This window comes from Corythoichthys intestinalis, chromosome 10, assembly GCF_030265065.1.
Source record: "Corythoichthys intestinalis isolate RoL2023-P3 chromosome 10, ASM3026506v1, whole genome shotgun sequence".
In the NCBI taxonomy this organism is placed as follows: Eukaryota; Metazoa; Chordata; class Actinopteri; order Syngnathiformes; family Syngnathidae; genus Corythoichthys; species Corythoichthys intestinalis.
Genome location: NC_080404.1, coordinates 48,524,056 through 48,668,234, shown reverse-complemented (window position 1 = coordinate 48,668,234; position 144,179 = coordinate 48,524,056). Strand labels below are relative to the sequence as shown.

The following is a 144,179-nucleotide window of genomic DNA, read 5'->3' as shown; positions in this document are numbered from 1 at the left end:
ATTTTGCCATGTGGCAAAATGGATTTTGCCATGTGGCATTTTTCTTTGCTATATGGCAAAATTTATTTTTCCATGTGGCATTTTTATTGCCATGTGGCAAAAATGATTTTACCATGTGGCAAAATGGATTTTTCCATGTGGCATTTTTATTGCCATGTGGCAAAATTGATTTTGCCATGTGGCATTTTTCTTTGCCATGTGGCATTTCTTTTACGGTGTGGCAAAATTAATTTTGCCATGTGGCATTATTTTTGCTGGTGGCAAAATGGATTTTGCCATGTGGCATTTTTTCTTTGCCATGTTGCAAAATGGATTTTGCCATGTAGCATTTTTATTGCCATGTGGCAAAATTTATTTTGACGTGGCATTTTTTGGGGAATAAGGCATTTTTGCAGGCCATGCACATCAATGCCATTGACTGCTATGCACGTCCATATTTTCCATTCATATTAAATGGCAGAAAAACATTAGTGGCTGTGATTTTTGACCATACACTTTACATTACAGCACATTGACATTCAACTGGCACTCAAATAAGGCTATGCTATTGAGGGCTATGCATGTCCAAATTTTATATTCATATTAAATGGCAGAAGTGTTAGGTTTTGTGTTTGGTTTCTCCTTGTGTGACTTGTCCCTGTGATTACACATTGCTCTCACCTGTGTGTGTTTTCCCAGTGTATCCTGCAATCTGCATCCACCTGTGTTACCCAGCTGTTCCTCGTCTCGTTACCCCTTGTCTGCGTATTTAATGACCCAGTTTCTTGTCACTCCTTGTTGCGTCATTGTCTATGTCCGTCTTTGCCAAAGTCGAGTCCGTTCCACGCCCTCGTGTACCAGTCCCTCTGTTTAAGTAAGTTTTGGTTTGAACCTTGCCTTTTGATCCCTAGTCTTTTTGTTTGTACTTTGTGCTTTTGTTAGTTATAATTAAAACCATTTTTTGAGTTCTCTGCCACCTGCTTTGCTGCTTTTGTTTTCCTGCGTTTGGGTCCTCACACACCTGCCCACCCAGCAATCCCTGACAAGAAGAACGTGTTTGGCTGTGATTTTTGACCGTACACTTACCATTTCAGCGCATTGACATGCAACTGCCACCCAAGTCAGGCTATGCTTTTGACGGCTATGAATGTCGGAATTTTCCATTTATTTTAAATGGCAGAAAAATGTGTGGTTTTGATTAAAATCACTGCATAATGGTCAAAACTGCCGACTTCCTAAACTTCCCGAATGGTATTTTATGCCATCGGAGTTAGTCCAGCTTTTGTCATTTCCCTGCGCCGGTTTCGGAGACGGAGGAAAGAGCGCGAACAAAGCAGGAGGCGTGAAAGCTCGGCGACATGCTAACCCGAACCGACCGGCTTTTCCAAGCTTTGCCTCGCCTTTCGAAAACGAAAAATCACACAAAACTACCCCAACTCACCGTTCAGCCAGCCCCTGGCGGTGAGCAAGTTTCGGCACATCGTTTCCCTGCTGCGACCCTGGCAGGATAATGAACTGGATAATGAACGCCGTACTTTTAAACTTTTTTACATATCCGTCCATGATCAAACTTAAGTAAATATTCCTTTCTTCAAAGAAAGTTTGTAGAGTTTACTTTGTAACCGCCGCATTTGCGGCCATTTTTAACATTATACGCATGCGCAGAACCGCAAAATTTGCAATTTCTGATGGGGTGCAAAATTTGACAGAGCACCGGCAACCATGGTGTGCGATAAGCCGCCGGTCGTCGGCCGACTGGCCTTCTCGGTGGACAAGGAGCATTGTCATCCACAAAATGCAAGCCAACTCCTTATTAAAACGTGTGCCATGATCCCAGTATTTGAAATAATATAAAACACGAAGCTTACTCACTTCCTCGTCGATCTAATGGTCTCACAGTTGTCGGACTTCTTTTGCCCATTCTCCACGGTGAACAAGATCTTTTTGAAACCCAAAAAGACTCACACGCCTCTCCCTGGTGCAGCAACAAAAGCCTGCAGCACATTGGGCTGGCGTGATGCAAAAAAATAAACAAATTAATCTGCAAAATCAGCTGAATCCGCAGTCGTTCTGTATACTTTAGTATTGGCTGTATACTGAAGATGATTAGTCCGCTGATGTCACATTCACATTCTTCCTCAATCCAGGAAGTCACTCATTTTGATGGTGTGGAATTTAAAAAATTGAATAAATATATCAATCACTTCCACACACATCCAAGAGGTCCATTTCATTATGGAGCATAAAATAATGCATGAAATATTAAATAAACATGCTTTTTGCTGTCATAGGCACTTTAAACTAACAAAAAGACTCAGGAATAAAAAGTTCAAATATTACTTTACAATTTTAAGTATTATGATGGCTGGTGGAACAAATGGGTTTATACAGTATTTCTAGTATTTTGTATAGAAATAAATCTTTCTTAGTCATTCATCTTAACTTTCAATGAGAACTTCACATCAGGTCAGCTTGTTTTTTGTTGGTTTTTTTTCTAATTGTGAGTCCCCTCTTAGAGGAGGAGAGAAGGCTATTAATCCAGTACATTCGGGCTCGGTTCACTTTATAGTGACAGTGACCGCCTCCTTGCTGATGTAAAGCAAACTTTGGCTTTTGGGAGATGAAGAAGCCTGTCAAGCCACCTCAGTCCCGTCATCCGCCCACTGTGAATCTCTCCCGCTAATAGCAGAATCGATTAAAAAATGAGGGACGAGGGAAACAAGGGAGGAAATAAAGCGTGTGTCCATCTCCGGCGAAAGGATGCTGGAGCGGCAGACTCGTTTGTAAGAAGAAGAAAAAAAAAAACATTGCTTCAGTAGTGCTTGTTTTAATTATTAGCTTGCTCACAACATCAAGTATACCATATGCACAATAAAATTACATTGTCACATATGTAATGTTATGTTCCTAGGTTAGATTTCAGATAATAAGCAAATTTACAGGGATTACTTGTTGCATATTATCTTTTTTCTTATCCTTTCAAATTATTGTTGATAAAGATTGTGAATAATAATTACCACAAAATGTTTCTTCACACACTGTAGATCCAGAGGTGGGTAGAGTAGCCAAAGATTTTACTCAAGTAAGAGTAGCATTACTTCTAAATAGAATTAATCAAGTAAAAGTAGTCATCTAGAAATTTACTCAAGTACAAGTAAAAAATATATTAATTAAAAAGAATACTCTGGTAAAAAGTAACGCTGTGAGTAACTGCTGATACTGTCTGATTTTATTTTATTTTTAAATAATGTATTTTTTTCCCAGCACAACTTCATTTTTATGAACTGTTATTATTATACAGTACTATAACCTTTTACATGACCATATTAGGCCAAAAATATGACACAAAAATAATCAAATTCAGACCAGAAAAACACTATGAAACATCCCAGATAGCAAAATATAACTGGAGCGGACGTGGGCCAGATGTAATACTGAATTCTGGGCCAACTTCGTAAAACTGATCCGCCCCAGTGTCTTTTTGAACAGTGGCCCAAACTCAGTTAGGAGTCACTTGCTGGATCAGAAACTAGTTTTGGGCCAGAACTGGTCCAAAGTAGCAGACATGACATTATTGTTTGGCCCGGATATGGCACACGTTACCCAATGTGGGCTACATTTGTATCAAAACTGTTTTCAGTATTAAATTTGGGATCCATTTTGTTCAATGTATCAGACTTTAATGTGTTTATGTTGCAAATTGAAAATGTCTATTAAAAGCGGACAACACTTGTTTTTCATACCATTTATTAATGCAACATAACAATACAACATTGTTTTTTCACAAAATATTTTAACTGGAACAAGCAACTCCACATTAAAGATGATTTCTAGAATGCAAACACCATATTGTATTTGCTAAGGTTCTGGGGTAAAAGGGAACCTAATTCATTGACTATGAGAGGGAGTGGTAGATAGCGTCCCAAGAATCCGGTAGGCAGTTTGGTAACAGAACAGGTGAACAGGCAGGCAGGCATTTTGCCAGGCAAGCGGTACAGGATCTAGGAGGGGAAAAAACAAAAATGAGCTAAGTATCAGGATTACAAAGTTCTTTGTTAGCTGAAAGTCACATACCTATAGGTGAGTTGTTCATTTGGCGATGATGTGAGGCCAAGGACCGGTTTAAGTAAGCTGCTGACGATGATCAGCGGCACCTGGTCCCAGGCTCACCCATCTGTGCAATCAAGGCAGTGACACAAATACACAAACAAGCAAGGAGGATAAGCTCAGTTTGAAGAGTAGTAGTATTCAAACACTGAAGTATTTACACCAACACAGAATAAATGCTTACTCCCTCCATATGTTGTAATGCAACAAATTTTGAGTTACTTAGCTGCTGACATGGCAGATCACTTGAATACACCGTCCATTATATTAACGCCCAGTTTAACAACTTTGTTTAGCAGTCCAGAAGTGACTTCAAAACGCAATTATGACTTTGAATAAAGCACTTTCCATAAAGTTTTCGGACGTTGAGATGATGTGCACGTTCCAAAAAATCCTGACTTCGCATCACATCAACGCGTGTGAGGTAAACGTCGAAGAACTGTGATTGGTCTGCTCAGAACGTTTCCGGTTCAGCACAACAACACCGCCGTTTTCAAATATTTCCAAACGTCTTCTGTGTCGCCTACGCTTCAACATTTGTATTAACAACATTTGTTTGTTCAATATTGATTAGCTTCAGCTGCAAATACATATGTTCTATCTTCGTTGCCATTGTTGTCAGTGACTGGAGTCGCAGCGGATGCCCGCCTTCAAGGTATGCGCTGTTGTGACGTCACATGCCGAATGTCAAATTTCATGTTCTTAGCTCGTTCGGCCTGCACGGTCAGCCCCGGACCAGTGCCTAACCTATCATTTGGACTGTCAGATTGATAATACGTACCGCATCTGGCTCACTGACGTTCAGCGGGTGTGATTGCTTTGCGGATCTTGCGAGCTGAGGCCGGATCCGGCACGGAGTCAGCTGGTATTGGGGATCACTCGTCCAAAGAGCATGCGTTACCTCCGATTGGTATAATGGAGTCATGTGGTTATTGTTACGACGTCTCATCGGTGAAACTGAGACGGCCACAATCGGCATGACTGGCATAAACGAAGTCAATATGTAGAATAAAGATGAACAATTTAACGACTCGAGTGTAGACCAAATCAGTGGAGTGAGAGTTGTGTTTCTTAACAAATCTACTCAAGTAAATGTAAAAAGTATTGCATGGTAAAACTACTCTAAGACCGCAAACAGTTTGCTGAAGACATGTCAACAAAGCACATGGATTACTGGAACCATGTCCTATGGTCTGATGAAACGGGCAGGCTTTCTTGTGTACCGTCTTCAGAAGAGGCTTCCTCCTGGGGTGACAGCCCTGCACAACAATTTGATGTAGAGTGCGGCGTATGGTCTGAGCACTAACAGGCTGAACCCCCACCTCTTCCATCTCTGCAGCAATGCTGACAGCACTCCTGTAATTAGTCACATGACAAGCATTACTCAATTTGGACATTTAGCGATGTACGTATTTACAAAGGGGTGTACTCACTTTTGTTCAGTGTTGTTAATAACGGCGTTAGAATATAACGGCGTTATTTTCTTCAGTAGTGAGTAATCTAATTAATTACTTTTCTCATCTTGGCAACACCGTTACCGTTACTGAGGCGGGAAAGGCGTGCGTTACTAGTATGTTGGATGACTGACGCGAGAAAAGTCTGAGAAAGACGGACTCACGGAGACGAGAGAGCAGAGCAGGAGTGGGAAGGAGGCAAGGGAGGGTGACGCCGTTGCAAACGCGATGCTACTATGCTAGGTGGCTCCAATAATTCCTGACTGTAGCCGATAGCCTACAAACTACGCCCACATGATGCTTCGGTAGATATCACATGTATACAGAAATAGATGCAAATGACAGACACGGCTGCATTAGCAACATGTATAATAAAGAACTAGATGCATTTGTAAACAGCCGCCATTTAAAAAACAGAAGACCTATCAGGAAGGCTATGTTGTAGAGAACTTTCCTAGCCTAACCTAAGTAACTTTTTATCTAAAATGCTCCTAAATCAGCAAAATCTTGACTTAAATCTATCTTTAAATGATGAAATAGTTTTAAAATTTACACATGTCAAAGGTAGACAGAAGGGAACTAATTTTAACAACTTTAACAGTTGATTCACAACATTAAATGACTTCCACACATAACAAAGGTTACTAACTAGTTATCACAATATCCGCATTACACTTCACATTGTGTGACCTGTTTTTTTTTTTTTTTTTTTTTTTTTTTTGGGGGGGGGGGGGTTGGGGGGAATAATAAAAAAACATGAAAATTATCACCAGTTACTTTGCCAAGTAACTAATTACTCTTACATTCAGGTAAGTGAGTTACTAACGCAATTACTTTTTGGGTGAAGTAATTTGTAACTGTAATTAATTACTTTTTAAAAGTAAGATTAACAACTCTGCTTTTGTTGCCAGGGGTTTGGATATTAATGGTTATATTTTGAGTTAATTTAAGGGGAAAATAAATGAACTCTATTATATAAGCTGCACACAGACTACTTTTCATTTTGTCAAAGTGTCATTTTGTCAGTGTTGTCCCATGAAAAGATATATTTAAATATCTGCAGAAATGCGAGGGGTGTACTCACTTTTGTGATACACTGTATTTAAAGGGCTGCACCAAAATTAAAGTTTTGAAAGGCTAAACCTTTCTGTAGTTACTAAATGCCAGCAAGCTTTTTATTGAGTATATCCCCTCGTCTCTACATGCATGCTGTTGAAGGGAGTAATGAATAGCCCACTGTTTCATATTGAGCTGAGACTGCATTATTTGCTAAGTGAGTCAGAGTCAATGGGTGTTACATTACATGTACGCTGTTACCTGTGAAGTTTCAATATCTTGGATAATTATCCCAAATTTTTTCCATTGACCGTGTAAGACTTGGGGGGAGTTAAATGTGAAAAGTAGCTTGTTCAAAATGTCATCTCACAGTCGGCTAGTCAACCTCTAAGTGCTGCAGGCTCCATTTTGCCTTGAGTATTCCTGTTGTTCTGTCCTCAGGTAAACAGCCGCTCTCCCGGCAAGGTAATTTCTGTTCATGCGCGCATGTAGCCAACGCGGCGGAAATTCATTTTTTGCTTTAATTTCAGGCCCATTGATCGAGGAGAGCTGTACGGGCGCATGACATCCATAACCACAAGAATGGTATGACAGAGCGTATAAATAATGTGGAAGGATGTAAGAGTAAAAAAGAAAAAAAAAACAATAATAATAATAGGTAGGGGGTTGGAGAGTTAGGAAGAACTAGACTCAATCTCTGACTACTCTCGATATTAATTACTGAACTACCAACCCCTCCCCTCTGAGCCCATATTTCATTTTTCCTCTCCGACTCATCTAAAATCTGTTTGATGAAATCCATTAAGAACATCTCTACACTAATTGTCGAGGTTATAGTATATATCTAATGATGATTAGGGTTGTTCCAGTCACATTTTTTTTTTGCACTCGATCCGATTTACTTTTATCTTAGAGTATCTGCCAATACCAAGTCCCTATCCGATTACTCAGAAAATACATATCCTGAATATGTTATATACAGTGGAGCAAATAAGTATTTAGTCAACCACTAATTGTGCAAGTTCTCCCACTTGGAAATATTACAGAGGCCTGTAATTGTCAACATGGGTAAACCACAACCATGAGAGACAGAATGTGGAAAAAAAACAGAAAATCACATTTTTAGATTTTTAAAGAATTTATTTCCAAATTAGAGTGGAAAATAAGTATTTGGTCACCTACAAACAAGCAAGATTTCTGGCTGTCAAAGAGGTCTAACTTCTTCTAACGAGGTCTAACCAGACTCCACTCGTTACCTGTATTAATGGCACCAATTTTAACTCAGGTGTAAAAGACACCTGTCCACAACTTCGGTCAGTCACACTCCAAACTCCTCTATGGCCAAGACCAAACAGCTGTCGAAGGACACCAGAGGCCTGCACCAGACTGGGAAGACTGAATCTGCAATAGGTAAAACGCTTGGTGTAAAGAAATCAACTGTGGGAGCAATTATTAGAAAATGGAAGACATACAAGACCAATGATAATCTCCCTCGATTCATTCATTCATTCATCTTCTAGCAGTTATCCAATGGCAGTTAACTATGGGCAGGGGGCGGAGTACACCCTGAACTGGGGGTGTGAGTGAAATGTGTGTTTTAATTTAATGGACAATAACAACAATATATTTTCCTTAATTGTGTGTTTAATTTTGCAATTCACCTCAACTGTAATACATACTATATATATACAGGAAATCATTGTCGAATACAATATCAGAAATTCGTGCAACACAAATTTTCAAAATTCTCAACTAAAAATAAAAATAATAATGATCAAAATTAATGGTGCTTCTATAAACATTGAACAAAATTTAATTGAAGCGCTGTTTATAATAAGACTTTTTTTTTAAAAACACAATACTGCCTTTATTTTGCCGAAATTAACAGGAATACATACACGGACATTTGTGATCAGAATCCTTTGATGATTGTTGTGCTTGGATTTCACATGAAGTGAAGACTTATACAGTTAGTCCCCGGGTTACGAACGAGTTCTGTTCCAACACTGGCAACTTAACCCAAATCTCTGAGTAAGTCGGAATTAACCCTTTAAGTAACCCTAATTATCCCCTTTCAAAATAACTATCCAAAAACCTGTACAGTGGTATGAAAAAGTATCTGAACCTTTTGGAATTTGTCACATTTCTGCATAACATCACGATCAAATGTGATCTGGTCTTTGTCAAAATCACACAGATGTAAAAACAGTGTCTTCTTTAACTAAAACCACCCAAACATTTATAGGTTTCCATATTTCATGAGGATAGCATGCAAACTATGACAGAAGGGGAAAAAATAAGTAACTGAAACCTCTGCCTAAGGAGACTGAAGGAGCAATTGAAACCAATTATTACCAAATAATTTAAGTCGGGTGTGTGCCCCATCACTGATGAGTGGTTTAAAGCTGCCCTGTCCACTATAAAACACACACCTGGTAAGAATTGTCTTGATGAGAAGAATTGTCTGATACGCATCGTGGCTCGGTCAAAAGAGCTGTCTGAAGACCTGCTATCAAGGATTGTTGATTAGTATAAAACTGGGAACGGATACAAAACCATCTCTAAAAGTCTGGATGTTCATCAATCCACAGTCAGAGAAGTTGTCTACAAATGGAGAAAGTTTGGCACTGTTGCTTCTCTCACAAGGAGTGGCCGTACACCAAACATGACATCAAGAGTTCAGCACATAATACTCAGAAAGGTAAAAAAGAACTCTACAGTGTCTGCTAAAGACTTACAGAAATCACCGACACAGTCCAATATCTCTGTGCACACATCAACTATATGTAAAACTATGGCCAAGAATAGTGTTCATGGGAGGACTCCTTGGAGGAAGCCACTGCTGTCTAAAAAAAACATTGTTGTTTGTTTAATGTTCGCAAAAAAAGCACTTTGACACTCCACAGAAGTTTTGGCAAAATATTATGTGGACTGATGAAACCAAAGTTGAATTGCTTGTGAGTAACACACAACATGATGTTTGGAAGAAAAATGGAACAGCTCACCAACATCAACACCTCATCCCCACCGTGAAGCATGGTGGCGAGAGCATCATGATTTGGGGCTGTTTTGCTCACTCATAGCCTGGACAACTTGCAATCATTAAAGGAAGAATGAATTCAAAAGATAATCAGGATGTTTTGCAGGAAAACCTGAGGCCGTAGTTAAATGATGATTGACGCATGTGGTGCTTTTGAAGCCTGTGACTCTGGCAAGCTCAAACACAAATGTCTGTCAACGTTGTTAACGTGGATAAGCAACTCCAGTGCATGTGCACTGCCTGGCTGGGGAACAAAGAGCAGGGAAAGGGAGGGAGGGAGCGAGAGTGAGACTAAGCGATCGGCTCGGGACAGCTCATCTGAATTTTTCTTTTAAATTGAAAAAAAATCCGTGATGAACTGCTGGCACAAAGTTTGAAGCGCGAAGTAGCAAGGAATCACTGTATTTCAAAGAGCGGCCCCAAAGGTTTATGGCTTGAAGTGCCCAAACGTGAAAAACTATTTATTTAGGGTTGGGGTTAGGACTATTACTATAGGAGTATTTATTTATGTGTTTAGCTATTAATAAATACATAAATAATGAGACCAATATAAATTATTTAAAACCTTTTACAGCATCAATATTTTCATCCAATGGATAAAGCTGGTTTAAAGATCCCGGCTGAACTCAGTTTATTACTGACGAGTGCTCTAAAAAGCAGGCCTTTGCAGTCTGCTGCAGAGACACGCAACTGTTTGAGTGACGCTCACCTTTTGAGAAGAATCCCACACATCTCTGGCATTTCTCTTCGGTAAGCATGACAGCGCACTTTTATGATTCAGACATTCTGTGCATATGGGCCAAACATAATTGCGTGCTTTATTTCATTTCAATCTTGTGCTTCAACAACAGTTAGAGAACTGGAACCTTGCTACAAAGTACCTTAGATTTGACAAAGTTCGTGACTTTTTGCTGTGTGTTAAATCATAAGGGAAGTACACGAGTGCATGAAGCACGGGAGCTTGCTTGGAGCGTGTGAGAGGGTCTCTGGTTATACAATCACTGTCGAATAGTACAGGGACTACAAAGATGCCTTCTTCATATGCATGTGCGGATACATGAATATTTTTGGATATTGCACACTGAAGAAGAAAAAAGTTGATTTTTCTTTTTACAAGTTCTTTTATTCTCTTAATGAACAGGAGATGACGACACACAATTCAGGAACAAAAAGAAAGCGGTAATCACCTAGGATAAAGGCATGCATTAAGGAAAGAATAATTAAAAGCTGGCCGGATAACTGGATAACTGTAAATACTACAGCGGACAGGGGTCTCTACAAGAATCTTTAACACATTAAGGATTATCTACCAAAGATAACAATGGCTCTGACTTTAATTTGCACGGATATAACATGACACAAATGAATCGGGCATCTAAGGGGGGAGGGGGTGTTGCAATTATGATTGACAATCTCCTGGAATGTATTACAATTGAGCTCCTTATCCCCAATTGGAAAAAACATAATTATCTGCTGTGTCTACCGAACTCCTGATTCAAATGTCTAGTTTACCGAGTATATGGAAAAGATACTGTATAAAACGAATAATAAGCATGTTTTTCGTTGTGGAGACATTAATCTTAAAATATGTACAACATGTCCTCATACATTCATTTCTGATGAAACTGTTACAGTGATCTTTGTGTGCGCCAATTGTTGCCACCATGTACACCTTAGCAATGTATCCTTTCACACACATAGCCACAACAAAATGTTCCCACAGCAAACAGATGCAAAAATGTCAGGGACATGACAAAGCCATAACCTTGTACGCCCTGAAATTAATCGAGCTGCTTGACTGGACGCTGAGTTACTAAACCCAGATGGTTGATTGTGTTATTGTACAGTTTTGTGGCCATCTGATGTATGTGCCATGTCTGAATGTGCGTCTTTTGTTGTATGGGGGACGGGAAACTGATAAGCATATGCTTCCTCCCGTCCGCCTTTGTCTTCTTCTTCGGTTCCTTCGGGCAAATCATATCACATTTTGTAATTGTCAATGATTGTCAATGATACCGATGATGATGACAATAAAATGTCAGTCATTCATTCATGAGCCATTTCTGAAACCAATTGAATAATTAAAAGTCAGGTTATTAGCAATTGTTTCTTCAAAATGGATAAGCGACAAGACTTTGTCAGGGACTGTATTAATTCCCACAACAAATATGGAAAATATTTTTTGTGTTATACTGGCTGATTACATTACGACATGTTTACTTCACGACACCAGAGTCTCGTCCGTCATTTTATCTCCAGTCTGTTTTTGTTTTTTTAGCCGCGTAAACAGTACCTTATTGTACTTCACAGTATCTTATTTTCTACTTTACTTTATTAATATGACCCGTTCTGTCCTCACTAAACGTGAAGTTGTTCAGCTTGACAGACAGCAAAAAAAGCAATTGTGGTTTTTGAAGCGTTTGATTTCCTTCACTTTTGACAATTTGTAAATGTGTAACACACATATGTACACTTATGTTCAAAACGACACGCATTTTAACAATAAAAGACTTGACTGACACATAACAATTGGTGTTCAAACATCCATCTAGTCTGATCAATATGTAAATTGAGTAGATTAAATTGTAAATTGCAATTTGTAGCTCTAAAATTAATTACAAATGCATACACAAACATATATTAGCTGAAACAACTTACAGCCTGATGTGGTCCAAACCAGAGCACAGCTGTCCTTTATCAATGTCAGACGAGAGTCTGCTCCTCAGTCATAAGCCGACAGTCGGGGGCAGTGTATCCTCCGTCATTAAACAAAATACAGTGGTACCTCTACATACAAAAATAATTCATTCCAGAACCTTGTTTGTAAGTCAAAATGGTCGTATGTCTAGCAGGATTTTCCCATAGGAATATATTATAATTCCATTAATTCGCTCCACAGCCCAAAAACCTACACTAAATCCTTGATAAATACTGCTTGTACTATTACAAATGGCAATTACACATAGCAAAACAAATAAATTCTAAATAAAAACAGGAATAATAATTCTTGTAATAATGTAACAAATTGGGGTCTAATGTGGTGGACTTTTTTGCTGTACCTGAACGCACCGCACCTGAGAGCGGTTAGCTTGAGAGTTTCACTTTCACTGTTTTCTTGAGAACACCGTCAACTTTGGCTGTCACGAGGCGTTTTGTGTTGAATAAGTTGTGAAATAAATGATAAAAACGTGAAAAACCTGGTGATTTCTTTGGTGATGTTACCACAATAATAATTGTCAGCTTAACTTATTAAAGACTGACGAACGGTGGTCGGAGCAGGACCGTGATGTATTGTTGAGCCAGTTCATGGATGCGCACCCCACGCTCATATTTTTCTATAATTTGCATCTTCATTTAGAAGATAAGCGTCACCTTTTTCCTTGTTTCACCACCTGTACCAACCTTTTTGAAACCTGTGCTGATTTCTCACATTAGAAATGTCAGGGAATGCGCGTGCAGGCAGGTGGTGTGGACCCAAATGCAGGGAAACGAAAAAGGCAGCGAGGCAGGTGGAGGAGAACTCAAAACACGTTTTAATAACAACTAACCAAAAGCACAAAGTACAAACAAAAGGTCTCGGGATCAAAAAGGCAATGTTCAAACCAAAACTTACTTTAGCAGAGGGACTGGTACACGAGGGCGTGGAACGGACTTGAATTTGGCAAGGACAGACATAGACAATGACGCAACAAGGAGTGACAAGAAACTGGGTCATTATATACGCAGACAAGGGGTAACGAGACGAGGAACAGTTGGGTAACACAGGTGGATGCAGATTGCAGGATACACTGGGAAAACACACACAGGTGAGAGCAATGGGTAATCACAGGGACAAGTCACACTAGGAGAAACCAACACAAAACCTAACAAGAAATTTCGCCGTGCGTTCGTCTGCAGTGCTGTCATTTCGTTGTATTTTGAGCATGTCGTCGGATGTAGAAAGAAATTGAGTCAAATTTGACGTCGGATGTCGAAAAGATTCCGTGTCGAAGCGATCGTACGTCAAGGTACCACTGTACAATACTTTTGGACATTTTGCAGAGTTATTTTGAGATTTAGGGGTATTCAAAGGCTTAATTCCAATTTTCGCGGAAATTCAGGTTACGTCGTATGCGTAGGAACTTTTTCGTAACCTGGGGACGACTTGCGTTACGGATTTTTCCACTTGTTAAAAACCCACTTAAGTGACATAATGAAAAATGTAAAATATTTCATCCTCGTCATTTTTTAATGGGCAAGAATATTGTTTGAATTTTCGCATAATTTTAATTAACATATATAGACACCTTGAAATATTTTAAGCTAGTGTTTTAGATTATTCACAGTGTCCTTGTTAACCACAGTACTGTTTATATTGTGTGCCCCTTTACGATAATGTGCTACACATCTGCTAAATCTTTGCTGTCTTGTTCATCCAAGTAAGTGCAAGAGGATCCCCAAAATGCATCTTGGCCATAATAAAACAAGTGAAGCATCCTCTAAAGCTCTGAGCACACAATACAGTAGTGATCAGCTTTAGTTGCTATTTGTATGTGGGTCGACAACCATTCTACTGTGTCGTTACTGAGATGCACTGACCCCATTGTGGACATGTAGAGCCAAGCAGCCTCTTCTTATCTGCATGCCCTTGGAGTACAAGCCCATTGATATGCTAACTTCTTGCCAAGATCCTTCCAATTATGCGAACCGCTGGAGTGAGGTGGAGCATATTGCCCCTCCATACAATAGAAAGTACTCTACTGGTTAATATTGTCTTTTTTTTTTTAGCCCTCCTGGCAGGAATGTTGGGTGATCCAGAATGGACTTCCCACTTTTCCCACAGTGTTATGACAGATCAATTTAGTACAAGAACAAGGCTCATCACTGGGTCCCGAGTTAAAGTCAGCACCTCAATACATCACATGAGGGGAATTCTGCTGTGACATGACTTCCTGTGCAATAAATCCTTCCATGGAAGTGTGGTGCCTGTCCTTGGGGAGATGAGCACTCAGTTTGGACTCTGACTGACAGCAAAGGAAAGTGCCAAGATTAAGGAAGTAGGTGTCTGATCTGAAGATACTGTTCATTAACAGGTTAGTGTCCACCCAAACCCAATAAATGCTAAACTACCCTAATCCCAATTTCTAACTTTCGATTCAAGTGCTGAAAATACATTTTAGTGGCATTGGGGAGCCGAACATCGGCTACACTTGGAGGGATAATGGCCTTACATGTGTGATAAGTTAGACCAGTGGTCCTTAACCTTTTTTGCACCACGGACCGGTGTCATGTGGGCTTTTTTTATGGATCGGCAATGTACGGCATAAAATTACAGTAAATACGAATAAACATATAACTGCAGGGAAACTGTAACTCACCATACGCCTAATCAACCTTTTTTAACAGCGGCCTCTCCTAAAACTTGACGGCAGATATAAACTTGACGCAAGCGCTTTTTGCGTCCTGCCCTGGGCCGTCCCATCGCCGGTCTTGGCCCTCGGGATTTTCGGCCGGGGCTTGTTTGGTTGCATCTGGCTGTGCGGGGGTCCCGTCGGGCGCGCGCTGGTGTCGTGGGCGGGTGGGGGTGCCACGTGGGTGCCGGTCCGGGGCCGCGGCCCTTGCCCGGCCGGCCTGGGTGGGGTGGAGTGGAGTTGGGGTGGGGGCTGGGGGGTGTATGCGGCGGCCATGGTTCCCTCCCGGGTCCGCCCGGCCGGAGCCGCGTCTCCCTGTACCGGGTGCCGGGGAGGTGCCCTCTGGTGTCATACCGAGCGGCCCTCCTGGCCCGGGGGTGGGTCGTGGGGGGTGCGCTTCCGTCCCCTTGGTCTGTCCCCGGCCCCGTCCGCCTCTCTGGGCCGTCGCGGCTGCTGCTGCCCCCCTGCCGGCAAGGCCGTCGACGGGGCCTTTTGGGGCCCGCGGGGCCTTGGGTGGGGCTTGTTGTCCCTTGCCGGTGGGGTGGACGTCCCCTGGTTGCCGGCGCTCGGTGTGGCGCCTGCTCGGAGTGCGGGGTGAGTGCTCGGTGGATGGGGGGGGGGGGGGGGCGGTCACGGAGGCGCCGTGGGTGGTCTGGGGCAGGGATTGATCGGGGCCCTGACGCTTCTCCCGCCCTGCGGCCGGTGGTTCTGGTGGACGGGGCCCCGCCCGCGGGAGCCTGCCTCTTAACTCACGCACTTCTCACTTCGGCACTGTAAATATCTTTCACTCTGGCACTTACATGCTCATACATTTCTCCGGGGAGAGTTGGGACGGGACTTTACAGTCCTGGCCCGGCTCCCCCCTGTTTTTAATGGACCACACACCAAGGTTGTGGGATGGTTGGGACCTGTTGGGGGGGAGGGTACCTCACGGTTGCCCCCTCACGACAGGCCCTGTCATCCCTTTACCTTTTTTTAAATGCACCACACACATCATACTCCACAGGAGAGCTCCGGCAAAGGGTGGTGGGACGGGCGGCTGGGCAGAAATTCCATGCGGCAGTCCCACTGCCCCAAGCCAAGCTCTCCTATTTTAATGCATACATTGCACTACCCTCCCCTCACAATCTCATCACGGTGCTGGGTGATTGCTGTCAGCCGGGAACCTGGCAGCCACAGTAATAGGGTGGTAGGTGGGTCCCACACTTTTTCCTCATGGCGTTGCTCCTGGGGTGTGGCCTCCCCTCTGCCTGGGCTGCCGGCCGTGGAAGTGAGGTGGGGGGTCGGGGCTCCGATCTTGCATCGCCCCATTACAGTTCCTCGGCGTTCTCCTGCCTTCGCCTTCCCCTCTTCTCTGACTGGACATCCGCCCTGCACTCCGTCGCGGGTCGCTGGCTGGGCGCCGGTGTATCAGCGGGGTGTTGCCTGCACCGGTGGGGGGCCCTGCCCTGCCTTGGGCTTAGTGGGCCGCTGGGGTTCCCGTAGCATGCCGTGCCGGTTGGGGGGCTGCGGCTGTGGCTCGTGGCCCGGGTGGGCGGGTGGTGGTGGGGGTAGACGTGGGGTTGGTGGTGCGTCCCCTCCTGTCATCCCTGAAGGCCAGTTGATGGGTGCGCGGGTGGCCCGGGGGACCACCCTGGAACCCTGGATCCCGGGGGGGATGGCTCCTTTGCTGGGCTGCGGGAGGAGGGATGGGCTGCGCTTGACCCCCCGGGTTGGCTGGGTGGGGGCCGTGGCCCTGGGTCGACTCCTGCGCGGCTTCTCCGCCTATCTGCGTGGCTGTTGCGCGTCTGGTGGGGCTCGCGTGCTGCTGGATGCGGTAGGGCATGCACGGGTTGGGGGTCCTGGTGCTGGGATTGGCGATGGGGCGGCGTAGGGTTGGTCGCCAACGGGCTTACATTCATAAGAGATTCACATGATTACTGGGTTCTAGATCACAGAACTGATTTGTGTACACTCTACCTCTTTCAATCACTTAACTTATAGACACCCCAACCCCCGTCCCCCTCTTTCACTGTCCAATAGGCCCCCACATGGTGTAAACCGGAAATACATCTCGCTGACAATGGCACCAGCATATTAATAATTAGTCTAGATGTTCTATGTATTTCTTGTTGTTGTTTGTGTATGTGTTTCTTTTCTTTCTTCTCTTGTGTTGCTTTTCTTCTGTCCCCCCATAATCCCTTTCTGTTCGCTGCTTTGTCATAATAAAAAGGTATTTTGAATGATCACAATGGGAGTATATCAGACTCTCAATGTGAAACATTAAAACTGTTCAGACAACCCGGGCACTTAGACTTCCATTCTCTGTGTCAAACAGCTGAACAGGACAGGTTAAAAAAAAAAAAAAAAAAAAAACTTAGGGCGGAAGGGTGAGCCCTGAATATTTGGGACCAGACGTTGCGCTAGACATTTTCGTTGTCTGTCATTTTGACTGACAGTGTCATAAAAATCCGGTCATAATCTATTTTTAACCGTCACTTACATTTTTAAAATGATAATAATGACATATTCAATAGTATTTAGTTTTCATTCATTTTTAATTAATATTCTGTCCGAACAAGCTTAACAAGAGGCAAACAGACAGCGGAGTGCACCAATCAGCGACGGGCAGACGTGCCGTTAGCAAAGCGACGAGGGCAGGACGAGGGACTTGCGCGCGGAAGTAAACATACGAGGAGAACGGAGTTTATTCAACATGGCTAACGCGAGACAGACTGTTGTCAATGTCTCGTGTCGATGTGTTTTTGGTAATTTAAAACGGATTTTACCGTGGATTGGAACATATTCTCGGCTCTCCCGTTCACCATCTGTGTTGGAGACGACTTTCGACGCGCAAGAGTGACGTTGCTCGTTAAAAACACGTCACGCAAATCAACAAATCTGATTTGTCGATTGATTTTGTACCTACTCGAGATGCTGTGTCCCAGACTTTTCTGTCAGTGTTTGAAAAATACAGGGAGAACAGTCTGGCCGTGCCAGGCAAACACTCAGTTGCTTTGACATTTTTCCGAGTAAGGCCAACGACGTCATGCATCAAGAGAGACAATAGCTAATTAATATGCTCACTCGCCACCGTGTGGTCTGGGATGTGAATTGCAACCTGTCAAAATGACCGATGGACTTCAGTTTTTTCCGTCACCGTTTTAAAAAAACGGTCAATGACGGAAAATATTCAGTTAACGCGACCCCTGTTTGGGACATAAAAATAGATAATACCGAAGGGACGGTACGAGAAATTTTAGCGGTTTTGAAACCTCAACGTTTTCATGCCACGGGATACCTTTAAACTGGTAACCAGCATATGGCTAGTCCCCACCATTATTTTTTTTTTTTTGTAAATTGTTATGGTAAATGGTGTTATACTTGTATAGCGCTTTTCCACCTTTAAGGCGATCAGCGCGCTTTACACTACATTGCCATCTACCTACTGGTGACACAGCACCAGGAGCAATGTGGGGTTCAGTATCTTGCTCAAGGATACTTAAGCAAGTTCATCAGTTCATCCCTACAACCATTGGGTTGGGGGACAACTACTCTACCACTGAGCCACACCGTCCCCAGGTGTTATACGATGTTATATTGCTTATTTGGAAATTAAAAAAGAGCGCTGAAATTTGGCATATGGTCTACTACCTTTAAATAAATTTATGAAAATTTAAGTTTTATGTACACAGTAGAGTCGTTTTCTTTATTTTCATGACTATCACATTGTAGATCCTCACTCAAAGTATCAAAACTATGCATGAGCACATGGAATTTTGTACTTAGCAAAGAAGGTGAAATACGTAACTGAAAACATGCTTTATATCGTAGTTTCTTCTTTGCCCAGATTACAGTTGTGCAAACTTTTGGCTTTCTCTTGAGCTTCAAGAAGTAGTCACCCGAAGTGGTTATCACGCCACGGGTATGCCTTATCAGAGTTAATTAGTGGAATTTCTTGCTTTATTCATGGAGATCGGACCATCATTTGTTTTGCACGAAGTGAGGTGTGTCCAAACTTTTGGTGGTCTCAGTCATATTAACACCACTCTATTTAACCAGTTCTCCTCAGTACCAGAAGAGGGCAGCACATCTTAATGCAACCCATCCAAACCCAGATCTATCATAAACTGCTGTCTGAATCCTTGAAAAGCACACAGAAGACCCTGGTCGTTATCGTCAAAGGCCTTCTAAAAAAAGTCACCCATGCGTGCCCTCAGCCCTCTCATTGATTCACGTCCCTCTTTAATTTTTTTTCCAAAAAGAAGCTATTTGGTCTCAAAGAACACCCCTGCAAACACACAGTGATTTATGAAACCTGATACAATTTACTGCACAATTCAGTCATTCTCTCCCTTCTTGTGGTGCTCATCGGCTCTCCCTTATTCTTCTCGCCTCCATCCCGCTCCGTTTCTCTCTCGCTTACTTTTTTCAGTTCCCCCTTTTCTCTACCATTTTTCTGCTGCTCCACCCTGTAATCACGCCGGTTCGTGGCTCTCATTTGGACTGGTATATATAGCAGTAATTGTCAGGGTGTAGTACGGAGTCTGGGCAGCACGTGCAGGCTCTCACAAGGCTGTTTGCAGCAAAAATTGTTGATGGGGGCCAGGGAGGAAGTGACTATCACCCCTGCGCACGCACACTTAAAACAAGCTCCCCTGCTGTATGCACTAAGACTAGTTCTCGAAGTGTGGAGCGCGTAGAACTAGTGGTACGTGGGATCTCTGTAGTGGTTCGCGAAAGATTGAATGAATTAAAGTTCGAATGTTGTTTTTAAATACTTTACACTCGAATACAGGGGTACTGGAAGTCTTTCACAGTAGGGGGTGCTGAGGATCTTATTTTGTTTGTCTCATCCAAAAGCAAATTTCGGGCCAAATTTGTCACGTTCGCGCTTTTTCATCATACAAGGTGTGCACAATGGTTGTACCCACACATGCTAGATAGTTTACATACTAATGCTAGGCTACTACAAAGACAGCGTTCTATTTTACCTACAGTGTGTGTTGGAGTTTTTGTATTGGAAATAAAAGCGCCCGTGTATTATAATGCAAATCCCCACAGCTAGACGGCGCAGTAACACACAAACACATTTGGAAACTAAAAGGTCTTAATAAGCCTCGGTTTAACACCCACTTTTTACAACACTCAAATAAATTGCACACAAATATCCAACAGAGCTCTGCACGGCGGCAGCTAAACAGCAACAACAAACAATAATATGGCAACAATGCAAGCTATTTGAAGTGCGCCATGGTCTAAATCTGCAGTTCACTTTTCCTCACTGGGCACTATTATTAACGATCATAATCATCATTTTCGACCTTGGATTGAATTTTTAAAAATCTGGCTGTTTTTGGAAAGAGGAAAATCGCTAATTTGTTTTTGCGTCATGTTAACGTCTCCTCTGTCAACAATTAACTTTTCCGTTTCAATAGAGCCTTATCCAACATGATATGGTAGCAAGCAAGGTGTCTGGTAGTGCCCATGTTATTAACACCCCAAAAATTGATTAAATTCTAATTTATTCATTTATTTAAAAAATGAACATATATATATATATATATATATATATATATATATATATATATATATATATATATATATATATATATATATACTAGGGCTGTCAAACTATTAAAATTTTTAATCGAGTTAATCACAGCTTAAAAATTAATCGTAATTAATCGCAATTCAAACCATCTATAAAATATGCCTTATTTTTCTGTAAATTATTGTTGGAATGGAAAGATAAGACACAAGACAGATATATACATTCAACATACTGTAGATAAGTACTGTATTTGTTTATTATAACAATAAATCAACAAGTTGGCATTAACATTAACATTCTGTTAAAGCGATCCATGGATAGAAAGACTTGTAGTTCTTAAAAGATAAATTTACATACAATTTATAGAAATTTTATATTAAAACCTTTCAATACTTTCGTTTTAATAAAATTTGTAAAATTTTCAATCAAAAAATAAACTAGTAGCTCGCCATTGTAGATGTCAATAATTACACAATGCTCATGGTGCATAAAATCAGTCGCACCCAAGCACCAGCAGAGGGAGACAAAAAACACAAGTAACAAGTGGACACGACACTCTGCTATCATTTTAATCTGTCTGAGCGGGGCATGTGCGTCAATTGTGTCAAATATTTTAACATGATTAATGAAAAAAAAATTACCGCCCGTTGACGCGATAATTTTGACAGCCCTACTATATACATATATATATATATACATATATATATATATATATATATATATATATATATGTTAGGGCTGTCAAAATTATCGCGTTAACGCGCGGTAATTAATTTTTTAAATCAATCACGTTAAAATATTTGACGCAATTAACGCACATGTCCCGCTCAGACAGTATTCTGCCTTTTGGTAAGTTTTACAGCAAGGCTTTTTGTGCTGCCTAACAGCGAACTCTTGTGGTCGCTTTGCGACATGACTTATTGTTTTCTTTCCAGTTCAATATGGCTGCACGACGTCTCGGGCTGACGCCTACGTTGTAATGTTGTGCTTATATGATCCTTGGACAAGATTTGTCCGTAAGTATAGTTGTTGTAAAAAATGTACATATTATGTTAGTTAGCGAAATGTTATATTTTTTGCATGAGACGCTTTTTGTTTATGTTTAGTGAACCTGTATAGCGTGCTAAGCTAACGTTGTTGCTAATGCAATGCTTGTGTACTTTTTTTTGTAGTTTTACGACAGTCTAAAGAGGACAATGGTTTGAGGCCATTTTATTAATAAATCAGATGAAAAAGGAAGAAGTCTGATTATTAAGACGTCGTTCACTAGCTGTCTAGCTTTGGAAAAAGTAGACGCTTCGGAGTGAGGACAGCATAGACAGATTTAAATGACAGTAGAGTGAAATGCCCACTACAGTACTTTTGTACCGTATGTTGAATGTATATAGCCATCTTGTGTCTTATCTTTCCATTCCAGCAATTTATTTTACAGAATATATATATATAATTTACAGAAAAATATGGCATATTTTATAGATGGTTTGAATCGCGATTATTTGCGATTAATTACGATTAATTAATTTTTAAGTTGTAATTAACTCGATTAAAAATTTTAATCGTTTGACACCCCTAGTATATATATGTATATATATATGTAGAGAGAATAAGCATTATTTGAAAAATAAAATATTTGTGTGATACAGCTGCAAATTAGTATTTGAACACCTGTCTATCAGCTAGAATTCTGACCCTGAAAGACCTGTTAGTCCGTCCATTAAAAGTCCACCTCCACTCCATGTATTATCCTGAGTCATGCACTTGTTTGAGGTCGATGGCATCATAAAGACACCTGTCCACCCCGTATAATAAGTAAGACTCAAACTTGTAACATTGCCGAGACCAAAGAGCTGTCCAAAGACACCAGAGACAAGATTGTACAACTTCACAAGGCTGGAAAGGGCTACGGAGCAATTGCTAAGCAGCTTGGTGAAAAAACGGTCCACTGTTGGAGCAATCCTTAGAAAATGGAAGAAGCTAAACAACACGATCAATCTCAGTCGGAGTGGAGCCCCATGTCCGATATCACCTCGTGGGGTCTCTGTGATCCTAAGAAAGGTGAGGAATCAGCCCAGAACTACACAAAAGGAGTTGGTCAATGACCTGAAAAGAGCTGGGACCACCGTTTCCAAGGTTACTGTTGACTAAGAAGTCATGGTTTGAAATCATGCATGGCACGGAAGGTTCCCCTGCTTAAATCAGCACATGTCAAGGCCCATCTTAAGTTTGCCTATGACCATTTGGATGATGCAGAGGAGTCATGGGAGCAAGTTTTGTGGTCAGATGAGAGAAAAATAGAATTCTTTGGTCATAATTCCACTAACTGTGTTTGGAGGAAGAAAAAGAAATATGAGTACTATCCCAAGAACACCATCCCTACTGTGAAGTATTGGGGTGGTAGCATCATGCTGTGGGTTTTTATTCTGTGCATGGGACAGGACCAATGCACTGTATTAAAGAGAGGATGACTGGGGCCCTGTATTGTGAGATTTTGGGGAAAAACCTCCTTAAAGCAGTAATGTGAAGTAATTTCTTCACATGCCAAATAGGGTCACAAGTAAAGTAATTAAACATTGTCCAACAAATAAAGCATGAAAAAATAATTTATATGTTGTATATTTGACAAAATAATCGCGTTTCCGAAGTCCGAGCCTGAAAGGGGACAAACCCGGAAGTGATACGTCACACCGGGAACGCGATGGCACCTCCATACATACGGCCGCCACACAAAGCCCTTCAAACAATGATTCAAACAGCGATGTAAGCGATCGATCCAGCGCAAGGGAGGAGATCCAAGTTTTTGAAGAGTTGGAGGAAGAAGAGGAGATTGGAATTTCATGTCATTAGCCAGACGCTAATCATGATGCAAACAATGTGCCTAGACTTCCTGACATGGAATGGATACAAGACCCATCGAGATTACAACACTGGTAAGATATAGGCTGTTATTATTTTCATGATTTGAAGATGCAGATATTTGCACACAATTTTATGTTTTTGTCTATCTGATGACATTGTTAAAAAAATAATAATCAGACTTCATGTTAATTTTGGCAGATCCGGCAGCTCTCGTGCATATAAAATAATAATATAAAAACGTTGGGGGGAAAGAAGGAGATGAGTCATTGTTATATCTTGACCGAGTGACCCACACGACACCTTTATTGGCTTTTACAACTTTAATCAACGTCTTGCCAAGTGACTCTGAACAACTTTTCTCTATTTTAGTGAAGGAGTAAGGCAAAAACAATAACACATCTAAATGACATGCGTACACTCTACTGGTGAACTCCCGTATTACAACTAAATAAAATCCACTATATCACAGTCGCCGATTGCTTTCTCCACTTTATTGTGGCAACAATAAGAAAACAAAGTGGCGTCTAATGGCGTGAGGAAATGTAGTTTTTTCACACAAGCAAACAGATTACAAAGCACCACTTCAGTGTTGTCCCGAGACTACATTTCCCATGATTCACTGCGTGGCCTGGGCGCTCGCGGATTCGCTGCCAGACATTAAAAGCAACATTTGTCACCTGTCAGCGGCTCTCGCGAAGCGGCGAAGCACAAACTAGAAGGCTTCAAAGCGATCACCGTGAAAGAAACGGCCAACCGTACAAATGCAATGCAATGCTTGAAGCATGAAGGTGGAAATACATAATACAAATACAGATAAATAAAAAATAAATAAACAAACTCACCGGCGGTGTGTGTCTCTTACTGCAACGTGACCGTGAACTACACGACGCCGACCCGCTTATGTGCACATCCACCCCCCTTTCCCGATTGACAGTGGATTAACCCTTTCGGGCAAGATCGTAGATGACGCACAATTTAAACACGCTTAACATAGCGAACGCAACAACAACTATGATCGGGGATAGCCTCGGCTAACGTCGCTAGCTTATACTGTTCATTCCACAACAGTTGGCAGCTCTGCTTTGACAAAGTCATCAGTCATCTATCCAAAAATCACACACAAATTACTTTTTGGCAAATCCTTGATCATAAGCAGACCGGTTAAGGAAGCAGGCATCTTCGAAGTGTTTGCAGCAGAGAACGCTACTCGATGATGGCATGAAATTCATTCGCTTCGTGCGAACGAAAGATGTCCATTTACGTGCCCTGCTATCCTTTGGCCACTCATACAACTTTTTGTTTGAGTGAGAACAAAACATCGCCACACACCGCCATGGCATCTTACTTAGAAGCAATGCAACAAACAATACTGTTCTATGGCGGACTTCCCTCGCACTTCCCGGTGTGACGTAATTTCCGAAGATTGCCAAAGAAAAGCATTTTCGTTGTCAAGGGTGTTGCTATGGGTTAGACAAAGAATCTGGAAGGGTTGCGTTAAAAAAAAAAATGAAAATATGCTTATAATTGTTTAGCCATTGATATTATTCAAAAACATGGTTGGCCAACCTTAGTTCACATTTGGCCTTTAAGTGTGAACATAGCCTTGTACTCCCAAGGATAAATCAGCACGTTTGTGCTTACTGCTCTTACAGTCCAGAAATGTCCACCGTGCCATAGTCCTGCCAACCGTAGTTTAGGTTTAGTGCTAACACGCTTAACTATGTGGTCTCCACTCAGCGTTACGTGACACACATCATAAACGTGCTTCCTAACAGCCTTTTTAGGATGAGGTTTATGCAAATACATGCATCTCTACATATTAACAGTTACAAGTGAGTGAGCCTCATATCTTTTCAGCTGGCCGGCTTGCAAGCATGCCCACGTAGCGTGCACATAGAAAACACGCAAAATGCTTGAATGGGATTGAAGGGATCATGGACGCTCCAAAGATGAAAGTTGCCAGTTGGCTGTCAAGTGGAGGCAGCAATCTGTTTGATCACAAAATCTGCCCTCCAAACACACACACATTTCCAAAGGCATGCATGGCGTACTGAGCATGGAACATTGCCTCCGAATGAGATGACGGCAAAAACGTGCTATGCAACCTAGTTGTTTGTATGGCAGCCTGGAGGTTCCATGTTGCTTGTATGGACAGGTCTGTCATTCACAGCTCGTGCACAGTCCCTACATTGTTGTGCTGTCTGTGGTCCCAGGTCAGGGTGGGGTGGGCAAGTAGGAATAAAAACATTCACTGCATGCAGGAAGTGAGATAAAAAGGTTTCTGGGGGTATTTTGCTCATTATTCTTCTGTCTTTGATCAATTTTCATCATGTTTTACAGAATTATAGTTAATACAAATACAGTGCCTTGCAAAAGTATTCGGCCCCCTTGAACTTTGCAACCTTTCGCCACATTTCAGGCTTCAAACATAAAGATATAAAATTTTAATTTTTTGTCAAGAATCAACAACAAGTGGGACACAATCGTGAAGTGGAACAAAATTTATTGGATAATTTAAACTTTTTTAACAAATAAAAAACTGAAAAGTGGGGCGTGCAATATTATTCGGCCCCCTTGCGTTAATACTTTGTAGCGCCACCTTTTTCTCCAATTACAGCTGCAAGTCGCTTGGGGTATGTTTCTATCAGTTTTGCACATCGAGAGACTGACATTCTTGCCCATTCTTCCTTGCAAAACAGCTCGAGTTCAGTGAGGTTGGATGGAGAGTGTTTGTGAACAGCAGTCTTCAGCTCTTTCCACAGATTCTCGATTGGATTCAGGTTTGGACTTTGACTTGGCCATTCTAACACCTGGATACGTTTATTTTTGAACCATTCCATTGTAGATTTGCCTTTATGTTCTGGATCATTGTCCTGTTGGAAGATAAATCTCCGTCCCAGTCTCAGGTCTTGTGCAGATGCCAACAGGTTTTCTTCCAGAATGTTCCTGTATTTGGCTGCATCCATCTTCCCGTCAATTTTAACCATCTTCCCTGTCCCTGCTGAAGAAAAGCAGGCCCAAACCATGATGCTGCCACCACAATGTTTGACAGTGGGGATGGTGTGTTCAGGGTGATGAGCTGTGTTGCTTTTACGCCAAACATATCGTTTTGCATTGTGGCCAAAAAGTTCAATTTTGGTTTCATCTGACCAGAGCACCTTCTTCCACATGTTTGGTGTGTCTCCCAGGTGGCTTGTGGCAAACTTTAAACGAGACTTTTTATGGATATCTTTGAGAAATGGCTTTCTTCTTGCCACTCTTCCATAAAGGCCAGATTTGTGCAGTGTACGACTGATTGTTGTCCTATGGACAGACTCTCCCACCTCAGCTGTAGAGCTCTGCAGTTCATCCAGAGTGATCATGGGCCTCTTGGCTGCATCTCTGATCAGTTTTCTCCTTGTTTGAGAAGAAAGTTTGGAAGGACGGCCGGGTCTTGGTAGATTTGCAGTGGTCTGATGCTCCTTCCATTTCAATATGATGGCTTGCACAGTGCTCCTTGAGATGTTTAAAGCTTGGGAAATCTTTTTGTATCCAAATCCGGCTTTAAACTTCTCCACAACAGTATCTCGGACCTGCCTGGTGTGTTCCTTGGTTTTCATAATGCTCTCTGCACTTTAAACAGAACCCTGAGACTATCACAGAGCAGGTGCATTTATACGGAGACTTGATTACACACAGGTGGATTCTATTTATCATCATCGCTCATTTAGGACAACATTGGATCATTCAGAGATCCTCACTGAACTTCTGGAGTGAGTTTGCTGCACTGAAAGTAAAGGGGCCGAATAATATTGCACGCCCCACTTTTCAGTTTTTTATTTGTTAAAAAAGTTTAAATTATCCAATACATTTTGTTCCACTTCACGATTGTGTCCCACTTGTTGTTGATTCTTGACAAAAAAATTTAATTTCATATCTTTATGTTTGAAGCCTGAAATGTGGCGAAAGGTTGCAAGATTCAAGGGGGCCGAATACTTTTGCAAGGCACTGTAGTAGCATGCTAATTTGTATTACTCCAATTATAAATATGCTAAGAAGATATATGTCCCTATTTACTGCAGGGGCTGGCGGGGAATGATCACTAGCTGCCACTACTGTTTTTCACTATCAGTGGCAGTAATTAAGCAAATGGCATGATATTTGTGTACAGTGTTGTCACAGATTACTTGAAAAATTTTAAATACTGATTACACCCAAAAAAAGTAATCTAGTTACTTTACTGATTACTTGATCATCAAAGTAACTTAGTTACTTTAAAAGTAATTTATCGTTTACTTTTTATTTTTTCAAATATATTTCCTAGGGCTGTCAAAATTATCCAGTTAACGGGCGGTAATTAATTTTTTTAATTAATCACGTTAAAATATTTGACGCAATTAACGCACATGCCCAGCTCAAACAGATTAAAATGACAGCACAGTGCAATGTCAACTTGTTACTTGTGTTTTTTGGAGTTTTGTCTCCCTCTGCTGGCGCTTGAGTGCGACTGATTTTACGGGCTTAAGCACCCATGAGCATTGTGTAATTATTGACATCGACAATGGCGGGCTACTAGTTTATTTTTTGATTGAAAATTTTACAAATTTTATTCAAACGAAAACATTAAGAGGGGTTTTAATATAACATTTCTATAACTGGTACTAACATTTATCTTTTAAGAACTACAAGTCTTTCTATCCATGGATCGCTTTAACAGAATGTTAATAATGAATAATAAAGCTGTAATTAACTCGATTAAAAATTTTAATCATTTGACAGCCCTAATATTTACTTTTTTTTCCCTCCCTTTGCTGCTTCAACATAAGAATGACAACAGAAAAATGTCATCGCATGTAATTGACTTTCCGATAATTGAATTGAAAGAGGAAGATCAGAATTTTTCACATAGGGCTTAATGTTCGAGTTAACGAGGGTTTAATTAGTCAATGGAGGTTATTACAACCCTCATTGACTCGCGCTAGCTTAGCCACTCCAGAACCCTAAAATTAACACAAATAATTGACAAACTGTATGGAATTAGTTGAAAATACTCAACCGACTAATTCAACCCCCGCTAACTCGAAGATTAAGCCTAGTGTTAAAAATTATGAATTTCGGGTTTGTGTTTCAATTTGCAACACGAATATGATGTAAACAATTCTTGCGGAGTTCGCGAGGACGAGCGGGAGCGACAACAACCCGCTGTTGCAACAGCAAAGCTACAAACCGGCCGGCAATGGAGCGGCTCCAACCTATCGCTGGAACCCTCCAGAATAAAGGAAAAATACTAATGTCCATTCATGGACGCGCACAGATCAACATTCCCTCACACATCTCAACAGGTGGCTGCACTCGAATGTTTACCCGCGCTGGCAGTGCTGGCACACGTCTTTCACAGTCCCAAAACACTTAGCGTGTGTGACTCGAGCCCAAAACAGGAAGTAACGAAGAGCGGTTACCATAGAAACGAACATTTTCTATTCAAAATGCTCTTCATACATGACTACAATAGTCTTCATTCTACATACATTCTGAGGCAATAACAAAATAGTCACCCACATACACTAAAGCCAGAGTTATGCTCCCGCGTTGCGATGACGGCGCAGCGACTACGGCGTCATTCGACATTCGATGGTTCTCCGGCCAGGTGACGCATTGCTCTGTAATTCACCGCCAAGCCACTAGAGGGATGTTGTGTTATGTTTGTATGGTTTTGGGGCATGCTTGTTGACCTTCTCTTATCTAGTTTAACAGAGGAAAAAAATAAACAATGCAAGATGGAACGCTTGAATTTGGATCTTCAGCTCATCAACATTGAATAAATGTTGAACATACAAATGTTGAGGCGCAGGCGACGCAGAAGACTGTTTTGAGGCGGTCTGTCTGTTTTGATGCCGCATAGAGTTCTTCTGGCCTTGGGTGAAAACCAGCTAGCTGTGGCGGCTAGCTTCAAACTGGCGTTTAGCACTGCGTCCAGCGTTTTGTCCGAGGTCTGCAAAGCCCTCCAGCCCGATTTGTTTGCCCTGTCCTACAACCAGCCAGTGGGAAGCCATAGCAGATTTCTGGCATCTATGGAACTTCCCAAACTGCGTTGGAAGCCTTGATGTTAACGTTATCATAAAAAGCATCGAGGCACTCTCAATCAGTGACGATGGTATCGTGTGTGAACTGTGTGTTATTGAAAATTAAAGATCAAAACTCTTTTGACACCAAACCTGTAATTTACTCTTCATATACTTAAAGTGTGACACGTAAATAAGTCACAGACTCACAGCAAACACATGTACACAATAAATTATGAAGTCCACCAACCAAAAATATGACATAAAGTGATAAAAAGCTGGCAGTTTTTGGCCGACCGGGTCATCGCTTCGTGTGGCCACTCAATTCCGAACACACACGTCTCGGTGGTTCTTCCATTTTTTTATTCAATCGCTGACCTTGCCGTTTGGCAAACTTTATGATGTCTTGACAAGACTTGCTCTTCGATCATACTCCCACCGGCTTGGTCCATTTTTGCGTCTAGAAAAATAATGTTTTACAATGGCGGTGATTTCGCGCTGAACCAGAAACAACAGTCTGAGTGAACCAAATCACAGTCCATTTCCGTCACGTCATATGCGGAAGGAAGTTGATTATGGATATTAACCAATTTTTGGATATATACTGTAGATAAAAAGTCTATATACGGCTGTATAGTTGCTTCTAATGTCAATGCAACTCTTTTATGTGTACTGTGTATAACCAGACGACAATTTTAATCCCCAAGTTCCCAAAAGTTGTGTTTGGAGGTAAGTTTAGCGCGTCCCAAGGTGGGTGAATGCAGTCAACCAGGTGCTCAGCATCGGTCCTGTTTACCAAGCAACTGTTTGATGCTGTTTGGGAAGCAACCACTTCACAGACCCTGTTTTATTTCTGGGCGGACTTGTCAACTGAGAGCAAGTCAAACATGCTGTTATGACATTTCCTTCCCAGACACCCACTTTATACCTGGTATGATACGATGGGTTTGGTCATCACTTCCAGGATACTCTCCGTGTTTGTGTTGCTCAAATAGTTTGTCAGGTAGTTTTTAGAGGTGCTGTTGGCGAAAGATGAATTCAAAAGAAAGTTTGTAACTTTCATCGCAGTCGTTTTTCTGTGGGTTCAAAACAGCGCGTTACGGTTAGTTGGCGTGCAGGTGGAATGCAAATGTTAACCAACACAGCATCGTTTGTCTTGTTCAATCAGGAGAAATATATATAGACAAATAGTCTGCATAAATCAACAGGAAGCAGACGGCAACTTAGTGTGAGAAAGTCATATTGATTCAGTCGTGATGAATGATGATGTGAAGTGACTCAACCAATGTTTGTCCAAATTAATTCGCTGATGATTTGACGTTTCATTAGCCAATTGCCGGAGTCATATTTAAATGTTTTCGGAAAGAAAAAGAAGAAAATAAACCACAAAATCAAAACATTAAAAGAGCTTAGTTACCACAATTCGACTTTTGTGGGTTATGAGGTAGAGGCCTGTGTAGCTTCTCAGACATAAAGATGAAGCATGTTGATATCGTTGGTGATATTGTTAAAATAATTGAAAAATGACAAAGCCAAGCATGCTAAAAGGTGTTGCTTAAAATTTTACGAGCCAGCCCTCTCGTGACTCAATTTTGTAAGACACAAAAGCCTGGTAAAATACAAATATTTTGCCCCTACCGTATTGGCCCGGATATAAGATGCACTGAAAAAAGCCTGAAAAAGAGGGGGATCGTCTTATATTCGCGGTCTAGACAGTATACCCATTCACGACGCTATATGGCGCCAGATATCATTGAAGCGATGTTCTGTCATGATTAGGGATGGGAATCGAAATCCGATTCCAATTCAGAACCGGTGCCTTGTGTTTCGAGGCCTCGACATCACAATGGAAAAGCCTGAACGATCCCTTTAACATTTCCTAAAGACGCATATTGCGTTTTGACGTGTCTTGTTGTCCAGACGCATCAAACTAGCATGGCGCCAAGAACCACCCGCTCCAAAGTTTGGCTACACTTCACCAGGAAAGAGGGTGAAAATGAAAGGTTACGATGGTTTAGCACGAGCATTGCAGCCGTAAACATAACAATGACAGCACGTAGGTTCAAACGCTCGAAAGTGTGTCTTTACTTCATGAGGAAAAATTACAACAAAACGACTTACAGTCTTGCAAGGTGGAGATAACTGCATCGGGAGGGAATAAGACTGCACTGTCCTCACAGAGACGTTGATTAGCTGCTAATACAGCTAAACGGTTAGCATGCGTTCGCTAGCATTAGCACATCGTTCAATCTACTACACAACTGGATTTAAGAGTCCGATCGCGAGTGGAAGCACACAACAACAACACAAAAGACGACACATACAGGCGTTGCCTCTGTAGATATTTTACAAACATTAAAAAAGAAAGTAGGCTCGTAGCAGTGTTTCCCCTCTCTCACTAACTCGCTCACTCGCTTGGATGCGGCATTTCTTCTGCGCGTGTAAGCGCTCTTCTTCACGTGAGGAAGCGCAAAGAAGAACGTGTTCACGTGATTTTTTTTCCGACCAGCAGCAGAAGTAGCAGCCACTGTAAGAAATGTGACGAGATGTCAATATTGTGGAGGTGGGGAACACACCATAAATTTTGCTACTGAAAGTCCGACCTGCATCAGAGTTAGCATAACATTCAACTGTGTGAATTTGCTAACCTGCAAAACTCGATTAGGAAGCTGCTTTGATAGAAGTGTCCTCCTTTATGTGTTTTCTACCGTTAATTAAACTGTGAGAAATGTAGTGAACCGAGGTTTACGCGCTTCTCCCCAATTTTCATTTTTATTTTATTTTATTTATGTTGTCTTAATGCGCAAAATTATCGCGTTAACGGGCGGTAATTATTTTTTTAAATTAATCACGTTAAAATATTTGACGCAATTAAAATGACAGCACAGTGCAATGCCAACTTGTTACTTGTGTTTTTTGGAGTTTTGTCGCCCTCTGCTGGCGCTTGGGTGCGACTGATTTTATGGGCTTAAGCACCCATGAGCATTGTGTAATTATTGACATCAACAATGGCGGGCTACTAGTTTATTTTTTGATTGAAATTTTACAAATATTTTTAAAACGAAAACATTGAGGGGTTTTAGTATAAAGTTTCTACAACTTGTACTAACATTTATCTTTTAAGAACTAGAAGTCTTTCTATCCATGGATCGCTTTAACAGAATGTTAATAATGTTAATACCATCTTATTGATTTATTGTCATAATAAACAAATAGTCCTTATGTATACCGTATGTTGAATGTATATATCCATCTTGTGTCTTATCTTTCCATTCCAACAGTAATTTACAGAAAAATATGGCATATTTTATAGATGGTTTGAATTGCGATTAATTACGATTAATTAATTTTTAAGCTGTAATTAACTCGATTAAAAAATTTCATCGTTTGACAGCCCTAGTAAAAACACTCAAAAAAATAACTCAGTATATAATTTTCTCACAAATTTTATTGTATAAAAATTAGGGCTGTCAAAATTATCGCGTTAACGGGTGGTAATTAATTTAATTAATCACGTTAAAATATTTGACGCAATTAACGCACATGTCCCGCTCAGACAGATTTAAATGTCAGTCGAGTGAAATGGCCACTTGTTAATTGTGTTTTATGGAGTTTTGCCGCCCTCTGCTGGCGCATGGGTGCGACTGATTTTATAGGCTTCAGCACCCATGAGCATTGTGTAAGTAATTATTGACATCAACAATGGCGGGCTACTAGTTTATTTTTTGATTGAAAATTTTACAAATTTTATTAAAACGAAAACATTAAGAGGGGTTTTAATATTAAATTTCTATAACTTGTACTAACATTTATCTTTTAAGAACTACAAGTCTTTCTATCCATGGATCGCTTTAACAGAATGTTAATAATGTTAATGCCATCTTGTTGATTTATTGTTATAATAAACAAATACAGTCCTTTTGTACCGTATGTTGAATGTATATATCCATCTTGTGTCTTATCTTTCCATTCCAACAATTTATTTTGCAGAATATATATATATATAATTTATAGAAAAATATGGCATATTTTATAGATGGTTTGAATTGCGATTAATTGCGATTAATTACGATTAATTTTTAAGCTGTAATTAACTCGATTAAGAATTGTAATCGTTTGACAGCCCTAATAAAAATTATTGAATTTCTCATGATGTTACAAACTGTTGTAAAATTATGAAATCCCTTCATATTATGATTTTAGTCCCATAGCGATATAGTTTAAATGACTTGAGAAATAAGGACTATTTTTTTTTCTTTTACTTTTGCCTTAATTATACAACTTTATTCTTGAAAGAATAGAATTAAAAATCTCAAATCATCCAAATAATATTTATGAATATATTTTACATTTATTTAAAACACCTAATTTTCCCAAAATTACTTCAAATTTGTATTTGTCAAATGACTACTTTTTCCCTCTTAAAATGTTAATCTTGAAAAACCTATGGATATTAATACGTCATTTCTAATCATTGAAAGTTTGCTTTTTTTATATAATGAAAAACTACTCTGAAAAAAAATCAAGAGGATGATGTGAGAAGCAAACAACAACTTGGTGTGTGACAATGAAGTTTTATTGATTCACAGTCATGATGAATGGATCGATGATTTGAAGAGACTCAGCCAGTGTATATCCACACTTACAGTACCTGCTGTTTCTTCAAGCACAAATACAAAGATCACCTTCATACATTTGCACCAGAAAAAGAAAAACCAGGGTACAGATGGTAAGAATTGTGTGTGTGTTTGTGTCTGCATCACAGCAAAATGCAACTATTCACGTGTAAAATGACTTCTAAGTCCCTGAGAGCTCTGCTTTCTATGAATGAGATTTGGAAGAAGCACCTTTTGGCTCAAACTCTCACTGGTCATTGGTTTGCTACACTTACCGCGGCATATACAGTAATATGGTGAACATTAATCCACGTGATGTACAGAACTGGGTAGCATTTTAAATAACACATAGAACAGACTATAAAAATAGCAATTGTACATAAGCGCAACGTGACAGTAAACACACAATGTTGTTGACATTGAAACATAGGTATAGGCAATTAAAAAAATTACAGAGGTAAAATATTTGTTTACAATATGAGAGCTAATGAAGCTATTTCTTGTGAGAAATTAGTAGAATGTAGTATTAGCATACGTACCACACACAGGAATAAGTAGATACAGTACTTGACCAATTGTGGGAGTACAAGTGTTGTTGTTGATTTATTTTTATAAATAGCTTGACAAATGTGCTTTATATTTTATAGAATTTCCTGGTAAATGTAATTAGAATGCTGCTTATAATAAATCAACAAAAAAGCCGCAAGATTCAAAATGAGGGGAAAAAAGTTGTGGCTTATAGTCCGAAAATACGGTAATTTTTTGACGCTGTATCTGTACTTTTATTGAAGTAAAAAAAAAAAGTGAGTACTTTATCTACCACTGCAAAAATGTAAACTATATCCTTTCTAAATAACTTCTGTAAAGGTCCAACTTTATTTTTATTTCTCCTAATATCACAATTTTCTTCATGGAATGTCTTTTGAAAAATTGCAAACTTTATCCTTTCTAAATACCTTCAGTAAGAGTCCAACTTTATTTATAATTCTCTTAATATCTCAATTTTCGTCATGGAATGTCTTTTGAAAAATTGAAAATTTACTGCTTTTTTTCCCCTCGCCAATTATGATTTCATTCTATTACCTATAGACAGTGAGGTTGGTCCAAATACACTTTCAAATAAAGATCAATCTGAATCTTAGCAGATGTTCACTAGAAAAAAAGAAAAAGGAACACTGTTTACTGCGTCGACCTTTGTCTCACAGGCAAACATGTTATTGTCTTTTTGGAGAGCGCTAGTGTCAGTTGTGGCTTGCCTTTCAATTTTCTGTTCTCCTAATTTAAAGTAATCTGCATTCTGCATGTATTTTTCTTTAAAAAAAAAAAAAAAAAAAAAAACTAAATCATCATATTTAACTTCCTCTAAATCATATCTGTCAGACTCTGTCATCTCCCCTGTGGCATTTATGAAAAAGTGAGCTTTCCGTAATCCCATAAGCGGTCATTCCGCAATGTACATAAAAGCACACGCTATAGTCTTAACCCCAATTTTAAAACAAACCCAAGCAAACATAATTAAAAGGCTTTTCCTTAAATATATTTGTATTTATATGCTCTTAAAGCCTGCCGGCATGATGGCCGCAATCGTGTGGTTGTGTCACACTGGTGTTCCCTCCCATACAAAATCCCTACAGTTGCATTTTAATAACCACATTTAAAATAGAATTATTCATCTGTGTCTTGTAAAATGTCCCAAAGCCTTAATGAAAAGGAAGAACGGACAAAGAAAAAAAATCTACATAACAAACCTCTTCTTGAACACGTTGTGTGAATCCTATGAATAAATTAAATAGCAGTATAAATATGAAAACAGCAACCATATATTTCATTGTACTAAATGTTAAAAAACTAAACAAAAAATTAAAGCTTTTATATTCTGGATAGGTTGATATGGTAGCTAATTGAAAAGGAGAAGAATACTGATGTAAAAAAGATAAAGTGCCTTGTAACATAAAACTTTTACTAAATCTTGCTATCTTATTGAGAGGATAACAATTGTTTCTGTTATAGCTAAGGTAATAAATTAGAAATGACCTAATTGACTACCAAAAGAAAAAAAAAGCTGGACTGCCCAGCATTGTCTGACATACAAAGCACTTTTTCATGATTGATTTGCGCATGAAAATATAAAACAAAACCAAATGTTATCTATAAATATCTCAAAGTATTCCGCTGCTGTCTAAATGGAGGATTTAACAGTATTTCACGAGTGAAGGTTTTGATAAAAGTCCACATTCACCTTTGTTTTTAAATCATTATGCATAGACTTCACTACCAGTTGACAGGACACGGGGCTCGGGCCGATCCGTAGGGGGCCTATTTTAAAAAACGTAAAATTCAAATATTTTCAAAACCAAAGCAGCTAGCAACCTAAAACCAATCAAGCACCTCCCTTAGGCATATATGAGTCTCCATGAGCAGCGACATCAAAAATTTTTTTCGTTTCCTCATACAATTCTTGATTATCTTTTTATACAAGTTTAACAAAACTAAATGGCTATAACATACTCAAATGTTATGCTAGATGCAAAAAAATGACCAAATGCAGAGATAATTACCTATATTTTCAGGATCAATAGCAATATTTTACATATCATATAAGTTTTTGCCCAAATTAGCAACTTAATTTTTTTTTTAATTTGGTGCAAGTTTTCAACAGCTAATAAATCACTCGATTTTCACATCAGAAAGCATGCAGAATTATCTTACTTTTATTCAACAAAAGCTAAATGTGCATTTTTCTACACACAATCACAACTTATTTAGGTCGAATTCCGCTATTGTGTAGAGATACAAAATCCCACATGGCGGCCCTGACAAAACAAAGAGATTTTTAAATTAAAAATTCTTGTAAATAAATGCTTAAATCACAAAATTTTTATAGATATGAACGTAGAACAGTCTGGATTCTTGGTTAAAAGCAAAAAAAGGGGACTTATCGTTCGTTTTATGTAAATATTTCAAGCTAAAGTTACGGTATTGTGTAATCCAACATGGTGCCCGTCACGAAACAGTGCTTTGTAAGTTGAAAATTCTTGCGGCCCTCACAAAACAAAGAGATTTTTAAGTTATAAATTCTTGTAAATAAAAGCTTAAATCAAGGAATTTCTATAGATATGAATGTAAAACAGTCTAGATTCTTGGTTAAAAGCAAAAAAATGGGCAGTTATCGTTCCTTTTACGGAAATATTTCAAGCAAAAGTTATGATATTGTGTAATCCAACATGGCGGCCGTCACGAAACAAAGAGGTCTTCACGTTAAAATTCTTGTCAATAAATGCTTAAATAGCATAATTTCTGTAGATATGAACGTTGAAAAGTCTAAATTCTTGGTTAAAAGCAAAAAACTGGCAGTTATCGTTCAATTTATGTAAATATTTTAAACCAAAATTACGGTATTGTATAATCCAACATGGCGGCCGTCACGTAACAGTGCTTTACAAGTTGAAAATTCTTGTATGTAAATGCATAAATCACAGAATTTCTATTGATATGAATGTAAAACAGTCTAGATTCTTGGTTAAAAGCAAAAAATGGGCAGTTATCGTTCCTTTTACGTAAATATTTCAAGCAAAAGTTATGATATTGTGTAATCCAACATGGCGCCGTCACGAAACAAAGAGGTCTTCACGTTAAAATTCTTGTCAATAAATGCTTAAATCGCATAATTTCTATAGATATGAAGGTAGAACAGTCTAAATTCTTGGTTAAACGCAAAAAACTGGCAGTTATTGTTGATTATATGTAAATATTTTAAACCAAAATTACAGTATTGTATAATCCAACATGGCAGCCGTCACGTAACAGTGCTTTTGAAGTTGAAAATTCTTGCATGTAAATGCATAAATCACAGAATGTCTATTGATATGAATGTAAAACAGTCTAGATTCTTGGTTAAAAGCAAAAAAACGGGCAGTCATCGTTCATTTTACGTAAATATTTCAAACTAAAGTTACGGTATTGTGTAATCCAATATGGCAGCCGTCATGAAACAGAGAGCTTTTTAAATGGAAAATTCTTGTCAATAAATGCTCAAATCGTGGAATTTCTATAGATATGAATGATAAACAGCCTAGATCATTGGTTAAAAGCAAAAAACGGGCAATTATCATTCATTTTACGTCAATATTTCAAGCCAAAATTACACAAATTTTATCCATTGATTTTTTTCACAACGTTTCAAAGTGCATGCATGGTGCTATTTAATATAATAATTACCTTGAATCCTCGACTAAATCGCTCTTGAGACACTCCGGCCTACTTGTATGCATTAAAACCTTCGTGCTATTTCCACCTAAATCCGGCGTTAGAACGCAGCGTGTGTTTGAGTTTATCACAGTGAAAGCCAACTCAACGTTCTGTATGGGTCGGCCCCCTACGGGAAGGCTTGGCGCAATGTCTGTGGGAGCTGTCTTGTCAACTAATGGTGAAGTCTATGCAATATGCAATATTAACATAGGTAACTAAAGCAATAGCCAAAAAAGCTACTTTATCCGCTCTTGTCATTGGCCTGTCTAGTTGAATCGTTATGACATTTGATTCGCTGGCGAGCAGCTTTGTTCTTGTTCTTTTCTGTTACAGATGGTAAGCATCCCCAGAGCCTTGGAGCCATCACCCTCTGCTCACCTCGAGCAGTGTGTGGAAAGTTTTCACAATGCTCTACACAAAGTTGTTTGTTATTTCCCTCTGGTGCTCAAATAGGTCTTCAGTCTCTGCACTGTAAGCGTCACCTTAAAGGAGGAGGCAAAAACGGTAAGTAGTGATATCGAGGTAGAGCTGTGATCAAAAAGCGGAGGAACATGGGCGCCTACCTGCGTGACATCCATACATAAAAGCCCTGTGGCCGTCGTACTTGCAGCGACAGCGCATAACGTTGTTCATGAAGTCCGACTCGGCCATGTCCATCGATGGGTTGACTTCCACCTGATGGAAAAACGCAATCCTTGTCAGTGAATTCTGTTTTTTAACTGATATACTGTACATCTTGGAGTTTGAATTTAAAATGTGTTACTGATAGAATGACCATTGAGTAAAACAGTGGCACAGTTCAAGTACTTCAGTCGAGCGTTCAAGTTTTAGTGTCCTGATGGTTGGAAAGAATTGCCTTTAAGAAAGTGTATTTGGTAGTTTTCTGCTTCCTGATTTTTTTAACCTGTCCTGTTCAGCTGCTTGACAAAGACAATGGGAATCTGAGTGTCCTATTGATCTGAACACTTTTAATCAGTGTTGTTTTTGGCAGCCCTTTTACTGTAATTTTTGTCTTAGTCTTTTGGATGAAAATACTTATTAGTCTTAGTCATATTTTAGCTATTTCAAAATATGTTCGTCTAGTTTTAGTCGACAGTTCTCCAAATGTTTTCGTCTATGAACTTAATGAATAAATAAATAAAAATGAATAAAAGGTTTCCAACAATTTCGAATGAAATGCTGATGCCAACACGAATGCTAACGCTAATGCTATGCTAATGCTACAAGTAAGTTTAGTGCAGTGGTTCTTAACCAGGGTTAAATTAAACCCCAGGGGTTCGATGAGTAAGCCTAAGGCAGGGTTCACTAAATCCGGACCTCGGAGCCACTTTTCCTGTCGTGTTTTCCATGTCTCCCTCCTCCAACACACCTGAATCAAATAATCAGGGTCATTATCAGGCTTCTGGAGAGGTTGCTGATGACATAATCATTTGATTCACGTGTCACAAGCCTGTGTGTGTGGTGGGGGGTGAGAGGGAGGCGCAGTACGTCACATGAGTGACATGACCGTACACTGCTAAGATGCGTGCTAACTACACATACGGTAAGAAAATGTCACACATTGTTAACTTATGACACAAACTGGCGAATTTTCATCTCGTTCTCGTCTCGTCAGATGACAACTGGCATCCATCTCATTATGTTTTAGTCTCCCAAGAAACGTTTTTAGCTCGTCATCGTGATGTCATCGTCATGAAAAAATTGTTCATTGACGAAATATTTTTTGAAATACAAGAAACACAAGAAACAAGAAATACATTGTGTGAATCACTTGTAAGTGTGGATATGTTGACATCCTGTTCTTTGCTGCCTGATCGCTAATCCTGGCACTGATACAGTGCCTTGCAAAAGTATTCGGCCCCCTTGAATCTTGCAACCTTTCGCCACATTTCAGGCTTCAAACATAAAGATATGAAATTAAATTTTTTTGTCAAGAATCAACAACAAGTGGGACACAATCGTGAAGTGGAACAACATTTATTGGATAATTTGAACTTTTTTAACAAATAAATAACTGAAAAGTGGGGCGTGCAATATTATTCGGCCCCTTTACTTTCAGTGCAGCAAACTCACTCCAGAAGTTCAGTGAGGATCTCTGAATGATCCACTGTTGTCCTAAATGACTGATGATGATAAATAGAATCCACCTGTGTGTAATAAAGTCTCCGTATAAATGCACCTGCTCTGTGATAGTCTCAAGGTTCTGTTTAAAGTGCAGAGAGCATTATGAAAACCAAGGAATACACCAGGCAGGTCCGAGATACTGTTGTGGAGAAGTTTAAAGCCGGATTTGGATACATAAAGATTTCCCAAGCTTTAAACATCTCAAGGAGCACTGTGCAAGCCATCATATTGAAATGGAAGGAGCATCAGACCACTGCAAATCTACCAAGACCTGGCCGTCCTTCCAAACTTTCTTCTCAAACAAGGAGAAAACTGATCAGAGATGCAGCCAAGAGGCCCATGATCACTCTGGATGAACTGCAGAAATCTACAGCTGAGGTGGGAGAGTCTGTCCATAGAACAACAATCAGTCGTACACTGCACAAATCTGGCCTTTATGGAAGAGTGGCAAGAAGAAAGCCATTTCTCAAAGATATCCATAAAAAGTCTCGTTTAAAGTTTGCCACAAGCCACCTGGGAGACACACCAAACATGTGGAAGAAGGTGCTCTGGTCAGATGAAACCAAAATTGAACTTTTTGGCCACAATGCAAAACGATATGTTTGGCGTAAAAGCAACACAGCTCATCACCCTGAACACACCATCCCCACTGTCAAACATGGTGGTGGCAGCATCATGGTTTTGGGCCTGCTTTTCTTCAGCAGGGACAGGGAAGATGGTTAAAATTGACGGGAAGATGAATGCAGCCAAATACAGGAACATTCTGGAAGAAAACCTGTTGGTATCTGCACAAGACCTGAGACTGGGACGGAGATTTATCTTCCAATAGGACAATGATCCAAAACATAAAGCCAAATCTACAATGGAATGTTCAAAAATAAACATATCCAGGTGTTAGAATGGCCAAGTCAAAGTCCAAACCTGAATCCAATCGAGAATCTGTGGAAAGAGCTGAAGACTGCTGTTCACAAACACTCTCCATCCAACCTCACTGAGCTCGAGCTGTTTTGCAAGGAAGAATGGGCAACAATGTCAGTCTCTCGATGTGCAAAACTGATAGAAACATACCCCAAGCGACTTGCAGCTGTAACTGGAGAAAAAGGTGGCGCTACAAAGTATTAACGCAAGGGGGCCGAATAATATTGCACGCCCCACTTTTCAGTTTTTTATTTGTTAAAAAAGTTTAAATTATCCAATAAATTTTGTTCCACTTCACGATTGTGTCCCACTTGTTGTTGATTCTTGACAAAAAATTAAAATTTTATATCTTTATGTTTGAAGCCTGAAATGTGGCGAAAGGTTTCAAGGTTCAAGGGGCCGAATACTTTTGCAAGGCACTGTAGCTTGAAGTTCCTAGTCAACTACGTAAAAAGGCTAACAATTGTTTCCCTTTGCACTTTTCTTCATCTTTGGAATGATACTCACCTTTTTCCCATTGTACAGTGGAGTATGATGTAACTCCTGAAAGGAATACCATGCCCTTTATACACAAAACAAAACCATTGTTCTGTAAAAGCACAATGGTCAACTGAGGATAAAAGGCCATGTAACTTCACAGCTCTGGTTCGCATCATGTGGTTGTGATGCTATCCACCAAGAAGTGCTTACTATATCTTACAACAAACTTACATATATGGCCTAAAAAAACCTGCTGGCAGTTATTCAGGAAAGAGTTCATTTTTTTTCTTATTGGATCCTAGACTTCAGTCAGTTTTATTTGCAGCACAGCGCTAACTGTTGGTATGCTCTTTCTCTTAAGTGATAAGCGTGACAAGTCATTTACTGTAATAGCCGTTCTGTAAAAATGCTCCACCCTCTTTAAACACCAGTTACACCTAGTTACAGGCAGAAAGGCGGCAAAGTACAAAAAGTAAACCAAACTTAATGGTCTACTTGGAAAAGGAAAGTTTTTTAATATTTTATACAGTTGACAGAAATGTCAAATGGATCACAGTCTTTGTGGATTTACAAAAATGTTGCCAAGTTAACCCTCTGGGTGCCACAGTTTTTTGTTTTTTTAATCAATTTTGATATAACGTTTTGAAATGCTGTTGATCCTGTTACTCTGAAAATGGTGAAGCAACATCGGTGCTGCTTATGGACTGTAAAGCCAAATGGACTCGCTGCTGCTCCGGACGGACACAGCGTCATTTGAGGTTGATTATTCCTCTTCAATATCCGAGTCTGCCATTACTTGACAATGTACTTTATCAACGGTAAAAAATCCTCTCGCATTTTAAGTTTTCCGGTAGAATTCTACTCTAACACCGAGCCCTCGTCTCCTCGACTGGGAGGGGTTTTAAACAGCTATAAACTATAAAAACCTTTAATGAAGACGCACCCACAAATGATGATCAGGTTGAAGAGGCAGATGTCTGCCATCTTTAGTGACAAAATAGTAACTAAAGCTAGTCCCCGGGTTACGAACGAGTTCTGTTCCTACGCTGGCGACATAACCCTTTAATGATGGAGGATACACTGCCCTCTGTTGGTAGCGTTGGGTCTGGCTGGACTGTCGCCTTGTATGACTGAGGAGCAGACTAAGACTTGCCTGGTATACCAGACTCACCGCTGTTCCAGCGATTGAGTCTGGCGACCGTCCGGCAGATCAAATTCCGAGGGCGGAGCAAGCCACAGCAAACAGACAGTGGAGTGGACCAATCAGCGACGGGCAGACGTGACGTTGTTAAAGCGACAAGTAATTAGCGTGAGCGGAGAATGGAGAAGTTTATTCAACATGGCTAGCGCGACCCATGTTGACTGTTGTCAATGACTTGTTTCGATGTGTTTTTGGTCATTTAAAACTGGTTTTACCGCGGATTGGAACTTAATTTCGGCTCTCCCGTTCGCCATCTGCGTTGTTGTAGAGACGACTTTCGGCGCGCAAGAGTGACGTTACTCGTTAAGAACACGTCACGCAAATAAACAAATCTGATTGGACGGTTGATTTTGTATCTTGCTCGAGAGGCCGTTAATGGGCTGGGTCCCAGACTATTTCTCACATTGTTTGAAAAATACAGGGAGAATAGTCTGGCTGTGCCAGGCAAGACTAAGACATATGACATGGATAAAGGATAGCTGCGCTCTGGTTTGGCACACATAAGGCTGGAAGTTGTTTCAGCTAATATATGTTTGCGTATGCATTTTTAATTAAGTTTAGAGCTACAGTTTGTGGAGTTAATTGTGAGCAATTTGCTATGAGAATTGTAAATACGTTAGCATTCGTAGCATTTAGGATCGCGGACATTTGTTAGGCAAATTAGGGTAATTTAATCTACTAAATTTACATATTGATTAGACTTGATAAACGTTTGAACACCAATTGTTTTGTGTCAAGTGTTTTATTGTTCAAATGTGTGTTGTTTTGAAAATAAGTGTACATATGTGCTTTGAAGCTTTACAAATTGTCAAATGTGAAGCAAGTAAAAAGCTTTAAAAACACAATTGCTTTCTTTGCTGTCTGTCAAGCTGAACAACTTCACATTTGGTGAGGACAGAACACGTCATATTAATAAAGTAAAAAACAAGACACTGTGTGGTACATTAAGGTATTATTTATGCGACTAAAAATGTAAGTCGAGTACATCGGAACCCGGGGACCACCTGTATCCTGTAATGCTTATGGTTTAATCACAGCATGCAAACAGCATGTGCACATGACGGTGAGAAATTATTGTAACCTTACTATAATTTGGCAATGATGAATTTGTTCCACCAATGAGCAACAAGCAATGGTTTACTTTATGTAGCCTCCCAGAAACAATAGCGATACTTGACTTATAGTCGAGACCACTAAAAGACCAGTGTCAAGGCTTGTATGATGACATTAGTAAAAATGGATCAAATCGACATAAAATAATGTCACTAAACAACAACATACTTCTACTTTTCAAATGATTTCTTTGGGAACTCTACGAAAGGTCGCACCTGAGTATAAGTCGCACCAGCCAAAAAATGCGCAATGAAAAGGAAAAAAAAACATATAAGTCGCACCTGAGTATAAGTTTTTGGGGGAAATTTATTTGATCGAATCCAGCACCAAGAACAGACTTTTCATCTTGAAAGGCAATTTTAAAATAAAAACACAATAGAGAACAACGTGCCGAATAATTGTACAGTATGCTAACATTACATGACTCTAGAAGTTAGATCGGGCCAAAAAAATCCAGCTCGACCCGACCAGCCCGCGGGTATTAAAGCCCGACCTGGCCCGCTGATCAATTAACTTGGTTTGCAGGCCCAAGCCCGGAAAAAAACACGATATTTTATGTTTTATTTGTAGGCACGAGCCCGAAAAAACCTCCAAAATTCTATATTTTATTTGTGAGGACTCAAGAGAAGAAGGGAATGCGGGGATGCGATGCGTGGTTGCCTTTTGTGTGATCACATTTGTGACGATGCCTGCATGCATAATGATAACAAATTAAAGCCTGTCTTTTGTAACGAATTCTGCCAGTTAAAAAAAGACTAAAATGGATAGTCAATTAACATTTATATCTTTCATATTTGTGTGTCTGTTCTAACAGGCGGATAGTGGATTTGACATTTATTTTAATTTCTTCGAGTTGGCAGAAAAAAAGTTTTCTCAATGTTTAATAGTCTACATATTTTCATGATCATTATACAGTGGGGCAAATAAGTATTTAGTCAACCACCAATTTTGGAAGTGTTCCTACTTGAAAAGATTAGAGAGGCCTGTAATTGTCAACATTAATTAATCGTAATTAATCGCAATTCAAACCATCTCTAAAATATGCCATATTTTTCTGTAAATTATTGTTGGAATGGAAAGTTAAGACACAAGACGGATATATACATTCAACATACTGTACATAAGTACTGTATTTGTTTATTATAACAATAAATCAACAAGATGGCATTAACATTATTAACAATCTGTTAAGCGATCCATGGATAGAAAGACTTGTTCTTAAAAGATAAATGTTAGTACAAGTTATAGAAGTTTTAGGTCAAAACCCCTTCATAATGTTTTCGTTTTAATAAAGTTTGTAAAATTTTCAAACAAAAAATAAACAATTAACTCGCCATTGTTGATGTCAATACGCAATGCTCATGGGTGCTGAAACCCATAAAATCAGTCGCACCCAAGCGCCAGGAGAGGGTGACAAAAAACACAAGTAACAAGTGGATATGACACTGTGCTGTCATTTTAATCTGTTTGAGGGGCATGTGCGTTAAATGCATCAAATATTTTAACAAGGGCTGTCAAACGATTAAAATTTTTAATCGAGTTAATTACAGCTTAAAAATTAATTAATCGCAACTCAAACCATCTATAAAATATGCCATATTTTTCTGTAAATGATTGTTGGAATGGAAAGATAAGACACAAGACGGATATATACATTCAACATACGGTACATAAGGACTATTTGTTTATTATAACAATAAATCAACAAGATGGCATTAACATTATTAACATTCTGTTAAAGCGATCCATGGATAGAGGGACTTGTAGTTCTTAAAATAAAAATGTTAGTACAAGTTATATTAAAACCCCTCTTAATGTTTTCATTTTAATAAAATTTGTAAAATTTTCAATCCAAAAATATACTAGTAGCCCGCTATTGTTGATGTCAATAATTACTTACACAATGCTCATGGGTGCTGAAGCCTATAAAATCAGTCGCACCCAAGCGCCTGCAGAGGGCGACAAAACTCCATAAAACACAACAAGTGAGCGTTTCACTGTACTGTCATTTAATAGTGTCTGAGCGGGGCATCTGCGTTAATTGCATCAAATATTTTAACGTGATTAATTTAAAAAATTAATTAACGCCCGTTAACGCGATAATTTTGACAGCCCTAATAAATATATGAATATGTATTTATTTAAAACAAAAAGTTAGCGAGAGAGAAGTCCGGCCCGACCCGACTGTAAATAATCACACATAAGTATACGCACCCTCTGCCAAACTATGAAAAAAATGCGACTTATAGTCCGAAAAATACGGAACGTATAAAATGTGATGTTGTGACGTGATGAACTCAACTACTGATGTCACTAGTCTTAACTAATAAAGGCCCACTAGGGAACAATAATTACTTCTTATTCAACGGATTCCTCTTAATTTTCCGTGTAAATGAGTGTTCAAATCTTTGCGTGAGAGGCTTTAAGCAAAGTGTTGTGTTGGCTTGAGAGAAAGTAGCAATAAATGTTAAAAAGAAAATAAAAGGGCAGGAGGAATCCATGGTGTTAAATTAGCCTTGTCTAATGGGAGGGGAGGCGCATAGGGAGCTTTACAAAACATGAGGTAATCATTACTTGGGTAATTGGTGCGTTTCATTAGCACACATTGGCTTTAAGGGAGGGTCAGCTAAATACACAAAAGTCAGAAATGTCAACTTAGCAACATTAAATACAACATTCTTCTGCAATTTGCTGAGTCACCTCAGAACTTCTCCTTAGGACTGAGATCTATTCCCTTACTTCTATCCGCACCTACAATTGTATGCAGCAATTGTAACCAGTGTGCTCCAAAAGATCCAGTCAGTGGTCAAACGCATGTGTGATGTGTCGATTACATGTACATTCAGTACATCTTGTTCCAACAGAAAAGTCTAATTCCGACAAGTGAGCATCTCAGACAGACAGACAGACAGTAGTAATTATCAGAGTTCCCATGCATACGAGGCTATTGACGATCTGCAGACGGCTGCGTATAACATGCGGGATGCGTAAGTTTGTGCGAGCGAGATGGGGGATAATGACGAGCTTCAATCCTTGATGTGTTTTACTCTCCTGACCGCAGACCTGATAGACTGGCCAAGGCTCAAGTAATAACAGAGAGAGGATGGTTGCGCGAGATTGTGAGGTCGGGTTTTTAACAAAAAAAAAAAAAAAAAAATGACAAACTGTATATAATCCTCAACCCAGAGAAAGTCATAAAACCGTGAGAATCATTGGGTGTAAAATGTCACTTTACTATCTGAACAGATACAGTTAAGGTACTTCGAGTACGAAGAACTGCATTCAGACCAAGGGCGTAGGTTTGGTCTCAACATTGGTCGGGACGCTAAATGATCAATGCAAAATAAATCTGTAACTTTCGTGTGTATCGGTTCAGGTGATAGACAATTCAAACCTTTGTTTTCAAAAACTACTAAAGAAACATTTTGAAAACTTCCAAAATAAATGTCAATTGCAAATTGACGTTGTAAATTTCAAATGCAATAGTTGAACATGAATTATATTAGCATACACAATACCTACAAATTTGTTAATAATCACTTAACTAAGATAAAATAAGAATTTCTTAATCCCTCATAGGTGAAATTCAGGCATCTGGGAATGCAAAAAAAATTAACATTTGTCTTAAAACCACTGAACATTGTCTGTCTAGATAAAGAAATTAAATATAACTTCTTCGTGATTAACAAAAATAAATAAAAATGCAGCCTTCCTTCAGGTATAAACAACTGCTTTTGTCCACAAGCACAGCCAAAATCAACAAAAAAATTAAAGCGTCCTAAAACAAAAACAAAAATTATGGCGAAGGGGTAAACCTCAGTTCATTATATTTCTCACTCTTTAATTAATGTTAGTATATAACACATACAGAAGGATAATTCTCTCTAAGCAGCTTCCTAACCGATTTTTGCAGGTTAGCAAGTTTACACAGTTTAATGTTATGCTAACTCTGATTCAGGTTGGACTTTCGGTAGCAAAATTAATGGTGTGCTCCCCACCTCCACCACACTGAAGTCTTTTTAGATTCCTTATAGTGGCTGCTGCTGGCCAGAAAAAAAAAAAAAAGAAAGAAAAAAAAACTTCTAATATCCCTCCTCTTTGAAGGAGGCAGCATGTTGTCGACATGTTGTCTGTGTCGGGGTTGTGTGGGTGTGTGTTTGGATCAAGTCATCAGCAGGGGTGAAAGTGGGCCAGAATGGTCAGGAACGCAGTTCCGGTATAAGATTCAGGGCCAGAACGCAGTTCCACTATAAGATTCAGGGCCGGAATGGTGTTCCGTGGTGGTACACGGTGCTTTGATTAAAAAAATATGACGACAACTGTCAAAATGCTATGAAAAAAAAAAAATGCTAAGCACAAGTATTAACATCAAGCATAATAAAGTGCTTGTGTAGCGTAATCCGTTTCCACCAATATTTAATATTTATCTTATTCCACGGGCGGCATGGAGGTTTCCCCAACTGCTGCAGTTATCTGAGTCAGACGATGATGAGTCACGTCAATGTGCGAATACACGCAGCAAACCAAAACGCCTGGACTCATTTATCCATTCAATTGGCTGTCATACTGACATGTGATCAGCAGAGATAGTTAGTTCTGATTGGTTCAAGTGTGCATGTTTCCGGAACAGCAAAAAAAAAAAAAAAGGTTGTTGAATTGAGGCGACAAAAAAGGGGCAATGCAAAATAAAATGGATCAAATCTTTAAGCGCAATGAAAGAGTTTAGGAGGCTTATTTATCATATTTTTTTTTATTTGCGCTGATGAGCAGGTTTAGAAAATCTTATCTGTCAATGTGCACTTTGGACTTAAATTTGTTCATTTATGTTAGGCGACTTATTCATTTCCTTATGATTTAAAAAAGTCAATGTCTGCGCGATCTTCAAAATATATTCCATATCACTCTGCATAATATGAGTCATTTGTAGTTATTTTTCTGAATGTATGTTACTTATATCTTTGTTATTAAAAAGTAAATGTTTACAATAACTTCAATTTTAATATACGTCCTATGTTCTTAAGTAGTTAAAATTGAGATTTGGCATTTAGTATGTAAGGAAATGAGGGAAAATAAAAATTAGGAGATGGAGGTTTGGGGTTATTACTGTTTTTTTTTGTTTTTATTTTGCAAATCATTGAAAACATACAATTTTGAATGAAAATTAGCTTTTGTATGTGTTATAGAAATAGCTGTGCTAAAACAGTATTCTTTGCATTTCAGTAGTTTAAGAGGTTTGACCCCCCCCCCCCAAAAAAAAATAAAAAAATAAAAAAATAAAAATAAATAAATAAATAGAAATTCTGCCTCCGTGGCGACCTTCACGTCGGGGAGTTCCGGCAAAAAATTCTCGCCACTTTCACCCCTGGTCATCAGCCAATTGAACGTGTCTTTATGGGGGGAAAAAAAATGGACCGGCACATTCAGCAAGTGAAACGGGGTAAATTTAAGTCTGTACGTAATGAAAATATTTCATTTAATAATGGTAGGGTCAATTCTTTTTCTACAACATATGGTAAGAGAATCGCAATTATCTATATAACTGAACTTATAATACTGTATAATACAAATAAGGTTGCTTAAAAGTTGGTGGAGACAATTTGAGCATCCTGAAAAGTTGATAGTGTTATGTCCCTACCTTCCCTATGCAAACCTACGCCCTTGATTCAGACAAGCGCTGCTGCCGTTTGTCCGTCCGTCCGTCCGTCCGTCCATCCATCCATCCATCCATCCTTGCCCTCACATACTCCAAATTGAACTTGCTTTTACATCATGCTAAACTTTTTGTCAGGGCTGAACGAGCAGGCCGAAGAAAAGTACTGACTGACCTGAAAGATGTAATCGCCAGGCCGTACGTCTGTCACGTCAACCCACTGACAGTCAATATCGTGGCGGTAGGTATCCCAGCAGCCCACAGAGATACCCTGGTCACCCATGTTATAACAAGAAAAGCGTTTTGGAACACCTAAAAAACAGGAGAACAATGCTTGGCATTTTGGCACTCACATTTTTTTCACAAATGCTGATTTTTTTTACACAAGCTATTTCATCCATGATATACCAAGCAGATGGAGAGTGAACAAACACAAGCACAGCGGTCATTTAATACAATAACTGCAATAGAAAATTCCACACTGCTGCAGCTGAAATATTAATGTTAATTTCCTGCCACTAATGGGAAAGTGCAGATTTTAGGCGTGTGATGAGTCAATGGAGATGAACATTACCGTCTGGGCAATGCGTGTCTTCCAGACAGAAACTGGCCTTATGTCCCTCTGCAACCCTGGTGCCGTTCAAAGTCAACAAGTCGTAATGTGTGAACACCTCGATGCTGTGGTAATGCCTGAAACAAAAGAGAACGAATGATTTTGAAACCATGTATATACAGTCTATATATTTTAAAGACAGAGTAATATTTCTCCTTAGATAAGGGAAAAGAACATGTTATGATGTATCCTGTTTAGAGCATTTGTTTCAAAACCGGAGCGTTTCCTCCTAAAGATTGGTTTGTTTTTGGCATATGTGAACACAGCAATCGCCATCGGCTTACATTCGAGCTCTGTTGCTGTTCATTTAACCCTTGTGCGATGTTATTGTTTTTACCCCTTTCGCGTTATTTTACATAATATGTAAGGCTACTTTGAGGTGTGATAACTAAGTCATTTTTGAATATTTTTTTTCTTTCAACAACTCAAAATGTTCATTGGGGTCTGAGCTATCCATACATATGTAGTTTTTATTTATTTATTTACCCCCCCCAACTTAGGACAACACAAGCCCATAGAAGGACTATGGAGAAAACTAACTGTGCTGTATTATACATATAAGAATAATAATTATAATACTTCATTAGACATAATTAGAGCTTTGAATTAGGCAAGAAGTTATAACAACAAAATTGTCTATGCATGAGAATTTTTTTTGACAATGACAGTTTTACTGAAAACGCCCCTCTCGTGTTATTTTACAAAATATGTAAGGCTACTTTGAGGTGTGAAAACTAAGTCATTTTTGAACATTTTTTTTCTTTCAGCAACTCAAAATGTTCATTGGGGTCTGAGCTATCCATACATATGTAGTTTTTATTTATTTATTTATCCCCCTCTCCACTTAGGACAACACAAGCCCATAGAAGGACTTTGGAGAAAACTGTGCTGTGTATATATAAATAAAATAATAATAATAATAGAGATGCACGATAATATCGGTCACCGATAATTATCGGCCGATAATGGCAATTATGACGTCACACAGATAATCCAGATAAAACAAAATTCAACCGATAATGCAATCCGATAATTATATACTTGATTAAGCCTCCAAATGTGCGCAATCAACAGTTTTGTCCAATTCTGCTAGTTTTAAGGAGGTGTTTTTGCAGTGTAGTAATGTGATATATGTTAGGAACGGCTTACTTTAAAAGGCATTTTTGTGCAACTTGGTTGTTTATTCTCTGAATAATTGTTGCCAAAAGCGTACCATTACAAAATGTCATTGCCATTGTTTAGATGTTAGAATTTACTACTTGTTCACATTTGGTGTGGGAAAAAAATAGTCCTAAATTACATTTTTGCACAGTAAAATTTGATCTTTGTATACTTTAAAATTTTACATACATATTTGAATAGAATTATCGGCATGACATTATCGGTTATCGGGTGGAAGGGGCAGGAAATTATCGGTTATCGATATAGGTTGAAAAATTTATTATCGTGCATCACTAAATAATAATAATACTTCATTTGACATAATTAAAGCTTTGAATGAGGCAATAAGTTATAACAACAACATTTTCTATGCATGACAAATTTTTTTTTGACAATGACAGTTTTTACTGAAAACGCCCCTCTCGCGTTGTTTTACATAACATGTAAGGCTACTTTGAGGTGTGATAAATAAGTCATTTTTGAATATCTTTTTTCTTTCAACAACTCAAAATGTTCATTAGCGTCTCAGCTATCCATACATATGTAGTTTTTATTTATTTATTAACCCCCTTCTGCCCCATGACGTTCATCTCGTCATCGGGAAAAACAAACAAACAAATCAAAGGCAGTGATGGGGCTGCTGCAAATATTATTCATAACAAGGTACATAGCGACACCTTGAGGCATTTTTGCAGTACATCATACAAACACATCACAATCATCGTCTTCGAAGGAAGGATGTTATGAATAATGCTTGCAGCAGCCCCATCACTGCCTTTGATTTGTTTTTTCCCGATGACGTGATGGGGTTTTAACTAGGGCTGCAGCTATCGAATATTTTAGTAATCGAGTAATCGACTGAAAATTCTATCGATTAATCGAGTAATCGGATAAAACAAATATATTTTTAGGTGAAGAGCAATTATAAATATACATGAGAAAACAAGACATTTCATCTAATCTTGATCCATTTTCAGTCAATCAATGTCTTTATTTTCGATGTATATTGTTGAAAACAGTCAACAATTGCATCTCAGATGTAACTAGAATTAAAAAAAAGACTAATTCACTGCTTTCACTCAAAAAACTTTTAGATGTTATTTAAAAAAAAAAAAAAAAAAAAAAATATATATATATATATATATATATATCTTACCTAAAAATGCCGTTACGCTTGATAACACACATCACTTAAAAGTTAGGATTTTTTCCCACGTGTTTCAATTGAATTTCTCTTTGTGTCAAGCCATTTTTAAGTTCTAGTTAAGTTTTAAGTGACTCTAAACTGCAAGTCCTGATAGGATTTGGAGTTTTTGCAGTGTTCAAAATAAATGTATGATACAGGCTGTATTGGAGCACATTAGGGACCAGTGCTACTTGGTGTTTTATCCAGCAATGACTACTGAGCTAAAATTGATAGTTAGCATGATTAAGTTTTTATTTTACACCCTCATCACTCCACAATGCTATGTTATGTTAAAGCCTGAATGTAAGACACGTTAGCCACGCATCGACAGTGGTCATAATTAATTGAAACCTAGCCCTCCGCAGGGGTAACGTTACGTGAGCTAGTAGCGACAGTAACGTTAATCTTATTTATTAGCTCTTAGCGCTCTTTATTAGCGCTTAGCGCTGTACTGCTTTAAGATGGCGGCGGTTTACTAACGCTGCCCAGATGCGGCCGAGTCTGTCAATTCGCATCTAGTTCAACATACATGTGATCTCTATGAGACTCGGACGCTACCTGTACCAACGTAGCATCGTGCGGGCTAGTATTTAGCAACGTCGGCGTCGTTTGTGGCGGCTGTCGGCTGCAGTAAGTTTTTTTTTTCCCTTCTTCCTCTCCGCATGTGACAGCGCGTTGTCCCGCATTAAAAGTAGTCCGAGCAAAACGTAATGCTTAGAGCTGTCAAAATAAACGATTACTCGAGGTGAATAAAATTACTCGGATCAGTTTTTAAACTCGAGTTACTCGAGTTGCTCGAGTACTCGTTTCAGCTCTAGTTTTAACCCATGTGGGGTTGCTATATGTAACAAGCACACAAAGACTATGTTGGAACTGTTAAAAAAAAAAAAAAAAAGTTAGTAGTTGTAATTATTGTTGTTGTCCGTTGAAAGTTAGTAGTTGCAGTAATTATTATTTGTTATTGTTTGTTAGTTGTTCTATTGACATAAATTCTGTTAATCGCTTTCTCCGCTGTGAATCTTCGCTCCATCCTGCCTGAGTCAGTTGGGACAATGTTCCCACGGTCGACTCTTATATACTTGACTGAAAAGTTCACGAGCCAATAAGTTTAAAACAAAATTCGAACGCTGGGCCGATAACATTTGAGATTTTTTTCCCGTCCCTTTTTTGGGCTTTGATCTCTGCCTTTCCAACATGTTCACCTTTGATGTTAGAAACGGCGGCTGGTGTTTCGACCAATGAAATTGCAGGATTTCAAACAAAACTTACAACTTGAGTGTGCACACACTCACACAACCCCACGATTTCAAATGACACTAAACTTCCGTCAATATACTTATGCAATTCAATCTTCCTGCAAGTAGCGTGCGTGCAGGAGCGTGCGTGCACGTGCACGTACAAGCGTGCACGTGCACGTACAAGCGTGCACGTGCACGTACAAGCGTGCACGTGCACGTACAAGCGTGCACGAGCATGCACGACCATTCATGGTCATGTGTGACCAAGCAGTACTGCAGCAAGCAGTCGCGGAGAGAAAGAAGAGCACCAATGTTTGCGTTGGATTGCAAGGAAAATCACTAATTGGTCTATGGCGCCACCTGTTGGTTTAGTGGTCCAAACACACTCAAAGCACGACACGCACATTATTTGACTGCCTTTGAATAGATTCATTAAAAAATCACGGAAATTGCAATGAATTACATCAGGTTTACAATATATCAAAAATTATTAATTATAATGGTAGTCAATGGTTACATATTATGTAATTTGAACTCATACGTACTCAATTTCTCTAGCCACTTAATGCAACAGTTTAGAAATGACGGCACTGTTTCATTTTGAACGTCTGCCTTTTTTAGCAATCCGGGAGAATTTTCAGATCCCTAGTGTTTTTATTTCTATGCTTACCCTTTGATGTAAAAGAAGAAAGCATCAAAAACATTACAAAATATGTAAATTCCGCACGAGGGTTAAAGTGAGAACAGAACCAGATCTGAAAGCAACCTAAAATTACAGATACTTGAGTGTGTGTGTGCAGGGTTCAGGAGTAACATGTTTTACAAGGAGCACAGTGGCCCCTAACCTAAAATTTTAGAGGCGCACCCTCTCACCCAGTCCTCGCGAGCCGCTATCCAGCTTGTTTTCCATGTCTCCCTCCTTAAACACTGAAGCAAATGATCAACTCATCAGCAAGCTCTGCAGGAGACTGATATCGATCCTGATGATTTAATTCAGGTGTGTTAAAGGATTGAGGAAGAAGTTGAAGTGAAGTAAATGAAATTTTCAAAAGGGAATTGTGAAATGTGTAACTATAGCTGGCAGTGTTAACTTGTAATGTTCACTAAGCATCCTTTCTGTTTACAGCAGTTGACATTGAGTGAACACTGCTCCCCTATGGCGTGTATCCTTATGACCTCACTTCTTGAATATAAGCATGGGTGTCACCATACCACCTCTCACAGAAGTCTGTTTTAGAGCCAGCGTCGCTCAGCCTGTTTACCTGCACTCATTGAATGGAGGTCTTTGAACGTCGTATCCGTAGCGCTAATGTGTTGACGAACAAGCCCACGGCTGCCTTTGCTGTCCTTTTTATGCCAACATGATTTTGTTAAATGGGTGGCTTCACAAGTTACGCACTTCATTTTGTCAAATAACTGCTTGGTAAAGTCAAAGTCAATCTTTGTATTATTATTACTTTTTTTTTCCCAATCTTGTTATTAAATGTACCGATTTATATGCAGGCTGAAAGGTTCGAGAAATGAGACCAAGGTTTCTGATTGACGTGACCCTCTGCGAGGCAAGGTATTCTTCAGAATATGGGAAATGTTGGAACCCGCATTGGTATGCATTGTTATGATAGGCATAATAATTCTGTTTTGCTAAGTTCTTTTCCGTGTAAGCATAAATATCTTATTACTCTTGTTTTAATTTGTTTGTTTTTTTACCCGGAGTCTGCCAATAAGGCTACCTAACCATATTGTGCTGTGCCACCACACCATACCATATACCAGGGTTCACCAAATCTGGACCTCGATGCCATCTATCCTGTCGTGTTTTCCACGTCTCTTTCCCCTAACACACCTGCATCAAATGATCATGTCATCAGCAACCTCTCCAGAAGCCTGATAATTAGGGTTGTTCCGATCATGTTTTTTTGCTCCCGATCCGATCCCGATCGTTTTAGTATCTGCCGATCCCGATATTTCCCGTTCCGATTGCTTTTTTTTTTTTTTTTGCTCCCGATTCAATTCCAATCATACCCGATAATTTTTCCCGATCATATACATTTTGGCAATGCATTAAGAAAAAAATGAATAAAACTCGGACGAATATATACATTCAATTTTTTTATTCATTTGTTTATTATGGCAATAAATCCTCAAGATGGCATTTACATTATTAACATTCTTTCTGTGAGAGGGATCCACGGATAGAAAGACTTGTAATTCCTAAAGGATAAATGTGACTTTGTATATTGTGACTAAATATTGCCATCTAGTGTATTTGTTGAGCTTTCAGTAAATGATACTGTAGCCATTTAACTGTTCTGCCCAAATACATGATGGGAAGTGCAACCATGACTGTGCGTGGTGGCACCAATTGATATATCTTCTCTGCGTTGGGAAATAACATAGGGTGTAAAGAAAAAGATCAATTACTACCTTTCTTCCCCACATTGCTTACCCACGATATTTCTAATTTTTGAGAGAGGGATTTTAAAGCTTTAGCCAATTAAAAAAAGGCTCCAAAGACTGCCAAAATTCACTCTACTCATTTTACGCAGCGTTTTAGCTCTATATATATAGGTAAATCGGCGCCATTATAGATTGAACGCGACAATGCGTGAGTGGGTCGTGCAGCGCATGCGTTAATTGCGTTAAATATTTTAACGTGATTAATTTAAAAAAAATTAATAATTACCGCCGTTAACGCGATAAATTTGATAGCCCTACTTTAAGCCAAAACTAAAGACTCTGGATGAGTGTAAGACATTTTTTCTGTAACGTTAAATGCAATTAGAAAACGATTTAATTAAAAGATATATATATTTTAAAAAAAAGGCATGTCCGATATTTTTTTGCCGATTCCGATACTTTGAAAATGACGTGATCGGGATGATCGATCGGGATGATCGATCGGGACATCTTTACTGATAATGATCCTGATTATTTGATTCAGGTGTGTTGGAGGAGGGACACATGGAAAACACGACAGGAAAAGTGGCTCCGAGGTCCGGATTTAGTGAACCCTGCCATATACTGTATATCAATAATTTTTAAAGTGCAGTCCGGGGTCACAGGAACATTGCTGTCCCCATTTCCCACGGTATTGTACTGTGATTCCTCGTTTTTCGCGTTTAGCATTGGAAAGAAATACATATGAGACATGTTTTTTCACCTTTTTTGCCAAAGTATAATAATAATAAAAAAAAACTTTTATCTATCTATCTATAGATATATTAGGGCTGTCAAAATTATCGCGTTAACGGGCGGTAATTAATTTTTTAAATTAATCACGTTAAAATATTTGACGCAAATAACGCACATGCCCCGCTCAGATTAAAATGAGAGCAGTGTAATGTCCGCTTGTTACTTGTTACCTGTTTTTTGTTGTTTGGCGCCCTCTGCTGGCGCTTGGGTCCGAATTATTTTATGGGTTTGGGGAGTGAGCATGGTGTAATGACATCAACAATGGCGAGCTACTAGTTTATTTTTTGACTGAAAATTTTACAAATTTTAATAAAACGAAAACATTAAGAAGGGTTTTAATATAAAATTTCTATAACTTGTACTAACATTTATCTTTTAAGAACTACAAGTTTTTCTATCCATGGATCACTTTAAGAGAATGTTAATAATGTTAATGGCATCTTGTTGATTTACTGTTATAATAAACAAATACACTACTTATGTACCGTATGTTGAATGTATGTATATATCCGTCATGTGTCTTATCTTTTCATTCCAACAATAATTTAACGAAAAATATGGCATATTTTATAGATGGTTTGAATTGCGATTAATTACGATTAATTAATTTTAAAGCTATACTTAACTCGATTAAAAATTTTAATCGTTTGACAGCCCCGCATTGGCCCGAATATAAGACGGCCCTGATTATAAGACGACCCCCTCTTTTTCAAGACTCAAGTCTGAAAAAAGACTTTTTGAACACCAAATTCATTTTTATACAGAAAATAATTACAGTACATCCGAAACAAATGATTATAACAAAAGTATTCGGCCCCCTTGAACCTTGCAACCTTTCGCCGCATTTCAGGCTTCAAACATAAAGATATAAAATTTTAATTTTTTGTCAAGAATCAACAACAAGTGGGACACAATCGTGAAGTGAACAAAATTTATTGGATAATTTAAACTTTTTTAACAAATAAAAAACTGAAAAGTGGGGCGTGCAATATTATTCGGCCCCCTTGCGTTAATACTTTGTAGCGCCACCTTTTGCTCCAATTACAGCTGCAAGTCGCTTGGGGTATGTTTCTATCAGTTTTGCACATCGAGAGACTGACATTCTTGCCCATTCTTCCTTGCAAAACAGCTCGAGCTCAGTGAGGTTGGATGGAGAGTGTTTGTGAACAGCAGTCTTCAGCTCTTTCCACAGATTCTCGATTGGATTCAGGTTTGGACTTTGACTTGGCCATTCTAACGCCTGGATATGTTTATTTTTGAACATTCCATTGTAGATTTGGCTTTATGTTTTGGATCATTGTCCTATTGGAAGATAAATCTCCGTCCCAGTCTCAGGTCTTGTGCAGATACCAACAGGTTTTCTTCCAGAATGTTCCTGTATTTGGCTGCATTCATCTTCCCGTCAATTTTAACCATCTTCCCTGTCCCTGCTGAAGAAAAGCAGGCCCAAAACCATGATGCTGCCACCACCATGTTTGACAGTGGGGATGGTGTGTTCAGGGTGATGAGCTGTGTTGCTTTTACGCCAAACATATCGTTTTGCATTGTGGCCAAAAAGTTCAATTTTGGTTTCATCTGACCAGAGCACCTTCTTCCACATGTTTGGTGTGTCTCCCAGGTGGCTTGTGGCAAACTTTAAACGAGACTTTTTATGGATATCTTTGAGAAATGGCTTTCTTCTTGCCACTCTTCCATAAAGGCCAGATTTGTGCAGTGTACGACTGATTGTTGTTCTATGGACAGACTCTCCCACCTCAGCTGTAGATTTCTGCAGTTCATCCAGAGTGATCATGGGCCTCTTGGCTGCATCTCTGATCAGTTTTCTCCTTGTTTGAGAAGAAAGTTTGGAAGGACGGCCGGGTCTTGGTAGATTTGCAGTGGTCTGATGCTCCATCCATTTCAATATGATGGCTTGCACAGTGCTCCTTGCGATGTTTAAAGCTTGGGAAATCTTTATGTATCCAAATCCGGCTTTAAACTTCTCCACAACAGTATCTCGGACCTGCCTGGTGTGTTCCTTGGTTTTCATAATGCTCTCTGCACTTTAAACAGAATCCTGAGACTATCACAGAGCAGGTGCATTTATACGGAGACTTGATTACACACAGGTGGATTCTATTTATCATCATCGTCATTTAGGACAACATTGGATCATTCAGAGATCCTCACTGAACTTCTGGAGTGAGTTTGCTGCACTGAAAGTAAAGGGGCCGAATAATATTGCACGCCCCACTTTTCAGTTTTTTATTTGTTAAAAAAGTTTAAATTATCCAATAAATGTTGTTCCACTTAACGATTGTGTCCCACTTGTTGATTCTTGACAAAAAAATTAAATTTCATATCTTTATGTTTGAAGCCTGAAATGTGGCGAAAGGTTGCAAGATTCAAGGGGGCTGAATACTTTTGCAAGGCACTGTATTTGAGAGAAAAAGCATGTTATTTTGCCTCATTCAAATCTTAATATCTGAACATTTAAATATGGTAACTAAAGTGCAATCACATTCGTAAATGAATGGCTTCTGGTTTTTTAAATGTAAATCAACCAATCTATTGTGATAAAACAACAAAATTGCAATAACTGCATTAACCATCAACGTGAAGTCTAACTGTGACTGTAGTCTTGAAACAAATCTGAACCAGGAAAAACGTTGCAATAAAATCATGCAGACTGCTTAAACCCGAGAGTAGCTGAGATCTGTCATGACAGAAAATTGCTTCAATGATATCTGGTGCCATCTAGCGTCGTGAATGGGTATAATGTCTAGACCCCCACTTTTTCAGTCTTATTTCAATGCAAAACACACCCTCTTATATTCGGGCCAATACAGTATATATTTAAAAAAATGGTTTTTGTAATGTAAATGTAATACAGTAATTATGATAAGTTTTAAATATGTTACTGTCCCACCAAATTATGTCCACTTAAATCCGCTCAGGCTGCTCACTTTCACACAATGAGTTGTCACAGCAACTGTTTAATAAGTTAAACGTTAATTGACGCATGTGGCACTTTCGGTTAGGGTTTCATGGGTAACTTTAATAACCAACTCCAATGCATTGACTGACCAGGAAAAGCGGCAGGACGGAGAATGACAGTTATTTATTTATTTGAAATTGGAAAAAAAATCTGCGATGGACTGAGGGCACAAAGTTTGAAGCGTGAAGTAGCGAGGGATCACTGTACCTATTAGATTTTATTCAACCGTTTGAAGCCAGCGATTGCCTGGCGCCCAGTCTATCCATTCTGCTTTCCTCTATATCAGTGGTCCCCAACCTTTTTTGCACCACAGACCAGTATGACTTGTTCCTTTTTTCACGGACAGGCAATGTGTGGCAGAAAATGAAAGTAAATATAAAATAACCGGGCTAAAAACAAACATTAAGTGCTGGGAAAATGTAACTCACCATATGCTGAATCAACCTTTTTTAACAGCGGCCTCTCCTAAAACTTGACAGCAAATATTCTTGGTTGCAAGCAGAATGAGTTATCTCCAGTCGTGAAAGGTTACTTGGCTTTAGCAATACGGTTCGCCACGAGGTATGATGCTCTCAGTGCATTCGCTTTTGTTGTATCGTTTGCTAACTTTTAGCCACATATTATGAAGAATGGACTTGGTTGTAGGCTCCTCTTTTGGCTCAGCAGGTGGTCTTTTCCCCGTAAAAAAGCTGTCCAAAGACGTTGCCACCCGCAGCACACAGCCAACAGCTGCTAACGTTACTGTTTACATTGACTGACGCTCGGCTGCAAACACCCCAGTAAGGGGGGGCAACCACTAGAGGGCAACATACACACATTTTTACTCAGTTTAGTTTAGATGTGTCAAGAGGTAAAGACCAAATTGCGGTCATTAACAAATTATTCATTATTTCTCTGCGGCCCGGTAGCAAATGCGCCACGGACCGGTCCCCGGCCCGGTGTTTGGGTATCCCTGCTTTATATGATCATGACCCATACAGTACAGAGACAAATCAAATACATAGTTTTCAGTTAACCCCAAGAAAAAAAGCACTCAAGCCAAAGCAAAGATTTGAACTCAGAACACTTTCATACTAATAAAAACATACATTTATCTAAATGGAAAGTAAATGAATACTTCCTGCTTTTCTACTGAAATGTTCCTTCACTCTTAGCATGAACATGGCACATGACAGGCCTTTAGGTGCTATGCACGTCATCAAATGGAACAGAGCGTGCTCAGCACTCAAGTGGAATGACGTTCACCAGAGTTGATGACTACTTTTCATCTATTCACAGCTGCTAAAAAAAAAAAGCTACAAAGATTCCTGTGTTAAGATGCCGGGCTTGCTTGCTCCCCTCTGATTCCTTGTCATAATCTACTTGTTTTCTTTCCGGCAGGTCATTAAATTAAATATAAACTCCGAATTACATTACTAGGCAATTAATGCATGTTTTTGAAAAACCACAACTCATCTGTGTCCAGAAGCTTCTAAAATAAATGACCAAATGCTTAACCACAACATCTCATATATAAGAAAGCTTTCTCTTTACTGCAAGAACTGTCTGCAACACCTGTAAATTAACCCGTGCTGGGATGTTTTTACCTGTGACATTGGTGCCACGTCCAGCTCTCTCTTGTCGCTTTGGGTCTGAAATCGGATCGTCCGAGATTCATGATGCGTGAAGAGAAGCGCAGCAGCCGTCTGTGGCCGTAGGGCCAGTTCATTCGGGCAGCGGAGGAGGACAGACAGTTCTCCTCATTGGCACAGCTCAGAAGGTGGAGCGGTCGGTCTTCAAGGTAGGCCGTCTCCTGAACCAGCTGGGCATCCAGAACAAGGTCGGGGGCCGCTAAAGCAGGTGATGCAAGATGGTAGTTGAATTTTTTTTTTCTTTAATTTAACTCTATTATTAGAATAAAAAACTGTTGAACTGTTGAGCTTGCTTTCAAAAGTTGACTTATACTACAAACAACTTGAAGGCCAAATGATTACCGTAACTTTCGGACTATGAGTCGCTACTTTTTCCCTTCATTTTTAATCCTGCGGTTTATAGTCCAGTGCGGCTTATATGTTGATTTATTTGGGTTGATAGGTAACACTTTATTTGACAGCGGTGTCATAACACTGACCATCATAATTATGACATGACACTTGATGACGTAAGCATGCAGTAATGCCCATAATAGTGACACATGAGCATTCGTAGCATTTGAGCTAGCGGTTGTTTGTGAGGCAAATTACCGTAATTTTCGGACTATAAGTCCCTACTTTTTGCTTCATTTTGAATCCTGCGGCTTATTGTCCAGTGTGGTTTAATTGTTGATTTATTTGGGTTAATAGGTAACACTTTATTTGACAGAGGCCTCATAAGACCATCATAACTGTGTCATGACACTATCATGGGGATTACTGAATGCTTATGATGGATGTAAATGATAATGACAGTGTCATGTCATAATCATCTGTCTAATGACAGTCATATGGCGCCACCGTCAAATAAAGTGTTACCAAATACCGTAACTAGCAATTAATGAAACAAATGGAACAGTTTCAGAACTAATTATTTAGAATCTTGAGGTACCACTGTATCGATTCATGGCTGGAGCATATCGATAACCTATTGGAATAGAAAATATTGTGATACTATCTATATAACGTAATTTTCAGACTATAAGCCGCTATTTTTTTCCTACATTTTGAATGGTGCGGCCTATTTGTTGATTTATTTGGGTAAATAGGTCACACATTCCTCCTAGCATGCATTGCAGCGGTACATACTGTATATAAATAATCAAAATTTTATGTTCGATGTTAATTATTTCTTCAGTTACTGTTCCAGTTGTTTCATTAATTGCTAGTTATGGTATTTGATAACACTTTATTTGACAGCAGCGTCATAAGACCGTAATAAGATCAAAGCAATAACACAATCAAGGGCATTACTGAATGCTTATGACAGATGTCATTAAGTGTCATCCAGCAAATTATGTTGCTAACTCCATTTAAGTCCAGCTTGGGTCTTTTACATCCTTTCAAGAGTGAAACAATTTGCCAGGTAACACTAAATGACATCTTATAACCATACATTAATGCTCATGACTGTGTCATGTCATAATTATGTTTGTCTTATGTTGATCATATGGCGCTACCGTCAAATAAAGTATTACCAAATACCATAACTAGCAAATAATGAAACAACTGGAACAGTAACTGAAGAAATAATTGGCACTGAACATTAATTTCAATTGTTGTATACATCTGTAGCGATGGAATGCATGCTAGGAGGCATGTTGGACAACAACAACAGACTGTGTCAGTCATACTTATGTTTGTCTAATGACAGTCATGCGGCCCTACCGTAAAATAAAGTGTTACCAAATACCATAACTAGCAAATAATGAAACAACTGGAACAGTAACTGAAGAAATAATTGGCACAGAACATTAATTTTGATAGTTTTTTTTACATCTGTCGCGCTGCAATGCATGCTAGGAGGCATGTTGGACAACAACAGTGTTGACAGCGGTGGTTGACTGCCTCCCCCAAAGGAGCAGTGATGGCCAAATGAAGCTTCTTGAAGCTATGAAGCCTTGTAGCCAATTGGTTCAAAGCTTTGTGGTGGTTCATTTGGTCTTATGACAGTCGTATGATGCCACTGTCAAATAAAGTGTTACCGGTTCATATTTTTTGCTGTAAATATTATAATACTGTGAGGACAGCAGCAGCTTATGGTCCAGTGCGGCTTATCTATGAACAAATGTCGTTTTCGTGCCAAATTTGGTGGTTAGCGGCTTATAGTCTGGTGCGCCTAAAAATTACGGTAATTGAAAACACTGTGAACTATAAGAAGTAAAAGTCCATCTTACTCTCTGAGCAGGTGACTCCAGCTGCCTTAGCACCCCCCCCTCGTGGACAGTGCAAGTGGTTGTTACGACGACACTGTTGAACTGAGAATTCGGTGCCGACGCAGTGAGTTCCGCTGAGGATGAGCTCTGCTGCATTTGGGTTGCTGGACCAGTACCAGGTGTCCTGTTGTAGGCAAGGGGCAGTTGTAATTCATTGTCCATCAGGCTGAATTAAAGCTAGTGACTATAGATTGACCTCCAGCTCATCATTTGTTTATTTGTCTTTCATTAACACCCTCCGAGAGATTGAACGAGCGCTACAATTTATTAAAAAGATGGAAAGGGTCAGTTAGGGCCTCTCGGATTAAGCATTCAAGGGAACTTTAAAGACTTACAGAGTCTAATAAAGCCACAATTGTTCTCTTTTACCAAAATATGCTATTAGAAACACATAAAATACTGGCGTTGATTTGAAAATCTATCATCTTTAAGACATGTTTTGACCTGTGCGCCATGTTTTACGTGCACAATGGATGCTCGGGGTGATGACGTCGTTTGTAACTGTCACTAGACAAACACTATCGGGTTCCTGCAATTTATTCTGCACGGCGAGACGTCCAACACATGCGCACATCGGTTAAAAGCGGCGATGTACTTACTATTTGTGTTTTTATTAACTCTTTTATTCCCTTTTCATTGCCTCAAAATACTTTTTGCATGTGTTTCCCTCTCATACTTTTAAGCATTGTGTTTTCTTGTGGTAGCTTTAAAGCAGATTGTTGATCTGTTGACCGCATTAGTCACATAGCATATTTAAACCACCTTATTTGACAATACTACGTTTAAGTATTTTTTTTCAGATATCTTTAGTTTGTTCTGTCTGTATGTATCTAAACAAAACAAGCTGAAAGCGCACGGTAGTACTTTGGGTGTCAAATTCGCCTCTTGTAGGACGTTTCACTTGTGTAGCACATTTTGGCAAAACACCAGTTTTTTTCCCCTACTCTCGTCTTGTCTCATCCTGTCTTTCCCGTTCATTTTGCTTTTGCTGCTCGTTTTGTGAAATATCGACGATGCTGCCATGTTCATTAATGTTCTCCTCGGGTTCAAATTGAAAGGGTTGAACAGGTGACATGTTTATGTCACAAGAGTCTAACTCTGGAAGCTCGGCAGCGTAACCATGTGACGTCGCCGCCCTGCGACGTCAACAACAATGGCGACCTACTAGTTAAACTAATTTTACAAATTGTATAAAAACTAGGGCTGTCAAAATTATCGCGTTAACGGCCAGTACCGTATTTTTCGGACTATAAGTCGCGGTTTTTTTCATATTTTGGCTGGGGGTGCGACTTATACTCAGGAGCGACTTATGTGTGGAATTATTAACACATTATGATATAATTTCACATGTTATTTTGGTGTTTTGCAGTGATACCAGGGGTCGCGTTAACCGAATATTTTCCGTCGTTGACCGATTTTTTAAAACGGTGACGGAAAAAACTGAAGTCCATCAGTCATTTTGACCGGTTGCAATTCACACCCCAGACCACAGGGTGGCGAGTGAGCGTATTAATTAGCTATTGTCTCTCTTGATGCATGACGTCGTTGGCCTTACTCTGAAACAATGTCAAGACAACTGAGTGTCCGAAGTTTCTTCAAAAAGCCCCAAAACGACGATGGTGTTGATAAAAGAGGTGAAAAAACAGGGACTGCATAAGCGGGCACGCAATTCAAGTCCATGCGCACCAGGAGGAAAGTGTGAGACTACGTTCAGGCCACAGCAGGTGAACTGTTAATTTCATTGTTCCATATGCTACATATGGTAGGCTACCTACCTAATGGGGACCACTGTCAGCTGTTTTTGTCACTGCGGAGAAAAAGTTACATATTCATCTGCTTGATGTGTGATGGCACGGTGTGGATTCTCTGTTAAGCTTGTTCGGACAGAATATTAATTTAAAACGAATGAAAACTAAATACTGTTGAATATGTTGAAGCGGTATGCAATGTTAAGAGTCTTGTTAGCTGTAGGCGCACTATCCTATTCCCCTCACTATCCACTCGCGGTGGCCTGCGCTTGTCAGTGACGATTCTTATTCTCGCTATATGACTATACAACTTTAACATTTGTTAATAATACGCTCTGTGTGTAGTATCATCCATCGCTTTTCCTTTTTAAATGGGCACTTAGAAGCGAACGCAAGAAGTAACAACGGGATCATTTTTAAACGGGCATTTCACGGGAGAGCATTTCGACTCTTCGGCCAATCATATAGCGAGAGCGAGTTGATAGTGAGGGGACCGCGCGCGGCTCTTAAGTGTCTCTGTCACGTGACTGTCGTAGCCGGTGTAGGCCCTTGAACCTACACCGGTAACGCGCTCGGCCAAATGGACACACAAGTACGGAAGGTGAATTATGCCAAACAAAGGGTCACCACAATGTCATTATCATCATTTTAAAAATTTAAGTGACGGGTAAAAATAGATTATGACCGGATTTTTATGACCCTGTCAGTCAAAATGACAGACAACGAAAAAGTCTAGCGCAACCTCTGAGTGACACTGATGGTTTTGTAAAGTTGTTAGCATGTTCTTATGCTATAGTTATCTGAATAACTCTTTATAGCTATGGCCACGTTCGCGTTCTGCCTTTGGCAGTGTATGTTCAATTGTATTATTGACTTTTTTATCTTGAAATGGATGCATTTAGTTTGTGGCGCTTTCACGCCCACGTGAGGGCGCACTCGCACTTGTTTACGTGACACGCCAGAAGAAGACGGACAGCTACGTAGCTCTGAGTGTGAGTGGGCGAGTAGCTAGAGAGAATAGACGGATGCGAACCTACTTTCATTGTTTATGCTTTTAAATCATCTCTACAGAGGCAACGCCTGCGTGTATCATCTTTTCTGTTGTTGTTGTGTGTTTTCCACCCGCGATCGGACACTTAGAGCCAGTTGTGTGGTTGTTTGAACGATGTGCTAATGATAGCGAACGCATGCTAACCTGTTACTGATTACTAATAGCACCTAATTATCATTTATTTACGTTGATGCGAACCTGTTTTCTATCGAGGACCAAATTGATTCAGCAAATTATACGGACGTCCAGCATTGTCTTTTGGGAGTTCGCTGTATAGCCAGGACAGGCCGTAGCGTAGGACAGTATATTCACATTTCGTTGTTCATGCACTGTACACTGTACATTTATTTAGCATGTTGTTCTCTATTGTATTTTTTTTATTAAATTGCCTTTCAAGATGACATGTCTGTTCTATGTGTTGGATTTTATCAAGTAAATTTCCCCCAAAAATTCGACTTATACTCCGGTGCGACTTGTATATGTTTTTTTTCTCTTCGTTGGGCATTTAATGGCTGGATCGACTTATACTCAGGAGCGACTTGTAGTCCGAAAAATACGATAATTAATTTTTTAAATTAGTCACGTTAAAATATTTGACGCAATTAACGCACATGCCCCACGCAAACAGATTAAAATGATGGCACAGTGTCATGTCCACTTGATACTTGTGTTTTTTGTCTCCCTCTGCTGGCACTTTGGCGCGACTGATTTTATGAGCATTGTATAATTATTGACATCAACAATGGCAAGCTACTAGTTTTTATTAAAACGAAAACAAACTAGCGCCCTATAATGGTAGGCGTGGCTAACCGGCAGATTAAAAGACTAATTTCTCGTCATCTGCGCTTCGCTAAATTGTTTGTATATAGTCGAATCGTCTCAAAATATGATTGTAATTCACATAATAATGCTATTTAAGACTTTTTTTCTCCTGCCATATGCTCTTTAAGATCTACTAGTCTTTCTAGCCGTGGATCCCTTTCAAGTGGATGGAAGCATCTGGTGTAGGTAAAAAAAAAACAACAAAAAAATGATGGACTAATGCGATGTCATGTTCAGGTTACCTGATGTGCACTCGCAGCAAATCCGAAGCCCAACTGTCTGCACACTACCATGGCCTCATTGATACTCCAGTTCTCGCTGCAGACTGAACCCCACCGCTTACGGCCGCCTACTTCCATTAGCACTTCCACTCGACCCTCGGTGGGAACCCGGCCACCAGACAGGCGCACCTGCAAACACGTTTAAGAATATTTACTTTTGCGTAGAGAAGCAAGTATAATTCTTTAAATGGTTTACAGCCAGAGGTGAAAGTGGTTAGAATTTCTTGCCGGAACTCCCCGACGTGAAGGTCGCCACGGTGAAAGAAATTGTATTTAGTTATCTATTTTGGGGTAAAACTACTAAAATGCAAAGAAAACTCTTTTTGGTCAGTTATTGCTATAACACATACAAAAATTGATTTTCAATCAAAATTGTATTTTTTCAATAATTTGCAAAATAAAAGTGAACAAAAACAGCTATAACCCCAGCCTCCATCTTCTAATTTTTATTTTCCCTCATTTCCTCACATACTAAATGCCAAATCTCAATTTTAACTACTTAGGAACATAGGATGTATATCAAAATTAAAGATAATGTAAACATTTACTTTTTGTTGTGTTTTTTTAATAATATAGGAGTAACATACATTCAGAAAAATAAGTACAAATGACTTGTATTATGCAGAGTGAAATGGAATATATTTTGAAGATTTCGCAAATATTGACTTTTTTAAATCCAAAGGAAATGAATAAATAACCTGACATAAATAAACAAATATAAGTCCAAAGTGCACATTGACAGCTAAGATGTTCTGAAGCTCCCCATCAGAGCAAATAAAACTAAATATGATAAATAAGCTACCTTAACTCTTTCCTTGCTCTTAAAGATTACATCCATTTTCTGTTGCATTGCCCTTTTTTTATTTTTTATTTTATTTTTTTGCTGTTTCAGAAAACATGCACATTTGAACCAATCAGAGCTAACTATCTCTGGTGATCACATGTCAGTATGTCAGCCAATTGAACGGATAAATGAGTGCAGGCGTTTTGCTTTGCTGCGTGCATTCGCACATTAACGTGACTCGTCATCGTCAAACTCAGATAACTGCAGCAGCTGGGGAAACCTCCATGCCGCCCGTGGAATAAAATAAATAATAAATATCGGTGGAAACGGGTTACGTTACACAAGCACTTTATTATGCTTGTTGTTAACACTTGTGTATGTACTAAATCTGATTGCTGTAGATTGTTTTCTTCTTGGAGATGAAATGCATGTGTAGCAGCTTTGTATTTTTTTTTTTTTACATAGTGTTTTGACAGTTGCCGTCATATTTTCGGAATCAAAGCACCGTATACCGGAACTGCGTTACGGCCCTGAATCTTAACCCGGAACTGCGTTCCAGCCATGAATCTTATACCGGAACTGCGTTCCTGACCGTTCCTGCCCACTTTCACCCCTGTTTACAGCATTTCTATTGCGAATACCGTGTACTCTGTGCCGGTTTTAGGGACGTTACAGCGCACTGAAGCATCCTGACTGTGTTTGAATGTCCAGGGTCGAACTTCCTGGAAAAAGCAGTCGAGGATGGAGCGCTCTGTTCCTGTGCACTGCACACTGTTCATGTGGATGGGTCCAGTACCTGCAAAGGTAAGAGAGTGTATTTTTTCGTATTTTGTCTGTTCAGCAGAGGATATCCAGCAATGATATCCGGAGACAAAACATAGAATGACATAAAAATGCATTACACCATTCTTGAGTACACTGAAACGTTTACATTACCAAGTTTTCACGTGACATTCATTCCTTCAGGGCCACCCAGTATAAACCCAAGTGCAAAGCATGAACGCTTTGGGTTACATCAGTTTTGTTTTGTTTTTATTCCAAGTGAAATAAAAAAGGAGCTATGAAAAGTTCATATCTATAATGATAAAAGGCTATTGCAAGGCAAGCAGCAGAACCTGCAGCATCGACACACCTCATTGCCGACCCTCTGTTGCTAGGGCAAACAACCACAAATAATGTGCTCAGTCCATCAAATAAGGGCAAATTTGTGTCAAGACTTGTACTTTCTTCATTTGTTGATGAAATCCAGATTCTCTTAAATGACATGAACCAACATTTATGAAGGCAAACAGTCAGTTCCATAAAGACGGCATTTTTACAACACCACAGTTATAGCTCTAGTGTATTCTTCATGCATAGGACATAAACTATAAACATGAAAATGAATGCGCATTTGAGAAAGTACCACCACCATGCATATCCACAAAAACCAAGGGTAGGAGAGAAAAAGCCAGTTAGACTTCGGAATGGGAAGCAGTTGTTGCTGTTAGATTGCAGCCCTCCTCATACATTGGTTACACATGTGGTGAGAAATGTCAAAAAAGACATATCTGCACTGCTATCGCATTGGTAAATCCCACAAGCTGGATTTATCGCGACAAGGGTGTGCAAGGGCTCACATCAGCAATCCCCCCCCAAAAAAAACAGCAGCCACAGGCTGTACTCTACACTTCCTTTGGAAATTCTGTGAAAACCTTGAAATAAATTTCCACAGCACTCACAGTACACATCTGATGAACATTTATGGTGTTTTGCTCCCTCGCGTGTGTGTCTGGAGGTAAACACACATGATGAGGGGAAACTTATGAACGGAATAAGATATAACAGTTGATTGAGAAATAGAAACATTACATAATTTAACACTATAATTTTGAGGTAATTTGGGATCACATTCACTCACTTAACACCATCAAAACACAATTTCCACATCCTGGTACTCTACTGCCCCTTTCCCACTGAAACTAGTCAACGCGCGTTTTTTCCAAGCCGATGCAACCCACTAGCAATTGGCATTTGGCACCTTTCCCAATGACAAAAAAAGCCGTGTCTTTAAAAACAAAACAAAAAAAAAACCTTTATTTACACAAAAACAACTACAAATAATGGGCAAACAATTCACATACAATCAACAGAATTACAACAACAACAACAAAATAATAAATAAAATGGTCGGGGTCATTTTTAACAGAATTACAACAACAACAACAAAATAATAAATAAAATGGTCGGGGTCATTTTTAACACAAGCCGTACTATTGGCAAAGTCTTTTGGTCCTTATAGCTTTGGGGTTCAAAGAGGAACTTAAATCGTCCAAATATAAGGAAAACATTTTCCCAAAAACATGAAAATTTGGTCTTTGATTAACATATTTTACACAGTGAATGTGAAACCATTTCTGGTTCTTCAACGTTGGATAGGCCAAACAAAATATGTCTAAAAACAATTTTCAATGATGGCACAACTTTGGAATTAATATATTTGTTCAGGTCAACCCAAAAGATGTGGGAGTAAGTACATTCCCAAAACAAACGGGAAATAGTTTCCTCTGCATTTGCACAAAAAAACATAATGTCTCAATATTAATTTTAAATTTAACCATTGTCATCTTTACAGGATAACACCTGTGAAATAATTTGAGTGTGATTTCTTTTACTTTATTCCTTAATAAATATTTTCTAGGCAAAAGCCAAGTATGTTTCCATTCAATATTTTCGTAAAAAATTATTCCAATAAGAAATAACTGCAGGTTTGGAAACTATATCGTTTTAAATAAGTCCTCTCAAAAAATGGTTGGAGGCTTCAGAGCTTAATAGTGCACATTTATAACCAATAAACAGAGACTTTGGATCAAATATTGGCACGTTACAATTTCTACCTTCAGGAGAATTTTGTAATAATCTTCGAGAGCACTCTGGTACAATAACCAATAAAATAAAAGTAAAAATCATTGCATTCCAAAAAGACAGTAATGAAGCATTATTCATCCAAACAGCATGAGTGCCCTCTAGTGGAGAAAATAGCTCCTAGTTTGAATAGTGAATGCTTCCTTCATAGTTACTATTATGAAATTAAAAGGATTATATCTCTGGTTTTCCATGGTCAATTAGTTCCAAATAAAAACTGGGACAGAGGTTTAAATCCACGCTTTCGATTCATGTAGAGGGCAGCGCTCTATGTCAAATACTTCATTTTTTTATGGTGCTTTAAAGACGCCACGTGATTGAATAGGCTGGTGTGATCATAGAACGGCAAGCTTGCGTCAGATTGGTGTAGTGGAGTCATGCGATTATTGTTGCGACGTCTCATGGGTGAAATTGGCAGGGCTACTCTTGGCATCACTGGCAAAAAAATTATTCATTGGTATATTTATTATTTTGTCGGAATATCTGTTTGATTTGTTCAGAGCATGGTAAAAAAAACTGTAAAATTGTATAGCATTTAAGCTAGCAGACTGTTGTTATGCAAGTTAACCAACTGTTCTCTTGTTGTACTTACTTTTTTTTTTTTTAAATACCATTTGAGGCCAGACTCAGGTATTTTAATTTATTTTTAAATGAAAGTGCAATTCTATTCTGCAATGTTTGAAGAAACACTTGGGAGTTTTATTTTGTAATCACATTTAATGCTCTTTTGAAAGTGCAATCTTAGCCTTTGTTTTACATCTCCTAAAATGTATTCTGCAACGCATTAAATGTTCCTAATTCGACTACTCGATTATTTGAACTAACTCGTTGATAGATAATCGTCTACTAAAATAATCGATAACTGCAGCCCTACAAGGAATTCTCAGCTTCCGCTAAATTGACAAAAAACAAGTGATCGAAAGGATACTTTGTGTGTACATATCATACAACGCGCTCAACTTTTGTTCAAAATAAGGTTTTTATCACTGTTTACGATGTAGCTTGTTTTTTATTCATTCGCCTAGCTTCACAGTCCTTTAAACAGCTTGGACGCTGAACGTCTTCAGAGTTGAGAGTGCATTGTTCTACTACAGCGAACCGAGATGAGTCATTGGTTAAAGGTTGGGTTTGCCCCGCCCATCGGCTGCTGAGCGTCTCTTGGGGTCTATGGGCAGTGGGCTTGGCTCAGCTGGCCCGGACGCTCTGCTTCTCTGCATTGGATGATCTGTCTGAGGCCGAATCCCTATTTGATTGACAGCGAAAAATGAGCGAATCAGTGGTTTTGCCATGTTAACATCTGCGGGAGGCATTTTTCGATATTCATTTGTTGTTCTGAGTTGACACTTTCCTAATCATCCTAACGACACTTTCTTTGTTAAAAACGACTAGCAAAAAAAAATCAAGCTTCTTCTTTTTTTAGGGATGTCCCCCCTCGGATTTTTTTGCACCCAAGTCCAAGTCACCTGATTTTGATAACCTTCCGATACACAGCCCCGATCCGATACCGAAAAAATGTGTTGTTAAAAAAAAAAATTAAAATAAAATAAAAATAAAAACGTCATTTTAAACATGTTAGTTGGGACAGTATTTTAAAACAAGAATAACTGAGAAAAATGCTTGTCTTTATGCTTCATTTAGTGACTCCACTCAATTCCACTCACGTTGCTGAGAAAGCCTCGCTTACACAATTGCCACAGCTACACGAAGTTTTGCTCAACGAGCTCATAAATTTGCCGGCTTTGAAGATTGCACTAACTATCCTTCTCTGGCAATATCAAAACTTCTGAGCTGTCACTCATTGTTAACTTTAAAAAGCAGCTGAACAAGAGCAGGGCGGTTAACCGAAAATTTACCGTTACCGACATTCTTCACGATGACCAACGTAATTTTGACCATGTCGGTAAATTCGGTAATTTAATAAAAGAAGAAAATATAGTCTTTTCATCCCGCTTTGACTCTGTCGTTCGGCTATGTTCATTCCCCTTTAAGAAAGTAGACAGTGTGCTTACGTTTGGAGTCACATGGTTTTCAGGAAGCCAATCAAACAGAAGCCCGGTAGGCTAACGCTAGCTGCTAACGCTAGCGGCTAACGCTACAAGTAAACGGGATGAAGTCGGGCTTAAGTTAGCTTCGCCAAACTTTCACCCGACATTAAGTAAACTCTTGACAGTTTCCAGATAGGGATGGAAAAACCGAGGCTTTCTGAAACAATGAACCACTTTTAAGACAATTGCCCTATATTGAATCACTGTTTGACACACTGCAAGAGCCCCATCTACTGGATAAACAGTGCACGTTTCTTTTTAAAAGTAAAGTTGACAAATTGCCTCAGCATTACATACAGTATCTTCAATGGAATTAAGTGGATGTCGTCTATTTCCCAGGAGATCGTGTCGTCATTAAGTGTGATTTACACAATTAAAGTTGACCTCTTTAAGCCTGTGTCATTGCTTATCTGTGAAGATGTGTTCAAAGCAGTATTTGTAATACACGACAGTGCTAGTCTTGTAAGTGGCTCGTCCTAGATGACGGGGAGTAACTATGTATTGTTTATTTTTTGTAAAAAATTACAGTACAGTAAGCACAGTGCTTGGGAACAGGAATATTATTTATTGAATACTGTAAGGATTTCCAAAATCATAAGATGTAAATAATTGAGCCGAATAAAAGAAAGGAAAGGTTTGTGAAACATTTTATTTATTAATTAAGTATAATTTCTGGGGGGCGGGTGAATGTGTCGTATTTGTATCTATTCTAAATATCTAAACGTATGCCACTATCTAGAGTATAACAATGCGGAATGAATTTAATGAAATTCAAATGATGATATTTTTCAAGTCATACAAGCTGTTATAAATGTTCACACAAGAATTCTTATTGTTTTCCAAGATTTTTTTTTAATACTTAATGTTTAGACTGCATGTGCAATTGTTAAATTGAAAGCTGGTAAATAAATTTAACGAGAAACTGTTCATTTGTATTCCATGCATTGATTCAAATTTTCAAATTATATAACAGTTTGCTTGGGCGAATTTATCGTCATTTATCGTTATCGAGGTAAATCTGCTCAATTTATCGTGATACGTACTTAAGGCCATATCGCCCAGCCCTACGAGAGCAAGAAAAGCAGCAGGAGGGAGAGTTAGAGGCTGTGCCACCATGATGCAGAGAAACAAACATATTTTTTAAATTAAGAACCCAAACCCAATCCTTTTCACCCAATTCTGATCCTCTGAAAAATGGTGCGATCGGCCCGATTTCCGATCACATGATCGGATCGGGACATATCTAGTTTTTTTCATTTGTAGCTGCTTGTGTTTTGACTAGGGCTGAAGCTATCGAATATTTTAGAAATGGAGTAATCGACTGAAAATTCTATCGATTAATCGAGTAATCGGATAAAACATATTTTTAGGTGAAGAGCAATTATAGATATACATGAGAAAACAAGACATTTCATCTTATCTTGAACCATTTTCAGTCAATCAATGTCTTTATTTTCGATGTATATTGTTGAAAACAGCCAACAATTGCATCTCAGATGTAACTAGAATAAAAAAAAAGACTAATTCACTGCTTTCAAAAACGTTTAGATCTTATTTAAAAAATATATATATACAGTGGGGAGAACAAGTATTTGATACACTGTCAATGGGTTTTCCCATTAGCAGTGTATCAAATACTTGTTCTCCTCACTGTATATATATATATATATATATATATATATATATACATACCTAAAAATGCTGTTACGCTTGATAACACACATCACTTAAAAGTTAAGATTTTTTCCCACGTGTTTCAATTGAATTTCTATTTTTGTCAAGCCATTTTTAAATTCTAGTTAAGTTTTAAGTTCGTCTAAACTGTAAGTCCTGATAGGATTTTGAGTATTTGCAGTGTTCAAAATAAATGTATGGTACAGGCTGTATTGGAGCACATTAGGGACCAGTGCTATCCAGCAATGACTACTGAGCTAAAATTGATAGTTGGCATTATTGAGTTTTTATTTTACACCCTCATCACTCCACAACGCTATGTTATGTTAAAGCCTGTATGTAAGACACGTTAGCCACGCATCGAAAGTGGTCATAATTAATAGAAACCTAGCCTTCCGCAGGGCTAATGTTACGTGAGCTAGTGACGGTAACGTTAATCTTATTTATTAGCGCTTAGCGCTCTTTATTAGCGCTTAGCGCTCTACTGCTTTAAGATGGCGGCTGTTTATTAAGGCTGCCCAGACATGGCCGAGTCAGTCATTTCACATCTAGTTCAATATACATGTGATCTCTATGAGACTCACCAGACGCTACCGGCTACCAACGTAGCATCGTGCGGGCTAGTATTTAGCAACATCGGCGTCGTTTGTAGCGGCTGTCGACTACAGTGTTTTTTTGTTTTGTTTTTTGTTGTTGTTTTTTTTTGCTTCTTTCTCTAAGCATGTGACATCAGCGGGCTGTCCCGCTTTAAAAGTAGTCCGAGCAAAACGTGATGCTTAGAGCTGTCAAAATAAACGATTACCTGAGGTGAATAAAATTACTCGGGTCAGGTTTTAAACTCGAGTTACTCGAGTTGCTCGAGTATTCATTTCAGCTCTAGTTTTTGACACTGACTTCTGTCACTCTAGTTTCTATCCCTGCCGAGCAGCGTGTGCCACTAAGCCCTTCCACCATCGCAAGGCACTCACAGGCGGACACACTTTGTGCTTCCCATCCTTGAAAGACCAGGATCCGCCAAAGATGGCCAAGTATTCCGTTTAGAAAAATGTTTAACCCAAGGGGAGTGATTAAAAAGCTTGCGTAGCCAGGCTACTGCCAAAAAACACAATTATGAAAGAGTTATTGGCTGCATGTCGAAACAGCCGCTGATGCTTGCTTGTAAAATGGGAGGAAGCCAGGGTTCTAACTCATAGGCGGGAAAAGGTCAAAACTCCACACAGGTAGACCTAAACTGAGATTCAAAGTCAGAACCCGTTAACGTGGAGCATACATGCCAACCACTACTTTCACTGTGTTGCCTAAAGCTTTTTTGTTTGACTAGTGGTCTTGTGGTAATGTTTTTTTTTTTTTTTAACTTCTCCATGCAGGCCTATTCCTCCATGTTCTGATGTGGGCTGTGTTTAATGTATTTTTAGAATATACCACAAGCAAATAAAACACAACCTGCGGGACACAAATGTCCCCGCGGACACCACTCATTTAGGATTTCGCTATTTTAAATTCATATTACTGGCTTATAGAGTTTTCTCTAATTCAGTGTGATTTTTCATACAGTGTGATTTAAAGTGACAGATGACGTCATAGTGTTTGTCTTACTAGAAACACACATTTAGAGAGTGGAAATTGGCCGCATTCTTCTTGGAAATAGCACAAATAGTTGGTTGCGCTCACAAGGAAACCCTGTTCTTTTCCACGCTGAAATTGCAATCCCTTTCAGGCACTAAGATTAATGTGGTGTCCTTTTTTCCCCTTTCCTTGAAATATGTCAGAGGCAGAGTTTCTCAGCCAAGTTTGTGTTAGTTAGATAGTAATCTGTGCAGTCTGCGGCTGGTTAGATCCTACGAAACATTCCAGAATCGTGTTACTCCACAAGCAGGATTCCAAACATGATTTTGAAGTTTGTGTGAACCACACACGGACAAGTTCTGCTTGAGACGCAGTGATAGCTTGAATCTATGAGCATGGACCGGTGGGTTGAATGCATTTTATCTCATTGGATTATCATAAATAAGTCAGCCTGGGGGGTCGTGTAGTTGGGCGCGCAACTCTCAACAAAGTTTTGATGGAACTGATCTAAGCACTTTGTGTGAAAGTTCCTCATAAAATCAAGACACGCTGCCCTAATTTTGTTAACATTTGATGATGTCTGTTGGCACAGGTGTCACAAGTGCTTTGAATAATGAGGCTAGTATGCAAACTACTGGTGCACAATAATTATTGGTCCGATAATTATCGGTCCGATAATAGGAATTATTACGTCATCCCGATCAATCCAATAACATTTATGATAGGACCGATAATATGTACTGTTCTGGCTTTACAGTTTACACACTAGTATGGGAAATCAGTTGACCATTTACGGGGCATTGCTCCCACCTGCTGGTAAGAATAATTCACTGCATCTATTTTTTGTTACAGTAGTTTGGTTCAATCACTTACACATTGCGGTGTCTAGCGGTAGCATTGACAATGGTGAATGCTTTCTGTTACGTTTCCGCCTCGGAAATATACGTAAGTATTTTATGTTTACTATTACATATGGATGTGCAATATACAGTTGTGGTCAAAAGTTTACATACACTTGTGAAGAACATAATGTCATGGCTCTCTTGAGTTTCCAGTTATTTCTACAACTCTGATTTTTCTCCGATAGAGTGATTGGAACAGAAACTTCTTTGTCACAAAAAACATTCATGAAGTTTGGTTCTTTTATGACTTCATTATGGGTTAACAGAAAAAGTGATCAAATCTGCTGAGTCAAAAATATACATACAGCAACACGAATTACCAATTTCTTGTGAGTGATTATTGACTTGAACAATCATTGACTTGAACAAGTCAGGAAAGTCACTTGGAGCCATTTCAAAGCAGCTGCAGGTCCCAAGAGCAACAGTGCAAACAATTGTTTGTAAGTATAAAGTCCATTGCACTGTTTTGTCACTGCCACGATCAGGAAGAAAACGCAAGCTATCACCTGCTGCTGAGAAAAAATTGGTCAGGAGGGTGAAGATTCAACCGAGAATCACCAAAAAGCAGATCAGCCAAGAATTAGAAGCTGCTGGAACACAGGTGTCAGTGTCCACAGTCAAGTGTGTTTTGCATCTCCATGGACTGAGAGGCTGCCGTGCAAGAAGGAAGCCCTTGCTCCAAAAGCGGCACCTTAAGGCTCGACTGAAGTTTGCTGCTGATCACATGGACAAAGATAAGACCTTCTGGAGGAAAGTTCTGTGGTCAGCGAAACAAAAATCGAGCTGTTTGGCCACAATGCCCAGCAATATGTTTGGAGGAGAAAAGGTGAGGCCTCTAACCCCAAGTACACCATGCCTACCGGCAAGCACGGTGGTGGTAGCATTATGCTGTGGGGCTGTTTTTCTGCCAATGGAACTGGTGATTTACAGAGAGTAAATGGGATAATGAAGGAGGATTACCTTCAAATTCTTCAAGATAACCTAACGTCATCAGCCCGAAGATTGGGTCTTGGGCGCAGTTGGGTGTTCCAACAGGACAATGACCCCAAACACACATCAAAAGTGGTAATGGAATGGCTAAATCAGGCTAGAATTAAGGTTCCCAAAGTCCTGACTTAAACCCCATTGAGAACTTGTGGACAATGCTGAAGAAACAAGTCCATATCAGAAAGCCATCAAATCTAACTCTACTGCACCAATTCTGTCAAGAGGAGTGGTCAAAGATTCAACCAGAAGCTTGTGGATGGCTACCAAAAGCGCCTAATTGAAGTGAAAATGGCCAAGGGACATGTTACCAAATATTAGCGCTGCTGTGTGTATATTTTTGACCCAGCAGATTTGATCACTTTTTTCTGTTCACCCATAATAAAGTCATAAAAGAACCAAACTTCATGAATGTTTTTTGTGACAAAGAAGTATCCGTTCCAATCACTCTATCAGAGAAAAATCAGAGTTGTAGAAATAACTGGAAACTCAAGAGAGCCATGACATTATGTTCTTCACAAGTGTATGTAAACTTTTGACCACAACTGTATGTTTACTTATGTGGTGAAGGGTCATATGCACAGAACTTCATAAATTGTGTTATAGAAGCCAGCCAATGCTTTAGTAGCTCAAGCTAGTGTTCTATGCTCTACATATAATAGGTGTGTATATAAGTGTATTGTGCAGTTTGTTGTATATTGAGTATTGAATATGTGTATTTTTCTGTTGTACTTTCACAATATGAAGACGTGTGTCTTCCCATAAAAGCAAGAAAAGACCAAGCCTTGTGGTTTATGGAAGTGCATTAATTCTTAGCTGGCTGTCGGGCAGTGCAGAAGTGAAACGCACTGTTTTGTTCATGTCATTACGATAAATCTGATGAGATCAAAGGCAAATCTATGTTGAATCCACCACTATTTTTTTAAACCTCCAGGTGTTCAAAAACTCAGGTTATACATTTAAAAAAATGTATATTTATTATCGGTTATCGATATCGGTATCGGCTTTGAGGAGCAGGAAGTTATAGATATCGGTATCGGTTTCAAAAAATGGATATCGTGCAACCCTAATGCAAACAATGACAGAAGGGGTAAAAATAAGTAAGTGAACCATAACATTTATTTTTTTGTGCCCTCCCTTTGGCAGCAATAACTTCCCGTAGCTTCGGATGAGTCTGGCACATCGGTCAGGACTAATCTTGGCCTATTCTTCTCTACAAAACTGCTGTAGTTCAGTCAGATTCTTGGGATGTCTGCCATGAATCGCTGTCTTTAGGTCATGCCACAGCATCTCAATGGGGTTCACATCTGGGCTTTGACTTGGCCACTCCAGAACGTGTATTTTGTTCTTCTGAAACCATTCTGAAGTTGATTTATTTCTGTGTTTTGGATCATTGTCTTGTTGCAGCATCCATCCTTATTTTAGCTTCAACTGTCTGACCACCGTCCTCAGGTGTTAATGCAAAACATTCTGATAAACTTTTGAATGTATTCTTCCATCAATGATTGTGAGTTTTCCAGGCCTTGAGGAAGCAAAACAGCCCCAAATCATGATGCTTCCTCCACAATGCTTCGCGGTGGGGATGAGGTGTTGATGTTTGTGAGCTATTCCATTTCCCCCCCACACATGACGTTGTGTGTTACTCCCAAACAATTCAACTTTAGTTTTATCAGTCCAAAACATATTTTGCTAAAACTTATGTAGAGTGTCCAAGTGCCTTTTTGCGACCATTAAACGAGCAACAATGTTTTTTTAGACAGCAGTGTCTTCCTCTGTGGAGTCCTCCCATGAACACCATTCTTGGCCATAGTTTTACATACTGTATAGTTGATGTGTGCACAGAGATATTGGACTATGCCAGTGATTTCTGTAAGTCTTTAGCTGACGCTCTAGGGTTCTTTTTTACCTCTCTGAGTAGTCTGCGCTGAACTCTTGGAGTCATCTTTGGTGGATGGCCACTCCTTGGGAAAGAAGCAACAGTGCCAAACTCTCTCCATTTGTAGACAACTTCTCTTACTGTAGATTTATGTAAATCCAGACTTTTAGAGACGGGTTTGTATCCTTTCCCAGCTTTATACAAATCAACAATCCTTGATCGCAGGTCTTCAGACAGCTCTTTTGACCGAGCCGTGATGTACATCAGACAATGCTTCTCATCAAACCAGATGTGTGTTTTATAGTGTGCAGGGCAGGTTTAAACCACTCATGAGTGACTAGGCACACGCCTGACTTAAAATGTTTGGTAAAAATTGGTTTCAATCGGTCTTCACTTACTTATTTTTACCCCTTCTGTCATTGTTTGCATACCATCATCATTAAAATATGAAAACCTATAAATGTTTGGATGGTTTTTAGTTATAGCAGACACTGTATTTTCATCTGTGTGATTTTGACAAAGATCAGATCACATTTGATGGTGATTTTATGCAGAAATGTGAGAAATTCTAAAAGGTTTGTGAGGTCGAAATTAGGCGTATCTTTTCTCAAATATTTTTAGCAGCCTGGACAGAGAGGAACGTGTATGAAAAAAATACAGTGGTGCCTTGATGGTAGCTAACTTCACAACATCCTTCCACCATCAATTAACATTGGTTTCCTTGGAGAGGAATGTCAATATCAGTTGTGTTTTGGTAATGAACCTTTAAGCTGGTTTGCTAACCGCCAATAGACCCCCATAAAAGAAGCAGAACAAACATTTTCTGTGTTAGCAGGTCATGCGGTGACCGAATGTTTGTACTCTGTGTTTTTATATACTGTTAAGTGCAATGCTGCTTATGGAAAAAACATGTTTAAACAAATTTTTGCCCTGAAAAAGTTTTGGGTGTGAAGGGAAGGGCTTTACAACATTTCCACTCTTGTCAAAGGGAAAAAATTATTTGAGAAATTACAGTTCTACGATTTGAGTGTGGAGATGAGACATTGGGAGGCATTTACTTTTTTTCATTGAATTTTGTGAGCTGCCAAAGCAGAGACAGATTATCAAATAGTTCAATTCCCGGTTTTATAGTTATTATCGTACTTCACCTCTAAAGTTGTTCTAAACCGTGTTCCACTTTGGAGGCGTATTGTCTGTCAAATTCACACGGACGTCAGAGGTTCCACTGTATATTATTTGGCACAGAAATTAAACATGTACTAATTAAATCTTTATATAACTTTGTCCCAAAATCCTTCTTTCTGTACATAGTGGGAGTGAGTTCTTGCTAAAGAGTCTAATTTAGGCGTGTTTAAGCAACGTAAAAGCTATGGTTATGTGGCCTTCACACACAGCACATGTGAAATTACAGCTTTCAGCCAGACATCATATAGTGAATGTTATAGAGGAGAGAGCTGCCATTGAGCTGCAGCGCTACGGTACACTAAGACCTGAGAGTGAGAGTATGTGTGTGTGTGAGACGGTGTAATGCAGAGAGTGAAACCTGGCATTTGTCAGGATTAGACTGCAACTGCAGGGCCACATGAATCATTTTAAAACAGGCAATGTCCATACTTAGACGTGTGCATATATACAGTTAACCACCTCTGTGTGTAATGTGCCAATTGAAAGCAGATAGTCAAAATTACATCACCTCCGGCAGAGGTTAAAAGGTAAGGAACTGATGTAAGACACACAAGCAAACGGGTATGCCGCGCTTTTACTTGGTCAGCATGAGGGGAGAGCAAACCCTGGCTTTGAAACTTTTGGGTGGCCATTCCCACACTGACTGAGGGTGGAGACGCCAAACACACACAGCTGGGTAGTTTGAATGCAACAGGGAGCACACATGTACAATTCAGAAATTTACAAAAAATTCATGGGCAAAGTAAGAGATTAACTCAATACTACATTACATTAACATTTCTAAATAGTGTGTAAAGGTTCAGGCAGTTTCATCAGCATCATTCTGGATGCAGCGGGTCTTAAAGCCTGAGTTATGCTCCTGCGTTGCGGTGACGGCGAAGTGACTACGGCGTCAATGAGCATTCGATAGTTCTGCAGTGAGGGAACGCGTTGCTCTGTAATTCACCGCCAAGCCACTAGAGGGGTGTGGGGTATGTTTGTACGGTTTTGGAGCATGCTTGTTGACTTCCGCTAGTCTAGTTTAATGGAGAAAAAATAAACAATGCAAGATGGAACGCGTGAATGTAAATCTTCAGCTCATCAACAGTGAATAAATGTTGATCATACAAATGTTGAGGGGCAGGCGACGCAGAAGACAGTTTCGAGGCGGTCTGGCCGACCTTTGATGCCGCATAGAGAGTTCTAGACTCTGGTGGAGACCAGCTAGCTGTGGCGGCTAGCTTCAAACTGGCGTCGAGCACTGCGTCCAGTGTTTTGTCCGAGGTCTGCAAAGCCCTCCGGCCCAATTTGTTTGCCGGGTTCTTCAACCAGCCAGTGGGAAGCCATAGCAGATTTCTGGGTCTATGGAACTTCCCAAACTGCGTTGGAAACCTTGATGTTAACGTTATCATAAAAGCACTTAGGCACTCCCAATCAGTGATGTTGTATCGTGTGTGAACTGTCTGTTGTTGAAAATTAAATATCAAAACAACTCTTTTGGCACCAAACCTGTGCTTTAGTCTTCAGATTTTTTAAGTGTGACTCGTAAATAAGTCACAGACTGACAGCAAACATATGTACACAATAAATGATGAAGTGCACCAACCAAAAAGTGATAAAAAGCTGGCAGTTTTTGGCCGATTGGGTCACCACTTCGTGTGGCCACTCGATTCCGAACACACACGTCTCGGTGGTTCTTCCATTTAAAAAAAATTTTTTTTTTTTTTTAAATTCAATCGCTGACCTTGCCATTTGGCAATCTTTATGATGTCTTGACGAGACTTGCGCTTCGATGATATTTCCGTCGATTTTTGCGTGTAGAAAAATCTTTGATTCCATTCTACAATGGCGGTGATTTCGCGCTGAATAACAGTCCATTTCCGCCCCATCATATGCATTGAAGCGACGCTAGGGTTTGAAAATTCAATAGGAACACGTCAGGCTACGGCGCAGGGTCGTAAATCGGGTCTTCTTTGACGGCTTAGGTCTGACGCGGAAGCATAACTCGGCCTTAAGAATCTCTTTTCATTGACAAAGTAAGTCAAGTAAGCAATTCATCAATTATGCTGGCCTTTACTAAGGTGTTTGATCAGTGGCTTATATTTTTTACTAGTAAAAATGCTATAAAATGACTAATATAAATTTGGAACCACCTTCACCGTACAGATAGTCCCCGGGTTACGACGTACTCGACTTGCGCAATTTCGACTTTACTGTATGACGCCGGAGTCTCGTCCGCCATTTTGTCTCCAGTCATTTTTTTTTCTTAAGTCACATAAACAGTACCTTATTGTACCTCACAGGATTTTTTTTTACTTCATTAATAGGATGTGTTCTGTCCTCACTAAATATGAAGTTGTTCAGCTTTACAGACAGCAAACAAGGCAATTGTGCTTTTTGAATCTTTTTACTTCACTTTTGACAATTTGTAAAGCTGTAACACACATATGTACACTTATGTTCGTAACAACACACATTTTAACAGTAAAACGCTTGACACTAAACAATTGGTGGTCAAACGTCCATCTGGTCTAATCAATATGTAAATGTAGTAGATTAAATTAGCCTACCGTAGTTTTTGCACTATAAGGCGCATCTGACTATAATCCGCCACCCACCAAATTTGGCAAGAAAACGGCATTTGGTCATAGATAAACCATACTGGACTATAAGCCACAGCTGTCCTCACTGTATTATTGGATATTTACACCAAAAGATATTAATCAGTAACACTTTATTTGACAACGGCGTCATAAGACTGTCATAAGACCAAATGAACCACCATGAAGGTTTGAACCAATTGGCTGCAAAGCTTCATTGCTTCAAGAAAATTCATTTGCCAATCACTGCTCCCTTGGGGGAAAAAGTCAACCTCTGCTGCCACTTGCTGTCAACACTGTTGTTGTCTGACATGCGTCCTGGCATGCATTGCACCGCTACAGATGTTAATTTTTTTTTTTTTTTAAAATAAATAAATAAATAAAAAAGACAAAAAATCTAAATTCATGTTCTGTGCTAATTATTTATTCAGTTCCTGTTCCAGTTGTTTCATTAATTGCAAGTTAAAGTATTTGGTAACACTTTACTTGACAGCAGTGCCATAAGACTGTCATTAGACAATCATAATCATGACATGACACTGTTATGAGCATTGATGAATGCTTATGACAGAGTTCATCTTGTGTCATCCGGCAAATGATCTCACTTTTGAATGGATGTAAAGATCAGAGCTGCATATAAATGGAGTTAGTGACATAATTCATAACATCATAATGCCAATGATAGTGTCATGTCATAATTATGACGGTCTTATTGCAGTCTTATGATGCTGTTGTCAAAGAAAGCGTTACCTATTAACCCAAATAAATCAACAAAGTCAAAATGAGAGTCAAAATGAGGGAAAAAGTAGCGGTTTATGGTCCAAAAATTACAGGAATTTTTTTGCCGCTGGATTTGTACTTTTACTTAAATTTTTTAAAAAAAGAGTACTTTATCTACCACTGCAAAAAATGTCAACTTCATCCTTTCTAAATAACTTCTGTAAAGGTCGAACTTTTATTTTTATTTCTCCTAATATCACAATTTTCTTCATGGAATGTCTTTTGATAAATTGTAAACTTTGTCTTTTCTAAATATCTTCAGTATGAGTCCAACTTTATTTATAATTGTTTTAATATCACAGTTTTCGTCATAGAATGTCTTTTGAAAAATTGCGAATTTACTGCTTTTTTTCCCCTCGCCAATTATGATTTCATTCTATTACCATTCATATAAAGATCAATCTGAATCCTAGCAGATGTTCACCAGAAAAAAAGAAAAAGGAACCCTGTTTACTGCGTCGACCTTTGTCTCACAAGCAAACATGTTATTGTCTTTTTGGAGAGCGATTGTGTCAGTTGTGGCTTGCCCTTCAATGTTCTGTTCTCCTGATTTAAAGGGGATGTTTCGGCAAAGGGGGTGTGAGACATCAATAGAACCGTTATGCGCCAAGATAACAAATATTGATAAAGTTAACAAAAAAATCAATCACATTAATGAGCAATTATCGAAAATAGATCGAAAATGACGAACACTACCGAAAGTGTTCCGGAAACAGCCGAATGGGGCGGCGACGTCACGACAAGTGATTGAAAGTCGAGGCGGAGCTAGGTGCCATTGTTTTTTAACGACGAGAGAGTAGCGTTGGGGTTTGTTTGACCAAAACATCACAACAATGGTTCAAAACTGCTGTGCTATGTGGTGTACAAATAGTTGTTTATCGGAATATAGTATCCATGAGTTCCTGAACGCGAAAAAAAAAGCTGGACTACACAGAAAATGGGTAAAGTTCGTCCGTGCAAAGAGGGCTAATTTTCTAGACACAGCCTCCGGCACGCTTTTCTGTGGTGCGCATTTTCCAACTGAAAGCTTCTCGAACTATGGACAAGAGAAATCGGGTTTTGCTAAAAGATTGCTGCTCAAAGGAGATGCGGTGCCGACCATAGATGCACAGCCACCTAAATGTCCCGAGATATCAAGAGAGAGACGATGACTGCTAAAGGAGGCTAAAGCTACGCAAAGAAGGGAGCAGCCAAGCTTGAAATGGCCAGAGTGAGTACTCTTTTATAATTAATTAAAAAAAATGTCACGCCTTTGGATACAGGACTCGACACATGTATAAATGATCGTTCGTAAAATATATAGAACAAATCCTCTGATCCCGTTCATATTTGTGTCTGTTGGCAGAGCGAAAAGCTATGATAGCGCAATAAATTATAATTATTCTATGCATTCCTTTATTTTGCAGTCACGGTGTATCAGCTTCACAAAAAGAAATGCTAAACAAATCATTGGTGTTTCCCACACGATCTGCTGCCGATGTTTCATCAGTGTCATTGCTCCCCTCAATGACCGTTTCATTACGCTGCATTGGCGCTCGTTTGGGCTCAAATTGGTCACCTATAACACCGATTAAAGCTTTGCAACTCTCCTCGTCACCATTAGATGAACATTCGTTACGTCCTTCTACGTCGGATTCGTCGCTGAAACTAGAAACGAAATTGACTGCCATCATCGCCGCCATTCAGTATTAAAGCACTGAGCCTTTTTCTTGTTGAAGAAACAGCCCTCACTGCCAACTCTGAATTCTCTTTTATTGACAACGAGCGGTGTTTCTTCATGAGGGAACCTGGAATATGTGCAGGACGAACACAATGCATCAGCATAAACAGCTCAAAACACCCCTAATTCTCCCCACACTAGAAGGAATTATATTGATGCAGACAGGCGCTGCCCCCCTAGTGGCCGGTGGCACTCTCTTCACTTGACGTGACGTCACGCACACAATCTGCCAGATCTCGGGCGCCGGTCGTTTTAGCTTGACAATCGAGCCAAATTTCTCTCATTTTCTTGTGTGTAATTACACGAAGTGGCATGATATGAATACAAAAGGCATGTGTTTATGGATAAATGATGGAATATCAAAATTTTCCCAGGGCGCTACATCCCCTTTAAAAAAAAAAAAAAAAAAAAAAGAAAAAAAAAAGTATCTGCATTCTGCAAGTATTTTTCTAAAAAAAAAAAAAAAAAAGACCTAAATCATCATCTTTAACTTCCTGTAACACATCTTACACATTACGATACTAACTGGTAAAACTTCATAAGACCAAATGAACCACCATGAATCTTTGAACCAATTAGCTGCAAAGCTTCATTTCTTCAAGAAGCTTCATTCGGCTCCCTTGGGGGACACAGTCAACTTCTGCTGCCACCTGCTATCAACGCTGTTGTCGTCTAACATGTGTCCTGGCATGCATTGCAGTGCTACAGATGTAAAAAAACTACCATAATTCATGTTCTGTGCTAATTATTTCTTCAGTTGCTGTTCCAGTTGTTTCATTAATTGCTATTATTGGTATTTGGTAACACTTTACTTGACAGTAGCGCCATAAGACTGTCATTAGACAATCATAATGACATGACACTGTCATGAGCGTTAATGAATGCTTATAACAGATGTCATTTTGTATTATCCGGCACATTATTAATTGAATGGCTTTAAAAGATCCGAACTGACATAAATGGAGTTAGTGACATAATTGGCCGGATGACACTTAATGAGATCTATCATAAGCATTCAGTAATGCTCATGGTAGTGTCATGACACAGTTATGACTGTCTTATGACACCTCTGTCATGTAAAGTGTAACCTATTAACCCAAATAAATGAACAATTGGGTTGCACTGGGCTATAAGCCACAGAATTCAAAATGAAGCAAAAAAGTAACGTCGTATATGCCGAAAATTACGCTAATTTGCCTAACAAACAACCGCTAGCTCAAATGCTAACGTGTTTACAATTCTCATAGCAAATTGCTCAAACGTAACTCCAAACTTAATTACAAATGCATACACAAACATGCAAGGGTGTAGGTTTGGTCTCAACATTGGTAGGGACGAAATTACCTTAATGCACAATTGCACATAATGCAAACAATGATCCAAATCAGGGACGACTAGCTTGACTTCAGTGTTCCTTGTGGAGGCTGGCCTGACCGCAGTAGTTTCTTACGGTTAGCAAGTTTAATGTTATGCTAACTGTTGCAGGTCAGACTTTCAGTAGCAAAATTAGTGGTGTTTTCCCCACCTCCACCACATTGACGTCTTTTTACATGACTTACAGTGGCTGCTGCTGGCTGAAAAAAAAAAAAAAAAAAACCTTCAAATATCCCTCCTCTCCGAAGTGGGTGGTATGTCGTCGACATGAATCTGTTGGGTTGTGTGAGTATGTCTGTGTGTGTGTGTCTTTGTCGCGGTACGGGTGGCTTCAAGTCATCAGCCAACCAACCGTTAGTTTGAGGGAGAAAAAAATGGACCAGCACATTCAGCAAGTGAAAAGGTAAAAATGTAAGTGAACATTATGAAAATAATTCACTTAATAATGGTAATTATTATATCCTTACAACATATGGTAAGACTATCTAAATGCTTAAAATTTGGTGGGGATGCTGAAAAGTTGCTAGTGTTACATCCCAACCGTCCCTATGCAAACCTACGCCCTTGCAAACATGTATTAGCTGAAACAACTTACAGCCTGATGTGGGCCAAACCAGAGCACAGCTATTCTTTATCCATTTAAGACAAGTGAGTCTGCTTTTCAGTCATACAAGACGACAGTCAAGTCAGACCCAACGCTGCCACCAGAGGGCAGTGTATCCTCCATCATTAAACAAAATATAATTCTTTTGGACTTTTTTGATAGTTATTTGGAGATTTACTTAAAGGGTTTGTTCCGATTTACGTGAAAATTCGGGTAACGTCGTCAGCTTAGGGATGGAACTCATTCATAACCCGCAGAGTACTGTATTCCTTCAAATTTGTCAACAAAGTTAAGTCTGCAAAGAGTTTGTTTTGTCATTTTTCACTTTTATGCCAGTTAAATATAGAATTTTTTTGTTTTTAAATTATGGTTAACCCTTTAACACCTAAGCCTATTTTGGCCGAATTTGCATGCATTTGATGTTGCCTTTATATTTCAAAGAAAAAATTGTTCACAATGGCCAAGTTGGGCTCCTTTTTTAAGAACACCTTGAACTTCATGTCCAAACTGTTGTTTTCTTCACTGACCAATTACAATCCACATTTTGGACCCAAAAAGACAAAAAAATCCCAAAATATTTTTTCAAAATTTGTAATGTTGATGTCCCATTGACAACCAAACATGCTCGACCAAACGTTTTGAAGCATGATAATATTTATTCTACTTGTTAGGACAAACATTCAATAGAAAAAAATAAGATTGAATAGTTTTAGTTTGACAATTCAACACAAACAGCAAGTATGGTCATAGGCGTTTTTGGCCTTTACACATACTATGGTCAAAACGGGTTATATACAGTGCAAAATAGTGAGGAAAAAAAATAACATATATCATCTAACACAAAAAGGGTTTGGAGGATATCTCTTTTGAAGTTAGGTATTATACCCACCACCTTATCTAAAGTATATAGTACATGCAACCAAGCTTCTCAAACACTCATCTTTATAATATTTGAAAAGAAAAATTTGTGAAGAAAAAATATATGTAACATTGAAAAAAAGTTATTTCAAAAATATTGACAAGTAGTTGAGTTCAATTCAAAATTTTCTGGCATACGGCCCAATAAAGTTTTTTTTGCGAACTCAATAAAGCTTATGCATGAACAGGACACGGAGCTGCGTCTCACACAATGTCACACAGCCTGCTCTTTTGCCGTTTGCGCGCTGCTGTCAGCCTGTCACTTCTACTTGCCGAGACGCCGACTCATCCCAGGAAAACAACGACAAATACGGCTCATCTTCTTCCTTGAGTTAATGAAATAATGCATTAGCTTACGCTAAATTTAGTTTTAGATTTATTCTGCATGTTTCAAAGTCGCTCGCTCAAACTGGTCGTTGCTTGCTTCAGCATGCCTCCTTTTCCTTAGTTGGCGCCTCGCTCGGAAATTTATTAAAAATGTCCACATTCGGTTCGCCCTTCCTGACATCACAACGGCTCTTGGGATATATGTATTCTTTTGTGCGGCTTTCGGTTTTGAAAAAGGACAAGAAATGATGGAAATATGGAGATAGATATATGGTCCATGCAGCGTTTTAATGCATATTTACGAGTGCAATAAAGCTATAAAACTCAAACGGCATTATCTCCCGTTTTTCTGGGTCGATTGACTTCAAATAAAAACTGGTGTGGACATCAACTTCCATACTTTCAAACGAGACCAACCAGCAGCACGTGGGTGACGTAATTACAGCGTCACGAAGCTTCAAAGACGACATGCGTAAACGCGTCGCTGCCGACACGTTCGGTGTTAAAGGGTTAAACAATGGCACCAGTTTTACCTACGGATGAATTATTTAAATTTTTGTTCTACATGTCTCATTCTGAGCAAATCCTAGTTGGCCCAGTGTCCTAGTTCATATTTAGGTCAGGTTTAGAGGTTTCACTGTAATTGTGTGAGTCAGAGACTTCTGTGGGCAAATAAATGGTACTTGTTGCGATTTGAGTTACCAAGGCATAAACACATCAATGAGGCATACCGTACTAAAATTCATGTGAAAGTTTTGCAAATGTGTGTGCAGTGTGCACCTGACCTATCCCGGCTCAGGACACACAGTCATGAAAGCCCGAGCAGTTTTTAAGTGTCACAGATTGACATGATCTCATCAGCTCATTTAGGGCAGACTGCTGCTGATTGAGATAAATCAAGTTCTTCAAAGGTTGCCGTATCTCACCTGGAATGTCATCATGCCTGATAAACACTCTTAAACTACACACACAAAACAACTTGATAGTTTCTCCTCACCTTGACCCATATAGGCGCCTTGCAGTGCATCCTTGGCGGTACCGAAGCCCAGCTCTCTGCACACCACACTTGCTGCGGTGCGTTCCCACATGTGGTCCACGATTGTCCCCCATTTTCCGTCTCGGAGCACCTCAACGCGACCCTCGCCAAGCCTGGGCCCAGCCTTCAAACGCACTGGCTATACAGGGAGGAGGGTCAAAGTCAACACCACATGAATGCACTCGTGGTTTGGCGCCTTCTTACCACAACTGGGTACGGGGCTTGAGGTCTTCCCGAGGATATCCTGGAAAATTGAGGGCCCGGAACACATTTGACCACAGCATGCCGGCCGTTCTTACAGGGAACGGGGCTACGGGGGATAGACAGCTGACCCTGGCACTCAGACAAGGTGTTTTCATTGCCCAGACAGTTGACCTTTTCAACCCAGAAGCCCTTCTTCTTGGCAATGAGGCTCAACCTAAAAGGGATAAGGTGAGGTTCCAAAATTAGATTCCATACATACAGCCATACAGCTTGTTGTTCTTTCTCACTCTCTATATTTTCCGTCACTGTTTTGTGTGAACAGAAATATTTATTGTGGATTTCCAAGGTTCACAAGTATGATGTAAGGCAACGCGTCCCATTAGGCAAACCAGGCAATTGCCAAGGGCTCCCAGCCAGCAGGGGCCCCCAGAGGGCCAACAAATTTAACACAAGCAGCTTTCCTGCACTGTCGCAGCGGCAGTGCCAGTGAAAGTCTTGTGTCTGAGTTCGCTGAAGGGGCCCCTTCACTCGCTCGACATTAACCCCCCCTCACATGACTCAAGAGAGTGAGCGGCGATTTGGCTTTTGTTGTAATTGGCGTATATCCAAAATGAACAGAAGTTATCCTTCTGGAAGCGACAAAACAAAGAGGATCAAAAGGAAGCAAGACAGCAGTGAGTGTACTATGTTACTGTAGTTTTATGCCCTAATGTAGTAGAAGCCGGGCACTTTGAGTGTCCTAAAAAGCGCTCTATGAGACCGAGGCGTTATTATTAGGGCTGTCACATTCATTGCATTAACAGGCGGTAATTAATTTCTCTAATTAATCACGTTAAAATATTTAACGCATGCGCGGGACGGCCCACTCATGCATTGCCGCAAACATACTACAATGTCGCCGTTTTATGTATATTGAGAGCTAAGAGGCAGAGACAAGCGAGAGGAGTGGACTCAGGTATTCATTGGGGCCGCGCTATTTATTGACATGAGCTTTGGCATCTCTCCCACAACAATTATAACTATTGTGGCGAGCGACGTGGGGTACAATTAGCCTGGTACTCCAGACTCACCACTGTTCCAGCGATTGAGTCTGGCCACCATTAAGCGGATAAAATTTCCAGGCCGAAGCAAGCCACAGCAAACAGACAGCGGAGTGGACCAATCAGCGACGGGCGGGACGAGGGACTTGCGTACGGAAGTAAACATACGAGGAGAGCGGAGTTTATTCAAAATGGCTAGCATGAGACAGACTGTTGTCAATGACTTGTGTCGATGTGTTTTTGGTAGTTTAAAACTGATTTTACCGTGGATTGGAACATATTCTCGGCTCTCCTGTTTGCCATCTGTGTTGTTGTGGTGACGACTTTCGACGCGGAAGAGTGACGTTGCTCGTTATGACTACGTCACGCAAATAAACAAATCTGATTTGTCGATTGATTTTGTACTTGCTCGAAAGGCCGTTAATGGGCTGGGTCCCAGACTATACTCTCAGTGTTTGAAAAACACAGGGAGAACAGTCTGGCTGTGCCAGGCAAGGGGTACAATGACAGGAAATAATATTTTTCTTAACACCCTGTATTGAACACAATGCAGAGAAGATATACCATTTGCAGCCACCACTAAAAGTCATGATTGCCCAACTTCCCATCATGCATTTGGGCGGAACAGTTAAGTCGCTACAATATCATTTACTGAAAGCACAACAAAAATAATATTCCTATCTCTCAAGCAAATAATGTTCACAAAAAGAAAAGCGCTCAATGCAAAGAGAACTGGCATTCCCAATCAAAATAGCTTTGCAAAATAATACTCAGACTTTGGTCAAATTCTATTCAAACATTTTGTTTAGCTCAAAAAATACACTAGATGGCAATATTTAGTCACAATATACAAACTATCAGAGGTCTCGTACGTTGTGAAGTCAACACTCAAATGAACGTAAGGTAAAATTAACCCGGAAACTACGGCATCAGTCGAGGGGCAAAACGCACTAGAAAAACTTGGCTAGATCTCTAATTAATTTAAAACTCGCCCTTGACACCTTGTGGTGTATTTCAATCACTACCTTCCACAATGGCGAGCTATTAATTTATTTTTTGATTGAAAATTTTACAAATTTCATTAAAACGAAAACATACAGAGGGGTTTTAATATAAAATTACTATAACTTGTACTCACATTTACAGTATCTTTTGAGAATTACATGTCTTTCTCTCCATGGATCCTTTTTACAGAAAGAATGTTAATAATGTTAATGCCATCTTGTGGATTTATTGTTATAATAAACAAATACAGTACTTATGTACAATATGTTGAATGTATATATCCGTCTTGTCTTATCTTTCCATTCCAACAATAATTTACAGAAAAATATGTTTTAGAGATAGTTTGAATTTCGATTAATCACGATTACTTAACTTTTAAGCTGTGATTAACTCGATTAAAAATTTTAATCGTTTGACAGCCCTAGTTATTATACTTTTATTAAATATGCTATTGCTCCAAGTCCAACTGTCCCCCTTACTTGCACACGCTCGAAGGGGCCCATGTTGCTTGTTGCCTGGGCCCCCCCCGGGGACCCTTGCTACGCCTCTGGCTGGGACAATGAATCCAATTTCACATTGCTTATTACAGACTTTTGTGTACATTTCACAACTTCAGTGGTAGTATCAGAAACCTAACAGAGGTGGGAGGGCTGAATTATTATGATGTCAGTATTTTGTGGGAACTCAGTTTCACTTACCTTGTTGAAGGGTCTGCCACCTTGGTGTCCCATATTTTCCTGTAAAGAAACAAAAGAGAGGAAATGGTCCCATCAGTAGTGCGTATCAACTGTGGTTACAAACATCTCCCTTTGAGGTGGCCCCATGTTGATGCAACATAATAGTTACTATAAGCCTACAGCCTGATGTCTGAGGCTAGTTTTCTATGCAACCTGGCCACACGTGAGAACGTCAGCTGTGTGGCGTACATGCCGATACACTGACACACCTTGGTGACCAAAAATATTCACCGCTTTGCCAATGATTTTCTACTGCTCCAAATATAACCTTTGTATATAAAACACTGGGTTTTTAAGCATGGGTAAAGTTTTAATGGCATACAAATGGTGTAGGCTGGGTTCAGCATTCCTTCATAGTTTTTTTTTTCATTGATTACATTATAAGCCGATTTGGATTGTGAGCCTGATTTACTGTAGCTGTTTATTGGAAGTTAAGTAATAGCTAGTGTTCTAACGAGGTGTGCCGAGCCTTCGAAGCGTGTGTCAAGTAATGAAGGGACGTTTCCGCAAAGTGTGTACCGAGTAAGCATGTGCCAATTACCGGTTTAATGAGTTACCATGGTATGAAACCATCACGGTTTCAAAACCACTAAAATTTTCCGTCATACCATAATACGGTATTAGCTATTTTTTATGTTCCAAAAATGCAGTGAGAAATCCGTGGCTTGGAGCGGCAGCGCTCACACCTCCCCCTCCGGTTGTTGCTCTGTCCTGTGTCTGTCGGTGACACTACACCTGAGCTTCCCCCCTCTCAAAAAATACAGTCGCTAGTATGGGAGTACTTTGGCTCCCGAAAAGAAACAGACAGCCATGGCTTAGAGGAGGAAGGACAGCAGCAGGGGTTAATTTGTGCCGGATCATGCCGGGACATGTTCCGGTACCTCTTGATTTTGGACTCCACGTGTTCCGGGACTTATTTAGTCTGTTCTGGCACCTTTTGAGAGTAAGTATTAATGATTATATTATGCCAGGCGAAGTGGAAGAGAATGTGAGGCGATGAACTCATCATCGTCACTTGCAACGCTAGCGCCCTCTATATTAAATAATGCCACAAAGCCATGCGCAGTGCGCATTGCCGAACGGAGCACACATTACATAACACTGGAAACCACCACTCTCAAGTCATGGTTGCCCGAACTTTTCATCAAGCATTTGGGCTGAACAGAAAACAGTCGCTTTAAATTGTAACGCTTGCTACCGTGCCGATGACAGCCCCGGTCATGCTACAATATAAACACGTTTTTAAAAAATGCCCAGCCATATATCCATCATCTTCCGCTTGCGCCGGGGTCGGGTCGCGGGGATAAAATAATACGATGCATCAATTCATTTACAGAACATATGACAAGAATTGCATGCTGTTTCCAATCTGCACTTTGGGTTAGCTGTGCTTTCAACTCCGAACCATAGTTAAAGTCAACACCGCGCTTCCTTTCTCTCTCCCATACGCTCACTGTTGAGTTAATTATCGAGGGTTGATTGAATATTTGCTTGATTGATTGAATGTTTGCTTGTGCTCATATATACCTAATACACACATAATACATATTGCCATATTTTTTCTTATTTGATATAACCAGTAAATGATTATCGCTTGCTATACTAGGCTGTTTAAGTTAATGTTTAAGTGTTACAAAGAGTAAAGAGGGTCGGGATGACAACTGCCTTGCTTCATGGCCGCATCATTGCGTCACTAGACCTTCCGGGACATCTTCAGCACCTGACGTCTAGACTTTCGTCTAGACTTTCGAGGACATCTTCCATTCGAGGACATCTTCCATGGCCGCAGCGTTGCATAACTGAAGTGTCTGGGTCATTCTGACCACTTTATCTAAGTGCCTTTGCTTACACACGTGTATTTAGTTAGTTCCACCTACATGCTCACACATAGCCAACCAAAATCACATGGGTGTCTCCAGCTTGCTTTCCCCCTCCCTTTAGGGCGGCACCCTTCTGTGTTAGGACAAACCCCTAATAAAAAGAGCAAGGAGGTTTTTTTCCTTAGATCAATTTTGGTGACTATACAGCGCGATCTAGCATTTCTCTGTCTAGTCCCTACTTGCTCTCCTTAGCCAAGAAAACTGAGTGTCTTCTCTCCTTATTTTTGGGTAATTTTACAAATGTCTACCTAAGGGTCTATTTTTGAACTTGACACTCACCCACTTCGTCTTCTACGCCAAACTGGCAATGCCAGTCACACTGAAACGGGACAGCAGCCCCTTGGAGATGCTGGTAACAATGTTGTTTATAAAAATGTTATGTCATTTGAAAGAGTCAGAGATTTGTTGATACGCTCAAAAGCTGCACCAACAAATCAGCCCCTGACATAAATTAGAAAAAACTTCAGGATCAAACGGTATTTCAACATGCCTAAAAGACAGACAAACGAGGCAGAAACGCAACAATGACAACAAGGAATGTTTTGGACAACTAAATATGGTAAGCTAAATAGGCCGCCGTGCCAATCTTTTTTTTATGTTTTACAAGTTAGACCTGTTGAGAAACTAATTTTTAATTTTTTTAATTTTTTATGATTCTTTTGCTGGTACTATGATTCCATCTCTCTTGTGAAGCGTCTTTGTGTGGCTTGAAAAGCGCTCTAGAAATACAGTGTATTATTATTATAATAATTATTATTATTATCTGAAAATGAGGCTTATAAATCCCACTGCATGGCAAGTGGGCATTTGCGTGTTGTTTTCGACACCGGTTTTTGCCTGTGTTCCGGGACCTGTGTGTGTCTAGTCATACCTGCGCGGTCTTATGTACTTTGCGTTCCGGCACCTCATGATTTACAAATTAAGCACTGGACAGCAGACATGCTTGTGGAGGGTGGTTGCCGGGTGAAGCAACACCTCCAACATGATTTCAAATTTATGTGGCCATCATCGGTTACTTTACACAAAATTGAAGTAAACGCTGTCAAGAACGTTTCCCGCCAGCTACGAGAGTTCACTCTAGCGTGGTTAGTGAGTCTAGCGATGGTAAAACAAATAGTATAACGTACACTTGTCAACGAGTCCGATAGCATGGCTAGTTAGCTTGCCAAAATGGCTAACTAGTTTCCTATCTGCCATTAGCCTACTTTTGTAAACTCTTCAGCAGTTGTAAACATCAGTTAAAATTTTCAAAATACAGCCTGTAGTGTTTTTTTCCCTCTGGCGACATTCTGTGTTTAATAAAAAATATTTCAATTATTTTTTGTTATTTCATTTATTTATTTTAACATTATACACATGTTGATGTTGCAATATGCAAATTTGTGAAAAATAAACAAATCATATTCAATGGAAAAAAGTTTGTGTGCTGTGTTCAATAAAGTGCGCTGTTTCTTGGGGTCGTGCGGTGTTAAATCAAACCTAATCTCCTGTCTTTCTATCCCACTTCCGACACAAATGTGGCGAGTGATATGGGGAAGGATCACAGGAGATTAGCTTTGATTTAACACTTGCTGCTGCTGTGCCCAATACACCGCACAACCCCAAGTAACAGCATACTTTATTGAACACAGCACAGATGAAATAACATTGACAACCATCACTCACAGTCTTGGTTGCCCAAACATCCCACCATGCATTTGATGCTTTATATGTGGAAGAATTTCACTGTTTGTGCGATCATATGAAAAGAGAAGGTGAAAATCTTACTTGAGGAAAAGAATAATACGCATTTAAAGAATAATTTGTCATTAGGTGAGATTTTCTGCGAGACCAACAGCAAACAGTTAGCTTTTTCTTAGGGTTTTTTCAACAGTCTCAAGGAAGAAAAGAGCAGGCAGCTCTAAACCATTGTCATTTTGCCTGTCATTTTATGTATAATCAACACAATTTGACCCGGGAATTTATAATTTGACAATTTATTAGCACATTGGACTTGTATGCATGTTGCTAGGTATAGTAAATACTGTAAATTGTCCATACTAGCTGTGAATAATTCTATCTTTGACCTTAATGAGGTCAAGTTGTGTAAAGATTGATTGATGGCATTATTTCCAAGGGGAAAAATTGTTTAAATACAGAATAAAGAATTGCGTTTAGCCTTGAAAGTTCCAATGTGATCTTTTGGTCATTGGAGTGCCCATGTAAATAAAACCGAACATTGTTCAACAGCAGCATTTCTGGGAAAAACCATGCTGCCTGCTGCCAATTGGAGAATTATGCACAGTGCAGCACGGGTGCTGAGGGAAGCCTTCTGCTCACTCAACATGCACGCGAACCTGCCACAAACAGAGTGTGCCGGGAAAGCTTTCAAAGTTGGAAATGTGCAAACACTACAGATGTACTCATTGATTATGAGATGTTGTAAACATGCTTAAAGTGCTACAGTCTGGCATGTGGCTATTTTCAAAATCCCGATTATAGGTGTATATGGCTTGTTTTACTGGATTTACTGTAAAGCTTTACATTTGCTGAATTTAAAAGGCACCAGCAGTAAATACAGCCTATTTCGACCACTCCATTCTTGAATCAGGCCCAGACAGCATTTAGTCAAAATCCAAAGTGCAGTAATATTTGTGACTAGAGCAGAGGAATATTATCAATATATTCTTATATTGCGATATGAAGTGATACAATACGCATATCACAATAGGACGTTTAGTTTTTTATATAGGCCTACTGTATTGCGTAAATATTTTTTGAGAAATGCACAATTATCCATTACATTTCCCTGTCAATTGTTCTCACAGACCTCATCTTACCGTGTGACGTCACAGGTCAAGGTCACGCACATGTGTGATTTTCGTTTGAAGCAAGCCGTAACAAGCTACTTCTGTTCATTGCCTCCTGCTGCAAACACATTTCAGGAATTTATAGCTGGTCAGCTGTAGCCATATACAGTGGGGAAAATAAGTATTTAGTCAACCACCAATTGTGCAAGTTCTCCCACTTGAAAAGATTAGAGAGGCCTGTAATTGTCAACATGGGTAAACCTCAACCATGAGAGACAGAATATGGAAGAAAAAAAACAGAAAATCACATTGTTTGATTTTTAAAGAATTTGTTTCCAAATTACAGTGGAAAATATGTATTTGGTCACCTACAAACAAGCAAGATTTCTGGCTGTCAAAGAGGTCTAAATTCTTCTAACTAGTTCTAACAAGGCTCCACTCGTCACCTGTATTAATGGCACCCGTTTTAACTCATTATCGGTATAAAGGACACCTGTCCACAATCTCAGTCAGTCACACTCCAAACTCTACTATGGCCAAGACCAAAGAGCTGTCGAAGGACACCAGAGACAAAATTAGACCTGCACCAGGCTGGGAAGACTGAATCTGCAATAGGTAAAACGCTTGGTGTAAAGAAATTATTAGAAAATGGAAGACATACAAGACCACTGATAATCTCCCTCGATCTGGGGCTCCATGCAAGATCTCTCCCCATGGCGTCGAAATGATAACAAGAACGGTGAGCAAAAATCCCAGAACCACACAGGGGGGCCTAGTGAATGACCTACACAGAGCTGGGACCACAGTAACACAATGCGCCGCCAGGGACTCAAATCCTGCACTGCCAGACGTGTCCCCCTGCTGAAGCCAGTACACGTCCAGGCCCGTCTGCAGTTCGCTAGACAGCATTCGGATGATCCAGAAGAGGACTGGGAGAATGTGTTATGATCAGATGAAACCAAAAATAGAATTTTTATGTAGAAACACAGGTTCTCGTGTTTGGAGGAGAAAGAATACTAAATTGCATCCGAAGAACACCATACCCACTGTGAAGCACGAAGGTGGAAGCATCATGATTTGGAGCTGATTTTCTGCAAATGACTGATCTGTGTAAAGGAAAGAATGAATGGGGCCATGTATCGAGAGATTTTGAGTGAAAATCTCCTTCCATCAGCAAGGGCATTGAAAATGAGACGAGGCTGGGTCTTTCAGCATGACAATGATCCCAAACACACAGCCAGGGCAACAAAGGAATGGCTTGGTAAGAAGCATTTCAAGGTCCTGGAGTGGCCTAGCCAGTCTCCAGATCTCAACCCCATAGAAAATCTGTGGAGGGAGTTGAAAGTCCGTGCTGCCCAACAACAGCCCCAAAACATCACAGCTCTAGAGGAGAGCTGCATGGAGGAATGGGCCAAAATACCAGCAACAGTGTGTGAAAAGCTTGTGAAGAAATACAGAAAACGTTTGGTCTGTTATGGCCAGCAAAGGATACATAACAAAGTATTGAGATGAACTTTTGGTATTTGTAAATGGCGTGTGGGTCTGTGAATTGCGGGCACTTCCGTTTTTGCATTTATTTTGAAAGGCACCGCGCACAACCCCATGCTCCCGTCTTTTTCTTAATGAGGAAATCTAGCACACCTGTCTGTAAACCTGTCCACACGCTGCACTGTCTAAGAAGCAGCACAGCCACATCGTAGGTGAGTCCACAAATAAATCGCAAGGGTTATTATTACTGCGGGAATTTATGTTTATATTAGTTTGGCTTGTATTTGTGTAAAGACTGTAGTGTGGAGAGGTTGTATTGGTCCGATTGAAGATAGCACGCTTGGAAAGCAGATGGAGGTAGGAGAAATGAAAATGTTTATTGTTGGTTTTGTGAATTGTATTTTAATGCCACACCATTGTTACGTTTGAATTTTTGTAGTTTTCACGGTGTCAACTAAAGAACAAAAAATGACTGAAAATAAAGTTAAAGAACACCCGTCGAAGCCCTCTGCGTGTCGCATCATTCCGAGCGGTCAGCTACAGTGAAAACTCCTCGGCGGCGACCAGCGCATGTTTCCCGGCTGCAACGGATTGCCATTTCGGTGGAGGCCCGGACGCCCTCGTACCTTAAATTCATCGATCGTCCAACAACAAGCCAACTAAACTAACTCCACTCCCATCGGCATCTTGCGCAGGGAAAAGCGCATTCAAGGTAATCTACGGACACAGACACATGACACAGAGCGACAAGGAGCAAAGAGGAGGGACATACGCACCCAATCTGGCAGTGGAATTGAAGATCCAGCCATGACAGCTCGCATTAGATGACGTCAAAGTAATTTGTGGCGTAAATTAAAAACTTTGGGGCGCAATTTTGGTTCAAATGTTTATGGTATAATATTACATGACATGTCTGTTTATAAAAGGGAAATACGGTTGAAGCTCTATAGCTATTAATGTCTATTTAGGGATTTCCATTAATGGCATTTTTTGATTGTCACTGTGTATGCTGAAATTCTATTTGAAGGTCCATAAGTTTTAAATGCTTGACAAAGTGTTACTCTGTGGTGTAAAATAACTGCAGCTTATAAGTATAGTTTCAAGCGTGGGACAATAAAAGGTTTCAAGCAAATAAGACAGTCAGAAAAAAAAAAAAAAAAAAAAAAAAAAAAAGTTAAAATGTCACTTCAAGCCGAGAAAACAGACAATCCCATAGACATGCCACTCAGGTCTAGTTCACGTGAGAGAAAATTAACAGAAAAGGGCCAAGAGATGCAGAAGCAAATGGCTAAAAAACATGCTAAAATATTTCATAAAGCTTATAACTCTTGGAAATTGACGGCGAGGGATGTAAGGACTCAATTAAAGACCCTCTGCTTAGCAGAAGAACTCAACAAATCAAAGCAAGATGTTGAAATGAAGCACAATGCTGTAAGAGAGCAATATGAACCTATTTTAAGGAACAGTAACACCACACCTGAAATTGTCAACAAAATGGACGCCTGTGTTACTTTAACGAAGGAAATAAGTAATCTAATAGTTAACCGCCTTGAAACTGTTGACGAAGATTATAATGATCAACTTGAGAAAGAGCGAGTCAGAGCAGCTTTAAATAAAAATGAATATGGCTCAGTTTTTGGGTACACCATAACGGAAACTACAAGTTCATCTGAAACAACAAGTGATCATTCTGGGTCAAGCAGCACTCAAAGCAGCAGAGTAGAGGCCAAAGCAGAGTTAGCCGCTAGGATTGAACGATCCAAGTCCATGGAAGAAATTCAAGCACAGCAAGCCCATGTCCACAAACTGGAAAGTGAATGGAAGCTTAAAGAAGCAAAAATGATGTCGGAAATGAAACAAAGGGAAGTTGAAACGCAGCAGCAGCTAGAGCAGGAGAGGGCCAAACTGCAGCAGTTACAAGCAAAAAAGGAGGTCGCTATTGCAGCAGCTCGTGTGAGAGCATATGATGGTTTTGATGGCTATGAGAATCGCAACGAAGGAATCAATGACAGAATTAACCCTGTATGTCACAGACGACTTAAAACTGAGCCTTCATTGAATCCAGGTGCAGCACCGTTTCAACCTCGCCAAGCATCGTTTGACAATACGACGCAAGAGGAAAGTAGCCTAGCACAAGCAATTGCTAGTTCTTTGAGTATGAATCGGTTACCAGTGCCTGAACCCACCATGTTTAGTGGCGATCCTTTAAAATTTACAGATTGGAAAATGTCGTTCATGACTCTCATTGACAGAAAGCCCCTCCCTGCAAGCGAAAAAATGTTTTATTTAAAAAATTATCTTATTGGAGAGGCGCGCAGAGCTGTGGAAGGTTTCTTTTACCGAGATTCCGAAAATGCTTATAACGGAGCTTGGAAAGTTCTACAAGACAGATATGGAAATCCGTTTATTGTACAAAAAGCGTTCCGTGATAAGCTCTTAAAATGGCCAAAGATAAACACTAATGACCCACGAGCACTACAAGAGTTCTCTGACTTCCTCCAAAGCTGTGTTGAAGCAATGCCACACGTCAGTGGTCTAGCTATTCTTAACGATTGTGAAGAAAATCAAAGGTTGCTCAAAAAACTACCTGAATGGATTGTTAGAAAGTGGAGTCGAATTGTGGTCGATGAACTCGACACAACAGGCAACTTTCCAGACTTCGCATGCTTCACTGAGTTCCTAAGTAAAGAAGCGAGAATCTCTTGTAATCCCATTACTTCTCAACTGTTGACAAATTTCAGAACTATAGATGACAGGAACCTAAAGAGAGCTAAAGCCTTCAATACAAACACACAACCAAGAGATCTTGCACACGAAAGCCAAGTAGCAATTAGCAGTAAACCCAAATGGCCTTGTTTTGTGTGTAAAAATGAGACACATGTCATCACAAAATGTCCCACCTTTGCAGCTAAGAGCATTGAGGATAAAAGAGCCTTTATACATGAAAACAGACTCTGTTTTGGATGCTTGAGAAAGGGTCACATGACCAAGGATTGTAAAAGACGACACACCTGTAGCACCTGCAATCGACGTCACCCAACCTGTTTGCATGAGGACCGAAGGCAAGAACTGGTGGAAGCACGAACTAGTAACTCTGCTGCCACAGAAGGACATGAAAGTCAAGTGCCACACCATGCTGTGTCACACATATCAACACAACATACGTCTGCCACCTCAAGTATTGTACCAGTTTTTGTTTCATCAGTTCAAGAACCACACAGAGAAGTACTCACATATGCAATGCTGGACACACAAAGTGATTCAACATTTGTTTTAGAAGATGTGCTCGACAAATTAAGTGTAAACGTCCAACCAGTAAACTTGAAACTTAGTACCATGACCGCAATTGACACAATTATACCCAGCAAGTGCGTTCATGGTCTACAAATACGAGGACTCAATTCTGAGATCCTCATTCAAATACAAAAAGCCTATAGTCGTGACTTCATCCCAGTAGACAAATCTTATATTCCAACAAAGGAGACAGCATTGCTTTGGCCTCATCTCAAAACTTTGGCATGCAAGATGCCACCTCTTCAAGACTGTGATATAGGGCTCTTAATCGGATACGACTGTCCTACAGCACTGGCTCCTCGTGAAGTAATTTTAGGTGACACAAACCAGCCGTTCGCACAACGATCAGAACTAGGATGGAGTATAATAGGTTCAGCAAACCCCCACCTAGACAGACAAGGAAGTCATAGCTTTGTGCACCGGCTCACAGTCAAGGAGTTGCCATGTCCAACAACGACAGATGTTATAAAGGCCCTTGAAGCAGACTTCAGTGAGAAAGCGTACGAGGATAGGTACGTGTCACAAGAAGATGTCCAGTTTATACAGTTTCTCAGTAAAAATATTAAGCAAAATCATGACAGCCATTATGAGATGCCCCTTCCTTTTAAAGGTGACAGTTTACCTAATCTGCCAAACAACAAGAAATTAGCTATGGTTCGCTTACAGTGTCTTAAAAGAAAATTGAAGGCCAATAAACAATATTATGATCAATACAAAACATTCATGGAGGAAACTATTAATAAGGGCGATGCAGAGCCTGCCCCTACAACATCGCAAGGTCAAATAGAGTGGTATCTGCCGCATCATGGCGTTTATCATCCTAAAAAGCCAGATAAGTTAAGAGTTGTGTTTGATGGTTCTTCAAAATTTCATGGAATTTCTTTAAACGACACACTGCTAACTGGACCTGATCTAATTAATCCCTTAGTAGGAGTGCTTTGTAGATTCAGAAAGGAAAAGGTAGCCATTATCTGTGACATCGAAAGAATGTTTTATCAATTTTCTGTCTCTCCGGAGTCAAGAAATTATTTGAAATTCCTTTGGTGGAAAGGTGGTGATCTGGAGAAGGAACCACAAGAGTACAGAATGACAGTTCATCTCTTTGGAGCCGCATCGGCTCCGGGATGTGCCAATTTTGGCCTCAAGCATCTAGCAAAACAATACAAGGATAATCATCCACGGGCATTAACATTTTTGGAGAAAAACCTTTATGTCGATGATGGTTTAGCTAGTGTGTCATCAGTGGAAGAAGCCAAGAAACTGATCACCGAGTCACAAGAGTTGTGCAAAATGGGAGGCATGCGCCTGCATAAGTTCAAGTCGAATGAAGATGTATCTCCGTCAGAACAGTGTCTCTGTGTTCAGTGGTCAATTAAAGAAGACGCTTCCAACTTTAACATATCTGCAAAGGATCAGCCTTCCACCCGCCGTGGCTGTTTGTCCGTCATCGCCTCTCTCTTCGATCAACCTGGATTCATTGCCCCATTCATTCTAACAGGAAAGCGAATCCTTCAAGAGCTTAGTCAACGCAACACTGGATGGGACAAGCCATTCTCAGAAGATATTAGACCACGGTGGGAGGAATGGAGGAATGATCTTCTCAAATTGAAACAGGTTGTGAATCGTGCTCAATTAATTAGAAATGACAATGATCCACAGACTTGGGAACTTTTAACACCAAACCATCTCATGTTGAAAGCACAAGTTTCCCTTCCTCCTCCTGGAGTATTTGTAAAGGAAGATTTATATGGGACAAAGCGGTGGAGGAGAGTCCAATATCTTATTGAACAATTGTGGAGTCGGTGGAAAAGGAAATACTTCCTTAACATATGCACAAGAAAGAAATGGCACTTACCAAAGCGCAACCTAAATGTCAATGATATTGTTATCATAAGGAACGATCACCTTTCAAGAAATCAGTGGCAATTAGGACGAGTAGTTGAGGCAGTCCAAGATGGCAATGACTTAGTTCGGCGAATCAAAGTTGGCGCACGCAAGGCGCAAGAAATTCAGAGTTCCTCCTTTAAAAAGTCCGTTATCGAGACACCAATTCAAAAACTAGTTCTTCTCATGGAGAATTGACAGTAGTTATACACGCACACCGTCGAGAAATTCTGCACAATTCATTTTACTGTTTGTTCATTGTAACAGAATTTGGTGGGAGTGTAAATGGCGTGTGGGTCTGTGAATTGCGGGCACTTCCGTTTTTGCATTTATTTTGAAAGGCACCGCGCACAACCCCATGCTCCCGTCTTTTTCTTAATGAGGAAATCTAGCACACCTGTCTGTAAACCTGTCCACACGCTGCACTGTCTAAGAAGCAGCACAGCCACATCGTAGGTGAGTCCACAAATAAATCGCAAGGGTTATTATTACTGCGGGAATTTATGTTTATATTAGTTTGGCTTGTATTTGTGTAAAGACTGTAGTGTGGAGAGGTTGTATTGGTCCGATTGAAGATAGCACGCTTGGAAAGCAGATGGAGGTAGGAGAAATGAAAATGTTTATTGTTGGTTTTGTGAATTGTATTTTAATGCCACACCATTGTTACGTTTGAATTTTTGTAGTTTTCACGGTGTCAACTAAAGAACAAAAAATGACTGAAAATAAAGTTAAAGAACACCCGTCGAAGCCCTCTGCGTGTCGCATCATTCCGAGCGGTCAGCTACAGTATTGACCAAATACTTATTTTCCACCATGATTTGCAAGTAAATTCTTTAAAAATCAAAAAATGTGATTTTCTGGGGGGGGGGGGGGGGGGTCCACATTCTGTCTCTCATGGTTGAGGTTTACCCATGTTGACAATTACAGACCTGGTGGGAGAACTTGCACGATTAGTGGTTGACTAAATACTTATTTGCCCCACTGTATTTACACTGATGCGAACTTGTTTGGTATCGAGGACGAACTTGATTAGTATTATTTCTATTTTTAGTTTCACTCTTCAAATGATGGTGTCATAACAAAGGCCAAAATAAAGTCAGCAAATTATATGGACGTCCAGCATCGTCAGTTTTGCCAGGACCGAGCCGTAGCGTCCTGGTGAGGACAGTACACTCGCATTTCGTTGTTCATGCATCATGTAACATTATCATTCTGTACACTTATTCAGCATGTTGACTCTTGTATTTTTATATTAAATTGCCTTTCAAGATGATATATCTGTTCGAGGTGTTGGATTTTATCAAGTAAATTTCCCCCAAAAATGCGACTTATACTCCAGTGCGACTTATGTTTTTTTCCTCTTCTTTGGGCATTTTATGGCTTGTGCGACCTATACTCAGGTGCGACTTACAGTCTGAAAAATACGGTACCTAAAGAAATGAAAAATACAAATGAGTTTTTTATGTGTATGACAATTTTGTTGATGAAACAACAGATTTTTTGAATGAAGAAAACTTTTTTTAACAAAACGGGACGCTGAAATTGTAATCCTTTTGTATTTTGATCGAATTACATTCAATTGTGCTTCACTAATTGATATGGTATTGATCCATGTCGACGAATTGCAACACCACTTGTGGATCCGTCCATGCCTATGAGGTTTTAGAATCTTCACCTTTCAAACTGAAGGTCTCGAGCCTCCGGGGTTGCAGAAACAATGCCAAGGCAAAGGGCATTAATCGGAAAATGATTAAATAAAATAATAATAATTTTTAAAATAGAAAGAAAAAATGAATTATATGAATGTGTATTTTTCAGCCTCTTGTTTTCGGTTTTTCGGCCTGGTGTTTCCAATATCTTCAGTTTCGGCCAAGAATTTTGCTTCCGGTACGTTCCTAATTTTTTTCTATATCATCTAGCAGCAACCTGACGCTTCTCTCCGTTTATTGAAAACAGTCTTTCAGTAGGAAAATCCATCCTGAATTTCAGTTCTATTTAAGTTCTATCAAATATTCTGGTGTTCTCATACTGTTTTCCCCACTTCATAACGAGGCCAACTAAAACGACCCCATTAGATGTAGAGTTGCATGTTGACCGAGACAGGTAAATATTTTCACATGCATATTTGAGGCATGAATATTTTATATTATGGACGTTTTAGTGAGAATGCAAGCCTCCATATTTCATTAAATCAGTGGGCCGAAATCAAGGTCGGCTTTGTCGCATCGGTGACGTTATGTCGCTGGCGGTTCTCACTCCACTTTCCCTTCTCATGCTGTAGGTAAAAAGCAAAGCAAGAAATATGTTTTTCAAGAATAAAAGTTGTTTGGCTGAGAGAAAAAAAATACTAATTGCATTCGTTCCTGCTAATTACACAGCACAGGGAGAGGTGTTTTACAATTTTCTACTGCTAACAATAAACACAAAGCGCATGTTTGTAGGTGCTGAGGTACATGATGTGATGCCCAAACAAATAAACAGTTGACATCATGCTCAACATGCAAGCGAAACGATGCCGTTGGTATCGCGCACTTCATTTTCAAGGGTGCAGAACAACCCTATAACCAAAAATGAGGTGATGAGTTATTTAACACAGCACATCCTTAATTACACTTGTAAAATGTGTTAAATGAGTCTGCCACGTGGCTCTACATGCCTACAATCCCCACAATTGTCATGTGTAGGACTTGGCTACACTCTGCATGCAAAAGTGTTTTCAGACAAACAAAAGAAATTTGTACTTAAAAACTGTTTTTCCATTTGAAATATTTTTCCATAAATACTGGATAAGCATTGATTCAGTTTGTGTGAGCTCCTGGCAGCTGCATTAATTTCTCCCACAGCATAGTGCAGCGCTTCACTGATTGTTGGGCCTTCAAACTAATGATGTTAATGATTCTAATGATGGGGAGTCTCATCTGCCTGTGAGTAGAGACAATAGTGATATCTTTGTGCAAGGTTCATCGCACTTTTCTGCACGATCTATCTCTTTTTTACATTAAAAAAAAAAAAAAACTTTGAAAATATATTTAGGATGACCATAATTAACTGTGAAACAACTGAAAAAGCCCCTTTGTCTGTTTGTTAGTTAGCAGTTTCCTATTGTGAATACATGGGGGGGTGACAAAAATAAACTTAATTTTTCAAATGGTCCATCTCTGTGTAGCTTTTTTAACCTACATTACAAAAGTGCACAAAAAATGTGTATTCATTGTTTTATACATTTTACGAAAATATTTTATTTCACATTTACCTAGAATGTTTTATCAAAGTATTGAGAGAGAGAATTAAAAAAAAAAAAAAAACTAGATTGCAAACAAACAATAATTCAGCCTATTAGCTCCACGTATGGCAGGAAGTCTCGCCCCTTTATGTTTCAGTAGGTAGCACAGGGATTAATTTGTGCCGGTGTAGGTACACTATCCTCTTCCCCCCACTATCCACTCGCTCTCGCTATATAAGCTATAGACCCTACCCACCGACGTCACAAAATCACGTGATCGCTGTATTGTTCCGCCCCCTTGTCCGTCATTTTGTGTCTGTATTATCAATGGTCTCAATTGATCGAGCAACTTATAATGCATTTCATGGAAGACCCGGTGCTTTCGGATGCCGTAAACTCACTTGATGCGTTGCATAAAAAGCGTTATGTGGAAAAGCTTCAGTTTATCCATTCGCCAGATCCATATTTGATGCCTAAATCGATGTTTTTCGACCCGCTGTCTCCGCCGTATTTGCCTGACATCTGCTAGCTACCCTGATATGTACAAGTATCTTGTCCACACAAAATCAGCCTATTCTCACTAAAGTTTGAAAAACTTTAAGAGCTTGGAGGCTTATAAATACTTCGTTGCTGGTTGGGTGAAACAGGTCCTCGTCCACGAAAATTCGGCAGGAATCTATCTTGTGCTTGGAAAGGTGAGTTACGAAATTTTCAATTCAAAATCTTTTGTTCTTGCTAACATCCACTGTCAAGTCTAATGTATTTCATGTCATTTGTCAATGGAGCTAGGGCTTTTAATGTTTATATGGTTTAGCGATAGCACTCTCACTACATACATACATGTATGATGTCGGCGATTAGCCTAGCAATGATCTTAATTGTGGTTGTCAGCCCAAAACCCTCTAAATATATATTAAATGCATCTTACCAGATATAAAATGACTACTACATAATCTGTGGTAATCGTTTGGAATCCAGTTTTCTCGTCGAATTGCTGCAGCACATCTCGCTCTCTCCTCTCCGGGTCTCTCGGATTCCGGTAGAACTTCAAGTCTCTCCGTCTATCTTCTCTGTTATTCCAACCGACCGCCACACACGCCTTCACCATTTTGATTATTAATGTTAACGAGCAGAAAAACACGCCGTAAATAGGAGGAATGTACGTAGCCGTAACAGGTAAACACGATGTGTTGACGGACAATTGGGCGGTACCAGTCAGGAGGACGGAGTTGTGACGTCACGTGGGTAGGGTCTATATAATTGGCCGAGGAAATGCTGTCCCGTGAAATGCCTGTTTAAAAATGTTCCCGTTGTTACTTCTTGCGTTCGCTTAAAAGTGCCCATTTAAAAAGGAAAAGCGATGGATGATACTCCACGCAGAGCGTATTATTAACAAATGTTAAAGTTGTATAAACATATAGCGAGAATAAGGAACGTCACTGACAAGCGGAGGCCCCCGCGAGTGGATAGTGAGGGGAATAGGATAGTGCATCTACACCGGAACATGTTCTGGTACCTCTTGATTTTAGACTCCACGTGTTCCGGAACTTATTTGGTCCGTTCTGGAACCTTTTGAGTGTAATTATTCATGATAATATTATGCCGGATGTTTTAGAGGAGAGCGTAAAGCGACGATCGTCTCCTTTAACTCTGGCGCCCTCTTCAGTACATTACGCCACGACTGGCAGTGGTTAGCAGAATGGAGCACACATTAAATAACACTGGAGACCAACCACCACTCTAAAGTCATGGTTGCCCAAACTTTTCATCGAGCATTTGGGCTTAACAGAAAACAGTTGCTTTAAATTGTAACACTTGCTAGGTGAAAGCTTGGCAGCGAAAATAACACAGGAACCTTGACGCTTTTTACCCCCTCATTTTATTCTTCTTTCTGCCACCCTAATGCAAAACAAACAACAAGTCACTGGCGGGCGGCTATGCAGTCCACCAATTGGAGCGTTGTGCTGGCGCACCAATAAGAGCCCATAATATTATATAAAAAAGTTTTTTTTTTTTTTTTAATTCATAAAGAAAATAATGTGCATGAATTTATTTACAGAAAAAAATCCCAAGAATTGTATACTGTTTATTTGCCAAAAAGGCAATTGAATTTACAGTTTTTCTTTCAAAAAAAGGAAGATTCAAAACGAGTCAAAAAAGCCACAGCCGGCGAACAGGGAAGCTGCAGCAAACATGCTAACAGTGAGAAGCAGGTGCAGCAGGAGGCTAGTGCCGCAGCAGGTAGCCAGGTTCACGGGGAGCCAGCCAAGCAGAAGGCTACTACCGTGGCAGCAGCTGGTCAGGTTCAGCGCCACCCGGATTCGGAACCAGCTACAGCGCCAGCAGTCAGCCAGGTGAACCACCAAGAGCCGGAACAACAGGCCTGTACCCTGGCATCAGCCAGCCCGGTAGAGAGCCGGAGCGAAAGGCGGGAACCGCCACATCCTCTCGCTCAAAGCAAGGTCCAGAGGAGGAGAGGAGAGTGCACTGAGCGGAGAAGAAAGCACGGCATCCTCCAGCGACGGGGTTTGGACAGCAGCTCAGTTGAAGGTGAAGCAGACTTACTACCCCTGGCTTCTTATGGGAAATTCGGGTTTGGGTTGTACAATTTGTAAGGCGGTGGGAACTTTGGGGCCAGAGAAGACGGGGGGGATGAAACTAGCCAAAGAATGGCTTTCAAGCACAGTGACCTCATCTGCTCCAGATATTAAAAAACAGCAACGCGCACTTAGAAAAAAAGTATTTGAACATGCCCGTACCAAGGCTCACTTAGCAGCAGCAAGCATTCTTGAGAAGGCTAAAGAAAACACTTTAGGACAGTCTATTTTTAATAGTCTGTCTGAACAGATGACCACTACAGCTCGCGTATTTCGCACGGCGTACAAGGAGGCTAAACGCGAGGGTCAGGAGAAAAAAAGGCTGCGTTCAGTGTTAACCGGACCAGACCGGTAAATGTGGTTATGTGGGCAATTGCCCGTGCTGTGCAGAGAAAAGCCAAAATAATTGTACATTGTTGTCATAGCATTTATACTATGGATATTATCTGAAATTGAGGCTTGTAAGTCCCACAGTATGGCAAGTGGGCATTTGCGTGTTGTTTTTGACAGCAGTTTTTGCCTGTGTTCCGGGACCTGTGCGTGTCTAGTCATCCCTGCGCTGTCATATGTACTTTGCGTTCCGGCACCTTATGATTTACAAATTAAGCACTGAGGTAGCATGATAGGTTGCAGAACACAACTGGACGGCGAGGCAGACAGACAGAGGGAACTGCCTAAAAGATGAGTAAACACAAAACCTGAAGAGCTTATCAACAGAAAATAAAAAGGTAAGTATTGAGTAACACATTAATACATTGTTATAGTTAATGATAAGCTAAGTTACCATTCTCACTACGAGCAAGTTTGTTGTACTTAATATTTATTTTACCTGGCTCTAAGGTTAGCATAAAGTCTGCGCTAAAGTTAGCTTAATGTGCTAAAATGATACATTGCCATTTTATATACATTGCTGGGCAAAAGCATTGGCACCCCTCCAATTCCGTCAGATAATGCCCAATTTCTCCCAGAAAATGATTGCAATTACAAATGCTTTAATAGTAATATCTTCGTTTATTTTGCTTGCAATGAAAACACACAAAAGAGAATGGGAAAAAAATTAAATCATTAACATTTTACACAAATCTCCAAAAATGGGCTGGACAAAAGTATTGGCACCCTTTGAAAAATCATGTGATGCTTCTCTAATTTGAGTAAATAACAGCACCTGTTACTTACCTGTGGCACATAACAGGTGGTGGCAATAACTTAATCACACTTGCAGACAGTTAAAATGGATTAAAGTTGACTCAACCTCTGTCCAGTGTCCTTGTGTGTACCACATTGAGCATGGAGAAAAGAAAGAAGACCAAAGAATTGTCAGAGGATTTGAGAAGCAAAATTGTGAGGAAGCATGGGCAATCTCAAGGCTAAAAGTCCATCTCCAAAGACCTGAATTTTCCTGTGTCTACCGTCATTAATAAGTGTAAAGCCCATGGCACTGTGGCTAACCTCCCTAGATGTGGATGGAAAAGAAAAAATGACAAGAGATTTCAACGAAAGATTGTGTGGATGGTGGACAAATAACCTCAACTAACATCCAAACAAGTTCAAGCTGTCCGGCAGTCCGAGGGTACAACAGTGTCAACCCGTACTATCCGTCGGCATCTAAATGAAAAGGGACTAGGATACCCAGGAAGACCCCATTTCTGACCCAGAGACATAAAAAAGCCAGCTGGAGTTTGCCAAAACTTACCTGAGAAAGCCAAAAACGTTTTGGAAGAATGTTCTCTGGTTAGATGAGACAAAAGTAGAGCTTTTTGGGAAAAGGCATCAACATAGAGTGTACAGGGAAAAAAATAGGCCTTCAAAGAAAGGAACACGTTCCCCACAGTCAAACATGGCGGCGGTTCACTGATGTTTTGGGGTTGCTTTGCTGCCTCTGGCACTGGACTGCTTGACCGTGTGCATGGCATTATGAAGTCTGACGACAACCAACAAATTTTGCAGCATAATGTAAGGCCCAGTGTGAGAAAGCTGGGTCTCCCTCAAAGGTCAGGTGTTCCAGCAGGACAATGACCCAAAGAAATTCCAATTAGACTGAAAGGTACCGGTACTTCCTAAACTTTCTAATTTGGAAAGGTGCACCCAAACCCAAATGAAGTATATTGAATTGATTATTGGCCAAATTGAAATTGTAATTTGTGCGTATGTGTTAAATGTTAATTTTTTTGTATTTGTAGATTTTTTTTTTTTTCCCATACAAAACACTCTTGTTGTCCGACTCAGTTTATACACTCCACTGAGCTCAAGCAGACGAACCTACTAGTCCGAAATTCTTGTATAATTTGTTACAAAAACAAAACCTGCGTTACACTTTGGACAGTATTTTAGGCTAATTGAAGGGGTATGAAGTACCATTCTAATCTAAGTATCTTCTGGAAATGCTGGATTTCCATTCACCAGTGCCCAAACGACTTGAAAGTAACACTTGGAAAAATGAATGGCATTAAATATCCTTCTGACAGAGTTAAGTCCTAAATCAAAAGCCAGACGAAACGAGGTAGTCAACTGCTGATTCAACGGCTCGTACAGCAACCATAATTAAAGATATTTCACACAAGCAAGTGAAAATTAGATCCGACTGGTGCGGCTTGTTTTCTTTTTCCCCCTCCATCTGTGGCAAGGCACTCTTCCTCCCTCTCACACAGCTATAATAGAGGGCGTTTTTTCACTCACAGCACAAACCCTAGCGGACCTCGCTCCTGACCAACCAGCAATTACAGCATCTAAAGAATTGCATCCAAGACACACAGGCGGCCCCAAGAGACGCGGGCTGGTTAAGGATTACTAAGAATGGCTTTCGAGGAGGCGGAAGTTCATGGAAGAGTGTCCCGATGGTGAAACGCATGAAACACGATCCCGTAAGCCAGGGGTGGCTAAGTCCGGTCCTCGAGAGCCCCTATCCAGATTGTTTTCTTTTGGGCAGTTTACATGGCGACTCTGCGACACAAAGACGCAATGAATGAGTAGCGGACTCGCCTCGCGTGCATATGGTGTCGGCGAAGACGAAAAATTCTGAATCCTGCCTCCAAAATGGAAGAATCCGATTGCCGGGGATTGAGAGGGGGCTTCTTCGGCATGCATATCAAAGGCTCCCGCGGCGCGAGACCGCGCTGTTAACGTCAGTACTCGTACAGGTCACATTGGGCTTGCAAAAGTGGCGGAATGTTGGTTTTAATTTACTGTTTTGATAATATTATTAAATTAAATATGTTGAAATTCAATTTTTGTGCCTTTTTGAACAAAAGATTTTTTTTTCCGGGCTGAGGGAGCTTGGTGTGGTCAAAGTGCATCATTCTCTGTCGCCCTGTAAATCTGCACTGCCCCCTAAGGGCTGGCATGAATACTACATCGTTTTAATGCGGAATTGCGACATTGTTCAAATTGAGACGGAAATGCAAATGCAAATTTGAAATTTTTCGTATTCTCGGAGGGTCACCATGTAAACGGCCTCTACGTCTCCCTCCTTAAACACACCTGAATCAAATGATCAGCTCATCAGCAAGCTCAGCAAGAGCTTTGATAACAATCCTGATTATTTGATTCAGGTGTGTTGGAGGAGGGAAGCATGCAAAACAAGCTGGATAGGAGCTCTCGAGGGCGGGACATTGATACCTAAGCCTGTCGCAATATGCAATAATTCAATTTATTGCTCGGTAAATAAAAATAAAGGCGGTAAATTTACGTGCGTGCGGCTGACGTGCTGTTGAAAGTTCGGCTTCCTTGTTACCACTTATGCAAAATGCATTTTCGTTCTGGGTCCGGCATAAAATAGCGCCGGAGCCAATTTGTTCCCATTATATCCATAGGTGGAATTTGACTTTTGGGCCAGGGGGGGCACAACATGTTGATGACCCCAAAACGCAGTGTCAGCAATAAAATTAACTTACAAGAATTTTTATGATAATAAGTTGAAAATGAGTGTTTTTTGTTTTGTTTTCATTCTTGAGGGGGAAATCTAAATCTATCTAGATCGTCATCCATTGAATATATTACGCCCGCCGGTGTCGTGCCAATGTAGTTACTCCAATCAAAAATTGTATCCACTGGGCGGAGCTATATGGAGGTAGATTTGTGATGTGTTTGAATGCAAAAATTGATTTGAAACTCAAAAAAATGCATTTGACACCTATTTTTCTTTTATTTTATTTATTTATTTTATTTTATTTTTGATTAAAGTCCATTTTTTTGTGTGTTTGGGCCACATTTTGGCTAGGACATTTGTGTCTTTATTATTCAATCAAAAAATAAGTTGCTTCAAACAAAAATATATGTTTTCAAACAAAAATCACTTCAATCAAAAAAAAAAATTTTTCAATCATAGAAAAAAGTTTTTGAATGCGAAAAAATATTAAAGACTCAAATATTTGCATTTGAACATTTAATTTTATTTGAAAAAGTGTTTTTTTTTTTTTTTTTTTTACTTTAGCAATCCTTTTTGTGTTTGGGCCATATTATGGGTAGGACATTTGTGTTAAAATCATTCAATCCCCCAAAAAGTTGCTTCAATCAAAATAAATATTTTCAAACAAAGAAAAAAATCATTTGAAAAATAAAATTGCCCTCGCCTATTTTTTGTTTTTGTTTAATAATATGCAAAGCAAATAACAGTGTAAAGTGCTCGTCACATGATCTGTTCGAAAAATAATTTTGACCTATTATATATACTATATATATTTTTTTTTTGTTTGTTTGTTTGTTTGTTTTTGTTTTTCATTTCAATAATTTTTGTTGTTTGTTTTATTGCTTTAAAACTTTTATATACTAGTATACAGTATAGGAAAGTCAATTACATGCATTGACACTTTTCGGCCACCAGTGGTGACCTGGCCCCCCTGGCCCCTCCTTAAACTCCGCGTATGATCATATCCTATTGTTCAAAGTATACTGGCCGCATCAGTGCTCCGGATTGACTGCGGACCAACTCCGGCGTGCCGTAGCCCACCGGATGGTTTAGGCTTTTTTCAAAATGGGTGGAGCCGGGCCTGGAGTTAACAGCCCAGTTGCTTATTCACGGTTTAACCAGTGAACATGGACGAAGAACGCTCCATCATGGAGTTGGAAAGTCACAAAGTGATTTATGATGTAGCAGATCATCATTATAAGGACAACATTAAAAAGGAAGCTGTATGGTGTCCCATTATGTGTGTTTTTCTGGCAATGATATCAAATACACGACGTGCTGACAATTATGTTTTTTATTAACACACAGCGCTTTACAACACTTCAACCTGTGGATCTCGGCAGGCTGTGTAGAGACACTGCCTCTCTCACTGCCGCGTCACATGAACAAAACAACAACACCGTTGAGTGCGCTTCATGGTGCCTCGGAAAACATCCTATCATAATATTACACATGGAACGCCATAGCTGTGAGGGGAAAAGTTTTCATTTGCCTAGATGCTTAAGTTATTAAGTGCAAATTAATTTTTTTTCATGAAAAACACATTTATTCTCTGTTTCTGTGTGGTTTTAATATTGTTGGCTTTTACTTAAAAGAGACATGGTCTATTGTTTTTAGTTGTGATTTCTTAAAAAGTATTTTTGAATTTAAGAGTAAACATTTATTGCGTTTAAATGGGTGTCCCTGATCTATTAATATCTACTGTATTCTCACAGTGTTATTGTAAATTTGTTTTTTGTTTTTTTAAAGGGGGGGGCGCAATAATATCGCATATCTCAAAAAATTATGAAATAAATTATCGCACACTAAAATTTGTTATTGCAACAGGCCTAGTGATACCCCTGCCGTAAGCGTTCCTTAGGTTCCAACATCAGATGCAGATGTTGCAGACATGTGTCACCGTCATATTGTCTGAAACGGAATTGTTTTGGTTTCTCACATGGAGTAATTACAGTGTCTAATTCAGTCTGTGCTTACAAAGAGCAAAACAAACCACATATGGAAAGAGCACAGTTGGTATGTGCTCTTGCAGATAAACATCCTTATACCAGATTCAGGAATATGGACTTGAAAAACATTCCAACAGACAAATAGATAGTCAATTATGGGACTAGCAGGACTTCCACGCAATTATTTCTATGGTTTGAAATAAAGATGTCCCGATTGATCGGCATCCCATTTTCAAAGTATCGGAATCGGCAAAAAAATATATTTTTTAATATATATATATATTTTTAATTAAATCGTTTTCTAATTGTATTTAACGTTACAGACAAAATGTCTCACACTCATCCAGAGTCTTTAGTTTTGGCTTAAAGTAGGGCTATCAAATTTATCGCGTTAACGGCAGTAATTAATTTTTTTAATTAATCACATTAAAATATTTAACGCAATTAACGCATGCGCTGCACGACACACTCACGCATTGTCGCTTTCAATCTATAATGGCGCCGATTTACTTATATATAGAGCTAAAGGGCAGCGTAAAATGAGTAGGGTGAATTTTGGCAGTCTTTGGAGACTTTCTTTAATTGGCTAAAGCCTTAAAATCCCTCTCTCAACAATTAGAAATATCATGGGAAAGCAATGTGAGGAAGAAGGGTAGTGGGTGATATTTTTCTTTACACCCTATGTTATTTCCCAACGCAGAGAAGATATAACAATTGGTGCCACTACGCACAGTCATGGTTGCACTTCCCATCATGCATTTGGGCAGAACAGTTAAATGGCTACAGTATCATTTACTGAAAGCTCAACAAACACGCTAGATGGCAATATTTAGTCACAATATAAAAAGTCACATTTATCCTTTAAGAATTACAAGTCTTTCTATCCGTGGATCCCTCTCACAGAAAGAATGTTAATAATGTAAATGCCATCTTGAGGATTTATTGTCATAATAAACAAATACAGTACTTATGTACTGTATGTTGAATGTATATAATCGTCAGAGTTTTATTCATTTTTTTGTTTAATGCATTCCAAAATGGATATGAGCGGGAAAAATTATCGGGAATGATTGGAATTGAATCGCGAGAAGAAAAAAAAGCAATCGGATCGGGAAATATCGGGATCGATCGATCAGGTCCGATCACGTCATTTTCGAGGTATCGGAATCGGCAAAAAAATATCGCCCATGCCTTTTTTAATATATATATATAGTTTTGTTTTTTATTAAATAATTTTCTAATTGTATTTAACGTTAGACATAATATGTTACACTCATCCAGAGTCTTTAGTTTAGGCTCAAGGTAGGTTTATCAAATTTATCCCGATAACAGAGGTAATTAATTTTTTAAGAGTGTATCACGTTAAAATATTTAACGCAATTAATGCATGCATTGCACGACCCACTCACACATTGTCGCGCTTAATCTGTAATGGCGCCGTTTTACCTATATAGAGAGATAAAAGGCAGCGTAATATGAGTAGAGTGAATTTTGGCAGCCCTTGGAGCCTTTTTTTAATTGGCTAAAGCTTTACAATCCCTTTCCCTACGATTAGAAATATCATGGGAAGCAATGTGGGGAAGCAAGGTAGGAATTGATCTTTTTCTTAACACCTCATGTTATTTCCCAATGTAGAGAAGATATATCAATTGGTAGCACTACGCAAAGTCATGGTTCCACTTCCCATCATGCATTTGGGCATGGCTACAGTATCATTTACTGAAAGCTCAACAAATACACTAGATGGCAATATTTAGTCACAATATACAAAGTCACAAGTCTTTCTATCCGTGGATCCCTCTCACAGAAAGAATGTTAATAATGTAAATGCCATCTTGAGGATTTATTGTCATAATAAACAAATACAGTACTTATGTACTGTACTGTATGTTGAATGTATATATTCGTCTGAGTTTTATTCATTTTTTTCTTAATGCATTGCCAAAATGCATATGATCGGGGAAAATTATCGGGAATGATTGGAATTGAATCGGGAGAAAAAAAAAAAAAGCAATCGGATCGGGAAATATCGGGATCGGCAGACACTCAAACTAAAACGATCGGGATCGGATCGAGAGCAAAAAAAAACATGATCGAAACAACCCTAGTTTGAAATAACTGAGACAAAATGGAGTGAACTCCTTGTTAAGTTGAAGCAGTGTTGTTTTGGTCAACGATGATAATAACAAAAAATATTTCATCAGCAAACAATGTTTTTCATGACGATGAAGTCACAATGACATGCTGAAAACGTGTCTTGGTAGACTAAAACATAACGAGATGGATGCCAGTTGTCATCAACGAGATGAAAATTCGTCATAGTTTCCATTATAAATTCCCAATGTGTGATATTTTATCATTGTATGTGTAGTAAGAACACATTTAGCAGTGTTTGGTTGTATCACTCATGTGACGTGCTGCGCCAACCTCCCGCCCCCCACACACGCTTACTCAGGTGACTTAGCCTGCGCCCATTCCAGTCTCATTTTGTGAAACATATTTGTTACGTGCTGCTTGGTAAGTTTTGCTTTCTTATCTTGTCTAGATATGCCATGTTGCTTTAGCCTTTAAAGGTCTGTGCTGAGGGATCATCACACACTAAACTAACTTGTTGCGTTAGCATAGCGTTTGCATTAGCATTTAGCGCGGTGACTCTGTGTCTTCTTAAACTCTTGGAAAACATTTTACTTACAGTTTGTCGCCCCCAGGTAAGTAATTAATTGCAAATAATGAGCTGTTTTCCTGCTGAGTGTGTATTATATTCATGAAAATGGTGATGCCCTTGTAGACTCTACAGTTATATAGTCGTCTGTCATGTTCATTCGAAATTGTTGGAAACCTTTGTTCATGGACTAAAATTTTTCTTTCTTTCAAAAGTTTATCGACGAAAACATTTGGAGAACTGTCGACTAAAACTAGACGAAATTTGAGTTTTTGTAGACTAAAACTGGATGAAGACCAACACATTTTGACTAAAATATAACTAAGACTAATAAGTATTTTCGTCCAAAAGTCTAAGACGAAAATTAAAATGCAGCACTGAGAGTACAACTCCACGTGGACTAGAAAACCACTACACATTTACGGTGTAAAAAGTAATTATACAGCACACATTCATTAACAGTACTTTCTGTACTGCTTGTCCTCAGTGGGTACAAAAGTAAGATTTAATTTCATCTAGAGCTGAAACGAATACTCGAGCAACTCGAGTAACTCGAGTTTAAAAACTGATCCGAGTAATTTTATTCACCTCGAGGAATCGTTTAATTTTGCCAGCTCTAAGCATCCCGTTTTGCCGGGACTATTAAAAAAAAAACTTACCGCAGCCGACAACCGCTACAAACTACGCCGACATTGCTAAAAACTACGCCCGCATGATGCTAGTTCTGTAGCAGCTAGTGTCCGATGCGTCTCATAGATATCGTATGCATTTAGGACTAGATGCGAAATGACAGAGTCGGCCGCGTCTGGGCAGCGTTAGTAAATAGCCGCCATCTTTAAGCAGTAGACTTCTCATCGCTAATAAATATAACGTTACTGTCACATGCTCACGTAACGTTAGCCCTTCGGAGGGCTAGGTTTCTATTGATTATGACCACTGTCGATGCGTGGCTAACGTGTCTTACATGCAGGCTTTATTTAATCTGTAAAAACACATTGCTGTAGAGTGATTAGGGTGTAAATTAAAACATAATGAAGCTAACTGTCAGTTTTAGCTCAGTAGTCATTGCTGAATAAATGTGCTCAAATATAGCAGGTATCATACATTTATTTTGAACACTGCAAAAACTCAAAATCCTACCAGTACTTACAGTTTAGACTAACTTAAAACTTAACTTAAGATAGCTTAACACAAATGGAAACTAAATTGAAACACGTGGGGAAAACACATAGCTTTCAAGTGATGTGTGTTATCAAGCGTAATTCCATTTTTAGGTAAGAAATATGTTTTGTTTTTATATATATATAAGGTCTAGAAGTTTTTTGAGTGAAAGCAGTGAATATTTTTTTCTAGTCACATCTTAGATGCAATTGTTGGCTGTTTTCAACAATGTACATCGAAAATAAAGACAATGATTGACTGAAAATGGTTCAATATTGGATTCAATGTCTTTTTTTCTCATGTATATGTATAATGCTCTTTACCTAAAAAAAAAAGTTTTATCCGATTACTCGATTAATCGATAGAATTTTCAGTCGATTACTCCATTACTAAAATATTCAATAGCTGCAGCCCTATTTTCATCTGATTTGGGGCATGAAGCATGGTACACTCTGGACCTGTTGGCAGCCATTGGCAGATCATTACAAAGCGATATTAGGGGTCTTTTTCTGCACCCCCCATAAAAACATCAACAACAATGTACTGTTGATTAACCAACCCCATAGTCAATCAAAGACTTTTTTAAACAGTAGAACAGCAGAGGTTTTTAGTGTGTATTCTAAATGTTGATGCATGCTGAAATCCAAAACGGTTGTGAAAAAGCAAACAGTATGAGCCTTTGAGGAGCAAGAAAGGAAAAAAAGCAGATTTAGACACATCATTATGGTTTGAAGGGTATTACAGGGGTAGTCACTAGTGTCATTTTAGGACACCTTTATCTATTTGGGATTTTAAAAAAAGCCAGTGAAGGCATAGAAGACTAAAATGGAATACGGAAAAGTGTTTGAAACCTTAATTGATGCGAATTGTGAATTTGTTAGATAGCTAAAAAAGCAGTACTGTAGCAAATACAGAGTAGGCTATATTGTGACTGGTTCTGCTCATTCAAGTAAAGGATGCTAATTTTTTTCGACTTAAAGAAACACTTGGAAGCTTTTCAGTTTTGTTCGATTTTAGTGACGGCGGTGGACAAAAGCTGTAGGGTTTTCTCTTAAGGAAGACTGCGTTTCCCATGAGGACCAGCGCACACCCGCACAGTGTCGTAAAATCATTAATCAATCAGAAATCAATCTCCCAGTCGCCTGCAGATGGAATTAACATTTCTCTTTCCAGCGGCTGTGTGAAGGATGAATAGTAATAAGGTAATGAATCCAGTTGTGGCTAAACAATAGCATTTGACAGTTCGCAACTGTGTGGTTTAGTGTGGCTAACCCTCCGACCATACCCGGTTGGGGGGTCGGCGCCCGCAAGTGAAAGAATGGCCGAATTTTATTCTGTATATCCTGGCAGCCACCTTTTTTGTCTCCTCCTCAGACAAAACTTTTTGTCTCTTTTGTTGCTCTTCCATCTTTGCAGAATTCGCGCGAAAGTGTTTGCATCGACTTCCGTCTTTATAATGAATGGGGAAAGGGGGAAGTGACATATGCTGTAAAGCAGTGGGCACATTTGTATTTTTTTTGTTGTGTGGCGGGGTTCCGGCCACCCTCCCTCAAAATTAGTGCTGGTGAAAGCGATACAGACACTCTCAAGAAATGAAAGAGTGTCATTCAACTAGTTTTCAGTCGACATATCACAAAGGTTATGAAAATATTTTACAAAGGTTGAAAAGTTACCCGGTTTTGCTTTAAATAAAAAAAAAGTTCATTTATTCGTATGAAAACACATTGTATGATGGGTTCATTATGGTTTGATTTTATTTGTTTATTTTATTTGGAAAGTGTGTAAAAACAATTTAAACTAAAGATGTCATGTGCATAAATTTGGACACCCTTGGTGTTTCTTGATTTGTATACCTTTTAGTACAAAGTATTGGAACACAAATTTTGTTTGGTAAGCTCATTGAGTCTTGCCCTACATATACAGTGTATCACAAAAGTGAGTACACCCCTCACATTTCTACAGATATTTAAGTATATCTCTTCATGGGACAACACTGACAAAATGACACTTTGACACAATGAAAAGTAGTCTGTGTGCAGCTTATATAATAGAGTTCATTTATTTTCCCCTCAAAATAACTCAAAATATAGCCATTAATATCCAAACCCCTGGCAACAAAAGTGAGTACACCCCATAGAAACTACGTACATTCCTAAATATCCAAATTGAGTACTGCTTGTCATTTTCACTCCAAAATATCATGTGACTCGTTACAGGAGTGCTATCAGCATTTCTGCAGAGATTGAAAAGGTGGGGGGTCAGCCTGTTAGTGCTCAGACCATACGCCGCACTTTAAGTCAAATTGGTGTGCATGGCTGTCACCCAAGGAGGAAGCCTCTTCTGAAGACGGTACACAAGAAAGCCCGCAAACAGTTTGCTGAAGACATGTCAACAAAGCACATGGATTACTGGAACCATGTCCTATGGTTTGATGAGACGGGCGGGCTTTCTTGTTCAAGCAGTACTCAATTTGGACATTTAGGGATGTACGTAGTCTCTATGGGGTGTATTCACTTTTGTTGCCAGGGGTTTAGATATTAATGGCTATATTTTGAGTTATTTTGAGGGGAAAATAAATTAACCCTATTATATAAGCTGCACACAGACTACTTTTCATTGTGTCAAAGTGTCATTTTGTCATTGTTGTCCCATGAAAAGATATATTTAAATATCTGCAGAAATGTGAGGGGTGTACTCGCTAGTGTGATACGCTGTACAGTTCCAGATAATCACAAGAAAGTGTATTTAAAATGGCCAGTAACTTGCAAGTGTTTATCCTGGAATGGAATGGAATTTTATTGTCATCATAATCGGTATCATTGACAATCATTGACAATTACAAAATGTGATATGATTTGCCCGAAGGAACCGAAGCAGAAGACAAAGGCGGACGGGATGAAGCATATGCTTATCAGTTTTCCGTCCCCCATACAACTAAAGACGCACATTCAGGCATGGAACATACATCAAAACTGTACAATAACACAATCAACAATCTGAGTTTCGTAACTTAGCGTCCAGTCAAGCAGTTCGATTAATGTCAGGGCGTGGTTTCGGAGCTCAGAGTGCGTCTGTACGCGGTGACGGCTGAGCAGCGAATCTTTTCCTTTGAAGAGCGGCTTCATGAGAGCCTCAAAGCTTTGGAATTAGTGACATATAATGGCCACAAAATCACGGAAACTAGAAATCTAACTGTTAAAATAACTGATTACTTTGTTCGGGGACTAATAAAGTAGTTTAAAGGTTTTTGAGTAATTCAAACTCTTATTACGACACAGAAAGATTCTATGCCTTGAACTGTGACTTCCTTCAAGTTTAATGTGGACTTCACTTGACTTGCTAAGTTTTAGCCATATAATTTGGGACATGCGCAACTACTTTGCTCAGCCTTGCACAGAACGTTGAAGTCTCAACAAAGTCAAAGTTTGCAAAGTCTCTATAATTTTGTAACCCCTGCATTAAAATATGCTGATGCATCAAAAGTGGACAGTGCAGGTACTTGTAATGATATATCAAAAAATAATAAGACCTGGCACAGCTTTAATGGCATCCTTCTGTTTGGAGACAATGTAAAAAGTGGCGTGCAGCATCGCTGACTCATGCCTGCAGATGCTATACCACCAATAAAACGAGCGACTTCACACACAAAAAAAAAAAGTTCAACTGGCCTCACACCACTGTATCGACAGAGCAGTTAAAGCACAATCAGGGAGTGATATTACACCTCGGGACAGGAATCCAAAATTAAAAGCATAGCTGTTTGTCTGGGGAGTGGAGATAGCATCACAGAGCTGCGGAGGCAATAAGGTTTAGAAGGGATGATTTGCCTAGAAAGAGTTGGAAGGAAAGGCTTTTTGCTAGGGAACAGAGATGACCCTTATCATTACCCGGAGGCTGAGAGAGGAGGGGAATTCTCATGGAGATGTGGCTGGGAGCTGGAGATAAGCATGACTGAAGACTTTTACTTATTCCGCCTCTCAACAGAATGCCACTTTGCTTTATTTTTTCTTTGTTGACTTTTTAATCATTTAAAAGCAATGCAGATACCTGTAGACAATGTTGGCAGAGAGCGTTAATGCTCGAAGCTCTTTGCTATAATGCAGTGATATCAGACGGGTTACATTATCATGCTTTTTACTTACTGCAGCGATAGACATCAAATCCAAATGAACTAGGGCAGTTCTATTGACAGTGATAGAGGTCTAATCCATTTTGTCTGGGGGGCTATTTGCGATGCAGCCAATTACCTAATTCATTATTTGACATAACAACAGTTACAAAAGAAGAACAGTTGTTGCTCTGTTTCCATAGGTTAGTGATGTACAGTAAGTAGTAACATGCCAAAGTTAATGTGCGGTCAATGGAACAACTGCTCATTTATAGATCATATCTAGTTTGCCTGTCATCGTCAATGGCAGTCATTGAGTTAAAGTGGAAATTTGACTTGAGCTGTGAAAAGCGGTGAATGCGATGACCCTTGGATGACCTATGTCATGTTTTTTTCCTGACAGCTTTCATTTACGGTTTATAAAAAGTACTTCTCTAGCCTTTTAAAATCAACTCATATTTCATAAACTGGGACAGTGCACACATTCCTCTTTTTACTAAGGGGCTGTTTACATGGTGACTCTCCGAGAATACGAAAAATTTCAAATGTGCATTTATATGGTTTCGTCTCCATTCGAACAATGTCGCAATTCCGCATGAAAACGATGTAGTATTCATGCCAGGCCCTTGGGGGAAGTGCAGATTTACAAGGCGACAGCGAATGATGCACTTTGACCCCACCAAGCTCCTCAGCCCGAAAGAAAACATGCCGGCCACTCCAAGCAATGGCATTTTTATTTTGCTCCAAAAGGCACAATAAATGGAAACATTCAACATATTTAAATTCAAAAATATTATTAAAATAGTAAATTAAAGCCGACATTCCGCCATTTGCTGTTTTTAATGTTTAGTGGCACCGCTGTGCACAGCCATGTGACATGTGCGAGTGCTTACGTCATCAAAGCGAAGGGGGTTTCCATTCATATGAATGCACTGCGACCCCCCGAATCGAATCGCTGCACTTTGGAGGCAGGATTCGGAAATTTGCGTCTTTGCCTTCCTTCTTTGCAGACACCATATGCACGCGAGGCCATTCCGCAACTCAGTCATTGCGTCTTCGTGTCGCAGACTTGCCATGTAAACTGTTCCTAAGACTTGGGTTTCTGTTTGATTGAAAATCTTGGCTCAGCACTATGATACGATGTACACTTTGTAAATATGAATGTGTGTGTGAATAAATTGAATTGAATTGAATTGAATTATCCAACATTGGCTGGCTTTGCAGTCCCTGTTGATCTGTCATTGGGCAACCTAGGTGGCAATCATTATTGAAGCACCACTGATTAGGTTGGTGTGGGCTTTCCCATACTCAAACTCCACCAAATTTGTTGTGTGTTAATCCTGGTGAAATCCTCCATCCACCCATAATCCGGGGTTGGGTCGCGGGGGCAACAGCTTTAGCAGGGAAGCCCAGACTCTCTCCAGCTACTTTAACCAACTTTTCCGGCGGGGTCCCAAAGCGTTCCCAGGCCAGCTAAGAGTCGTCCCGGAGCCTACTGCCGGTGGGACATGCTCAGAACACCTCTCCAGGGAGGCATCCAGGAAGAATGAGATCAGGACACACTGGAGAGACCCGAGCCACCTCAACTGGCTCCTCTGAAAGCGGAGGAGTAGCTGCTCAACCCAGAGTCTCTAAGGGAGAGCCCGCACACCCAGCAGAGGAAACACATTTCGGCTGCTTGTATTCAGGATCTTGTTCTTTCGGTCACGACACACAGCTTGTGACCATAAGTGAGAATAAGAATGTAGATAGACTGGTAAATCGAGAGCTTCTCCTTTTGACTCAGCTCCTTCTTCGCCACAACGGACCAGTGCAGAGTCTGCATAACTGCAGACATAGCACCGATCCGCCTGTCGATCTCCCGTTCCTTCCTGCCCTTACACGCGTGAACAAGACCCCAAGATACTTGAACTCCTCCACTTGGGGCAGGATCTCATCCCCAACCCAGAGAGGGCAGGCCACCCTTTTCTGACTGAGGACCATGGTCTCGGATTTGGAGGTGCTGATCTTCCTCCCAACCACTTCACACTCGGCTGCTAACCGTTCCAGTGAGAGTTGGGAGATCATGGCTTGATGAAGCCAACAGCACATCATCTGCAAAAAGCAGAGATGCAATACTGATGCCGCCAAACCGAACTCCCTCAATGTTTCGGCTGCGCCTAGAAATTCTGTCCATAAAAGTGATGAACAGAATCGGTGACAAAGGGCAACCTTGGCGGAGTCCAACCCTCACTGGAAACTAATTTGACTGGCGGCGATGCAGACCAAACTCTGACACCGGTTGTACAGGGATCGAACAGCCCTTACCAAGGGGCTCGATACTCCGTACTCCCGAAGTACCCCGCCCCATAGGGCTCCTCGAGGGACAACACACGTAGACCGGCTGGACCAACTCCCATGCACCCTCGAGGACCCTGCCGAGGGTGTTGAGCTTGTCCACTGTTCCACGGCCGGGACGAAAAGCACACTGCTCCACCTGAATGCGAGATTCGACTTCCCGATGGACCCTCCTTTCCAGCACCCCTGAATAGACTTTACCAGAGAGGCCGAGGAGTGTGATCCCTCTATAGTTGGAAAACACCCTTGGGTCCCCATTCTAAAAAAAGGGGGACCACAACCCCGGTCTGCCTGGTGAAATTTAAATTTATCCTGGTGAAATCTTGCATCCTTGAATTTTGATGCTCCCAAACAATGGTTCCGTAGCAGAGATCAATGTTTTTAAAATCAAGTTTCATTTTGAAACATGGTAGGCATGTCTGCCATGCGGTCAAAGGTCACAGAGGTAATAAAAGGAATTTTGTGATAACATGTCTTCTACTTAAACATGAGTGTGCTCACTCTCCCAGTTATGGCAATGCTTTGAGTTTGGCTGCTTAGGTGGACGTTTCCTCTCAGAGAGTTCCTCTGGTTTTCTATTAAATTAGTTGCCTGGTACACCAGACTCACCGCTGTTCCAGCTATTGAGTCTGGCCACCATTCACGCGGATACAATTTCCAGGGCGGAGCAAACCACAGCAAACAGACAGCGGAGTGGACCAATCAGCGACGGGCAGACTTGACGTTAGTAAAATGACGAGGGAAGGACGAGGGACTTGCGCGCGGAAGTAAACATACGAAGAGAGCGGAGTTCATTCAACATAGCTAGCGCGAGACAGACTGTTGTCAATGACTCGTGTTGATGTGTTTTTGGTCATTTAAAACGGATTTTACCGTGGATTGGAACATATTCTCGGCTCTCCCGTTCACCATCTGTGTTGGAGACGACTTTCGACGCGCAAGAGTGACGTTGCTCGTTAAGAACACGTCACGCAAATCAACGAATCTGGTTTGTCGATTGATTTTGTACCTGCTCGAGAGGCCGTTAATGGGCTGGTTCCCAGACTATACGCTCAGTGTTAGAAAAATACAGGGAGAATAGTCTGGCAGAGCCAGGCAATTAAATTAGAACCATGCATATTAGAAAGATGGGCAGCACTAAATTGTAAGACAGAATTTTCGTCATTGCCACTGGGCTGTCTGTTGTAGTAGAGTTTGATGACACACCATAAAACACCAAGTCTTAGCCAGACTACATTATGTGCGATTAAGGTGCCTGCCTTAAGAGATGACCTCCCCTTAACGAGAAAAATGTATCGACTTAAGAATCTAAGTGTTGCAGTGTTGCACACAAGTGTTGCAGTTTTTAAGAAAGCAACTCAAGAAATCGTGGAATGTATGAGAAATTCAGTGACAGTAGTGTATATTATTACCCAAATTGACCAACACTCGCTGTAGTTAGCTGAGAGGTGTTCTGTTGAGATTTTTGTAAGAAGAGATGTCAACTCACTTGTACATTTTGAGGTTGGGCTGGGCAGCATCAGGAAAACCGAGCATCCCGCAGACCACTCTGCTGCTGTTCAGACTCCAGCCCATGTCACAGACCTGCCTCCATCTCCCAGCATGCTTCACTTCTACCACGCCTTCAGTCACCAAAGTCTTCTTCTTGGTCGACATGAGGATGGGTCTCAAGCGCACTTCCTCGATTCGGACCTTACTGTTACCCTGATGGAAGGAAGTGAACAGTCAGTAATGGAAGCAACGTCAAGAACAATGAGGATTATATGAGGGCTGTGCTACTTTACCAGGTGCAGTTGCTGCCTCTGGATCCTGGGGACCTCGTATGGATGTCCATTCCCGTAATAGCCATATACAGAGTGTCTGCGGGTAGTCACAAGGCCTTGCAACTGGGACGATGGATTCCCATTGGAGCCGATGGCATTGCTGTGGTCTCTATTGCTGGTTGTCGGTTCCCTCCTGGTCTCCGTGGCGCACACCACTCCCATGTCTTCAGAATGTTTGCAGTCATTCACCCCCCAGCCATTGTGCTTGCAGTCCTTTAAGGACTTCTCGGTACCATTGCATCGAACATTGTCCATCCATATAGGACCTTGACAGAGAAAAGTAAGTACGTATTAAATTGTACCTGCAGTGTTCTGCAAAAAATGGTTTATCAAAGAAAACATCATCAAAACGCATTTGTGTTATGCCATGACAGCTGATAGATACTGCCTTATTGGCAAGCAGAGGGCAGATACATGACACGGTGTTGTTGAGATTAATCTGCCACTTGTTGGAAATGCCGTTGGATTTTGAACTATCACGGCGGAATGTAAAGATGTATGGAATTTCTCAATATCAAGTGGATAAACAAGGAAAAGCACTAGTTCTGAGTGCCTCAATCTGTTAATCCAAAATGCTCTTTAAATTTGATCACAGAAAATATGACAATAACAACGATTCTGGCATATCACTCAATAACAACTGGTGGTTGTGGGGCAAGCCCAGCCAACGACTTGACGTCGTAGTCGTTCCCAATGTAGCTGTGCACATGAAAATTGACCAGGGCGGTAATTTTGCCAAATACAAGACTTGACAAACATTTTTATAACACCAGATATTTATCAAACAGTACAATATTTCTCCAGGACCATACTGTATATAAATACATATTTTTTCAGCTGACTACCAGAGGTATGCTTTAAGTATGTTATCCAGTTGAGCTTGTTCTGGAAACAGACCACACAAGATCTACAATATGATCCTCATATATGACTTCAACCGCCTGTCTGATTAGGGGTTGCACCTTTGTGGCGTGTTCAGAAGTTGAGTATTTTATGACCATGCCTCTCCAGTCCATTCCATGTTCTCTTTAATTTGGATTTAAAAGCAGCAGTAAAGAATTCCCATAAACCACAGCAAAAATTGCAAATCTATGGTAAAGTGTATGCTGCCATTACTTTTTGTCATGCATGAGCTACCCCAGCCTGCCGGGCGACTTTAATGGGATGTCATCTTTGCGCCTTTATGATGTCAGTTATTTCGAGTGTCTTAATTACTGCTGTTGGCATACTGTAACCAGTGTGGCCTTTTGGCAAGTAGCTTTGGAGCAACTGGTCCAATGTAACTGGCTGGAATTTGGACAATGAAGCACTGATGATGAGTGGCTTCACATCACAAGCTGTATGACAAGTCAATGTTAATTTGTGGCCTGTCATCCTGCCTGGTTTGCCTTCCCAGCATGCGACTTGTGTGACATCACGCAGTGCAAACCGCAGTGGATACAAAAGCAGAGAAACATGACATAATACGAACAATGGTGGATGACTTCCAACATTTTCAGTTCTTTCTTCGCAGCTACATGTATGAAGACATTCTTTGTTTTGGGAAAACAATGTTTAGTGTTCCTCTTACCACCTGTTTGGAGTTATAGGGCAGCTGGACTTTAGTCTAGCAGACAAGGCACACCCTCAAGTGGTCACCATTCAATCGCAGTCAACAATTAAGGCTCATGTCTTCCGAAAGGCACTCAGTGGGAATCAATCCTAAGAAAGTCAGTCAAGTTTTAAATTCTATGGCTGCTGTATTGAAGTTGTTGGTCATCCAGGATACTTCAGGAATTGGGGACTATACCCAATTGAAAGTCGTCACCTGCATTGAGTCTGAACCTTAAAGCAACTAAACGAAGTGATCGGTACTCCAAAAAGTGCCAATTAAAAATACAGTCCAAAACAATTACAGGTAGAACCCTGGGTTACAGCGTACCCGACTTAACGTGATTCCGATGCCGAAGCCTCGTCCGCCATTTTGTGTCAAATCACTTTTTTTTGTTGTTGTTGCATAAACAGTACCTTATAGTACATTACAGTATCATTTTTACTTTGACAATTTTTTTTGTCGCATAAACAGTACCTTATTTTATGTTACAGTATCATTTTTACTTTATAATATGACTTGTTCTGTCCTCACTAAATGTCAAGTTGTTCAGCTTAACAGACAGCAAACAAGGCAATTGTGATTTTTGAAGCTTTTGACTTTTCACTTTTGACAATTTCTAAAGCTGTAGTATGTACACGTAAGCTGCATATGTACATTTATGTTCAAAACAACAAATATTTTAACAATAAAACACTTGACACGAAGCAATTTGTGTTCAAACGTCCAACCGGTCTGATCAATATGTAAAATTAGTAGATTCAATTAGCCTCATTTGCCTAACAAAAGTCTAAATGCTACGGATGCTAACGTATTTACAATTCTTATAGCGAATTGCTCACACATATCTCCACAAACTGTAGCTCTAAACTTAAATACTATTGAAATACACAAGCATATATTAGCTGAAACAATTTACAGCATTATGTGGGCCAAACCAGAGCGCAGCTGTCCTTAAAGCCATGTCAGACTTGTCAACAGAAAGCTGGTCTACCAGTGGCAAAACAAAGATGGTGGTGGTGGGGGGCGGGGTGAAAAGTCCAACAAAAAGGTTGAAAATACATCCATAAATGAAGAATAATTCCAGGTTGTCCCGCGCAATCTGGAACTGTTGGCAAACCTAGACGAGTCTGCTCCGCAGTCAATGCAAGGCTCCAGCCAGACCCAGCGCTGCCACCAGAGGGCAGTGTATCTTCTATCATTAAACAAAATGCTGTACAATACAGTCCTTTCAAAGTTATTTTGAGATTTAGAGCGTATTTTGGAGTATTCTAAGGGTTAATTCCGATTTGCACGGAAATTGAGGTTACGTCGCCAACCTAGTAACGGAACTTATTCGTAACCCGGGGACTACCTGTGTTAGCTTCAAACTTGAACTACCGCAACTTTTTGTTTGAATTAAATGTTGTTGAAATTGCTTTTATTTTTGGTCTCTCATACAACAGATGGATAGTTTAGTTCTGGTGTATCCAACTCCGGTCCTTGAGAGCCCCTATCCAGCCTGTTTTTCCATGTCGCCCTCCTTTAACACACCTGAATCAAATGATTAGCTCATCAGCAAGCTCTGCAGGAGCCTGATAGCAATCCTGATTGTTTGAGTCAGGTGTGTTGGAGGAGGGCGACATGGAAAACAAACTGAATAGGGGCTCTTGGGGACCGGAGTTGGATACTCCTGGTTTAGTTGGACTCTCAAAAAGGTGTCCTCTGCAAGATATCTCTCATTAGTTTCTCTGTCTTGCAGTTCTGTGTGAATGGCACAAACGTGTAGAGCTCATTAGTTTCTGGGCTGCCAGATCTGTAGCGTGTTTGTGTAAATGAGGCTTAAACTTTTCGTAAAAGAGGCTCAAAAGTGTTTTCTTCTTACCCTGTCCCTCTCCATATTTGGCGCTGTGTGCCCATGTGACGCCCCCCTGAAATCCCAGCTCTCGACACACCACGTTAGCCAGGTTGATGTCCACCTCGTCGTCACACACGGTGCCCCAGGTGTTGTTGTGCAGCACCTCCACGCGACCCTCGTGATGCTCCCGTGCGAAGTTTCCCGCCAGACGCACCTTGGCTGTAGGTGCGCGAGACGACCTGCGCTGTCCGGAAGCGCTGCGCCTCGGCTCGGCGGCAGAGAGGGTCACGAGGAAGAGGAACAAGAGGCAACTGGAGCAGATGACGTGGGGCATAGTGATGGACGTCTGAGGAGGAAGATGGTAAAACACTCAGTTTTTTGGGCAAACTTCTTCGTCCTTATTCCTATGCAGTTATATTTATATTGTTTTGGAGGATACAGCAATTGAATCATTGACATTGTCACACAATTTAGTTTTATATATATCCTAAAAGGCATGTTCGTAATGTCAGAGGAAGCTTGACTAGCCCTTAGAAACCTACACAAGCACGGGTAAATCATGTATACTCCACACAGAAAGACCACAGGGAAGATTCGACCCCAAACATAAACTGTGAGTCAGATGTGCTAACCACACATGCTGCCCAATGTCATAACTGTAGTCTAAAGCGAAGCAGTCTCTTCATATATATGACATTTAAAGAAAGAAAAGAAAAATGCGAGTGACAGAGTCGAAGGCTGGAGCTATCAATTATTTTAGTTGTCGATTAATTTATCAACTAGTTCAAAAAAATCGAGTACCATATTTTTCGGACTATATGTCGCACCTGAGTATAAGTCGCACCAGCCCAAAAATGCGTAATTAGGAGGGGAAAAAAACATATAAGTCACACCGGAGTATAAATCGCATTTTGGGGAGGAATTTACTTGATAAAATTGAACACATAGAACAGATATGTCATCTTGTAAGGCAATTTAGAATAAAAATACAATATGCTGAATAAGTGTACAGTATGATAATGTTACATGATGCAACGTGGCTGGTATGTTAACGTAACATAGCTATTAAGAGTTATTCAGATAACTATAGCATAAAGAACATGCTGACAAGTTTACCAAACCATCAGTGTCAATCCAAAACACCAAAATAACATGTAAAATGATATAATAATTTGTTAATAATTTCACACAAAAGTCGCTCCAGAGTATAAGTCGCACCCCCAGCCAAACTATGGAAAAAAACTGCGATTTATAGTCCGAAAAATACGGTAATCGGATTAAGAACATGATAAATTAAATACCTGATTTTAGCCTCAAATGGTATAAAAATATTAATCAATGAGGATCTAAGTACAACAAAAGAACAATTGGCTAACCTGCAAAGGTCTGCTGGCTTAAATGCTGTAAAATGTTTTTTTTTTTTTTGCAATGCTTTTAACACATTGTTCAAACACACATTCCAACAAAAACAGCTAAATATAACTATGAATTATGAATGCATTAAAACATTTGCTCAGAAAAAAACTTATGTTGGTCTTAACAGGGAGCAGCTGGATTCAGCCACGTTAAACGAGTTATGTCATACTTACTTTTGCCATTAGTAGCTAGTGTATCCACCCAATCAATAAAAACGGATGCAAACACTTTCAAAACAAACCATTTCAACGCCACTTAAATTTAGCTGCTTCAAGTATTTGTTTAATTAAATTCCATGCTTTTTTTCTAATCGAAATACTCGAGTTAATCGATTATCAGCACTGGTCATTTTCACTAACCCTCGATTTCTACTTTGCGCTCTAGTAAAAGTTGCACTTTTATTTTTACTCTTGAAGTCATGGTTTTATCACAGAGGACAGTGATTTCCATTCCGATTAGAGTGAATGTTATTGAATCTTTCACTTGATAAAAAGGTGAACTAGCCAATGCTGCTGAAAAGGGCTTGATTTTTGAAAGTGCAACAATGACATCTTCTGGACAATCAAGAAAACTGTCAAATTGTTTACAGATTAAAACTATTAGTTATGGTCATCAATATTGGATGTTAAGTAAACGGTACATTTCTGTGGACTTGCAACTGATTCCAAATGAAAAAAGCTTAATCACTTCATGAGATACAAACCTCAGATAAACTACATGATAAAATGCATGTTTATGAGCCAAGCCACATAAATTAAACACATCCATGCATATAGTCATGAATGGGTAACATTCCAAATCTAACTAGCCTAAAATGTTTTTTCTTTTTTTTGGCCTATTGACGCTAATTTGCACCGCACATAAAAAATGTGTTTTGTTTTTTCTTTTTGATTGATCATATTTTCTTTTATAGGTTATTATTTTATAATGTAAATTAATTGACTTTCTCAAATTAGCAGGGAAAGTTTTAATTGGAGGTTAACACACAAGGGGACTCAAAACGTGGCCCCGCACTTCACCAGTAAATCACTCAGGCCACAGTGCCAGTAATGAGTGTATGGCATCTTTTTGTATACACTAGCATTGGAAGGCCAGAAAAAGAACAACTTTGAAACTACTAAGACATTTTCCCAAACACCTTATCCCAATGCAAATGACATTAACACAAGAAGCATGAACCACTAAATTGTCAATAAGAAGGCAAGGTGAAAGTTCACTGACCTGACAAGCACCAGTGTGTGTGTGGAGTTATGGTAGTCTTGAGTGAAGGACTGTGTCTGCTCAAAAATCTCTCTTCAAGCCCTCCTTCTTCATATATCTCCTCCCTGACTCCCTCTCCCTCCCTCTTTTCCTACTGCCATTGCCTTCACATCTCTAGTGAAAAGAACATAAAGCTTGTTGTGCACGTAATGCACGATGAGGGGTCTGACGCTGTGTGTTAACTATGAAAAAAACCTGAGGGAGAAAGTGTTGTTCATAGAAACACAATAGTGTTTTGTTGCCTGACAGCCATTTTAAATTAAGTATAAAAATAAATACAGTGGTATGAAAAAGTATCTGAAACTTTTGGAATTTCTCACATTTCTGCATAAAATCACCATCAAATGTGATTAGATCTATCAAAATCATACAGATGAAAAAACAGTGTCTGGTTTAACTAAAACCATCCAAACATCTATAGGTTTTCATATTTTAATGAGGATAGTATGCAAACCTTGACAGAAGGGGGGGGGGGGTGTAAGTGAACCATCACATTTAAATATTATGTGCCCCCCCCCACCCCCCACCCCCACTTTGGCAGCAATAACTTCAACAAAACACTTCCTGTAGCTGCAGATCAGTCTGGCACATCGATCAGGAATAATTTTGGCCCATTCTTTACAAAACTGCTGTAGTTCAGTCTGATTCCTGGGATGTCTGGCATGAATCGCTGTCTTTAGGTCATGCCTAGCATTTCAATGGGGTTTAAGTCTGGAATTTGACTTGGCCACTCTAGAACGTATATTTTGTTCTTCTGAAACCATTCTAATGTTAATTTGCTTCTATGTTTTGGATCATTGTCTCGTTGCAGTATCCATCCTCTTTTTAGCTTCAACTGTCTGACAGACGGCCTCAGGTTTTCCTGCAAAACATCCTGATAAACTGTTGAATTCATTTTTCCATTAGTGATTGCAAGTTGTCCAGGCCCTGAGGTAGCAAAACAGCCCCAAATCATGCTCACTCCACAATACTTCGCGGTGGGGATGAGGTGTTGATGTTGGTGAGCTGTTCCACTTTTCCTCCACACATGACGTTGTGTGTTACTCCCAAATAATTCAACTTTGGTTTCATCTGTCCACAAACTGTTTTGCCAAAACTTCTGTGGAGTTTGTGCCTTTTTGCGAACATGAAACGAGCAACAATGTTTTTTTTTAGACCGCGGTGGCCTCCTCTGTGGAGTCCTCCCATAAACACCATTCTTGCCCATAGTTTTTCATATGTGTGCACAGAGATATTGGACTGTGCCAGTGATTTCTGTAATTCTTTAGCAGACACTCTAGGGTTCTTTTTTGCCTCTCTGAGTATTCTGCACTGAACTCTTGGCGTCATCTTTGACGTCATCTTTTCTCTGACTCCTGATTGATGAATATCCAGACATTAGAGATGGTTTCGTATTCTTTCTCTGCTTTATGCAAATCAACAATCCTTGATCGTAGGTCTTCAGACAACTCTTTTGACCGAGCCGTGATGCACATCAGACAAAGCTTCTCATCAAGACATTTCTTACCAGGTGTGTGTTTTATAGTGGGCAGGGCAGCTTTAAACCACTCATCAATGATTGGGCAAACACCTGACTTAAAATGTTTGCTAAAAATTGGTTTCAATTGCTCTGAAGGCTAGGTTCATACTGCAGGTCTTAAAGCACGAATCCGATTTTTTCGTGTTTTTCCGACTTGAGTGAAGCATTAACTTGAAGGTCTGATCGGGACAAGTCGCATAGAAGTGGACCATTTCAAATTCGATCTGGGTCACTTTCGTATGTGGTTTAAATCCAATCTGGGCCACATTTTTCCAGAATGTCACGGCGGTCTGAACTGTCAAGTCTCCCAAATCGGAATTCATGCATCAATTACATCATCAAAGAGCAAGACAGAAGGTGCGCTACGGGAGCGGTTCAGCTGTGCGTGAGCACCTAGATTGCCTTGAACATGGCTTTTTGGGAAGGGTCAGGCTTGACAACATTCATGAAAAAATAAAAATGGGTTGAGGATAAGCCTGAGAATGATCGGTTTTCTTTCTGCTCCATATGAGCAATATTTCAAGAGTCGGGGCAAACTGCCCGTATATGTGTGTGACATGCATGGACAGCGCGTGCATGCTATCGATCCATATAAACTTTGAATTTAAGCCTACACAGGGATTATTTATGTCTGTTATTTGTGTCCTCTTTTTAGAAATCAAAATATGATCTCCCTGGAATGATGGATGACAGCCAGCATGTGTAGTTATTTGTTTTGATGCTTCTGTGCATACGGGTCTTCTTGCTCAGGGCGTGTGGGACTGCGAATTAGTAATACTTGAACGGTCTCAATGGACAAAGGCAGTCTGAATGGGCACGCCAAAAAAACATATGACAAAAAATCGGATTTGTGCATTAAGATCTGCGGTATGAACCTAGCCTAAGTCTCCTTAGGCAGAGGGTCCACTTATTTTTCCCCCTTCAGTCATTGTTTGCATGCTATCCTCATTAAAATATGAAAATGTGTGGGTGGTTTTAGTTAAAGCAGACACTATATTTTCATCTGTTTGATTTTGACAAAGATCAGATCACATTTGATGGCGATTTTATGCAGAAATGTGAGACATTCCAAAAGGTTCACATACTTTTTCAAACCGATGTAAATACATTATGTTAACCCAAAAATTTAAACCCAATTAGATCCTCTGAAAATGACACGATTAGGCCCGCTTTTGCATCATGTTATCAGAACGGGGATATCCTTTAGTGAAACTAAAACTCAAATTAAATATGACTTCGCAAACACTTGCCACCAATTGAAGTGACTCGGATTAATCCCAACGAAACAAGTTGAGCGGTTCTACTGTATTTTTGGGACTTTCGATCACACCTGTTATTGTAAATTGCACTTTGGGGGGGGGGGGTTTTATTTCATCAGACGTAAAGCAAACTTCAAATAATAACAATAGAATAGAGAATATGCTTAAATAGGTGTCTTTTAACATGACATATTGACAGATACTGTAGTTTTCGGACACCACCAATGAACCAGTTTATTTTCCTACAAAAGGCACACATGATTGTAAAGGGCAGTGCATCGATTTACTGGCATTTGTAATGTGTTCTTTATCTTTTAACATTGCTTTATTTATTTGTTATTTTTGTTATTAACCTCAACCAGAATTCATACAAAAGGCACACTGGATTATGAGGCACACTGTAATATTTGGGGAAAATGAAGGTTTTAAGTGTACTTTATCACCCGAAAAATACGGTATTTTATATGAACAATCATTCAGATAACTATAGCCTAAACACATCAAACAATAACCTTCACCTTCAGTATCACATTTGAGCAACTCCATTTACGCTGGAAATTGCGGATACGCCTTCTTGCGGCTGTCATTGGGTGTGACGGAGTAGCCCCGTCAGATCCCGGGGGAAACTCGGCGTCCTCAATATAACGCATGAGACACTGCCAACCTGGCGTTTTTAATATCATTCATTTGACACACACACACGTGCGCACGTACGCTCACACCGTACCTGTCAACTTGTAAGGCATCGCGGGGGTCTGGGGTGCACACTAGACTGCCGCCACAACATCGTTATGCCGTACTCACTCTTAACAAACATTTCCAAAGGTAGTCACCCTCCATTCACGTGCTGAACTGTCAAAACAGAGCGCGGATTCACTTCCTGGTTTTATGACGTCGCGAGCGGGCCGTCAGCGAGTGACGTCACAATACGGCTTGAGTTTTGGGCCATCGTAAATTTATTTTTCTTTCCAAATGTTTTTTCGGTATGGTAGAACCAGTATTTTGGTTATTGTATTTTTCATTAATTTGTAGTGAATCTAATATTACATAAACTGGAGTTATTGAACAGAAAACTAAACTTTTGGAGTTAATTGGCTGGAGGGGAGGGGCCAGGAGGAATATAAAGAGCGACCTACCTTTCCTACCTGAGTCACTTGGAGTCACGCAGTGGTGCAGAGCAGGTAATAGACCTTTTTATTTTATTTGTCATGCAAGTAATGTTTTTGTAAATATGGTGAATGTATCTTTTGTAAATAATCATTTTCACTTGTCACAGAACACTGCTGGTTATTTGTTGGGAACGTTGTTAATAAAAACACTTCAAAAAACATCATTCTGCTTCGGTTGCCATTTTTGGGAGCAAGAGCCCCGCCACATATGGTGGCAGTGGTGGGATGGCAAACCGAAGAAAACGACGTTCCCAACAGCGAAAGATGGAGGAGGAGGAAGACTTCTCAGTGGACCAGGGGGCTGCAGCAGCACAGCAACCCATAGGGGAGCTCCTTGGCCTCATGAAAGAGTTTTTGGCGGGTCAGCAGAGGAGAGAGGAGGGGATGTTGGACGAGATACGCAACCTACGTGTCTCGCTGAGACCAGCTACCCCGGCCTTTTCAGCTGAGCATGACGGGTTATCCAGCGTGGGCAGCCCACGGATGGAGCTGCCTACACCAGCCCAGTCAAGGCGGCCTCTGGGACAGTCCACGACATTGCGGGCGGGACCAGAAGAGGGCGCCGGAGACAACCTTCCACCGCCAAATATGGAGCCGAGGCCATATGCAGCTGAGCCGAAAATTCCGCCATATGAGAAGGGAGAAGACCTCGAGAACTACCTGTTACGTTTCGAAAGAATAGCGAAGACTTGGCGATGGCCAGAGACTGAGTGGGCATGCCGGCTTGTGCCACTTCTCTCGGGGAAAGCGCTGGAAGCATATACAGCCATGGATGAAGGGGAAGCACACCGCTACTCAGACCTAAAAGCAGCCCTGTTGGCCAAGTTCGACATTTCACCCGAAACCTACAGACAGCAGTTCCGCACCACCATGATTCCACCTGGAGAGACACCGACCGAGACCTACCACCGTTTAAAAGGCCTTTACCGAAGATGGGTGCGTCCAGACCAGCTCACCAAGGAGCAAATCGGGGAGCTCGTTATGCTGGAGCAGCTGCTTCGTGTCCTGCCTGCTGACGTCCGCACCTGGGTCCGAGAGCATGAACCTGACGATGGTCTGACTGCAGCAAAGTTGGCACTGCAGTATCAAAACGCTCGTCGGGGAGGAGTTCCACGACCCACCAGCTCAGCACCTAGACCTGCCCAGCAGTTTACACCAGCACGACATACGAGGGAGCCTATGAACAACTCGCGAGGTACACCCAACTCTGCTTCAAACCAGCCTGGGATGGGTAAGCCCTTTATTTGTTATTACTGCCAGCAACAGGGACATAAAGCTTCTGTGTGCCCAGTACGAAGGGATAAGCTAACTGGGGCCTGTTACGCGCCTCGTGCAGAGGGTAGACGGTTAACTAACCAGGATTCGAACAAGCATGTATTAAAAATTGTGACTTTAAACGGCCAGCCAGTGACAACACTGCTGGACAGTGGGAGTATTACCTCATTGGTAAAAAAGAGCTTGGTCCCAGTGACCGGTATTGACTATAACCATAAAACTGATATTGTTTGTGTTCATGGGGACAATCATTCATATCCCAAAGCGGAAGTGACTGTAAGAATTGATGGACAATCTTACTTGATGACTGTTGCAGTAGTGGAAAATTTACCAGTTGACCTGGTCCTTGGTACAGATTTCCCTGTACTGTTAGAACTTTTGAAAAATGAAAAAGGGGGAGTGAATGGGTTGAATAACCATGGTTTCTGTCCGGTTGTAACACGGTCTCAAACAAAAATGGGCTTAGAGCCCTTACCAAATTTAGATGACAGCATCTGTGAAGGAGGCCTCAAAGGGCCTAGAAAGTCAAAACGCCAGAGGCGAATCGAAAAACGGCTAAACCTAAGTGGCTCAAACTCTACCAACTTGAATATTGAGGAGGGGTGGAAGATACCTGAGAACATCGCAGAATTGCAAAGACAGGATAAAACTCTACAAAACTGTTTTAAGAACGTGAATGCTAATGCTATTGCTACTTCTAGTGCCACGGGTAAAGAACAGTTTGTCCTCATCAATAATTTATTATACATTGTTAACAATACTCAAAAGCGTCTGGTTGTTCCTGCGTCCTGTCGGCAAATCATAATGCACGTTGCACACACTCTTCCGTGGGCTGGACATCTTGGGCGTCACAAAACATATTTGCGCGTGAGTGCTCGGTTTTATTGGCCAGGCATGTATAATGACATACAAACATATTGCACCACATGTCCGACCTGCCAAAAAACATCGTCACCTCGCAGATCTGACAGGGCTCTCCTTCATCCACTGCCGATAATATCCACACCATTTCGCCGAATTGCCATGGACATTGTTGGACCGTTGGTCAGAAGTGCTCGGGGCCATCAGTACATTCTCGTAATCTGTGACTATGCCACTAGATATCCCGAAGCCTTTCCATTACGTACCATTACTGCTCCAGCTGTCCTCCATTGCCTCGTTCAGTTATTCTCCCGAGTCGGGATCCCCGATGAAATCCTGACTGACCAGGGAACCAATTTCACTTCACGTCTCTTACAATTATTTCATAAACAGTTAGGGATTACAGCCTTGCGCACCACACCTTATCATCCGGAAACAGACGGCCTGGTCGAGAGATTCAACCAAACGCTCAAGAGGATGTTGCAGAAATTTGTTGGCGACACAGGTAGCGATTGGGACAGATGGCTGCCATTCCTTTTATTCGCCTACCGAGAGGTACCTCAGGCATCCACTGGATTCTCTCCCTTCGAGCTATTGTATGGATGGGACGTGCAGGGACCCTTGGACTTGCTGAGCAAAACATGGGCGGCAATGGAGTCCAAAGCCAGTGAGAGGGGAATCGTCCAGTATGTGCTGCAAATGAGGGATCGGCTGTCCGACTATCTCGAGGAGGCTGAAGAGAACCTGAAAGAGGCGCAAAAGAAACAAAAACTATGGTATGACCAACAAGCCAGACACCGTGACTTCCATCCGGGCCAGAAAGTATTGTTGTTGCTTCCATCATCCAACAGCAAGTTATTGGCAAAATGGCAAGGCCCCTACACCATCCTGCGACGAATGGGACCAGTCACCTACGAAATACATCAGCCAGACAAGAAAAAGACCAAGCAGACCTACCACGTGAACCTGCTGAAGGAATGGAAGGCGGCTTCTCCAGAAAATCCAGACATCACCTGTTTAGTGAGGAAAATGGACGTGGATGATGAAGATCCTGGTGTTCCTGTAGTCAACGATCCATCTGACCCTCACATAGCTCACCTCTCAGTTGACCAAGCTGCCGACCTTCAGAACATCTTCGAGGAAATACCATCCATCTTCAGGGCGGAGCCTGGCAGGACCACCGTAACCCAGCATGGAATCCGGTTGAAGGACACCAACCCCATTCGTCAACGCCCATACCGGATCCCCCAGCAACTGACAGAACAGCTGAAGCAGGAGGTGGAGTCGATGCTGACACTGGGAGTCATTGAGCCATCAACATCAGAGTGGTGCAGTCCGGTCGTTATTGTCTTTAAGAAGGACGGTTCTTTGCGCATCTGCATTGATTTCCGAAAGCTGAATTCCATCTCTGCTTTTGATGCTTATCCTATGCCAAGAATAGATGACCTTTTAGATCGCATTGGCTCAGCATCTTTCATTACGACCCTGGACTTGTGTAAAGGCTACTGGCAGGTACCGCTAGAAGCCTCCAGCCGACCATATACAGCTTTCCGAACACCTACCGGCCTGTATCAATTTACAGTAATGCCATTTGGCCTGCATGGCGCCCCAGCAACCTTCCAACGCCTCATGGACAGAGTTCTTCTAGGCTGTGAAACATTCAGTGCAGCTTACCTGGATGATGTGGTGATTTTCAGTAGCACATGGGAAGAACATCTCAAACACCTGAGGGTAGTATTAGGGAAGATCAAGGAGGCGGGGCTGACTTTAAATGTATCCAAATGTGAGTGGGCACGCCAGGAAACCCGATACCTGGGGTATCAACTGGGCGGAGGAGAGGTACGACCCCAAATTGACAAGGTGGAAGCAATTCAGAGGTGTCCTCGTCCTCGCACGAAAAAGGAGGTGCGATCCTTCCTTGGCCTTGCGGGATGGTATCGCAGGTTCGTCCCACAGTTTGCCACAATCGCTGCCCCACTCACTGCTCTGACTACAAAGGACAAAAAGAATCCAGTGACGTGGACAAGGGAGTGTGAAACTGCCTTTGAAAACTTAAAAACACTCCTCTGTTCATCTCCAGTGTTGCGCAGTCCTGATTTTAACAATCGCTTCTTGGTCCAGGTAGATGCTTCCGATGTTGGCCTCGGAGCAGTTCTTGCACAAGGTGACCCTGGAGCTGAGCAACCCATCCTCTATCTGAGCAGGAAACTACTGCCACGTGAAGCCAGATACTCAGTGGTGGAAAAGGAGGGACTAGCCATCAAGTGGGCTCTGGAGAGCCTAAAATATTATTTATTGGGGAGAGAGTTTGATCTAGAGACAGACCATAGGGCCTTGACTTGGATCAACTCCATGAAAGACCATAACAGCCGGTTGACACGCTGGTACCTCTCGCTGCAGCCCTTCCAGTTCTCTGTCAAACACCGGTCTGGGAAATCAAACTTGGTAGCTGACTACCTCTCTAGGTTGCCAAGACTTTGTCAACCTTCGGGAGGAGGTGGATGGTGTGACGGAGTAGCCCCGTCAGATCCCGGGGGAAACTCGGCGTCCTCAATATAACGCATGAGACACTGCCAACCTGGCGTTTTTAATATCATTCATTTGACACACACACACGTGCGCACGTACGCTCACACCGTACCTGTCAACTTGTAAGGCATCGCGGGGGTCTGGGGTGCACACTAGACT

At 40.1% G+C, this 144,179-nt stretch overlaps 2 protein-coding genes across 3 annotated transcripts; one reads left to right on the top strand and one right to left on the bottom strand.

The window, feature by feature from the left end:
• Positions 1-34,059: 34,059 nt before the first annotated feature.
• On the bottom strand, positions 34,060-139,025 carry loxl4 (lysyl oxidase-like 4). Its single transcript, XM_057848664.1, has 15 exons — positions 138,914-139,025; positions 132,760-133,078; positions 129,266-129,570; positions 128,971-129,185; positions 94,167-94,205; positions 91,424-91,637; positions 91,181-91,358; positions 69,387-69,541; positions 67,923-68,090; positions 64,021-64,183; positions 61,760-62,003; positions 50,381-50,496; positions 49,982-50,118; positions 38,884-38,995; positions 34,060-38,802 (listed from the first exon to the last, which is right to left on the bottom strand). Exons 2-15 carry the CDS (start codon positions 133,064-133,066, stop codon positions 38,732-38,734), a joined length of 2,424 nt encoding a protein of 807 aa, XP_057704647.1. The 5' UTR covers positions 133,067-133,078; positions 138,914-139,025; the 3' UTR covers positions 34,060-38,731.
• LOC130923158 (uncharacterized) lies at positions 101,554-106,327 on the top strand. 2 transcript variants are annotated; one of them, XM_057848663.1, is made up of 3 exons: positions 101,554-105,996; positions 106,079-106,141; positions 106,224-106,327. In XM_057848663.1, the coding sequence occupies exon 1, from the start codon at positions 101,581-101,583 to the stop codon at positions 105,736-105,738; it is 4,158 nt and encodes a 1,385-aa protein (XP_057704646.1). In that variant the 5' UTR covers positions 101,554-101,580; the 3' UTR covers positions 105,739-105,996; positions 106,079-106,141; positions 106,224-106,327. The 2 variants fall into 2 exon arrangements, with proteins under 2 accessions (XP_057704646.1, XP_057704645.1); XM_057848662.1 differs by having other exon boundaries at positions 101,554-106,141.
• Positions 139,026-144,179: the final 5,154 nt, after the last annotated feature.

Bases quoted from the DNA above. Each gene is read 5' to 3' on its own strand.
- LOC130923158 (XM_057848663.1), top strand. From the start codon at position 101,581: ATGCCACTCAGGTCTAGTTCACGTGAGAGAAAATTAACAGAAAAGGGC.
- loxl4 (XM_057848664.1), bottom strand. From the start codon at position 133,066: ATGCCCCACGTCATCTGCTCCAGTTGCCTCTTGTTCCTCTTCCTCGTG. The intron at 68,091-69,386 runs GTATTCGCAATA...ACGTGTTTGCAG, and splicing joins AAACCGGCACAGAGTACACG to GTGCGCCTGTCTGGTGGCCG. The intron at 50,497-61,759 runs GTAAAAACATCC...CTTTTGTTTCAG, and splicing joins ACGTGGCACCAATGTCACAG to GCATTACCACAGCATCGAGG.